This window comes from Dendropsophus ebraccatus, chromosome 8, assembly GCF_027789765.1.
Source record: "Dendropsophus ebraccatus isolate aDenEbr1 chromosome 8, aDenEbr1.pat, whole genome shotgun sequence".
Taxonomy (NCBI): domain Eukaryota; kingdom Metazoa; phylum Chordata; class Amphibia; order Anura; family Hylidae; genus Dendropsophus; species Dendropsophus ebraccatus.
In genome coordinates, this window is record NC_091461.1 from 41,907,637 (window position 1) to 42,051,815 (window position 144,179).

The 144,179-nt window shown below is 42.8% G+C and overlaps 1 protein-coding gene across 1 annotated transcript; it reads right to left on the minus strand.

Annotated features, from left to right (window-relative positions):
* Positions 1-1,952: 1,952 nt before the first annotated feature.
* Positions 1,953-118,699, minus strand: PLPP4 (phospholipid phosphatase 4). Its single transcript, XM_069979055.1, has 7 exons — positions 118,641-118,699; positions 41,797-41,905; positions 40,425-40,515; positions 37,137-37,200; positions 35,369-35,493; positions 4,157-4,327; positions 1,953-2,180 (listed from the first exon to the last, which is right to left on the minus strand). Exons 1-7 carry the CDS (start codon positions 118,697-118,699, stop codon positions 1,978-1,980), a joined length of 822 nt encoding a protein of 273 aa, XP_069835156.1. The 3' UTR covers positions 1,953-1,977.
* Between the last annotated feature and the right edge of the window lie 25,480 nt (positions 118,700-144,179).

Genomic DNA, 144,179 nt, shown 5'->3' on the forward strand with positions numbered 1-144,179 from the left:
GGATTTTTTTTCGGAGACATTTACAAGCTATCTTACTGCTCATAAAACAGCCCGGGGCTGGATTCACACCAGTCTAATATAGTTTATGACACCCCTGGTCGGGCCGAGACTTGGCTGTAATATGGCTATAAAAATACAATTGTATGAAGCTAGTGTGAACCCAGCCTAAGGCTGAAATAATATACAGCATTCTGCATGGCATTTTTTACTGTTGCTTCCTTTTATTATTTATGCTGTGACCAGATGTTACTTTATAATATAAAACTTTTTCGCTTGTGGTGCTTTTGGGCTCAGTGGCATTTTTATTCATATGCAGATTAGCTCTCCAACAGAAGGAAAAAAAGTTGGCTCTCTTGTTCCACCTAATGGAGGGGGTATAATGTAATACATTTACTATATTACGCCAAAAAATAAGTGCACATCTGGTTTCTAATTATCTATTAGACCCCAGCTGCGCAATTCATTACCATTGAGACTTTACAATTTTAAGATATGTTATGTATAAATTAATAACTTTTAGTTAGACTTTCATGAGCAGCCAAGAAAGTATTTATGCCCATCCAAAAAGTTAGGAGGTATACCAACCAGTCCAGTCCAATATTACCATATTCATCATCTATTTATATTGTACTATATTACCGGGGACCTATGAGGCTGAACATGCCATTAGATTGGCCAGCAGTGTAAAGAGCAGAGGAACTGAACAGAATAATAATTTAGTCTTGTGTAAAAAGGATAACTTTTAACTTACCGATTAAAACCACTCCTTATTCTAGGCTTAAGAGTCAATAAGTCCCAATCAATAACTGACAGCCATCTCTTTAGACATACTTATAAATAGGACTCCTCAGCCCAGAGTAAGTTACAGATAATATTCCAGTCTTATGAAAAGTCCATTATAAAAAGATGAACCCAGACAATTTTTTGCTTTTCTATAAAAGTTCTACAAATGTTTTATTGGCAGTAAGTAGGAAACCTGTATTACCTAATGCTAGGCAATCACTGTTGTCAGTTATGGGTTTCAGTAGAAGGAATGTCATAAAGTATCGCCTATGTAGGGGACCTTTTATATAAGAAAAGTAACCCAACATAAAGCTAAAAGAGACTAGACCATTGTATAAACTGCAAGGAATGGACATGTGATTTACATGAATCAATAATTTTGATCAGAGACATATCCAAAGTACGTGGCTTTTGGGGATCATGCAGCAATAATACCCCTCTCTTTTTTAGTATAGTTTACCATCACCAACCAACACGTGATCACTGCACCCACGGGATATGATAGGAGTGATGACGAGAAAGCTTCACATGCATCAAAGATTTCTTCTGCTCAATCCCAGAATTACACAGGACAGCATAATAAACTACATGCAGAGACATTTAAATATATCGATCATGTCTTTTTCATCAGTGCAATACATCAAAATGTGAATGCCGAAAGTTAGAAAAAACCTGTGTTACACAGCAACACAACAGAAGACATCGGACGTATACAATGAAGCTACAGGATCGCCCGCACCTCCTAGGCCGAGAGTTGGGCACTACATCTTATGAATGTATACTGAGTCTGTATAAGTGCTTCCGTGGTTGGAGTGAAGATTCCTGCACTGTGTTTAGACAGAAGACATGAACCTTCGATCACAAGCTGGTGGAATCATCTTCTATCGGGCTGACAAACGTGAGACATATGGTGGACATTAGAAGATGGCAATAGAAAAAAGAAGAAATGTAGACAATGAAAAGTGACGCACAGTACCATCATAAAACTGTAGTACGGATTCTGTATGGAGAGGTTGATGTCTGTAGGTGATGTTATACCTCTTGAATGAGGGGCCCACTGTCTAGGTATTATCATTGCATTCATTGAAGTACTGCTGGTCACATAGAGACGATGTCTGATACTATACACACAGTGCAGGAAACCTCTTAAATGAGGCTATGTGTGGCTACAAGTCAAATGGGACCACTTGCTGGTCATACTGGGCCCTCTGTCATTCCTTCATGCATTAAGCTTTCATTGTTTTCAGTAGGCGTTGGTTCCTCTTTCTTTTGGGTGCTGCTGACCTGGCGGAGACATATAGAGGGGCGGTGGCAGGAAGAATGTGTCAGTGCTGGGTAATGTTGCCGATAGCAGATATAGGCTAAAATCACACCAATCACACCTCCTACGAAGGCGTCTGGAAAAGAAGGGGATTAAAGGAAAAATGACAAGTAATGTATCAGTAGACCTATATATATATATACATTTATATATGAAGGGGAAGCTGGGTATAAATTAGGCGGCATTAACATAATGTATTGGCTATAGTCAAGAGGTATACCTCCAAATACCATCCAAAAAGCATTACAATGTTGTAGTGCGCAAACAGTGAGAGCGTAGCTGGATTCACACTCCGTTTTTGCAAAAAAAAAAAAAAAGGTTCGAAACGGATGCACACAAATACATCAGTTTTTCCATCCGTTGTTTTGCAAAAACGGATTGCAAAAACATAGTGTGAACCAAGCCTAACAAACACTGCCTGTTCAGATCCTGCTGTCATACTCCCTTCTATCTGTCTCCTTTGTCATTTATAGCATTTATGTTAAAGTGGCCATACACTTTCAATAGTTTTCAGTCAGACATTAGTTCAGCTGACATCTATATGTCCCTCTTATCCCTCTTCATGTGTTCAGAATGAAAAGAGGGTAAGTAAACCACTGGCAGAAGGGTCTGGCACTAGTGTTGAGCGCACTTGCCAAACTGTTTGGTTTCGGCAACGTTCTCCAAACCTAAACACTCATTGACTGCATTTGACTTCCGACGTCTGAAAAAGTTGGATGCCAACTTCTCCAGCAGCTGGGAGTCAAATACTGAGCGTTTGGGTTTGGAGAATGTTGCCAAACCCCAACAGTTCGGCAAGTCTTCTCAACATTATTTGGCACTTAACATCTAACATGCCTGATCATTCTCTTCTCAAACATCATCTGTCCAGGTGGGTGGTGGGGTTCAGTTGGGGGATTGGGAGAACCCTATACACATTAGACCCACCTTTCTGAGAAAAGATGGAAGAAATGTACTCTTGGATGAAACTACACAGAGTCTGTATCCAATGAGGTTTATAGGTAAGCTGTAGTATATGTTCAACCAAAACTAAAGCGAAAGAAGCTTAATTGCTTTTTTTTTCATTTTTAGCAATAGAGCAATAAAATATTTTTGTGGTGCCGGTATCAAAGTATGAGGGACATTAACTAAGGCTGCATTCACATGTTCAGTGATTTTCCTGGTCCGTGATTGTGGTCCGGCAGCTACCTCCGTGATCCGTGCAAAACAGTCCGTTTTGCATCCGTTTTGTATCCATGTCCGTTTTTTTCACGGATCTGTCTTACAGCATTTTAAATGACATTGATTACATCACATCCGTGTTTTTCACGGATGAACACGGATGTCACATCCGTGTACATATGTGAAAAACACGGATCTCATTGATTTCTATGGGGAATCCTTTCCGTGCATCCGTTCCGAGTAATGACATGTCCTATTTTTTAACGGAACGGATCACGGATCCGTGAAATCACGGAACATCTGAATAGCCCCATAGAAAGCAATGGGCTGTAAAATTGTCCGTGCGCACGGATCCGTGAGCACGGACAACTTCCCGGAACGTGTGAATGCAGCCTAAGGAGTCTAATGTGTGTGACTCTTCTAATGAGGATTGGTGTATATTTTGTTCCAATATCTTGTGACTGATTTATTAAAAAGTAGCACTGCCATAGTAAAAAGTTGCAAACACTCAAAAATTGCACAAGCATATTCACCTGGTACTGAGCAGACATAATCCTGCACCTGTTTGTCCGACATTTTAAAAAGTCGCAAATGATGAATTGGGCGCTAATCCTGGATTATGCTAACTTTTTAGTGAATACTCAAAAAGGCAGATTAAAAAAAAGTTGCATCTAAAAAATATTTGCCTGTCGAATACTGGTTCATGGATAGAACTTAGACAAAAAATGGGCGAAAAAAATCAAATTATTCACCTAAAAAAAGGAGCAAAACCCTTAATAAATTTCCCCCTATGTGTTCTGTTAAGCCATTACTGTTTTAACCATGCTTAAAAAAAGTGATTTAGTGCTTAGAAATCCAGTAGAAAGTCACAATGACACTTTGGGTCCTTACCTTGCCAGTGATGTTTGTAATCACACATACGTGAAAGGGCGATCATCATAGCGCAGTACAGAGGCAGGATCGCTGCACAGAGACGCCAGCTTTTTCCTTGGCCCAGTTCTGTAAAACAATGTAATTTCCCAGCCAGGTAGAAGGAGGTAAATCCAAGGCCGGAAAATGCAACTGGAGTAAGAGAATAGAGAAGGAGTAAAGGTAGTGTACATATAAATATACACTCGATACTTATGCATACAATCAAAAAAATCAATAATATGAAGTTACATACATTTATAGTTCAGCCAGTGTAAGAACAATAAAAACGTCATGATAAGGTCTGATAATTTTTAGGAAATTGGTAGAAATAGTTACGTAAAAAAACAACAACTTTGCATTTATTAATATAAATCTCTACTTATTCTGGGCTGAGTAGTCATGTGGGCGGAGCTACACAGAGATTCATGGCTATCCGTGTATTAAGGTCTGTCACTAAGTAGGACTGCCCACATGACTACACAGCCAAGAATAAGCAGAGATTTACATGAAGAAATGAGAAGTTATCCTGAAACTTTCCCCACATCACATAAACATAGAAGATTGCTGACAGAAAAGACAACCTGGTTCATCTAGTCTGCTCATACATTATTTTCTTTACTTTTATCTTAGGATAGATATATGTTTGTCCAAGGCATGTTTGAATTCAATTACTGTAGATTTACCAACCACATCTGCTGTAAGTTGATCCTAAGCATCTACTACTCTTTCAGGAAAGTAATATTTTCTTATGTTGCTTCTGATCTTTCCCCCAACTGATTGTGTCCCCTTGTTCTTGTTCTCCTGAACCTCATTTAGGCCTTTAACCCCTTGACGACCCAAGATGTATTCGTATGTCCTCTAGTGGGTAGGGGGATTCAGAGAGAGGGGTCTGAACCACGCAGCTTCTGGAAACTGCGGCTATTAAAGAGCGCAGGCCGGTTTCCACATCTGGCTAATTAGCCACTTAAATGCAGCTGTAGCTGTATTAATTTTGCTGTTCTAACTGCTCACCTGGTGGTCCGGTGGTGGGATTGCAACCCCCCCCCCCAATGCGATTGCGGAGGGGTGATCCATGGTTCTGGCCGGGCTGGGCCTCAGTGTCACAATGACGCTGATTCGCTCACAATGGGCTCCAACAGTCCATAATAAATGAGTACTGATCTCATTGATCAATGCAGTACATATGTACTACATTGATCTCTATGCAAAATTTGTGGAGTTATTACAGAAGTCCCCCAGGGGAACTTTAAGTTACTGTTAAAAAAACAACAACTTTTTTTTTATCAATCAATGAATTCAATTACATAATTTAAGTTTTAATCACCCCTCGTTTCCCATTTTATAAATAAAAATAAATATAAAAATAAACATATTTGGTATGAACGTGTATGAAATTGTCCAAACTATTATCGCATTCCTGATCTTGCATGGCAAATGGCGTAAGCACAAAAAAAATGCCAAAGCACAAAATTGCTGATTTTTGGTAAGGGTACAAACCCACACACCGTATACGCAGCAGATACGCAACAAATACGCAGCAGATTTAATGGTTTAGATTTGATGCTGTGTTCAGTTATTTAGATCTAATCTGCTGCGTATTTGTTGCGTATTTGCTGCGTATCGCAGCAGTAAATACGCTGCGTATACGGTGTGTGGGTTTATACCCTTAAACCAAATCTGGAAAATTTGTAAAAAAAAAAAAAGGGGATCAAAAAGTCACGGGTATAGCTTTGTTATAATGACAGTGTAACTTTAACTTATTTTACATTTGAAAACATTGAACCGCAGTTTCCATTGTTTGGACCACTTATCTAGTAAAGCTAAATGATTTTCCATATTACTGACACCTCAAGGAATATCAGCCCTATTGCACACTTTTGTGTCATCAGCAAACAGGCAAACTATGTCTACCAAACCCTCTCCTATGTCACTATCCTTACCTACCAAACCCTCTCCTATGTCACTATCATTAGCTACCAAACCTTCTCCTATGTCACTATCCTTACCTACCAAACCTTCTCCTATGTCACTAACATTACCTACCAAACCTTCTCCTATGTCACTATCCTTACCTACCAAACCTTCTCCTATGTCACTAACCTTACCTACCAAATCTTCTCCTATGTCACTAACCTTACCTACCAAACCTTCTCCTATGTCACTATCCTTACCTACCAAACCTTTTCCTATGTCACTAACCTTACCTACCAAACCTTCTCCTATGTCACTAACATTACCTACCAAACCTTCTCCTATGTCACTATCCTTACCTACCAAACCTTCTCCTATGTCACTATCCTTACCTACCAAACCTTCTCCTATGTCACTAACCTTACCTACCAAACCTTCTCCTATGTCACTATCCTTACCTACCAAACCTTCTCCTATGTCACTAACCCTACCTACCTAACCTTCTCCTATGTCACTAACCTTACCTACCAAACCTTCTCCTATGTCACTGTCCTTACCTACCAAACCTTCTCCTATGTCACTATCCTTACCTACCAAACCTTCTCCTATGTCACTAACCTTACCTACCAAACCTTCTCCTATGTCACTATCCTTACCTACCAAACCCTCTCCTATGTCACTAACCTTACCTACCAAACCTTCTCCTATGTCACTATCCTTACCTACCAAACCTTCTCCTATGTCACTATCCTTACCTACTAAACCTTCCCCTATGTCACTATCCTCACCTACCAAACCTTCTCCTATGTCACTATCCTTACTTACCAAACCTTCTCCTATGTCACTAACCTTACCTACCAAACCTTCTCCTATGTCACTACTCTTACGTACCAAACCTTCTCCTATGTCACTATCCTTACCTACCAAACCTTCTTCTATGTCACTAACCTTACCTACCAAACCTTCTTCTATGTCACTAACCTTACCTACCAAACCTTCTCCTATGTGACTAACCTTACCTACCAAACCTTCTCCTATGTCACTATCCTTACCTACCAAACCTTCTCCTATGTCACTAACCTTACCTACCAAACCTTCTTCTATGTCACTAACCTTACCTACTAAACCTTCCCCTATGTCATTATCCTCACCTACCAAACCTTCTCCTATGTCACTATCCTTACCTACCAAACCTTCTCCTATGTCACTAACCTTACCTACCAAACCTTCTCCTATGTCATTTACAAACATATTAAAAAGAATAGGTCCCAGAACAGACCCTTGTGGCCACCACATGTAACCAGTCTCTGTTCGGAATATACAATAACAACAACCCTCTGATATCTATCCTTCAGCCAACCACAAATCCACTGAACTAACCAGGGATTAAGTCCAATTTCTCTAACTTCTTTATCAGCTCTTTATCGGGAACTGTATCAAAGACTTGCTGAAGTCCACGGCACTGAGTGTCATTCCTGTGCAGTTTTTAATCCTGCATCTAGTAAGGCAGTTTGTAGCACTTGGGGCAGGCCTTATACCCCCAGAGTGCTGATCCACCCCTGGCCGACCCGCCCCTTCTAATGATTATCATTGGAGTGGTGTGTCCAAAGGGAGAAAGGGGAGGGAGCTGGATCGGCGCTCTGGGGTGGTAGCCCCAACCCCAAGTGCTCCAAACGGCCTTACCAGACACAGGATTGCATTACAAACTGCACAGGAACAGAGGAGGAAGGACTTACCCTCATCCTCAGCGCCCTGTGTGCACAAGGTAGCACATCAGCAGGTTAGATTAGTCCATATTGCTGCTGTTATACTGCTGATATAGATAAAGTAAGTTATCCTTAAAAAGACTGTACACGTTTCTACCAAGCACTGGGATGGAGATTGTGTTAGCCACTCTGTTGCATGCTCCAACCCCATCTGAAATACCTAACCTCCCAGAGAACCTCTGCAGTACTGTCAGATGGAAGAAGGCTGACAGCGCCTTTGGGCATAAACTGACTCCCTAGAGCCTGGTCAAGGGCTGCTGGGAAAATTGCTGTATTTCTGTTAGATAAAATTAAAATGAATTGTTGCTTGACCTAGTTTTTATGTTATTATGAATTCTATTAACAAAATTAGGAGTTATCATATTTGTAATCTCTGTCCAAATGTTCTTGAGGTCAGGTACATAATAATAATAGTGATACATACTTGGAGGTGCCCCGGGGCTGTTCTCCCTATATGAGCAATGTAGAATATTATGCCAGAGGACACAGTTTATAGGAATAAAAAGGTCCCAGGAGACAAGAAAGGGAAAAAAGGGAAATCAATCATAGTCAGGAATCTGGGTTAGGAACAGTTTGGCTTCTGTGCTACTAAACGTGGGGCACACAATATAGACTGTCCAGGGAAAATGTCTAGCGTACGGGCATAAATGTATGCATGGAGGAAGCAAACACTGACACAATTCCAAATGCAAGAATGAAACAAACATACAATAGTAGGCTGTGAACAGAGTAAAAGATTCAGCCTAATAGTGATTTGATGGTTTGATGGTTCAGATGTATAGTAAGGATGTCACTTGTTCATTAATTGCATCTAACTGCTGGGGCCCCCAGGGCTGTCGGTATAAAGAGGCACTTTCACATTTTTTCTCTGTTAACAAAGTTAATTTTTGCTAAATTTTTTAACAAAATTGAGAAAAAAAAAAATGTTTCAACTGTCCGTGCTTCCCCAGTGTCCTCTTCCATGTCTTTAGCTGCCACTAGCCCACTCAGGCAATCACTGACTGAGGGACAGCACCGCGGCCAGTAATTGCCTGAGTGGCTGTCACTCTTGAGACACAAGAGCAGGGCCGGATTAAGGTTGGTGGAGGTCCTGGGCGACGATTTTGTTGGGGGTCCTCGATTTTTTCCCTCCACCAACCTGTTGAGCACATACCCCTCCTCGAAATGATGTCATTGCGCACCCTGCAGGAGAAGATGTGCGCAGCTCTGCCACACAGGAGAGCCCCAGAGATCAGAGCTCCTGCATGTGCTTCTCCTGGATGTGGCTGAACACGTCCCTCTAAAAGCATTAGAGCAAGTTTCTTTTGGAGGGACAAGTTCAGCAATATCCTGGAGAAGCAGGTGAGGGAGCTATAATCTCTAGGGCTTTCCTGTGTGGCACAGCATGGATGCGGGGCGCCGTGATTGTTAATTCCGCCCCCATCCCGGCCCCTACCTGACCACCAGCCCCATAGCCCCCACCGTTTGGGTTCTGCTGGGGGTTGTTATAGATCCACCAGCCTGAACCCAGAACCCTGCTTCTGCTGGTGGGGGTCCCCAAGTGGTGGAGGGTCCAGCGCACGTGCCCTGGGTGCCCTCCCTTTAATCCGGCCCTGCACAAGAGTGACAGCCCACTCAGCCAATCACTTGCCTCTGCACTGTCCCTTTTCAGTCACTAAATGATTGGCTAAGTGGAGAGTGACAGCCCACTGTCAGGTCTCTATACATGGGGGAGTCTGAGCTCTGAGCTTCAGCTATTGTGAATGATGATCTACACCTTTAACTTCACTCCTGCTGGAAAGTAACCTGTACAGAGCAGATAGTCATCTTAGTTTTCTGCTTAGTGTTCAAAAAGAAAAGTGCAATATTTCAGGATTATTTTAAAATGTAGATAGTAAAATTAGAAAAATTATAAAAAAATTTCTTAGAAATTATGTTTTACATAAAATTTAGATTTAAACAACACATATGCTGCCTACGCTAACTGTACAGTTGTGCAAAATGTGTTAGGCTATTAGCAGGCAGAAGCATATAATTTTTGATGGATCTTGGGTCAAAATTCGGGAAACCATGTGGCAGTAAAAAAAGAGTACATTGGGAAGTCTGTTTTTTTTTCTATTCTTTTTTATTTAAAGGGGTACTCCAGAGGAAAAAAAAAAACAACTGGTTCTAGAAAGTTATACAAATTTATAAATTTGTTCTATTTAAACAACTCTTCATCCTTCCAGTACTTATCAGCACCTGTATGCCCTGCAGACAGTGTTGTAGTCTGACACAGTGCTCCCTGCTGCCACCTCTGTCCTCGTCGCAGAATTCCTCCTGTTTTACTCAGTGTGAACATACCCTTAGAGTAGAGACATCTCATGTGTACAGTATCTATTATTACAACCATTATCGCAGCCAGCAGATTTTTAAACAAGAGAAAGGTACAGCCAATGGGGAGTACTTTTGCTCCAAAATTTGCCAACCTTTTCTGGTCTAGTAAGTAATGCAGCTGCTTTTTCGCTTGCTATTGTATTCAAAGAACTATCAGGAGCAGCAGCAACTCCCCATAGAAAACCTCTTCTGCTTTGGACACTTCCTAGCATGGACAGAGGTGGCAGCAGAGAGCACTGTGTCAGACCGGAAATAATACACCACTTCCTGCAGGACATACAGCAGCTGATAAGTACTGGAAGACTTAAATAGAAGTAATCTGTATAAATCTGTATAATTTTCTGAAACTAGTTGAGTTGAAAACATTTTTTTCTTTCTTTTCTTCTTTTTTTATTACAGCAAGAAGATGAAGAAGGAAGACTTGGTTGGTTTGGTCTCAGCCCACAAAAGCAATTTAATTTGATGGTCATTACAGAAAGAGCTGCAGAAATGATTGGACCCTTGGCTTTCTAAGTTTTTCTCAGTAACAGGGCACGTCTTTTAATGTTCCAATTCAGTAATGAGTGACATATGGCTTCCAATTAGTCCGAGTCATAGGCGTCTTACTGAAATGGAGTTACAAGAACAATTGCTTTGTTTCTCCCATAGCTACTGCATGGTCTGCGGTCAGTGTAGTTACACTGTCAACCTCTAAACCACAGTACATTGAAAGTTTAAACTTATTTTCTGAACTTCTGATGTGCTAATCTCTGGGCTATTAATCATTTATAGCCATAATTTATTTTAGCCAAATAGCTCATGTGGAAATACTCTTCAAGGATATATTACAGTCTATTCCCTCCACACATCATATAGCTGCTAAAATCTGTCGTCACGCATGGGTGTTCTTCCTCTACTAGGAAAAACAATCTTAAAAAGGGCTCTTTTTTAATAATAGAGAAAATGGTATGATATGCCATACCTTGTAATTTACCCATCTTCTCCTGAAGTAGAACCAAATGGACCATGGAAGAGGAAAAGAAGCTCTGTAAGCAACTAAAGTTTGAAGCCATCCATGGTAGATGAAACATATGTGTAAGTATAGTATTTATGAGGCTATATTCACACCACTTTAATAATATATGACCATACACACCAGACGTATGTCACTATATTCACATACAGGGGCATAAAGTATGTCAGCCACAGACCACAATGCAAACTAAAAAAATATTAAAGGGGTTGGCCACTTTATAGTAAAATAGGTCAGTACAAAGTATTAGTAAGTGTACTCACTGTATATACTGACAGCAGTTCCCTGTGTACCTCATAGAGCTAATATCAGACTCCCCTCCTCCAGGCCGGGCTGCCCTGCTCTGTTTTGTTTCTGTCCATAAAATGGCTGACATGGAGGAGCATGTGACCATGCCCTGTACAGGCTCAGTGGTGGACACTGGGGGGCGGAGCATGGTCACATGCTCCTCCATGTTAGCCATCTTATGGACAAAACACCACAGAGCAGGACAGCCCAGCCTGGAGGAGGGGAGTCTGATTTTAGCTCTGTGAGGTACACAGGAGCTGCTGTCAGTATATACAGTGAGTACAATTACTAATACTGTACACTGAGTGATTTTACTATAAAGTGGCCAACCCCTTTAAATAAATATTCAATGGCCCACTATATAAAAAGGTTAGCCTACTGTGCTTTGCAAGATAACAAAAAAATGGTTGCAATTGGTATATGCACCAAAAGCTTTCCTCCTGCATATGCCAAACATGTACAACCAAATGCAGTGTAAAGATATCCTTACTGATCTGTAATGCATAGCACCATATATTTTCCTCTATAGAACACTCTTTTGCAGTCCCAAAGGCTCCATCCAAAGTCTACAGCACAGATCAAATGTAAAACGTATTTAACTTGGGCCCAAAGCAAAATCGCTACAAGGACTCACTGAACGTTCATCAATTATTTGTATTCTTGTACTAATTCATCTGGGTTTTGAAGTTTTTCAGCCTTCCTCAGGCTCCAGGGCCAATCAACTGTTCCTGATGCAGAATACAATACAACACTTCTTTTACATATAGTAATGGGAAGGTATCACTCCAGCACTCACCGCTATTCTTTGAAGCACAATCACTTTATTCAATCTTCATTACATTGCAGGGAGGGATTAGTGTGTGTGTGTGGTTGGGGGTGACGACGGGACTCAGAGGCGACGGCTGTTTCAGGCGCTCAGCCTGTCGTCTGGCTCGACTCTTGAAACAGCCGTCCCCTTTGAGTCACGTCATCACCCCAACCACTCCCTCCCTGCAATGTAATGAAGATTGAATAAAGTGATTGTGCTTCAAAGAAGAACAGAGATTGCTGGTGTGATACCTTCCTATTACTACTTGTTATTTGCTGCCGCTCTTCACCCGTGCACCGCCAAGCAGTGAAACTTTATTTGTACAAGTCGCGCCTTGCCGTGAGCTGCTAATGGTTTAACTCCATAGTGACTGTGCCACTATAACCACTTAGCCATCTTTTGTCTCCCCAACGTAATCCCTTTCTTCACCTCTCATACTTACTGCATTGATTACCCCTAAGGGTCCATTTACACAGCAAGATTAGCTGACAGATTTTCTGCCAAAGATTTGAAGCCAAAGCCAGAAACAGACTTTAAACACAGATCAGGTCATAAAGGAAAGCCTGAAATTTCTCCTCTTTTCAAATCCATTCCTGGCTTTGGCTTCAAATCTTTGTCAGATAATCTGTCAGATAATCTGTGTAAATGGACCCTCAGGGTATGTTCACACTGAGGAATAGATGAACAATAGGCGAGGAATCGAAGAGGAATCCGCTCTTATTTTAGCTTGAAATTCCTCCTGTAAAATATGAACAGAGCACTGTCCCATTGTGTTTAGCTTTGTTAACATTCACAGTGCCTCCTGTCTTATCCTCCCTCCCCATTACATATGTCAGCCCACTAGGTAAGCTATACAGATTATGATTTATTAGATTTGACCAACACAAAAGGGGTCTAAGCAGCTAAGAGAATGAAATATCTATCACAATATCTAAAACAGTATCCGATCATGCCCCTATGCTGCTAGAGGTTAACTTGGGAACCTATGAGCAAGATCACCAGAGATCAATGAAAATTAATCTGTATTGGCTTATGGTCTTGGATACGGAGAATAAATTCTAAGCCAGTTAAGGCAGTTTGGGGAAATTAATGTTAATATGACCCCTTTACATATGGTATGGGACACACTCAAGGCCTACTGGAGAGGCTTACTGTATAATGATATAGCTCACTTTCGAAAAGAAAAGGGGGGAGGAGGAGTGTTTAGGCAATAGAGAAAAATCTATCAAAAATTTAGGGATTTTATTAAGGTTTGTATAGGGAGGATAACAGGGTAAACTGAAGTGATATTGAGGCTAATCTAAGAGAGCTTACTTTCCCCAAATTACCTGATGAGAAAAAAATAAGCAAAATCTCCTCTAACAATAAACAAATTAGAAAAGGCCCTGGCGTCAGTGAAGGGAAATTCATCTCCTTGCTCCCACGGGCTCCCCTAAGAATATTATAGAAAGTACAAGGAGGTTTTGCTTCAGTTTATTTTGTTAGTTTTTAATAATTTGGGGGATATAGGGGAATTACCCTGCTCAAGGAGAGAAGCAATAATTACTATAGTACCAAAAAGGGCAAAAAAACCATTAGATTTAGATGCACATCGACCAATTTCCCTACTAAATTGCCCCATTGCACAAAAAAATGCTATAATATTATGTTACATACCATAAGGCAAAACCACTTGTGGGTGCATGCATAGTTGCTAACAGTCCTGATTTTGCCAAGACTGTTCCGTTTTTGGAGGAGATAATCTGGCAAAATCATGTCCCGGGTATGTCCTGGGAAGCCCCGCCCACGGACGTCCACTATGCCTCACCGGCACAGCACTCATTTCCCTCCTCTGCCCTAGACCAGCATGAGTAAGTATTTTAACTGTGGGAAGGAGGGGTGGGGGCTGAGGTGGATGATTGTTGGGGGGGGGGGCTATAGACGACAATTGGTGAGCCAATTCTATTCTATTCCATAGAAAAAGCATGGCAAGGGTGAATCTCATTCACATTTGTGTAACATTTGGACTGTAGTGAAACATCAGGCATCTGAGGAAGAGCTCAGAACTTTTCTTATAGCAGTGAGGCTATGAAGCCCATCATCCCCACCATATTACAATATGCTATAACAATGTACAAGGTGTACCAACCTAACAGCCAGCTCAGGCTGATAGGAACATTACAGCTTCCCCTTTATTATAACCACAATGCCCTCATTTCTTTATTGCTTCTCGGTAATATAAGCCTGGATATTCTTCTTCATTAAATATTTAGCGCCTTTACTGCAAAGAATCCTTTTTCCATAATGCTGCCAGTTTAACCGTAACTATATCCACATATCATTTTCTAATGCCTATGATATTACAAAAAAATATTATTTTCATCTTTGAAGCCAACAACTAAGCCTTTTCTCATAGCTAAAATTTCCTTTTCTCAGGATTAATTTGGCCTCAGAAATCTCTAATGTACTTATAAAATAATTATTGTTTTAAGAAGAAAAAACAGAGATACGGTAATTTATACTGTCATTTCTTTACTCTGACACTTTTCAATGAAGACTGGAAACGGAGAATGTAGAAAAATGGACGAAGGCGCAAATTCAACAAGAAATAGAGTTAAATATAGATGTAATACAAGAGTAGGGAGTACCTGACAATCATCCGTGTGGATGTGTTTTATCTGTAATACACCATGAAGTTCAATATGGTACAATCCATTATAAGATGTCATAGTTATTACCTAACCCAACCTGGGCTAAAAGTCTATTCCTGCTTGTTATAATCGTTTTCTTAGCGCCTGTATTTTTTTTTAGCTGCTCAGTAGTTTAACAAATTCCGCCAGTTAGTAGACTGCGTTGGAAGACTGATCAGTTATTGGAGAATTTCTACATCTCAGTATAAATATAATCATAACATGTAACTGTCAGTTTTAAAAACTTTTGACATGTCATAGATACATACAAAAAGAGAAAAATGCTACAGCAACCTGCAAAAGGATCTGTAAAAAACAAACAAACAAACAAAAAAAAACCACTTTTAAATTTTTTTTTTAATAAGGTTCTTAGCAAACCATTTGGTCAAATAGCGTGTACCAACTCACCACGTTAAGGTGACCACAGAGATTGTTCCTATACTAGCAATGACCTCTGTTTGGCTACTACTAACATCCACAGGACATAGGTGGAGTGCAAGCCAACAGGAGGTAGCCAACACCCCAAATGTAACACAATGAGAAGTATAAAAAAGGCCAGCAAACCAATAACACTGTTGACACTGTGCAGGTTGCACACTGCTATGGTTAATATACAGTAAAAAAAAAAAATATATATTTTTTTTTTATTTCTCATTATGTGGTAGAGACATGTCAAAAGTTTTTGACGGTTGGTCCTATCATTCAGTTTCCGATGTCTGGAGAAGTTGGAAGCAGCTCTAGGGAATCCTGGATAATATGGATACAGCCATAGGCATGGGCTTTTTCAGGACTCCCTAGGGCAGCATCCAACTTCTCCAGACGCGGGGAGCTGAATGGCGAGCGCTTGGGTTCGCCCACTTTGCTGAAGTCCACTCATCACTAATCATCAGCAGTGTTTTAGACGTGGAAAACACAATGGGCGACATTTATTAAGTCTGACGTTTTCTGCGCTGGGCTTAAAAATGTCCCCGCAGCTCCGACAGTACGGAGATTTATGTAGAGGCGCACTGCCCCTACATAAATCCTGTGCGCACCAGTGTGTGTGCGCCAGGAAATCTACGCCAGCTCAGAACTGGCGTAGGTTTCCTTATCATTTTATGGCGTAAAAAATGATAAATTAAGCGGACCCAGAGTCTAATTTCTACTTATAGTATAGTAAGGCATTGTTATAGTTTAAGTTATGTCACTCATACACACTTTATTTCAGGGGCACTACCAGAGCTGTGTTTTTTAGACAGTAATACACACATTCTTCCTCCCTTACCTATCTGGCCAACCTAGCCTTAATACTATGCCATGACATAGAGCCCAAAGAAAAAGAATGGAGTCAATTAATATGTCAATATTTTATTAGCATAAATAATACAAAAATTAAAATTAATGATTCACACATCCATAGGCTGGCATGACATTGGTTCTGGTGAAAAAGCAGTGGACTGAAAAGCTTGCACTGTACTGGGGAATAATTTACAGTATACTATACTACTGATAGCATGTAGTGAGGGGGTGCTGATGCATTAGGTTTTGTAGGATACTATATGAGCAGGAATGAAGGATATAGCATTACACTAAGCACTGAACTGCTGACAAGCTAAAGGGAGAGAGATTGGATTACATACAGCACTGTGTATATACAGTAGCAGGGACACAAGAAACTACTGCCCAGGACTTTATTACTGGTCAGAGATAAGAGAAAAGCCATCATGTATCTTTAAGGCACAGTGTGGATGCTCTGGTGGAATCTGACAGGTTCAGATTGCCTTCCCAAAGGCCATGTTTCTCCCCTACATAGCACTAGCTAAGCCCCACCTCCACTTCCTGTGTGCGGCCTTGGTCCCTCTATTTCTAAAGCTGAAGTGAGCCTAACAAGAGGCAGTGAACAGCAGATAGCAGAGAGGTGAGGCACTCATGGACATCAAGAATATAGAGCTGTTTTTCTGAGGTAAAACAATCATGCTGGGCAAATTAAGTGATTTATAAATATATTAGGAATCACATAAGCTATCACATGGAGGAAAGTTTTTTAAAGGGGTAATCTGGAGAGAAAATCAACTGGTGTCAGGAAGTTATACAAATCTGTAAATGACTTCTAATTAAAAATCTTCAAAGACATGGACATGGACAGAGGTGGCAACAGAGAACACTGAATCACACTGGAAAGAATAAACCACTTCCTGCAGGACATACAGCAGTTGATGAGTACTGGAGAACAAGATCCAAATAACTTTCTGACATCAGGTGATGTTTGATTTGATTTTTTTTACTCCAGAGTTCTCCTTTAAACAACCTCTACAAGTTTAATCTTCTGTAATCTGCTAATAATTAAATCTTGCTTATTATGTGAAAAAATTGAAAGTAAAAGTTTTCTTAGCTTTTTGTAGAACAAAGTATGCTTGTTACACCCCCATATAGGTCCCCCAAAAATTACAGCACTGTCATCATGTTCCCGGAATGAAAGACTAGCTGGTCTAGTGCTGACGGCTCCAATAAGATGAAACTCTTTAATCACTGATAAAGGAGATGAAAACAAACTCAGAGTAATTATCAGCTGCAGATAATGAACAATTTCAATCCAAAGCCTGGCCCTGATTATGACGGAGCTCCTGGAGCCACAGAATGACACACATTGTCTTGTCACCTCCGGGAAATTAGTCATATTTTCCTAACACTTAGCATTGTGATGCCAGGGGATGATAAATGTGCTGACAGTCGGAGCAGTTCAGGTTTCCCATTTATCGAAGCAACAGGTTCAGCTCAGGCAGTCAAGCTGAAATCTTCTTAATAACCAATCTGAGACCATGTAGCACTCCGTCCTTGTCACCGGGCTACAGATCCTGGGGATGGAACATCGAGCACTCTAGCCTGGTTTTAGTGAGATGGTTATGTGGGGGGCCAATGATTTATACCACCATAAAATAAGGGCAAAATTTAATTTAACACCAAGATCTTTTACATGAAATATAGTGCGGATGCAGGTTCAGAGCACAAGAATCCTGTTACCAACATTAAAGTGTCTCTGTAACTATGCTGTCTGCTTCACTGTTCTTTCAGAAAATACTAAGACTAGTAAACTTTACAAGGCCATCGCGTATAGCCGGAAAAGTGTGAGAAGAAGTTGGGAGTTCAATTAACTGGAATATACTGCTAATTCCAAAAGTGCCCCTATTGTGCCCAGCCACTGCAAATAAGGGCCCCATTACATGGCCTGATATTATAGAGCAGGTCATCGCTGCTTGCTCCTCGTTCCCCGCTCGCCGTTGGTGCTATTACACGCACAGACACTGAGTAGGGAGAAGCGGGGTGGGGGGAGGGGGGCAGGGAGAAGCAGGGGGAAGGATAGCTGCGGGAGGGGCTGCATGGACGATTGGGTGTCTCATGGAAGCCTGGCAGCGTTCCACTGCAACCACTCCTATTGCACAGTGAAGCACAGCAGACCGTTGGTGACGTTTTAATTCAACATGCTGAAAGATGATTAGCCGACATATCATGGCGTCATCTTATCTTTACAAGAAAAAGAGAATCCAACGTGATATATAAGGCCGGGTTTACAGCAGATTTTTTGTTTTTGGTGGATCAAAACTAATGCACACAAACACAACCACAAAAAAACAAAGGATGCAAAAGACACAGTGTGAACCCAGCCTAATTCTCATTAGTTGATATTGGGGAAGAGGCTCTCATACAAACTGTTAGGTTTGGACCACTTATTACTATGTACAGTATATGAGGATCTTTAATATGGAAATGTGGCTAATATGCTTGTAACATCTAGGCTATGTTCACACAACGTGAACAACCGGCCGTTCCGTGACCATGACGGATGATCTTTCCGGCCGCAGAGCTCTGATGTAGGCGCATCAGCGCGCGCTTGCATCAGAGCTTCCCATAGCACACAGTGAAGCAAGCGCCCGAAGCCGCTCGCTTCACTGTGTGAACTGACAGGGTTTCCTACGGCCGCAATTCATTCAATTGCGGCCGCAGAAAACTGACATGTCAGCTATTTGCGGCACCGCACGGGATCCCCGCCGGAGCATATACGATGTGTATACGTTACGGCCTGGATCCCATTGAAAATAAGGCATTGTTCCACCCCGCAAAAATGGTGTGAACATAGCCCTAAATTGTAAATCCTGTAGGGTCTCACCTTGATGATTTCGCAAACTAGAGGCACAACATTCGACAGCGCATAGATCAAGTATATACCATCAGAGCTGATGGACCTCAGCCCTGGTTTGTTTTTATTTTTTTATTTTCCAGAATTTATTGTTTTTTTTTTTTTACGTGATCACATTGTGACCTTCGCCTATACATACCTGTGAAGAGGGGAGGCTGTTCGGTTATATAATTCCCTAGCATGACTTTCACCTTATTGCTCTGGATAAACCCCTATTCTTGTAATTTTCAAGGATAACTTTCATCAGCTTATCAGTCAGTCTGAACACATTGTCAGTTCCCAGTATGGCTTCCAACAACGCAGAGGCATCTCTTTCTACATGATTTTAGCATTGCCTTTATTTTGCTTTGTTCTTTTTTTTATCATTATTTATTGTTCACACAATAGACGTAACTGTCAACAAGTGACACCGCCATCCCTACTGCAATCCCTGCCCAAAACAATGAACCAACCCGTCCGGCTTCCATAAAAATATATTACAAAGATCTAATCATCATACTAATGATCAACCTTTAAACACAGGAAAATAATTCATGCACTGGTGGAAACCGAGGTTTCACAGAACCATCTTTGATGCCAGTAACAGATGAAACACTTGGAAATGTTGATATGAACTATTAGGCTTCAAAGCCCAACCTTCTCTATAGAGGGCACGTACAACGCCGCTCCTGCTGCTGTACCACTACTACACATCCATCCAATTCCGATCTGCCCTGCAGCTATCTGTGTGCTAGTACTGCTCTCACTGCTGAAGGGAAACACTGAATTAAATGTCAGAATGGATACCGAGGCATTGAGCATCTCTGATCAATTCTACCCTGCAGAGATATATGCTACATGAACGCTGCGCACTCCCCGCCATGTGTGTATACCGTAAGAAACAATAAACTTTATATGAAGGGAAACCTTACAAGGTGCAAGGAAACGTATTAACAGATATTACATTGTGTAGATGGAAAACAAGAAAATACACTGTGCAGTCTGGATGTGTAAGAAGTCATCATGCTATCCACCTTAAGTGGCAGGAGCCTCTTCATGTGGCCATGTAGCTTTAGGGTATGTTCACACTGCGTAAAAGAACGGCCGTACTTTATGCGCCTGTGAACACTGCCTCTACTTCAATGGGATCGCGGCCGGAGCATATACACATCATATACGCTCCGGCGGGGATCCCATGCGGACCCGCAAATAACTGACATGTCAGTTTTCTGCGGCCGCAATTCAGTGAAACCCTGTCAGTTCACACAATGAAGCGAGCGGCTCTCTCGCTTCATTGAGGTTTTTCAGCTTCCCTTGAGCATGGGTGGGCGGTGTAATCTATGTGGCCGAAGATGGCCCATTCAGGGGTTAAAGGTACGTGGTTCAGCCAGGGGCGGATTAACTTTACCATAGGGCCTGAGCTGTTCACCAAGCCTGGGCCCCCCCACCCCACTGTAACTATGGCCGCACTAGCCTGGTGTTCATAGTACAGGACAGATAATGTCATGATGTCCTGATTTGTGCAAAATTGCCATAAAAAAAACTGATTTTTTGCAAATCATGGCGGAAGTGTAGCCAGGAGACAGTACACCACTGAAAGTATAAGTCTTTTTGGGTGGTTATGGGCCCCCCAGGAGCTCAGGGCCCTGGGCTGCCCCCAGGAACGCCCCTATTATAATCCACTACTGGGTTCAGCAGATTAGCGCATGCAAAGTCTTTAATTTGTTTCCAGTAGACCTGGATCTCCGAGCAGTCCCAAAAGCAATGATAAAGGTCGGCATTGGGGGCCTGACATCTGGGGCACGCAGACGATGGAATACGTCCCATTAAGTAGTTTCGATGTAGAGATATATATGCCCTATGTGTAATTTTCACCGCCACATCCCAATAGAATGCAGCAGGGAGGAATTTTTGTGCTCTGTATAATGTATCCACCAAACCAGTGTTGAAATTTGCTGCACTGTGCCCTGTATGTATAAATGCCCAAAAGGATGTGTATTTCAAGCTATTGTATGGGGCTCAGTTTGCCCACAAACTTGATATCAATGTTTGTCAAAAAATTCATGGCATCTACATGGAGGTTAATAAAAATTTGGAGGCATCTGCTTCTAAGGTCAAGAGGAGTTGTGATAAGCAATGATGTTCAAGCCTCAAAATATAGCTGATAAAGTCTGGTTGTCTGTGAAGAATATCAAATATTCATCATGCAAGATTGCTCAGCATGTACTAAATCAGATTTACTTCCCTTTAGTCTTATGCTACTTGTCTTCTCTCTGGATTATAAATAGCTTTAATCTATCTCCCGCACTCCTCTTGCCTGCTTATTGTGGCTCATGTTCTTTCCTGGTTCTTGTTCCTTGTGTTACGGTTTCTGATCCCGAGTTGACCCTTATCATGACCTCATGCTTGTTCCAGGATATTGCTCCTGTCTTGTCTTTGGTATTGTTCACGTGGTATTTGTTCTACTCACTAAACTTTCAGCTTGTCCTCTGTCCTCTCGTAACCTGACTGCTCCCCTGAGAGGGTGACCTTTCACTCCAATGTTGATTACAGTACTATTGTATGACTACTACTGCCAACAATCGATGACTACACCAGGGATCACAACCTGACAAACAAATCTATAAAGCTCGTCGCTTCTTGCCGGGGTTAAGGGTGGTGGCGGAGATAAATATTAGTCTATGCTGCCCACAATGTCCCGCTCCTCCCTGACAGACCAAAATCATTCTAAAGAGTAGCACAGACTGGCGGTGATTCATGCTAAGCTTGGCATGTAGTGTGCTGCTACCGTTAAACAGATTTTTTTTTATGCTTATATAGTACAGAATGAGTTATCATTGGAAAATTGTGTAGCGGTTCTTGTGCTCCTGTTTCAGCTTAAAGCCCCTATTACACAGGGCGACGAGAGGGAGCAAGCGAGCACCGACCTGTCAGGTCCGGCTTGCTTTTGTTCCCTGCTCACTGCCAATGCTTTTACACGCACCGCAGCGAGTGGGTAAGCGCTGGGGAGAGGGAGTGGAAAGCTTCGGGTGATCGCCAGAAGATAGCAGCAGTCTGCTGCTGCCACTCCTATTGCACAGAGCAACGGCAGCAGATCGCTGCTAGCGTAAACGTTGATTTTTCAACGTGTTGAAAGACAACGATCAGCTGACATTGTGCATGTTGGCTGATCGTTGTCTTTTATTACACCAGACGATTATCGGCTGTAATGACCGATATCGGTCAATAATCCCTTTGTGTACTAGGGCCTTTAGAGTCATATGGATGCGTATTTCAATTCCCATTAAGCCCTTGGGTTTCCAAAGAGTCTCATTATTGCATTCATCTAATCTAACTGACCAACCCATTGGCTTCTGCAGTTCAGCTGGATGAGAGCTATAAATGTGGCCTTACACCTTCAAAAACTGATAGCCAAACAATTGTCCAATCATCAGGCAAATGTATTTTCTTTGAAAACACCATGAAAAATGAATTTTACACATATGCAGAATTCCAAATGGGCTGCAATACTACACAGAGCAGGGAGGTGAAGGCAGAAAAGGGTTTGGAGAGAGCTTAAAGGGGTACTCCCGGCTTTTTTGCATATAGCCGGGGAGGAGGTGGATGGGGCAATGACATCCCCTTACCTCTTCGGTTCCAGCGCCAAGTCCCAGAGTGCACACCTCTGGTCCGTGCTGCCTGGCCGCTTCCTGGTCTATGCAGGAGCTTGAGACAGGACGTTTCGAATCCGCTCAGCCAGTCAGTAGCAGAGGCGGGATCCCACCTCTGCCACTGACTGGCTGAGCAGACTTAAAACGTCACGTCTCAAGCCTGTGTCAGTGTCCAGGAAGCGTCCGATGTGTGCACTCTGGGACATGGCGCTGGAACCGGAGAGGTAAGGGAACGTCATTACCCCATCCACCTCCTCCCCGGCCATACGCAAAAAAGCCCCCCAGCCTGGAGTACCCCTTTAATACTATATCTTGATGTTATCTACCATTCCCCTTCTTTCTCATGATTGGTGCGTTCCTAATGGTCACAATACTGTAGCATCAATCACGGATTCCATATTCAATAGTATGCTGCTATATTAAGCATGGCATGTGCAAAATTCATTTACTTATTTCTTTCTTCCATATTTACAGTACATCGTTTTCTTCCCAGTAAAGATATTCATTGGCACGAAGAGAAACTATATTGCTATCATTCTAGACTATTCACTGTATGAAATGATCACACGTATGGACATACCTACATTTTGTTTCTTTGCAGTCGTATTAAGTGCAGGAAAAAAAGACTATGTGTCAACTGAATGATACAGAATAGAATTCTCCTTAAAGGGGGAAAAATATCATTTTAAATCAACTGGTGCCAGAATGTTATATAGATTAAAAAAAAAACAAAAAAACTCAAGCCAATACTTAACAGCTTCTGTCTGTCCGACAGGAAGTGGTGTATTTTTCCAGCCTGACACAGTGCTCTCTGCTGCCACCTCTGTCCGTGACAGGAACTGTCCAGAGTAGTAGAAGTTTTCTATGGGGATTTTAGAGATGGTGTCAAGATAGGCAGGTGAAGACAAGACACGGGACAGTGGGCCCTGAATCTGATCCCACCCACTGACACCTGCCTACTTGCCTCAGACGACCCTAAGCGGTCGCGGACAACCACGAAGACAATCCCTATGCTGTATACGTGCAAAACATAAAACGCAGACAGACAGACAAACACAATGCGGGAAAGTCAACTAGCCAAGTCAGAAACCGAACGAGCAGCGCAATACTAAATCAGAAAGAAACGGGAAGTCAGGGGACAGGCAAAAGGTCAGAATCCAGGCAAGACAATAGAGAAAGGGTATGGCAGAATACAGGGAACTGGGGAGCTGGGATCAGAACAACTAATAGCCAGCGACGTGAGCTGGTTAGTGAGAATACTTTATACTGGGTCAGGAGGCCGGACCAGCACACCATTGGTCCGACCTCCTGATCCCAAACACACAGCAGCTGTCATGCTACGGACCGAGTGGGGAAGCGATCCGCCCCTCAGCCTGAGCATAATGCCGTTCAGCTGCAGAGTCTGGGCGGCCGCCGCGAGTGACTGGGAGCCGCGGCGTCCCTGGTAACCAGGGACGCCGTCGGGTCTCCGTGACGTCACCCGGCTAAGGCGGCCGCGTCGGCGCTGAGTCCTAGCGCCGACCGACGGAGTCGGGACTGAAGATGACGCCGCAGGAGCCCTGGCAGGTGAGTTCTTAACAGATGGCAGCAGAGAGCACTGTGTTAGACTGGAAAGAATAAACTATACACATGGCTCCAATAGACCCACTGTAAGCAATCTCTATATTCATGATTTTGCAATAATGCTACAAGTATCTTTGTAATATATAAAACTTTTTTTCCCTTATCATCACTAGCCCAAAAGGGTAGTCTCAGACCACAGGCTCGGAATAAAGTTGTTATTGCATAATGTTTAGTGAATCATTTCCCCCCACCATTATGTATGATTTATACAAGGTTGGACAGACCTTGCTTTGATATATGCTCTCCATGATATCAATCTATCACTGGGCACATTTTTTATTATTATTACACCCATTGTGAGCTTCAAAGATAGAAGGCAAGTGAAGAAAGCATGTTTAATAATTAATATCCTCCTCATGCCGAGCTCTGACAGCATAATGTAATAAGAGAAGACTAAGAAATCCCTGCCCTCTGCTTCTGCAATGGCTATTCAGCAGGAACATGAAGTGCGTCGGTGTAAGCCAGGAATTGTAATTGTGTTTTACATGCATTCTGTGTAGTATATACACACTCACAAAGGGGATGATCTAAATAATGAGAATAACCACAGGCGGCCATACAAATCAATCACATATGACAATTATGCTGTAATTGTACACAGCAACGTCGCCACTCTGACTAATAGTGACCAAATAGAGCATTGATCACAATGTTTAATTGACCCGCCATAGTATACGCTTATGATTTCAAACTCAGAATATTGACCTGTTAATGACCCTTTAGGATTTTGAACTGATTGCAGAACGGCTATAGCCTTGACAGTCAGCAATTACTATATCCATTTCCAAATCGATATAAGGTTACTGAGATTATGGTTGGTCACAGCATGTTTTAGTCCTGTGTATAAGTTATATGTTAGAAGGATTTTCCAAGATTTACACCTTGCACAGGTCTCTGATGTATACCACTGAATACACATGCCACCATTGGCTCTGATGATGAAAAACCACAAAGTACACTTTTTGTGGCAGAACGCTGCTATATAAGAAATTGCAGCACATGATGCTTTTATAGTCCTATATATTCAAACACATAGGGGGGGGATTCATCAAACAGGTGTAAAGTAGAACTGGCTCAGTTGCCCCAAGCAACCAATCAGATTCCACCTTTCATTCCTCACAGACTCTTTGGAAAATGAAAGATGGAATCTGATTGGTTGCTAGGAGCAACTAAGACAATTCTACTTTGCACCAGTTTGATAAATCCCCCCCTATAGTCACATATACCTATCATTCCAGCAACCTATGTTCTGTTATAGAATACTCAGAGTCTAACTGATGAAAAGTTCTGACATGTCTCTATCACAGGTGAGACGTTTTTTTAAAGTGACAGCTATTTTCTAACAACTCCCATTCCATATATGACCCCCAAAATACATATATGCATGTCATCCTTGCAGTGTCCCAGAGCGATTGTCCATGGCGTTACTGCAGAATGTGTAGGTTGATGGTAAGTGTTTACGTGCTTTGGGGCTAAAGTCTGTAGTATGCTGTCCCCACCACCAGGGGGCAGCACTATATTGTCTGACTGATGAAGCACAGCTGAAGGAGAAAGCTGTTATAGGGCTAACTGTGAACTGAATTGATTCATGTATTTTCTATTATCTGTGCCACTGTCGGAGTTTGCTATGCCCCAATCACTGGGTTGGAAACTTTAGAGTGTTCTCACATGTATCTGATAACCTATCACAGGTAGCCTAGTTAGTCTCATGCCCAATTAGAGCCCTTAAAGGTGTATATAAATAGTGGGATTAGAGCTAGTTGGGGTGTGGTTAGTCAGAGAGAGCGATTAAGGGAGACATCACACAAGAGAAAGCCTACTGAGGAAAATCCTCCAGGACCTGGTCTGAAGGCCAGGACCCATCTGTGGTACTTTATGAGTGATTGCATCTCTACCTTGTTCTGCAAGTTTCTTATCCTAGCCATGGGGGGATAGTGCACCTTGCAGTGAGACTACGGTAGAGAAACGTGGGATAACCCTATTCATGCTGGGTGGCAATTCCTCTCAAGTCCTGAATGTCATTCCAGGTTATCAAGTCTGTGGTTGGGTAAGCGCCTATAGCTTAAAACTCTACTACTCCTGCTAGGATTCTTAGAGGTCACCCTGATTGCTAGCTTCTCCTACTAGGTGGGCCTACGTTCCTGGTCTAGTGTTACTCAGTGCCCCAAGGACATGAAATTATGGCGGATGTTCATTCCTGTGAGCATAGGGACTCTTAGGGCCCTATTCCACCCGACGATTATCCTTCAGATTATCATTAAATCGTTTGAATCTAAACAATAATCGTTCGGTTGAAATGCAGTTAACGATTAACGACCGAACGAGAAATCGTTGATCGCTTTATAAGACCTGGACCTATTTTTATCGTTGCTCGTTCGCAAAATGTTCGCAAATCGTTTGCATTGAATAAGACATCGTTCGGTCGTTCGCAGTAGATACGAATGCAATAATGAAGAAATAGCGAAGAAGAAACGATCGCAAATACGATCATAAGTAACGATTATCGTGCCATGGAAATGAGTGAACGTTTTCAGGTCTTTCACAATAGCGGTAGTTTGAGATCGTTAATCGTTAACGATTATGCGAACGATAATCGTCCGGTGGAATAGGGCCCTTATTCTAAAGCCCCCACAGCTGAGGTACTGTCACATGCTTCCATGATGTGATTGAAGGGGCATTAACACATCATGGAGGGAAGGCACCCTGCCCCGATGTACTTGTATGTAGTGATGTGGGAAGTGACAGGTTATGCACGTTTTACAATCTACGGTCATCTGCTGGGAACGTAGCAACAAGTGCTCATTTTCTCTACAGCACCATCACATAGGAAATTAAAATCTATGGGCTGTCTTTGTAATACACAGACATGCCAGGTTCTCCAGGAGGATAGAAACTTGAAGTACTCTGCCTTAATTTGTGGAGCTCAAGCATTAAAGAGGTTATCCAGCCCTATAAAAACATGGCCACTTTCTTCCAGAGACAGCGCCGCTCTTGTCTCCAGTTTGGGTGGGGTTTGCCAATTAGTTCCATTGAAGTAAATGGAGCTTGATTGCAAACCACACCTGAACTGGAGACAAGAGTCGTGTTTAGGGATGGTCCGAACCTGCCGAGGTTCGGGTTCGGCTGAACCCAAACGCTCGGCATCGGATTCCCGCTGTCTGCCAGCTCCGTGCAGCGGGTAGATACAGCGGGAGGAACGCCTGGAAAACTGGGATACAGCCTGTGGCTATGGCTGTATCCCAGTTTTCCAGGCGTTCCTTTCACTGGATCCGCCCGCTGCACGGAGCGGGCAGACAGCGGTAATCATTGCGGAGGGTTCGGGTTCGTCCGAACCCCGTCCGAACCAGGTTCGGACCATCCCTAGTCGTGTTGTCTGTGGAAGCAAGTGGCCATGTTTTTGTAGCGCTGGATAGCCCCTTTAGGTCTACTGGGCTTGAAACCTTACCACTACATTTTGTATTTATTAGCCTCATGGCGAACAGAACATGTTTTGACAAGTGATATCATTCCAGTTAGTGTATTAGGCATCAATACAGGTCTTCCTTATGATTGGCAGTACATGCAGAATTAGTGTCCTGTGCAGCCAATCACTGTTTAGCAAAACTGGTTACTGCGAATCATCCTGGTTTTGCACAATAGTTATTGGCCGTGCAGTTTTCACAGGTGAAAAAAGTTAGAAATAATAATTTTGAAAGGGGTAATGCTGTGTTGGAAAAACATGTCCTCATTCTTCTAGCCACTCTTGTCAATTTTAGTGAAGTAAATGAGGCTGAGTTGTAATACCACACACAACCTGAGGACAGGGAAGGTGCTGTTTTTGCAAGAAAGCAGTTGTTGTTTTTTTTGTAATCCTTGATAAACCCTTTAAAAAATTTTGTGGCCAAAAACCAAACTGCAAAACCACAGAATCATGTGACTTCATCACGTGTCAAAAATGTGTCTAATTTTTTGTCTTGGACACATAAAAATTGGATTGCCTCAGACAGACTGACAAATCTGAGCCATTGTGCCACAGCATACAGAACCCTGGACATCTGCAATAGTCACCTAAATATTAATAATAATAAATCATCATCAACAATCTATATCTTGGGCGTAAATGGTATATTTTACACACACACACACACACACACACACACGCACACACGCACACGCACTATAGTCTGTAATGCTAGAGAAGTAGGAGGTCATATTACTCAACCAGGTAAGCTCTATTCATCTGTGATGTTCCCCCATTAATATAATGAAGCTCTTTCTTGGGTGTTACATAACATATAAAATTAGTCTCAATTATTTTTTCTTTCTTTCTATTTTACAAAGATCCCTTGGTAAGCACACTTCTGCTAAACCCTGAATGCTTAGTCAATTAGCATTATCATGGAGCAGATGTAAAGTGTACTGTGAGTTCACCATTGATAAAACAGAATGCATTAGGGAATTATGGGAGTAATTAGGCTTTAAAGGAGAAGTCCGGCCAAAATTAATTTTTGATATGTTGTTACTTATGAAAAGTTATACAAATTTCTAATGTACATTAATTATGGGAAATGCACATATACTGCTATTTCCCTTAATTTAGTAGATCAGGAAGTGTTAGAAATATCTCTGAAGAAGTGACGTCACGACCCAGGGTGTAATTCCTATGGAGTGTCCAGCAGGGGGCGCTCTCTATATAGAAGTCTATGGGACTTTATTGTTTCTATGGGTTTCTATGTAATGTAATGTAATGTAATGTAGTGTACAGTGCTTTATTGAATGAATACATCTATGGAATACTTTGGGGAGCAAGTGTCCTTGCTCCCCAAAGTATTGCATAAATGTATTCATTCAATACATTCAATACACAGTAAGCCCGCCGATCCGCCGCATTTCCGCCGCATTCCCGCCGATCCGCCACACGCTGATCCGCCGCATTCCCGCCGATCCGGACCATATACATTGAACTACAGCTCCCATCATCTGCTTCTAGTATGAACAGGTGATGGGAGCTGTAGCTGGGTAAGGGATATGACATGCCGCCGGGCGCAGGGGGGAGCCGCTCAGTACACAGCAGCGCTCCCCCCTCCTCCTCCTCCTTCCGTGATAACTTCCGCCTATACCAATGCTGACTCCCTGCCTGGCCGCCGCTCTCCGCTCTCCCCCCCATACATACCGGCTCCCGATGCATCCTGGTGTCCGCGCTGATGCCGGGAGCCGGTATATGTGAGCGGAGAGCGGCGGCCAGGCAGGGAGTCAACATTGGTATAGGCGGAAGTTATCACGGAAGGAGGAGGAGGAGGGGGGAGCGCTCCTGTGTACTGAGCGGCTCCCCCTGCGCCCGGCGGCATGTCATATCCATTACCCAACTACAGCTCCCATCCCCTATTCATACTAGAAGCAGATGATGGGAGCTGTAGTTCAATGTATATGGTCCGGATCGGCGGGAATGCGGCGGATCGGCGGGAATGCGGCGGAAATGCGGCGGAAATGCGGCGGATCGGCGGGCTTACTGTGTATTGAATGTATTGAATGAATACATTTATGCAATACTTTGGGGAGCAAGGACACTTGCTCCCCAAAGTATTCCATAGATGTATTCATTCAATAAAGCACTGTACACTACATTACATTACATTACATTACATTACATAGAAACCCATAGAAACAATAAAGTCCCATAGACTTCTATATAGAGAGCGCCCCCTGCTGGACACTCCATAGGAATTACACCCTGGGTCGTGACGTCACTTCTTCAGAGATATTTCTAACACTTCCTGATCTACTAAATTAAGGGAAATAGCTCTATATGTGCATTTCCCATAATTAATGTACATTAGAAATTTGTATAACTTTTCATAAGTAACAACATATCAAAAATTAATTTTGGCCGGACTTCTCCTTTAAGACCTGATTCTACTGGCAAAAAAACCTTTCTTAAATCTACTTACAATAGAATAGAATTTCTCCCACCCTGCAGCTGTGTATTTACCCCGATCACTATCTCTTCTCTGTTCTGATGCCTCTTGTTACTGGGCTATTATTGAGCTCCTGTTTTTTTATTTTTATTTTTTGGTAGATAAAGGTGGCATTGGCATTTTCTGTGGTGACTTCCAAGTGGTAAATTTCCTGCATGCACACAGTCTTTCTCTCTCCTGATCATAGCACAAGCTAAGCCCCTCCTCCACGTCCCTGTGTTCTATCTTTGTTTTGCTGCTACAAAATTCCCTTAAAGTGTCACTGTTGTTTTTATTTTTAGTTATGGAAAACACGGCACTTCCTGTTTTCTGACTCTTTTTTTTTTTCCTCAAAAAACAGGAAAGAGTCAGAAAACAGGACGTCCTGTGTATCCCAGGCCATCTGAGCGCTTACAGAGAAGGCAGTCATGTGATTGATGGACACATTGCGCTGTGACTCTCTGTACTGGCCGGGACTTCATGTGTTTAGTCTCTTTTTTTAACCAGCAAAAGTCAGAAAATCTGCCTTCTGGAGACTGGACCTGGATTTCTGGTAAGTTCAGCTTTGTTTTACAGCATGATAACAACGAAAAAATTATGAATATAAATTGCAAACTTGCTTTATATCACATCTACTGTTGATTTAGATTTTGGAAGTTACAGTGACACTTTAGCAGCAGATAATGGAAAGGTGATTGCAGAGAAGTGGGATCTCATGTGTAATTAAGGTGTAAATAAAATGGTTTACTAGGTGTAAATGAAGTGATTCTATTTTTCACATATGCTATCAAATAGAGAGAAATTGTTTGACATGATGGTAACTATTTAAGGGAACATTTGGAAGTGGCAAATTTATTGTAGGGTATTTCTGGTACCTCAAAAGTAAAGTGGTTATGAAGTCATGTATATGTTTTGCCACTCATGTATATGTTTGCCATGTTTTACCTACAGTGCAGTGCTAAACACCTACAGAGAGGACAAGTCAGGGATCACCCCAACCCATGCTGTGAACATTTCAAAACAGTGAAGGACAGTATCCTAAAGCAGAGGAACTGATCCGCATAGAGCAAAGCAGCTAAGAGCCTACGTACTCTATCTCGCAGCACAGATGACATTGGAAAATTTCAACAAAAAGATGTGAATAAAAACACAGTTTTTTCACTTAAGTGCTGTCTCCTACGTTTGCTATTGGAAAATTTCTGACACTTTGCTCGACTCAGTTAATCAAGACTAGGGGCTTATGTCACCCTGGCAGGACGGTAACTTGACGCTACAGGGCAAAAAGTGGTATAGCGACAAAAGTCCAAACACGAGTATTCTTCTTTTTCTTTAAAGTATTCTTCTCAAGTATTTTTGTTCTTCTTCTAGCAGTGCACAGTACTACATTGGGCACGTAACCAAGTCAGCACTGCTATCTTACTTTCTACCTCAGTACCTCTGAGAACACAAGTCTGTACCTTCACAGTCACTATTTATCAGAGACTTGCTAGTAAAGAAAGTTTATTTATTCTACTGAGACTCAGTGATCATTGCACCAGTACTCACACACAAGCTACACCGTCCTTGGGTCATCTCCCCTTTCTGTGGGTGGCAGTAGCAACAGTCTGGTTGGGTCATATCTCCACTCCGAATCACAGTGATAAGCGCCCAAGGGACCCATCACAATCCGGCAGGTTACTGACCATTGGGGAAAAGTATAGCCAGCCACATAAACTAAAACCAGGTGTACCATCACACCTGTGTGGTAAGTTAGCACTGGTGTTAAGACAACCTCTTAACAGGCTGAGCTATATTTTTACTGACCATCCACCATAGAAGTGGTGTCACACTTAACCACCTAGCTAGTGACTGGTCGCAGCTGCAGGGCAGGTACCACTTATGTAATCCTCCCTGTCTCAGTTGTACTTTGGTATTGCCCTAAACCGGCCAACTAGAGAAGTGCTTCTCAATTCCAGTCCTCATGGCCCACCAACAGGTCATGTTTTGATGAAATCCCATACAAAACACCTGTGATAATACCTGATAATTATACTAATTGAGAAATACTAAGGAAATTCTCAAAACATGACCTGTTGGTGGTCCCTGAGGACTGGAACTGAGAAGCACTGAACTAGAGTTTACTCTTCCCACTCCCATCGTAGGGCATAGTTATTTATTTCCTATTTGTGCCTTTTCGTCCTGCATTTTGGAGGTTAGTAGTGGACTGTTTCAAAGGAACCTGGTAGAAGGGTCTTCTGTAAATGGCTTTCTAGTTAAACTTGGTAGTGGTCTTCTGCAAACTCATTCAGAGAAATTCAGAGACATTTGTGCCAGAAATCTTCCGTGTGGACTTTTATGAGTCCAAAGTTAAACTGTTTATGTTAAAAAACAACAAAAACAAAAAAAGGAGTTCCATAAATTTTCCCGCACCTATGACTTGGCAATGTTTCATCTATTTTAATAGGAGTTAAAATAAGAGGAATAAGATAAAGTTCACGTCTATCATAGGGAATATTAGCAAACTTGCATTAATGTCAAATAAAGTGTTAACAGCCCCTCCCGCAGGAGATGTTCAGGTTCAGGTTAGTTTAGAACAAAAAAGAGGGGGAAAACGGATCCATTTATCTTCTGTTCCACTGTTGGAGTAATCTACTAAGAATTTAGCTGTTCTTTCTCCCCAGACATCCACTGCAGCCGGCAATACAGCAAGTCATTCATCTTAGTGCTCCTGCGGCTCCTGAGTGATTCCTTAAAGCCTGCGGGAAATGTTCACAGGTCCAGACAAGATGCACCTCCAACTACTGTCATGTGTTTTAATATATTGCATCATGCTACAAATCCTGGGGTTTAGGAAACACAGTGTTGCTTCCTTAACAATCCTCTGGCTTATATTTCACTGTTTATCCATATCATTGACTGGGAGCATTTACACAAATAGCTGCTTTGCATATTTATCATCTTATATTACAGTCTAGCTACAGGGCCGATTCTAGGTTTTCTGCTGCCTGAGGTTAAACCTGAAATGACGACCCCTGATCCCCTGTGCTGTTAAGAAGTTGCTGGTCCCACGCTGTCAGTGCATCTTGTTTTCTGTCCAGACACATAAGAAGTTCCTGATCAGACATTCGATGGCTGTAGTGGTTGGCTGAGAGGTCACGTTCCCATGTGTTGGGATGGAGAAAAAAAAATCACTTACGGTCCAAAGCCCTGAGCAGTTATCAAAGACTACCCCTTTAACATTGTCAAGTAACATTGAAGTAAGTCAACTAATATTTGGTCTAAAGATAGACTAGACAGTCTTCATCTGCGCTAGTGTTGGCATCTCACAAACACTGCGATGATAACACAAGCAGCTGAACTCTAAATGCACCATGCACAATAATAAAAAGTAAAGTATTCGCTGAATAGTGAGTGGCTCATGACAGTATTGTCGATTAATGTTGTACTGTCTGTTTTAAGAGAGGAGAGCACAGCTGCACGCTACAGTGCATGTACCCCATATGCTGAACCCCCCTTCTGAGCGTATGTTTCTCCTAAGCTAACAGTACCTATTGCTTACTCTTCGCATGTTTTGTATACTATACCGTTTACATTGCGTCTTTGACAACCACACTGCTTCACTACAGTCCCGGTTAGTCTATGTCAGGCATGTCCAAACTTTTTTCGAAGAGTGCCAAATTTGATGAAGTGAACATGTGCGAGGGCCGACCATTTTACATGCTACATGCTATATGCTTTATAACACAGGCAGATAATAGCAAGCTGGATACCTGGGGAGCCGTAAAAGTTCGGAACACGGGCCGCAAATGGCCCTCCGGACGGACTTTGGACATGCCTGGTCTATGTAGAGGTTAGAGGTGAATTCAGTAGAAGTGAAAAACAGCACTCATGGACAGTCCACAAAATTATTCATTAGGCAGAGGGCTCAGTATGTGCTTTGCCTGATCGTAGAGAACACATGGGGGAAATTTTTCAACTGAGCCCCTGGCATACACCAGGGAAAATGCCCAGATGTTTGCCAAGTCCCCGTCTCCTCTGGCATGCGCAAATGTCTGGGCCTTTTCTATGGCATACAGCCTGCTCATTTGATAGGCCTCGTCCCACAACTGATTTATCTTGATTTACGCCTGCAAACAGGCAGAAATTATGTCAGAAATTTCTGTGCCCACCATGTAGCGGGTGCAGATCCTGCCAGATTTACTATAAAGTGTGTGCCTCTTCGTAAATCGGGTGGGGTTAATGGAGGCAGGGCTTTATTTAAGACAGGCATACAAGTCCACCGGTCTTGATAAATCTCCACCATAGTCTTCTATGCATCTCTGTAGACTTGGGATAGCTAGAGGAGAAGTGATGCGGGCACAAACGGGACCTAAATGAGGTCAGAGCATGAAAAGAACGCCTTGCCAGGGGATTGTGATCCGCCCAGGAAAGTACAAATGCAAGCTTGCTGCCAGCCCGAAAAAAAAGAATAAACCAAAGAACAGCAGTTATGAAAAGTGACCACCTTCTCTGCCCTAAATCAACAGGAATGCACATGTTAACACCTTTGCTGCCAAGGTAGAAGGGTATATATGCATTACTCCCTTCTTTGCAGAAGACTGCATATGAAATCTAATGGAAAGTTGAAAAACTGGTAGGTAACATGTGGCTTCATGGACTTGGGAAGGCCATATTACTTGTTCATACAACTCAGAGCTCCATTGTCATTATAAGGCCATGAGGGAAATGTTGATCATGTTAGCCTAGCATGCCATTTATGATATTTATCAGTTTATACACTATCACAACAACTTTATCATTCTATAGTATATTGTAGGCATGCTCAGCAGATAAAGCACACCCATCACTCTAGGTGGAATAAATGAGCAGTATCACCAAAATATAACTTATTTCAAATTAACAGCAGAATGAACAAATGCCAGACACAACATTATTCATGTACTGTAAGCAGTTGATATGTGACATAACTACTATTAGATACTGTTAGTATTCTTCCATTATTTTTCATAGAGAAGAAACATGTAAGATGAAGCAGGATACTTACAGGAAGAGTGGATACTGGGAAAGCTCTTTCTGCCCTCAGACACAAGACTGGCATCCCCCGTGCAATGCATCTCTTCGTTTGATACCCCATCAGGAAAGCAACGGTAAAAAAAATCAGGACGAGGCCTAAAAATGTCAACAAAATAACATTTGATTTTAACAAATCTTTCAAAAATAAACAGACCTAAAAGCCATAAACTGATAGATTCCATTCATTGCTAGTATGGGGATGACATCCCAAAGGGCTATATGCCCCCAATTGGTCTAGCGCTTAAATCACTTACAGTGTGAGTGTGTCAAGATACGGTAGTCCGTACCCACCTTGTATAAGCAATACTTTGGTTGAGCTGTGTGCAATTTTTTAATAGAGGTCAATAATCAAAATCCATGTTGGCGCCCATATCTACCTCCGACAAGGCCCCATGTAGTAATGACAACTAGGATACAGACATCGGTGGGGCTTTCATCCAGTTGAGAGAAATGTTGGGTTCCTCTCCCCCATTAACTTCAGCAATCAATAGGGGTCTCAGCTCCCCCACCCCTGACCAATCAAAACTTTTTCTCTTTGTCATGTCAAAAGTATTTTAAAGAAACAGTGACTCTTTAAGGTCCTCCCCATATACTTTAGTTAAAAGTCATCAAACTTCAGTGGGTTCAGTTGACTCTCTAATGTGTATGGGAGCCTCATGACTCTTCAATGACTGATAATGTTGGAGGAGAGACGTGTCCGGCATGTTGGATTTCAACTGCCCAACCTATTGTTACCCAACACATAAGCCCCCACCAAAGCTGGCTCACAACAGCTTGTGGGAAACATAGGTATTGCCAATGGCATACAAAATTCTATGATTGTATAGTGTGTAGCAGCTAAACTTCATTCACTTCCAAGCAGCTAAACTTCAATATCAGATAGAATACATGGACAGGTGTGGTTTCTAGAGGAAAGTGGCCACATTTTGCTGAACCCTTTAAAGGTGTACTCCTCGGAGTACATGCGGAGATGGGAATACCCCTCTAAATGGGTTGGCCACTTTATAGTAAAATAGTTCAATGTACAGTATTAGTAAGTGTACTCACTGCACTTACTGACAGCAGCTCCCTGTGTACCTCATAGAGCTAATATTAGACTCCCCTCCTCCAGGCTGGGCTGCCCTGCTCTGTGGTGAGTCTGTCCATAAGATGGCTGACATGGAGGAGCATGTGACCATGTCCCACCCCCAGTGTCCTCCATACAGGCTCAGTGGTGGACACTGGGGGGGAGGGGGGGGGTGATATGGTCACATGCTCCTCCATGACAGCAATCTTATGGACAGGATCTCCACAAATCAGGACAGTACAGCCTAGAGGAGGGGAGTCTGATTTTAGCTCTATGAGGTACACAGGAAGCTGCTGTCAGTATATACAGTGAGTACACTTACTAATACTGTACACGGAGCAATTTTACTATAAAGTGGCCAACCCCTTTAAAGACTTAATTCCAGTGAACTGTTGTTTTTCCTTGTTGTTACTTTTAGTCTGGGACTTAGTTTCATGTGGTTTTCCAAGAAAACCAATAAAGAGTAATAAAGGCATTATACAGGGATGTAGGAATCCTTTTTATATTCACATTTATAGCACAGTGATAAGAACGCTCCTCTCACTTCCAGACAATCATTTTCTAATGATCAGACAGGATGAGACATTATTCGTACTGAGCTGTATGACAAATGGGACCAAATTACAGAGACATTTCTATTGCAAACATTTATAATCATTTTCATAGCACCTACCTTCCCACTATGAGTTTGATAGTATTAGTGCAAACACCATTCAGTGCCAATGCCAGGGAGACAGCTGATGAGAAATAATAGAAGAGCGGTTACTGAGGTCTCATTCAGCTAAAATTATTGCTCAGCCCTACTAATCCAGAAAAGTAATTCCTCCCTAACATAATCTTAGACTTTCCCCACTGCCTTCCCATGGCCAGGGGCGTAACTAGAAATGGCTGGGCCCCATAGCAAACTTTTGATTGGGGCCCCCCTCTTCCCGACTGACCACTTAGCTGTCAGGAGTGTTTGCAGTTAAGGGGACATTTGCAGAACCCGCTTGGCAACCTGGTGCTCTAAATGATGACATCTTAGGGGGATCAGCGTATTGCAGGAGTGGGCACTGGGGCCCCCTGATGTGGTGGGCCCCATAGCAGCCGCTATGGCTGCTACAGTGGTTGTTACGCCCCTGCCCATGGCTCCTGGCTGTGTCCCCATTCTGCCAGCTTCCGCTGACATCCCACAGTAGGGAGAGTTTAAGATTTCCCCAGACAACTTCTTTAACTAAATTCAGATGATAATTGGGTTCAGTCTCACTAGCCATTCCCATTCAAGATCACTGCCAACCGTGTTGAAGTATAGCTTATATACAGGCTGTCTGGCATTGTGACGTTATCTTCAATAGAGATTCAATTGTAGAGTACAATTCAACTTCAGATAAACAAGTCATTGAGATTTACCAGATTGCAAAGCTACATTTAGTTACAAAGTCAAAGGGTATGTTCAGACTGAGTAAAAGTGGCAGAATTCTGTGCAAAGCCCCCCGCCACAGACTCGCACGGAATCCTGTTTGCCTTAGTGTGTCAATGCGATGCCTGCGCGAAGTACCACATTGACACACTGAGGCAGGCGGGACTACGAGCAGAGTCCGTGGCGGATGCTCTGTGCAGAATTCCTCCACTTTTGCTCAATGTGATCGTTGTCAGATGATGACAACAATCATCGGCTGATTGTATTTTTAGGTCCTGACCTAAAATCATCAGCTGCCAGGCTTGCCTCGCTACGTGTAACAGTAATGCGCAGCTAACGGCTGATAAATCTGTGAATTAAATAATAAAGTTCATACTGTACATTACCTCTCCATGCTACCCAGTGTTCTAGTTGCTTCTCCCTGCAGCTGCCGGTGCAACTTCAAAGCGTGTCTGTGAAATGACAGGCTACTCAGCCAATCAGTGGCTGGGATGGGACCAACGTGGCCAGTGATTGGTTGAGCAGCCTTTCATTTCACAGACACACTGTGAAATGACTAGTGAAGAGCGAATACTGTTTGATCCAAAAGATATTCAATCGAATAGTGAGATATTCGAATATTCGATATTCATACGAATATCCCGCGAATATTCAATAAATATTCGATAAGCGTTCAAATCCCCCCAGCTTCCGGTTTCACTCTCCAAATGGTTAAATAGATTTTTCACTTATCGAACACTTGTTCCCATAGACTTTAATGGGATTGAATATTCGATCGGATATTCGAATATTCGCGGGATATTCATACTAATATCGAATATTCGAATATCTCACTCTTCGCTCATCACTAGAAATGACGGCAGCTGAGGGAAGTGGGGAGAAGCAAAGAGACCACCAGGGAGCGGGCAGAGGTAAGGTATGAACTTAACTTTTAAAGCAAGGGCTGCATGCACATCGCTACAATGTATGCACAGCCCATGCTGCATTATTATAAGCGATGATGTAGCCAATTAGAGCTCGTTTACTATAGCGATCCAACCGTCTAATAAGGCCCTTAGGATGGGTTTCCACATATGTGTCCGTAATGCATTCAGAATGCAGAGGAAACCATGCTCCTATTTCTCCACCAACAGCCACTAACAGCCACTACTGAAGGGAGAAATGGGGCTTGGTTTCCACTGCGTTCAGATATAATCTAAGGCTCTGGGACTCCAGCAAACCCCAGTGAAATAACCTGAGAAGGAAGGATGCTACACCTCTGGTTTGGTGATTGAATGTACTAGCCATGAATATTAAGCCTACTTAAGCGTGGTAATACCTGTTCGCCTTCCTACAGGGGAATCAAGCTTCTCCTACAGACCATCTCCTAAAACTAAAATCTAGAATCTCTTGACCTAGCTCCTCCAGGGAAGGACAAATTCAGCTGCAACTTCTGGAGGCTGTGGTACTGCCAAAGTGCATTAGTTACAGAAAAGACTGCAATCACGGACCATTTTTTCGGTGCTCCTCCATTTCTTTTTTAGACCCTGACTCCAGATTGGAGGTTGCCCAGCACCACTACTCCACTTTTCCACAGGCTTACCAATCAGGAGTCCATCTTGGCCACTGGTCTATCCAAAGAAAACACACCATTGTCTGTGTTATCCGGCATCATGCAGCGTACTTCACTTACTGGCTGCACCAGATGGCCTTGGTCAACTTATAATGGAGCCTGACCAGTGTCGCCGGACAGAGATTGTGGCCAGCCAGGCAATGAAGCATTCCATTGCACGCTTCTCCTTGTGATACCATGAGATCGGTCAGAGGTTGAACCCAAAGCTATCAAGGCTTTTGCCATGTCTGTCAACATTTTTTTCCAATAATGTGGACACTTTGCATGGCCTGTGAGGACTCTAGTAATATTAGGTTTGTTCAGCTTAGAGTTGATCTTAGTTACATGTATAGGTGTATGCAAGCTGAAAGAATGGATACATGATGTATTCATTACAAGAACTGTACAATAGACCTGGGGGCATGGATTACATGTTCACACATCAGTGTAATAGAAGTCAAACTATAGAGGCCCCACCAAAGGGGTAATTAAGGCAGATACTATGTCAGCATTTTAAAAGGGTAAGAAGTCTACTTAATAGCAAATGTCATTGAAACCTATACATAATTTACTAATGATTGATGTATAATTGATCTGTGAAAAGTTAAAGCCGACAATTTTTTTTTTTCAACCTAACTAATTATGTAACGTCATACACTACACTACAATCATGGCATACCGTGCCCCATTGCCAACACCTGATACTGCCTTACATAAAATTACACACTTTTTTTCTGTGGATGTATTTAAAGTAATAAAGGATCATGATTTTATGGGCCTGAGTGCTACGAAAATTTCTTACATTGGACTTATGCACCTTATGTCCAGCAAGCTCCTGGACTTCGTTTGCACCGCTCTAGATCCTAGAGGACACTTCATGGAAAGGTATGGACCGGAATAATTAGAAAGCATAATTATGGTTGGTGAACCTATTTGTTTATAAAATTACAATGGCTTTAATTGTTGCTTACCCAGACAGGCTTCTTTGATCTCTGTTCTGTCTGTCCTCTGGATGATTTTCACCACAAAAATGACAGCCAGGGGTGTCAGAAATGAAATGGCCTGTGCAAAATGGAACAAGTGGGAAGTACATGTGCATAGTATTTAAGACACTCTTTAAAATACCATAATGACACCTCTACCATCATTAAAGGGGTTCTCCGGAGGGGAAACTGGTGTCAGAAAGTTATACAGATTTGTAAATTACTTCTATTTAAAAATCTCTGGTCTTCCAGTACTTATCAGCTTCTGTATGTCCTGCGGGAAGTGGTGTATTCTTTTCTGTCTGACACAATGATCTCTGCTGCCACCTCTGTCCGTGTCAGGTACTGCCCAGAGGAGCAGCAAATCCCCATAGAAAACCGCTACTGATCTGGACAGTTCCTGACAGACAGAGATGGCAGCAGAGGGCACTGTGTCAGACTGGAAAGAAAATCTAGGTCAGGTCAACTTAGCCAATTTGGTGTTATCCTTTAATCAAGTGATAAATCAATTTAGGATACTATTACACGGAACGATAATCAGCCGAATTGGCCCGATTCGGCCGATTATCGCTCCGTGTAATAAATGCAATGATCAGCCGATGACAACGATCATCGGCTGATCGTTGATATAGGTTAGACCCTATTTTCGTCGGGCGCCGACCGTGCACCGCTGCGTGTAATAGCGGTGCGTGGCCGGCGACTAACGATATACAGGCGGTCCCGGCCTGTGATTGGCTGAGCGGCCTACCAGCTGACAGGCCGCTGTGAAGCTAGAGCGCGCACGGGACCCCCGGGAGAAGCGGACGGCAGGAGCAGCCCTGGAATGTGGATGGGTAATGTATGCCAGTTTAGCAAGGGCTGCAAGGACATCGGTAACGATGTCCTTGCAGCTCTTGTCAAACGATTATCGGGCCGTGCAATAGGCCCAGTAAACGAGCAACGATCTAGCAGATCGCTGCTCGCTTACAGGTATTATCGGGCCCTGCTCGGCCCGTGTAATACCACCCTAAGGTTCAGGAGATGAGATAGAGGGGGCTGGAGACTGAGCCATCAGACAGATATCGCTCTGAACAATGCTCAGCAGGTGGCACTATATGTGAAAACAAGGAGACTGCCGAAGAGAAAATGGGCAAAATGTTACATAAAATATGGAAAATGTGATTTTAATACCATAATAAATACAATGCAATAATAATACAATAAACACTAAATTTAAAGGTGTCCATAGCTCTTAAAGTCATCTGCAGGCATTAAGATTTTTATTTTAATTAAATACAAGAAATAGTAACAACAATTTCTTTTACCTAAAAAAAAAATAATGTCACATTTTATGTATCACGTGTATCAGAATTTAACTTACAAACATCAGCCGTGTAGGTATGTTGTCTGACTGTACCAGGGGATTTTTATACAGCCAGATCTCTTCTGGTTGGATAACACGCTGGAATGGATCCAAAAACTCTGTAAACCTAATAGAAACAGCACAAGAAAAGCGGATTAATAAACAAATGCTAAAAAAAAAATCAATCATGTAATCTATCTATATACAGTACTGTAGTTATTTATACTCTCAGTTGGTCAGTTGTTTTACACTGTTGAATAAAAAATACCGTAGGGACCATATTGTGTGAGATTTAGAGCAGAGTTTCTCAACTTTTTCAAGTCAAGTACCCCCATTTGATGAGATACCGCAGCCGAGAACCCCCCCCCCCCTTACTGCCACCATAGGCTCTGTATAAAGTCTCTGTCAGCAGTTGTTTCCCAGATCAGATCCCCCCATAACAATGTGACTGACCTGTAGGACGAGTAATAGTGCTCAAGCAATGACAAATAATAATCCCCCCTTCCACAAAAATAAATCCCCCTTACGTAGTAATAGTACCCCTTGTAGACGTTATTAACGCCTCATTCCTAATAATAACACTAGTTCCCTGTGGCCAGGAATAATGCCCACCCTGTAGCTAGATGCAATGCTTCCTGTAGCCAGATATGTTCCCAGTAGCCAGGTATGACACATACAACAATGTATGCCCACTGCAGACAGGTATGATCCGGATATGCTCTGTGCAGCCGGATATCCCACTAGCCAGGTGGATATCCCACTAGCCAGGTATGCCGTCTGCAGCTGAATATGCCTCTTGCAGACAGTATGCCCCATGGAGCTGGATATACCCCTAGCCAAGTATGAACCCTTGATGCCAGAGAGGTCCCCATGCAGCCACATATTTATTTTTCAGCCATATACCCCCCACCTTGTAGCCAGATACATGTGCCATATTTCCCCCAGAGCTGTCATTGAGGACAAATCAGTGACACTTCTGAGGTCATACGCCCGCTCTCCTTCCGTTTCCAGGCAGCGTTACCAAGCCCCACCCCCTGTACAGTACATTGGGGTAAAGAAAGTGGGTGGAGTCTGGAGCGGTTGTGATTGACACTGGAACATTGCTGAATAATAGCAATGTTCCGGCACCAATCCCTCCCACCCCCCATTTTTTTTAAACCTCCCACTAGGAGGAAATGGGTTTTAAAACAATTTAAATATCCCTTTTTTTTTTTTTTTTTTACTTTTCTTTACTAAATAGAACATTTTCTCCTTGTAGACGCCCCTGATACTGTTTTAATGGTGTTTGAGGCAGAGACTGTTTTGCTTCACACAGTGCCCCCGGATAAGCAGTTATGCCTCCAAATAGTAGAGAAGTCCCATGTAGTAGGTAGGCCCTCTGTACCTCTATATAGTAGTGGAGTCCTCTTTGTGCTTCCATGTAGGTAGCCTGCCCCTTGCCCCTCAAGTAAGTACTATCCCTCACATAGAAAGCTCCCTTGTTGTCTGCCCCCTGTAGTAAGCCCCACCGTGGATAACCCCTCTTTTGTTAATCCCCCTGTAGGTAAGCCCCCCTAAACAATCCCCCTTGTAGGAAACACCCTCCCATGTAGGACATCCCCCCTCTGTAGTCATCGTTCTTGTAGGTGAACCCCATCTTCTGTAGTTAACTTGTCCCATAATGATGTCACATTGGCTTCAGAATGTTGCAATTTGACCGTCGGAGAGTATAAAAGGGGCCTCTGCCCACCTATAGCTTGTCTCTGTTTTGCCATTCTTTGGTGATAGGAGACTTCCCTCTTGGAAACAATGGGGTTGATCTTGCGATTTGTGTTTCTGGATTTGATCCACCCTACACAGTGCCATATAACTCATATTCAGGACGACTTCTCAGCATAGATATATAACATTCTGTCCCATGAATTTTCAATAGAAAAACCACCAGCTGCCACTATGTTTAAGGTAAGTCTCCAAGTACTATCCTTGAAATACAGGATGATGATGATTATATTATTATTACTATTATCATTCATGATACGATTAGGCCATAAATATTCCTTGTATTCATTAGTAGATCGTTGTCTGGGATGTCAGGTTATTATTTCTTGTCTTTCAGGACTTTTCATCATGGATTAAGAAGATTCTACCAGCACCCACTATTTTTCAGGTAAGTCTCCAAGTACTATCCATGCAATAAATTATTATTATTATTATTATTATTATTTCTTTTCTTTCAGGAATTCTTATACTGGATTAATATCATCTTGTTTTATATCTCTCCGACCAACAACCCAAGACCCTAGAAGTATGAGGCAAGTACCAAGTACTATCCATGTGATACAGAATTATTAATATTATTTTCATCCATGATGAGATTAGGCTGTGAATATTTCTTCTATGTATCAGTAGTTTGTTGTGTGAGAAATCATATTTTTTATCGTCTTTCAGGACTTCAGTCGGAAGAAGTTATTCCCCACATTAGAATTATATTACAACTCTTTGGGGTGAGTTATAGTTCCTGTATATTATTTTACCATCATTACACTGCCCATGTAGCACCAATTGAACTGTTAATATACTTAAACAGGTTATCCAGTACTAGAAAAACCACGTCTGCTTTCTTACAAAAACAGCACCCCCCCTGTCCTAAGGTTGTGCGTGGTATTACAACTCAGCTCCGTTCTTCATGTACTTTAGTGGGTCTCAGATGCGAAGCCACATCCAACATGTGGACAAGAGTGGCGCTGTCTCTGGCAGAAAGCAGACATGTTTCTTTAAGCCTGCATAACTAGGGGTGTATACCGATGAAGGGAGACCCAGTTCACATGTCCTATACGGTGCCTCTTTGGCGCCACCCCTGAGCATCTTCTCATGTACACAGCAGCCTACACCATAAACAGCATTTACACTGCATGACCTCAGGTGTCCACGGCCCCATATAACAGATTTTATTTTCTTGCAGGAATTTTTAGTAGACCCGGTTGATGACCTATGTGTTCCACCTGGTCAAAGACGGACACAGGAGCTCATACTGTATATTTAATGGGGGAGGTTTATCAAACATGATGTAAAGTAGAACTGGCTCAGTTGCCCCTAGCAACCAATCAGATTCCACCTTTCATTTCATGGAATGGAAAATGAAAGGTGGAATTTGATTGGTTGCTAGGGGCAAGTGAGCCAGTTTCACTTTACACCATGTTTGATAAATCTCCCCCAATGTGCACATATTATTTTAGATGCCTCTGATTCTCTTTACAATACTTTCTATGGAAATGTTATTATCTTTGAACCCTTCATTTTTACATTGTACAGAATAACAGATCCATTTGCCGCCCAGGAGAAGCCGATGATTGTACAGAAAATGTATAAATGGATAAGAACTAAAGTGTTTGGGGTAAGGGATGAACTCTTGTATTATAGGAAGCTATCCGCAGTCAGACATGACCCCCCTCCTGTTCTGCTGCAGGATGGACAATGAAAGCTGGAACTGCTCTAGTGGCTTCATACTGATTCTTCCTGTTTCTTTCTATTAGAGGAGCCCCCACTACCCGTAGTTCCCAGAGAGGTTGCACCCGGCTGTATGGTAACCCTCCGTGATTGGCTGATCAGTGGTGCAGTATTCACACTACTAATATTGCCACTTTTTGCTCTAGTGGTCCTGGCTTCCTTGCTCGCACATGAGGAGGAAGTCAATGAAAGAGCAAATTCCTCTGGTGTCAACAACCTGCACCTCAATGATGAAATTCTAGAAGCTAAACCAATACCGCAGCCTGAAATCCCAGCAACAGCTGAAGAAGGGCAAAATGCTGTCTGAATGTGCCCGCAGAAAGATCAGCAGCACCACAAGAGACATCGAGGCCAAAGAGCTACCTCCAGTCCACACCGCTCAAACCAATGTAATTCAAGGTAAAATTCTATGAGATGGAGCATGTCAGACCAATACCATCCAACCACCAAAATCAAAAGGCTCAAAGCGCTACAGAACATCGAGAAAGAGAATTGGTCTTAGACCCCATGTCTGTATATGACCTACCGCCTCAACAGGAAATTGTGGTAGAAATAGTTCAACAGACATGACCAGCCAACTGGTCACCTGCCCGGTGCACCGCCAGAAGCTTTGTATGATTCCTCAGCTGATTCTGGTGTGGCTCAAGGCCCGGGGAGAGCTAAGGGACGAGCTAGATCATATTTACCATATTAATAAAAAATATTTAAAAATGATATGATGTGTCATTTGAAGGGCTGTAAAGAGGAAACCGTTCTTCTGAAAGGGGGATCTGTCTAGGACATGGATCAGGAACCTGCAGCCCTTCAGTTAGTACAATAGTACGATTCCCATCATACCGGGCAGAGTTTTGTCTTTGGCTGTCCAGATATGATGGGAACTGTATTTGGCAACAGATAAACAGGTCTAAGACCTTATTTACTCTTATCAGGCGGCATTCCCCTTTGGTGCAGTAGAAAAGTGCCAGAGGGAAATGCATCTTTGAACTGATCCCATTGATTTCAATGGGACTGTTTAAAGCATCCGGCGTGTTAATAGTGCTACCGGATGTCAGAACGCTGCTTGCTGTGTGAACGACATGCGTCTCCCGATATTTTGCACCAATGATACGATATGATAAATTGCTATTACATGACAAGGGTAGGAAGGTAGAGGGCAGGGAAGGTTGAAAACAGCTCAATGCGACTCCGTACCCACAATCTGTCCCCCCCCCCCAAACCACTTGTACCTTCGGATAGCTGCTTTTAATCCAAGATCTGTCCTGGGGTCCGTTTGGCAGGTGATGCAGTTATTGTCATAAAAGCAACTTTTAATCCTGCAGCGCTGTGTCTAACTGTATATGCATTAGGCTGGCACCACCTCTCTGTCCTTCCTCCCCACCCTCCTCATCATTAGGAATGCTCCAGGCAGATTGCTTCCTATTCCCCACCTGTGTGTATAATTAACATGGGCTGGATCGTTAATATACCTGTGCAAAGCTCAAACAGCAGTAATTGTTCCTGGATCATTCCTAATGATGAGGAGGGTGGGGAGGAAGGACGGAGAGGTGGTGCTAGCCTAATGCATATACAAATATAAGCCCCAGCCGTTAGACACAGCGCTGCAGGATTAAAGGTTGTTTTTAAGACAATAACTGCATCCCCTGCCGAACGGACCCCAGGACAGATCTTGGATTAAAAGCAGCTATCAGAAGGTACAAGTGGTTTGGGGGGGACAGATTGTGGGTACAGAGTTGCTTTAAAACAAGACTGGAAGTTGTAGCCAAGCCAGAATACTCTCCAGAACCAGAGGTTATCCATCTGTAGACAGCTGGCTGCAGAGAGGCCTATTCTCATGTGACCAAAGGGGTAATGTTACTTGAACATGACTTTCCCTTTATGTCAGTGCTTGACTCCAATTAGAAGCCTTAAAACATGACTGGGGATTTTAGCCAACAGGTCCAAAAGGTGGTGTTGGAGATCTATTTTGGACATCTTTCTTCTGAGAATTCCCAATGAAGCATGAATAGCCTATATGTTTCCATAATGTTTTAGGGAGAAACATTACCCCTTTGGTCCCACAACAAAAGACCTCTCAAATTCCTGCTCTGTACTAACAAGTGGAAATAACTCCAAAACAGTTGTCTAGATATGGGCAATCTCTCTCTTTTGTCCTGGGTGAAATCCCCTGTCATGTTTTAAGGCTTCTAATCGGAGTCAAGCACTGGCTTGAAGGGAAACCTATCTCCTAAGGTGGTGTTAGCATTTGCTTTGCATATCCATCCATTTTCCATGTCATTGTTTTGACTGCACATTTCACACTTACCACTAAGCCCTTGCAAAAGGTTAATATTAAGTGACTTTTCAGCATATGCTACCTACACAGGGGCAGGCTGGATTTACAATAGGTAATAGGGGCAACCGCTGTGAATGTTCACACCACTGTCATATAAGTTCATAGGTCATTTTCTGGCATTGTTTTCTTATTCTAGGTGTCTGCTGTCGAGTAAAACACAGAATCTGCTATTGCAACAGCTCGGGGAAGATGCCGGCCCCCATTATCATGTTAAGAAAATAGAATAACTATTACAACAATTGGAGCATACTGATAGAACAACTTGTAGCACCTAATCTACCTAAAGGTATTAAAATGACATACTACATAGATATACACTACATACAGACAGGAATGGTGTAAATGCAGCTAATGTCTCCGACAAGCTGTAAACCTCTTAGTATAGATGAAAACAGAACATGCTTTACACATAAAGGAAGCGCCAGGAGTTAAGACAATGTTCTCTACTGATACAGATCCCCATTACTTCTAAAAACAAATGCTTCTCACCTTGTCTCATGTTAACAAGAGTTGTACAAGTTGAGTGACGGCAGAAGAGGACGGAATAGAACCAAAGTGCTATAGGAAATCTGGTAATGAGACAAACAGGAGTGTTGCCCTATCTGTAATAAGATGTGACACTGCAGTAGAAAACTTACAGGTACATCTGTCCCATCTGACAGGGGCTGAAACCACTATACTGATATGTTAGGACATTGGCTCCCAAGTGGTTTAACTGTATTGTGCAAAGATGTGTGAGGCTATGTTCCCACAACTTCTTTTTTTTTTTTGCAAAAAAAAAAAAAAAATCTGTCTTTTCATAAAGATGGACATCATTAATGATCATAATCATTAATGACGTCCATTTTTATCAGAAGACGAACATTTTCACATACAAAAAAAGACCTTGTGGGAACATAGCCTTACTGTGTTACATTGCATGCCAATGTTTCTCTATTCTATAAGTTATTATTAGTATGGACAATTGTTCATTAAAAATAAAAAAGGTAAATAAGCGTTGCATAAAACAATAATATACGTGATTATAGGAAACTTTGTAATATATCTTATCAGATAAAAATGTCTCTTTCTTTGCTTATCAGGCTCCTTTCCTGCTCCCTTCCCAAATTCATCATTTACTTTGAAAAACAGCCTAAAATTCCAATTATGTTTACAAGTTGGTCTAGAAGATCACTGAGGGATAAGTTACATGCTGCCCGTAGGGGCCTTATTACAAAGCCCAATTTTCTATGTAAGCGAGCGCTGATCTGCTAGTGCATTACACAGCTTAATGATCATGCAGCTAAGGACATTGTTAGGCTGCCTGGAAAACATGGACATACCCATAGGCCATAGGCTGCATCCATGTTTTCCAGGACACTCTAAAACTGCATCAGACTTCTTCAGCCACTGGTAATAAAATGCTGCACACTTACATGCTCGTGGTTCACTCATCTCTAACAGGTACCCTTTAAAGAAAGTTATAGATACAAACAGATCGCCCGGAGGGAAACAAAATGAAACAGATGTGTAATGTGTACGGAGACTTCCATTTCATTTCTTAGCGTATGTCTTCTGTGCGGTATCTAATTCAATAGCTTTTACTGCTCTTAACATTGCAGGAAGTCACAGCAAGATCTGATTAATCAGTATTTGAACTGTATCACTTTTCTCTTCTTAAAGGAGTAGTCCTGCCAGGACCCCTTTTTTCAGAATGCCTGGGGAAGGAGTGGGTAAAAAAAACAACAACATCCACTTACGAATTTAAATTGTGAGCCCTAGGGAGCAATAATTGGCAAAACTATGTGAAGTGCTGCGGAATCTGTGTGCGCTATGCAAATAAAAGCATTATTATTACCTCCCTGCCTCCCACTCTGCTGAGTGCAATTTCGCTGATCCAGTTTCGGCATGTGGTCACTTCCTGGTATTGGAATGTGACGTGGCCGCTCAGTCATTCTGCTTCTGTAGCGGTGTCCCGCCTCCACCACTAAAGGGCGGAGCGAGCCTGCCTTGTCAAGTCTAAATACCAGGAAGCGGCAATAAACCGGAGACTGGAGCAACAAAATGCAGGCGGCAAAGTGGGAGCCAGGGAGGTAAGTGGATGTTTTTTTGTTTTTTTTAACCATTCCCTCCTCAGGCATTCTGAAAAAAAGAGGTCCTGGCCAGACTATACACTTTAAGGTGTGCTTCCATATGTGTTTGGAATGCTTGCCGAATTCAGTGTAATTTATACCCCCAAAGCCGTGCAATGTTGCCAGGATTATCTAAACCATCACACAACTTTTTGGGGAGAAATAAGAGTGTGATTTCCACTGTGTTCAGAATGCATTCCAAACTCATATGGAAACACAACCTAAGGCTATGTTCCCACAGTGGGATATTAGCGTAAATATTCATGATCATTATTTGAGGCCGTTATTACCGGTAGATGCCTGTCATTTTGTGCTAAAATGAAGGCCGTCCAAAAAGACAGACGCCATTTTTACATAGTGGGAACATAAGGGTGCAGTCCAGGTACTGTAACTATCTCAGATTGGTTATTATTTTCTTCGCTGCAATACGGAATTAAAGGAGAAGTCCAGCAAAAATTTTTTCATTGTATTGTCCCCCAAAAGTTATACAAATGACCAATATACACTTATTACAGGGAATGCACTTAACCCCTTAACGACAAAGGGCGTATAGGTACGCCCTATTGCCGGTAAGGGCGTTCAGAGCAGGGCCGCACGGGTGCCGCTTGTAGCCCGGGACCGTAGGTATTAGCGGGCATGGTCCGATCGCCGTGCCCGCTAATACAGTAATCAGATGCAGCTGTCAAACATGACAGCTGCATCAGATTACCGGATCCAGCGTCTCCCTGGTGTCTAGTGGCGGAGATCTCTCCTCCGGGATGTTATCCCGGAGGAGCGATCTCCGTTTCTGAAGCCGGCCAGGGACCGCTCCAAGATGGCGCCGTACCGGGCTCGGCACTCGCTTACTTCCGGCTGCAGCAGCCGAAAGCAAACGAGTGCCGATCTCATGGATCTCTGCAGCATATCTATGCTGCAGAGATCTCAATGAGAGATCAAAGTGTATATACTAGAAGTCCCCTAGGGGGGCTTCTAGTATATGTGTAAAAAAATATATATATATATAGTGTTGTTGTCAATAAAAAGCCCCCTCCCCTAATAAAAGTCTGAATCACCCCCCTTTTCCCAGGTTATAAATGAAAGTAAACAAATAAATAAATAAATAAACAAACATGTTTGCTATCGCCGCGTGCGTAATCGCCCGAACTATTAATTAATCACATTCCTGATCTCGTACGGTGAACGGCGTAAGCGCCAAAAAATCCCAAAGTGCAAAATTGCGCATTTTTGGTCGCATCAAATCCAGAAAAATTGTAATAAAAAGTGATCAAAAAGTTGTATATGCGCAATCAAGGTACCGATAGAAAGAACACATCATGGCGCAAAGAATGACACCTGACACAGCCCCATAGACCAAAGGATAAAAGCGCTATAAGCCTGGGAATGGAGCGGTTTTAAGTGACGTATATTTGTTGACAATGGTTTGAATTTTTTACAGGCCATCCAATACAATATAAGTTATACATGTTATATATCGTTTTAATCGTAACGACTTGAGGAACGTGCATAACAAGTCAATTTTACCCCAGGGCGAATGGCGTAAAAACACATTTCCCCCAAATAAACAAAATGCGTTTTTTTTTTCAATTTCACCACACTTTGAATTTTTTTCTGGTTTCGCAGTGTACTTTATGCAAAAATTCTGCCTGTCATTGCAAAGTACAATTAGTGACGCAAAAAATAAGGGCTCATGTGGGTTTCTAGGTGGAAAAATGCAAGTGCTATGGCCTTTGATGCACAAGGAGGAAAAAACGAAAACGCAAAAATCGAAATTGGCTCTGTCCTTAAGGGGTTAAAGACCCTTTTCCCCTGCACTTACTACTGCATCAAGGCCTCACTTCCGGGATAACATGGTGATGTTACTTCCTGGATAACATGGTGATGTCACTTCCTGGATAAAATTGGTGATGTCATCACCTGACTCCCAGAGCTGTGGGGCTGTGGCTGCTGGAGAGGATGATGGCAGAGGGATGCTCAGTGTCCCTCCAGTGCCCTGTGTCCCTCAGTGTCCCCCTGCCATCATCCTCTCCAGCAGCCACAGCCCGCACAGCTCTGGGAGTCAGGTGATGACATCACCAATTTTATCCAGGAAGTGACATCACCATGTTATCCAGGAAGTAAAGCCTTGATGTACTTTATGTGCATTTCCCGTAATAAGTGTATATTTGTGATTTGTAATACTTTTGGGGGACAATACAATACTTTAAAGAACATTTTCGACCTCTCCTTTAAGTCCAAAATAGTGGTCCTTTGATTTACATGAATGAGAGATATCAATTTTCAATGAAAAGGCATTTACATAGTCCTTTACATACAAATACTGCACATAGCAGATTTAATGGTCTAGATTTGATTTGCTTTGAATCTCCAACTTCAAAGCTGCGCCATCAAATCTGCTGCAGATCCTGTACGTGTGAATGCACCCCAAAGAACAAAATCTTCAACTCTAGAAGACTGGTATAAGGTTAAAATAAAGTACATCCCTGGTAGGAACTAATTTTATGATAAACATAACATTGTCATGTCATTGTACAATATTTCCTTGCTGGATTCCCAGTCTCAAATCTTAGTCCTCAGATGATTGTTTTATGTAATAAGTATATCATTCATTTTATATATGAGATTACAATGCAGCTGGCATCCAGTGACCACCAAGAATTGCCCACAGAGATTTTTCATGTTTTCCCATTTGGCCTGATTTCATGCCCTTGATTCTATCGCTTACTATATAATGTACAAGTGTAACATAATACTCTTTGAATATCACTTTGTACTCTTTAAACTATTATCAGGTGTAATAGTTCTGGGGGTTGACATTTACAGCACATTTATAAGGAATGTTTAGTTGTAAGGAAAATAAAGCAAAGTTTAATAACTACATACTGTAGGGAATGTACTGCATGAAGCAAGATGACATTCAACTGGAAAAATAACAGGTTATAGTGGGAAAAGTTTCACAACAACAAAGAATTAGTGGAATACAGCTCACATTTTCTGTGTACAAATTGTCTAGTGTGCATTTACCTTAAAGTCATGCCAGCCCCAGAAGAATTCTGTCTCTGGTGGGCCTGAAAAAACAGCCTACTGGCAGGATTTTTACAGTGTATCCTGCCGCCAGCATAAAATGATAGCTTAGCTTTAAGGCTATGTTCACACAACGTATATTTTTTAATTAATCACAGCCGTTGTTGCAAATTGAAACACCGGCCATGATTAACTGATAATATACATTGCATTGAAGTCTATGGAATCCCAGCCGGAGAGTATACACTCTGTATACACTCGATGTGAACATACCATGATTCCTTGCGGCCATGTCAGTTTTGTGCGACAGTTATTCATTGAATAGCGGCCACACAAGCCTGACAGGTCACACAATGGAAAGTGCAGCTCTGGCCGCACTTTACTTTGTGTGCAATGGTGAATTGGGATACAGGCACACACATATGCGCCTGCATCCCAGTTCAAAAGAAATTAAGTTCATCTGGCCAGTACTGCAGTACTAACCGAGATGAACTTCACTGGCACCGGCCGTTCTGAGACATGGCCGTGTCACAGAAAGGCTGGTAACTTACATTGTGTAAACCTGGCCTAAGTTTACACAGTTTTGGTCCAAAATCAAAACCAGGAAAGGAACTGATGGAGAGAAATCCCATAAAAGACAGATTTAAAAAAAAAAATTTCTGGCTTTTTTTTCCCCTGTTTTTTTTTACGCAATTTTGGTTTGGGTTAAAAATACAGACCAAGATACTATATGTGAACCTTGCCATGGGATATGTTCAAGTGAAGATTGATAAATCCTCAGCATTTCAACTTAGGTTGCAGACTAGTCATTGGGAGGCATTTATTAAGTCCGGCGTTTTTTACGCCGGACTTAAAAATGCCCCCGCAGCTCCGGCGGTACGGGGATTTATGTAGAGGCGGACTGCCTGTACATAAATCCTGTGCGCGCCGGTGCGCACCGCCGAAAACCTACGCCAGCTGAGGACTGGAGTAGGTTTTCGGCGTAGAATTGGGCGGAACGGATGATAAATCGCGCGGACTCTGAGTCCGCGCCCTCCGTTCCGCCCACTTCCCGCCTACTTTCCGCCCCCTTTCCGCCCCCTGGCGTACTCGGCGGAAAGTGCCGATTTGCGATTATTTTATTCGCAAATCGGCCATTTGCGTATAAAATAATACGCAAATCGGCACTTTCCGCCAAAAATCATCCGTCCGCCGGATGATACATGTGGCCCATTGTGTTTTTAAGGATTTTCTCCATTAAGTTCATTGCCAAGATCATAATTCACAACAATACCCAAATGTTGCAGATTTTGCTTAGGGTTACATGTAGATCTGTTAAAAATACTGCAAGTAAAAAAAATAATAAAATAAAATAACATCCCAGTGACACCACAAAAGTCTGTTTTAGGGAGAGGTGCTCTTCAACGGAGAAGTCCTGCAAAATAAAAAAAATTTAAAAGTAGGAAGGCAGGGGGGTTGCAGGAAAATAATAAAGTAAACTTACCTGTCCTTGTGCCTCTGTAGTGCCACACCTGGGTCCTGTTGACCGATATAATTTTCTGCTGGAATCCGGGTACATCACGCACTCGGCTCTCCCAGCTGCAACATCAAGGCCTGGTGTACCACCCCCCCGTCACTGATTGGCTGAGCGGGCAATCACTTAGCCGGGTATGTTACGTTACAGCTGGAAGAACACCGGAGGCTGTCAATGGGACCTGCACCCCTCTGCCTTGTTTCCTTTTTAAAATTTCAGAGAACTTCTCATTTAATGACAGAAGCCTTAACCCTTATAAGTCTAAGGAGTGTTTTTGTCATATGTTGCTTTACCAGTTTATTGGACAAAAATTAGAGCACATGTGAACAGAGCCTTAAACTACTTCACAAAAAAAAAAAAAAAAAATCAGCCAACCTCATTTAAGCAGATTGTACCGATGTGACATAGTACAAGATGTCCGTAATTTCACTACAATCCCCAATGCTCAGCTTTACATGTGTGGCCATGTCTACCCCTGCAGATTGTGTATTTCAGTTTTATATAAATCATCTTATTATAGTCTTGTCAGATTCCCACTATCTGGCTTCAGCCTTCACTTTTAGTACTTGTCTCAGTTTTACAAAACCCTTTAGAAACAGATGTTAGTCCTGTTACAAGTGAAGCGTAGAATGGAACCTGGCTTGGTGTGATATACAGACACTGAAAGGGAATTATAAATAGCTGTGAATATTCAGATGACAGGTCCAGAATGAAATATAGCTTTGACTACAGGCTTAAGAATTAAAAAAAAAAAGTCTGCATTGAAATTGTCACTGTGAACATATTCATCCGTGATGTAATTAATGGACTATAAATAAGGGAAGTAGCATAAAATGCATTAATACTACATGTCACGGCCATTAGAATTACAGCTCGCAATGGATTTTTATTGTATACCGTCATCCTATAAAAGGTCTGAGCTACACAATGGTAGAATACTAATGTAGACGTGGAAGTAGAGGTAGGGTTTCATCAATTTAAAGCAAACAATCAAGTAATCCAATATGCATTATATATCACACCACTCACACAATAGACTAGTGAGGCACTATGCTGGGAAGAAACCAGCCATGTTTTTCTAATCTTGTACAACTAAATTGTTAATCATGTGTGACTGGAGACCCATCCACTCAACAGAAGGAAGATCAATCCACCACCAATCATATATTGATCCTATGGGAATTTTATCAAGCTTCTGACTCAGAGGTTAATAGAGTTCTACACTATAGTAATACGTCACAGAGGCATCGACACAATAACTGCACCTCTGTAGCGCCCCAATTAAATAATGGTGCCCCTTTTTGTTTGCGCATAGTTAAAGGGGTTATCCAGCGCTACAAAAACATGGCCACTTTTCCCCCTACTGTTGTCTCCAGTTCAGGTGCAGTTTGCAATTAAGCTCCATTTACTTAAATGGAACTGAGTTTCAAAACCCCACCCAAACTAGAGACAAGAGAGGGGGAAAGTGGCCATGTTTTTGTAGCGCTGGATAAACCCTTTAAAGTGCCCTCATGCACAGTAAATGCCCCTATAAGTGTCGTCACTCACACAGTAAGGATCCCTAGACTGACCCCACACACAATGCCCTTTTTGTCCTCCAATACCCCATAAGTGCCCCTCCCCTAAACTGTAGCCCCATTAGTGACCCCCATAGTAATTGCCCCTGCAAAATAATTATTCTGCTCATGTTTTAGGTCTATTCTCTTCCAAACAGTGGCAGCACTTTTTAGCATCATGACAGACGACATCATTGTATTGAATGCCTTAGGCGACATGCTTACCTCTCCTGCTCCTTCGATGTCCCCCACTGAACGATCCTGCCTCCAGTTCCGAGACGGCCTGGTCTCGGGGGTGTCAGCCTGCTCAGCCAATTAATGAGACGGGACATCACTACTCCTTGGACGTGGAGGTGGGATTGTTCAGCAGGGGGTCCACACCAGGGGAGTGCAGAGAGGTAAGCATAGGTTCTTTATTATTTTATACATATCTGCAATAATCTATATCGTTTTCCTTATAATGGATAACCCCTTTTAAGGCCTCTGTGGCTGTCAATCTTGTTAATCTCCTATTACACCCTGTCTTTGGATACTATGTCAATAGACAAGTTGAAGTAGAACAGAAAAAGATGGTATATTGCAATAGATTACAATATTATCTATGATACTATACAAGTAATTGCAAGTCCAAGTTATCCAGAGGGATTATAAAAGTAATGAGAAAAACTAGATCTCATGTACTTTACCACCTGTAAAAGTTACTTTGAGCCAGTGTTATGCTGTAGTTTACAGAGTCCATTTGCAATCAATGTGTTAAAATGTAGTCTTGATGTACGTGCATTGTGGTGTATAAATATCCGATTGGTCAGTTCTACAGCTACTAGAAATATCTTGATATAATAGTTCATGATATATGTTGCTCACTGTATTGTGCCCTTTGTTAAATGTTCCGAGAAAATCATCCAATACTGATGGTGGATGTCAAGCGTCACATTTTCCATTACAGTGCTTGAGTCTATAGGGGACGTCCCCAGCATTTCACAGATCCTGAATGTTATGGAAGGTACATATAAATCTGAGATTTATTTCCCATACAAGGTCTGTGACATCTCTGATAGGATTTGTAAAGTATGTCAAAAATGCTGAATTGGTTAATAATTCAGAGACCTACAGTATATTCCTAGTTAATGTTTTGATTTTAGGGGAAATAAACATATTTTTCTTCTTTTATATCTTTTACTATTTTATTGATGTGTGCAGTTGGTACTTTACCATAACTAGGAATGACTTTAGTAAGTAACTGTCAAAGTGATGCAAAGAGGCTGAGAAAGGAGCTTCCTATCTCCATCTCTAGCCATATGATTAATGTGTTCATAAAGTATAAAGAAACCTTGCCTATATACAGACATCTTCAATAAATAGAACAATGAATAGTGGAGCATTAAGAAAAGAAAAATACCAGGAAATTCATTGTGTAATCTTTTCCAGAATTCTAACTTTTTCTGTTGTTTCAAACAACTTTCCTCCAACATAGGAATTGGGGATGGGGCTTAGTTAGTGCTAATGCAAGAGAGCATGGGCTGTGTACCTTCAATATGTGAGCCTGTCTGCCCCCTCAAGAGGGTCCACACTGTTCCTAAAAGTTAAATCAAGACCTCCCTCTAATGTGTTATCACCTATAAAGTTCCATGCAGCTTACCACCTATGAAGTTCCACATCAGTGTCCTTACTATGTATACAATGCTGCCTCCTAATTGTAATCTCCTTTACTGCCTACTTTTCATCTTCAGGCTTATCATCATTATGATTGTCAGTAGCAGTTAAATGCTTACTGTAAGTCCTTTCTTGCTGTACTTTGTTCCCGCAGCCTATGAGCAGCCAGGATCTCTCCAGCAGGCGCAATGATATGATGTTATTGCATAGCAGGGGCATTATTACTATGGGTGGGTGGGGGCTAATTACAATAGGGGATTATTATTACTATGGGGGGCATAGTAGGGGGCATTATTCATATGGGGGCACAGCAGGGGGCATTATTACTATATGAGGGCACAGCAGGAGCATTATGAGGGAGCAAGTATGTGGTAGTGCACAGTAAGAGGCATCATTACTATGTGGGTGAGGGCACAGCAGGAGGCATTATTGCTAAGTGGGGGTGCACAGCAGGGGGCACTATTGCTAAGTGGGGATGCACAGCAGAGGGCATTATTACTATGTGGGGGCACAGCAGGTGACATTACTATATTGTACTAATTACAGTGCTTGCATAAATTGATGTGCATGCACCCAAAACAACCACATTTTTATGACTAGAACAGATTACAACATTGTCCACTTGAGACAACTCTTTTCTATTTTACACTGAAATACAACAATAGATTAAAAGAGGAGAAAAGTTTGAAAAATATTGTAACTCTGTGGATACATTTGTTATCTTGTACTGATACAGTACATCCTGTATTACAGTCAAGAGGCGCATTTACAGTTTTGCTAGTTGCTTCAGTTTACATGAGTGCCTGTTTACAATGGATTCTGGGCATTTGTTTCAGAATAAATCCCTAGAGTAAACCGTGTACAGTCAATAGGTGAAAAATGCTGTAGGATTTGGGCTAGGAGACATTAGACTTCCGTATGTACTTCTGAATGACATTGAAAGTTGATGAAATCCACTTGTAAAAACCAACAAACCAGCAAAGGACATTGCCATGTATATATTTTAGAACACCAATAAAAAGGTGTTTTCCAACACATACCAGGGTAAATGCTTTTTATTTTTTATGGTACCAATTTAAAAATAAAAATAAAAATAAATTAAGCACTTAAGTACTGGTTGATAATAAAGATGTATAAAACCCAGAGGATGTATAAGATCAAGGAGCGGCGCAATGTAAGCATGGGGTTGGGTAAGTGTACTTTGTTTATTATGTTCCCACACCTCGGTGCCTTCCTCTTTTTAATTTCATGGGACTTCTCTTTCAAAGGGGTATTCCCCTCAAAATTTCCACCTTTCCAATATAAATTTATTACGGATTCTGCACAGTTTTGCTGTTATCTAGGTGCCCCCACCCCCACGGATTGCATAGAATCATCAGCTTTCAGTCCACTCCAACACACTCCCTGCTCCTGGCCCTCACCCTCCGAGACGGCATTAGGTGTCCTCAGTCTCTTCAATGGGCCGGGTTAGTGCTTCTAACCCAGCACACTGAAGAGAGGGAGGGCACTGAGACAGTGAGAGCAGCTGCTGCTGCTGAGCACTGTCACCCTCTCTGACAGCAGAGTGTACCCCGCCCCAAGCTCACCCCACTGTGTGCCCCACTCATCCACCGCTCGCCCGCCCCCCGCATACCTGCTCCCCGGAGCTCCCGCGGCGCCCGGTGCTCCGGTGCACCTGTGGCGGCGGTGGCCGCCCGCCGCTCACCCGCCACTCGTCCGCCGGGACCTCCTGTGAGTGATCTCCCGCTGGCCGCCCGCTCAGAGCTCACCCGGCCCCGCAGCCGCCACCCGCACGGTGAGTGCAGTCCTTCCCCCAGCAATCTCGCGTCCCCCCCAGCACGCTCGCGGTCCCCCCCAGCACGCTAGCGATCCCCCCCCAGCACGCTCGCGATCCCCCCCCAGCACGCTCGCGGTCCCCCCCAGCACGCTCACAGCCCACGGCAGCCCACGGCAGCGCACTCAATCCACAGCTCACCGGTGACTGCAGCCCCCCCCCCCCCAACGCAGCTCACCCGGTGACTGCAGCCCCCCCAGTAAAGCGCCAGGCCACCCGACATCCGCACTACCTTGCAACTCACCCAGCCCTCTCAGCTCTGCTACATCGCCCTCTCAACTCTGCTACATCACCCTCTCAGCTCTGCTACATCGCCCTCTCAGCTCTGCTACATCGCCCTCTCAGCTCTGCTACATCGCCCTTTCAGCTCTGCTAGATCGCCCTTTCAGCTCTGCTAGATCGCCCTCTCAGCTCTGCTACATCACCCTCTCAGCTCTGCTACATCACCCTCTCAGCTCTGCTACATCACCCTCTCAGATCTGCTACATCGCCCTCTCAGCTCTGCTACATCCCCATCTCAGCTCTCTCAGCTCTGCTACATCGCGCTCTCAGCTCTGCTACATCGCGCTCTCAGCTCTGCTACACCGCCATCTCAGCTCTGCTACATCGCCATCTCAGCTCTCTCAGCAATGCTACATCGCCCTCTCAGCTCTGCTACATCGCCCTCTCAGCTCTGCTACACCGCCCTCTCAGCTCTGCTACACCGCCCTCTCAGCTCTGCTACACCGCCCTCTCAGCTCTGCTACATCGCCCTCTCAGCTCTGCTACATCGCCCTCTCAGCTCTGCTACATCGCCATCATCAGGCCGAAGCATTGCATGATGGGAAATGTAGTTTCCTATCTTGAATATAGAACATCTTTTAGAAAAACTTGTAACTCGGGAACGGCAGCAGCTAGAAAGATGGGAGATGGCTCAAATTACTCAGGGGGACTTGGTGAGTAAGACCAGCTAGGTTTGGGAGCATCTCATTTTTTTAGCTCCTGGGGGGAATACCCCTTTAAGTCTTCTTATTGTTTCTCTCAATCTTCTTAAATAACTCTTGTTTCAATCTGTCACTCCAGCGCTGAAATATATACTTTAGAATTTTTATGCCAGTTGGGAAATAAAGTCCAGGGGGCATTCCCCTGGACTTAAAGGCCAATAAAGTTCACAAAGTGGACATTTACATGCAACTTCTAAAACTTACATCTCAGCACTGGAGCGGCAGATAAAATAAGAGCTATATCTTCATCAGAGTAATTTTTCACACTATTAATTTTTGTCAGAAGACATTTTGTTTGAATTTTCTTTTTGGGGGGAACAGTGTGGGGTAGATTTTAGGTAAGTTATACGTTTCCAGGGGACCCTTACAAGTCAATGGTTAAAGGGGTTGTTCAAAGGTTGAAAAAAACATAATACGTTCCTCCTCCATCAGCAGCTGATTTTATACTGATGCATCAATGATTCCTTGAAGTTCTGTGTGTACAGGCTGCTAATAATAATAAGCCATACCATGACCTCATTGCTGGAGACATTCAGTGACCTGAGTGGTCACCTGCCATACTTGCTGTCATCATCACGAGTACAGCACATGATTACTGAGGCTAGTGAGCCACATGTCATCAGCCGGGAAGCAAAGACTGGTAAACAATAGAAATGTCTAGAGAATAAAAATCACAAATAGCAAAACATATTCAATTTTGCAAACAGACTCCTATTTGGAAACTCTATAGGCAGTGATCTCCAATGTAAAGCCTACTATACTTATCAGAATGCTTTGCTGTCTCCCCTATTGTCCTTCAAGTCCCCAGCTAAATATGCAATATAAAGCAGCAGTCACAGTTGTATAAAAGCTTACATCTGCTGACAGGTAAGCGGCAAGAGCTCAAATTCCCCATAGCTTACCTGTTCTATTATTGGAAAGTTCCCGCTTGTAAAGGGAACAGCTCTGATAATGGGTACATATTGCTGATAATGCAATCCTATAACATTTAAGTATAGTTCAACCAAAGGTAAACCTACGCTTTAAACCTACTGTGGCAAATTATATTTTGATAAAAGTAACTACGCTTACACTGGGAGGCTGTAAAACTGTGTTCAGAAATGACAGCTTGTACGAAGCATCACTTATTTATGAGAACCTGGTCATTAAAATATTGAAATTTATTCACATTTGGCAGATTTCAGTAGTCCCTTCTTACAAGTTCTCCTGTGAAAGATGAGATACATGGATTTTTTCCCTCTTTTAAAATGCATTTTCACTGCAAAGATTCCCAAAGTGGAGAAACAAACCAATTATTGTTAATGAAATAAAAAGGAAAAAAAAACAAAAAAGAGAAAAAAGGAAGTAAAAAATATAGACAATGCTTTTAACCAAGTTAGTTTTCATCTTACCCTTAGAAGGTGCAAACTCTGTTGGTTACTATGATCTCTTCATCACTAATGATTTGACATAAAATACACTACTGTATTGCATAAATAAATAATAATAAAATAAAAATCGAAGAAGAAAAAGTCATGATCAAAGAGTTTGTACAAACCCCATCGTGAACATTCAGCAAAACTCCATTCTCCGTTTCTAAATCAATAGGATATGCAACTAGTAACATGAAAACCAAACTGTATCATGCTAGCAGGCACTAGTGTTGAGCGAGCACTAAAATTCTCTACTGCTTATTAGTCGAGACAAACATTTTCAATGCTCCAGTAACAAACCCTGTTAAAATCAATGGGAGACCTGAGCATTTAACCAGGTGCCCTCTGCAGAAGGTGTCTGGTCCACCTATTGCATTTTTCCGTTCAAATTTTTGTGTATTTCCGGCCTTGGAGGGATGTGTAAATTAAATATATAAATATTAGAATAAAAAAATGCAATCATGTCCAGAAAGGAGAAACGGGGACACTCATCGAATGTAGCAAAATGTAAGTTTCTCTTTATTCCACAAACAGGCAACTCATGAGATCGGTGGACGAGCAATAGGCAACAGCTGTTTCGCACGTCACAGCGTGCTTTGTCACGTCATCACGTCATACCGTCTTTTTATACATAAACACATAGTTCATTAACATAATTAAAAAGACTAGACATATCCAATAACCCTAAAATAGAGAATACAGGAAAGGACGTAAAAACATCTATGCACAATGCAACATTACATTCAGATGAGACAATACTATATACTAGATGATAAAAAATTTTTATATCTATTTTTCATCAGCAGGTGCCGTGGATTCCTGAACGATCATTATTCAGACCTAAAGGGCCAAGTGCCTCCATATGCACAATTAGGTCTGTTTCTTTCTGTAACAATCTGACATGACGGTTACCTCCACCTGGTGGCAGCTCCAGGAGGTAACCGTGATGTCTTTTAAATTATGTTAATGAATAATGTGTTTATGTATAAAAAGACGGTATGACGTGATGATGTTTAGGGCTGTGACAAAGCACGCTGTGACGTGCGAAACAGCTCGTCCCCCGATCTCATGAGTTGCCTATTTGTGGAATAAAGAGAAACTTACATTTTGCTACATTTGGTGATTGTCCCGCTTCTCCTTTCTGGACATGATTGCATAAAAATTTGCTTACTGTATGCGGGAGAGCACCACTAGTAGCTGTGGTCCCAAGCGGTGTTTGGGGGATACACCAATCTATGGTTGTGTTCAGACGTATGGAAGTGCCGAGGTGTCTATCTTTGTATGGAAAAAAATGCAATACCTAACTGCAAGACACATTAGAGCTCGCGTTCTAATGTGTCTTGTAGTTGGGTTGGGCACCACTAATAGAAACTTGAGTACTAGTCCCCATGTTAAAAAAACCATATACCATATAGTACGCAAAAGAAGAAGCAAGTATGCATGGACCGCACCACAAAAATAATGAATATGAAAAATCTTTATTTATGTTAAATACAAAGAGACCACAGTACAATTAAAACCACTTAAAAACAAGTGCGTATTATTACAGGTCACTATAAGACCCTATGACCCCATGATGGGGGTAGGGAGGGCAGCCAATAACTCAATGTTAATAAACAGCAGGATAAAAAGCCTGTACAGTTGTGCCAATGGCCAGTGCAATATATCAAGAAGTGCAAAATGCAGCCAAAAAAATGCAAAAAAAGGAAAAGGATCAAACAAAGCATATATTGTATAATAATAATAATAATAATAATCATTTTATGCTTATGGTTTTTTTCATGTTCATTATATCTGAGGTACAGTCCATAAATACTTGTTTGTGCATTACATAATAACATAATGACTAAACCTAAAGTAAGGGGAGAATATGACAGGCGTTATACATGGGGAAATAAGGTAAAGTATGGGCTTCAGCAACATATGAGAAGTTACCTTGTACCTCCATTCACTACTTGCAGCCATTCTTAGACACACAAACTCAACATTTGTGCATTGCAAAGGAAAAAAGAGTTACTGTTGGGCACCATAGATTATGAGAGTTTTATGTTCTTCCATAGCAAGTATAGCCAACAAGGCTGCAGAAAGTATGAATAACGCTCACTGTATTTCATTCCTGCAGCCTTCTCTTATCCAGTAAAACTTGGATTAAGTAAAAAGGCACATAATGTCAGAATTTCTTGGTGAAGGTCGAAGGATGAACGTTGGTTACAGCTTTATTTTATTTTTTTATCACTTTGGCATTGGACAGATATATCGATTTCACGTGTAAGAGCAGAAGTAAAACAAATCTGATTTATGACATACACAAAAAGTCTGAGGAATGGAACTGAAAACTACACAAGAGGACAATTAGGACAATTTTAGGGTCTTTCCTTCAAACTATTTTTGCAGCATTTTTAAAGTCAATGCACAGTAACTAAAAATTGGGCAGCACAAGTGTTACAGTGAGGGGGCCAGGTGGGGACATAGTTCTACCAGGAGTGCAGAATAGTGTCACGGGAGCTGGAGTGGACATTGGCCTTAGACACCACTTTTAGGATTAAGGCTATGTTCCCACTATGTATGAGACCGGCCGTTCCATGACCCCGGCCGGTACTTAAATACCGGCCAGATGATCTTTCCGGCCGCAGAGCTCTGATGCGGGCGCATCAGCGCACGCCCGCATCAGAACTTCCCATAGCACACAGTGAAGTAAGCGGCTGGAGCCGCTCGATTTACTGTGTGAACTGACAGGGTTTCCTACGGCCGCAATTCATTGAATTGCGGCCGCAGAAAACTGACATGTCAGTTCTTTGCAGCGCCACACGGGATCCCGGCCGAAGCGTATACGATGAGTATACGCTCTGGCCAGTATCCCATTGAAGCAGGGGCAGCGTTCCACTCCGCAGAAAGTACAAAAAGTACAGAAAGCCGTACTTTTACGTAGTGTGAACATAGCCGAAAACAGTAATAGGTGGAAAACTATTTACATTACTAAGTACATTTTTACACTTTTACAATAAAAAAAAGTATTATGTCATTGTATTGTGTCATTAGCATCATACTGTCCCATAGAATACACTTCAGTCAGTATTACCATCCAATAAACGTACAAAAAAGTATACTGATGCACACTTTTTTTTAATTGTGCCCCAAAAATTATTTTTCAGGTCTTGTAATACATTATACAGTAATCTGAAGGATACCAGTAAAAAGTACACAGCAAGCAAGATTCTCGGCACTCTTTACACTCGCTAATGGACGCATTCATCCAGTGTGCATGGTAGCCAATATATTGGAGTGTGCTATGGGTGGTGCACAGAAATATATCCACAGTTCTTCAGATAATCAATCCAAAATAAGAAGTAGAGTCTAGCACTCACCCATGTAGCAAAAACTAGAAAGTTTCCTTTATTCACCAAATGGGTAACATAGAGTGGATGAACACAAATCATAAAAAGTACAACTTGCCCCAATAAAAAACAGACCCCCAGATGACTCTGTTGGTTGAGGAGGAGGTCTTAGAAGGTGAAGAGCAGGAAAATTGAAGTGAAAGTTTGAAATTTAGGTTTCATAAGGTTAAAGGGGTTATCCAGGGCTACAAAAACAGGGACTCCCCTGTCACTTACCGATCGGGACCCCCGCAGATCCCGATTGCTGTAACGGACCCCTGGAGGTCTCTCACCTGCCTCTGTGCGCTCCGATTGGCGCTCTGGTCACTGAGCCTGCACAGGCAGGCTCAATAAGCAGAGCGCCCATAACACTGATCAATGCTATGCAATGATCAGTGTATAAAATGAAACTAATGTATGTACAAGTCCCCCAAAGGGACTTAAAATGTATAAAAAAAGTTAAAATCACTAACACACTGCCCAAAAACCCCTCCCCCAATAAAAGTTTAAATCACCCCCGTTTTCCATTATATAAATAAAACATATAAAAATAAATAAACATATAATATACCGTAGCGTGCGGAATTGTCCGATCTATTAAAATATAACAAGCGTCATTGCGAACGGTGAACGGCGTAGATGAAAAGAGGGAAAAAAGTGCCGGATTACCGATTTTATGTTACATTATATATAAAAAAAATTAAAAAAACTCTAGATCATGGCGGAAAAAATTACACCCCATACAGCCCTGTAGGTGAAAAAGTAAAACTGTTATAAGCGTCACAATAGGCCCATTTTATTAATAATTAGTTGCCAAAAAAAGGATTTCATTAAAAAAAATATATAACATTAGAGAATCTGTGTAACCTGCATATGGTTGTGTTCGGGCTGACCTATAGAATAATAGTGTCATGTCGCTGTTACCATATAGTGCATTACGTAGACACAGGAACCCCCCAAACGTTACCATATTGCATTCTTTTTTATGATTTCACCTATTTATATCTTCATAAATAATATATTTGGGATTCCGTCATACATGTTATGGTAAAATGAATGACGCCATTACACAGTACAACTATTCCTGTAACAAACAAGCCATTACATGGCTTGTAGATAGAAAACTGAAAGTGCTAGAGCTCTTAGAAGGGGAGGAGGGAAAAACAAAAGCGCATTTTGAAATTTGCGCGGTCCCCTGGGTCATTTTGGTCCTGGTCCTAGAAGGGTTAAAGATCTGGAAGAAGGAAAAAAATCTTACAAAACATTGTTGAAAATGCAGGGAATACACTATGATAGCTGTTTAGTAGGTTTATACATCCTTTTAGATTTTTGTTCACATCAATGATCGTGGTGTCACACTAAGGCAGGGCTTCTATGTGTGAATAAAATAGACTTGATTTTCGGTTGTAGAACCAACTGTGCCGTACAGAGGCCTCAACTGCACAAACGCATTTTATCAATCACATCCTCTCAATATCAAAGTGTTAGTGTGGCCTGATTTACGGGTGACATAGTTGTCAGGCCCCTCTCAGGAGAAGGGAATGCGAGACCTTGAAAAATTGAAGAAAAGTCAAGATACTGAAGAAAAGTAGAAGTGTAAAAAAGAAAACTCTGGCAGTAATGAGCCCATAAAAGCATGACGATCGGCAGAAAATTAGAATGTAAAATCCCAATGTTCTTTCTATTAATACACAATTGCTAGGAATACCTTAAAGTTCTCCCTTGCTTATTGAAATTGCCAGTGAGTCTGGATGTATGTCACCTAATTTGTGGATCACAGGGTGTTTGTAGTTTTCCATATTCATTAGGTTTCCCTGTTGGTTACACTCTTACGTAGCAGCCGCCACATAGCAGAAACACTGCCATGGTGCGCCTGAAACCCACACAGACATGTTCTCTGGTATGGTCATCCAAGTGATTGTTTATGATGAATCTGTGAGGGGAGTTTAGCATTATATACAAAACAGCACAAGAACCGCATAAAGAATGGGGTTTATAAAAAAAAAGTGGTCAATAACTAATTAAAAAAGTGATAGATAGACAAAAATGAAAGGTGGAATCTGATTGGTTGCTAGGGGCAACTGAGCCAGTTTCCCATTACACCATGTTTGATAAATCTTCTCCATAGTGTTTTGACAAAAGGTTATTGGCTATGTGACACAGATGTCAGGGTACAGTCTCACACAGTGGCCATGGTATGGTGGAGACAAAGATGTGCTGTGGCCATTAATCCCCCTTATAATTGATTGTTTAGGGTAGCACAGTTTTGCAAGAAGCCTGCCTCATGTGGTCAGAGTGTGGAGACGACATTGATGCAAATGATTGACTCTCATATTCCCCTACCTGAATCTGAGATCCTCCAAAATTTCACAGATAACCTATAGAAATATTTAGGCCCAACATCAGCATAGTGAAGAGATGTTGTCTGAGACAAGGAAAATTAGATAAATATTAGTCTGAGCACTGGCTCCCTACTGATTGGGACAAGAGGGTCACTGGTTCTATATAATGAACCAAATGCTAAGTATAGAAATATCATAAACAATCTAAGGCTGGGTTCACACTACGTATATTTCAGTCAGTATTGTGGTCCTCATATTGCAACCAAAACCAGGAGTGGATTAAAAACACAGAAAGGATCTGTCCACACAATGTTGAAATTGAGTGGATGGCCGCCATATAACAGTAAATAACGGCCATTATTTCAATACAACAGCTGTTGTTTTAAAATTAACAGCAAATATTTGCCATTAAATGGCGGCCATCCACTCAATTTCACCATTGTGTGAACAGATCCTTTCTGTGTTTTTAATCCACTCCTGGTTTTGGTTGCAATATGAGGACCACAATACTGACTGAAATATACGTAGTGTGAACCCAGCCTAAATCTATGGATGATACAGAAACAACAGTCAAGGATTTTAGAACCCCCCTCCCTTCTATTCTGAATTACTTTAATACATCACACAATATATAAGAATTATGGTAGAATTATTGCTGGATTAGTTTTCATAGGCATAGAGTACATGCCAACTAGAAAAGCTCTTAGCAGTTTTTTATTTGCTGGGGGAAAAATAGTGATTTACACACTGTGAATTTTGGAATTGTGGAAATCTATTTTTTTCTAGGAAATATGGCTCCTTAATGGCATTAATGTAAGCATAATTTATTTTAGGACTATAAACTTCATTAGGAAGAGGATGCAGATTACATTTACATTCAGTTTGGCGTGTATGCAGCGCTGTATTTATTGCTTATTATGATGATCTGTATGGCAGAGATTTAAAAAGGTGATAATCACATAGAGAGGAGCCGGCGACAGGGACATAAACTAAGGCAATGAAGCCCATGCATTTTATGGAGAATCTCACTTTCTCAATAACATATTTTTTTTCTATCCTATGGCTAGATGATCTAGCCTGCGTATAGTTTCATGTGCTTTTTGTGCGTTTTTATGGGCGAGAGATAAAACTCGCATAAAAATACCAATACCAGTCAGTTAAAGTAATTAAAGTTCAAATTTGATGATTGTTTAACTTTTTTACTTGTACAACTTAATGCGTATAGGGTCCCCTTCACTGCACCACCATAGCAGAAGTAGAAACAGTAGATTACATGTCGCACAGTACATATGATACAGGTAGAGAGGTACAGCACATGTAGTACAGACAGATATTGTCAGCACATGTAGTGCGAGTAGGTAGCAGTGCAGTAACAGCCCCAAAGCAGTTAAAGTGTCACTGTTGTTATAACTTTAAAAATCTAAATAACAGTAGATGTGATATAAAGCAAGTTTGCAATATACATTCATTATTTTTTGTTGTTATCATGCTGTAAAGCAAAGCTGAACTTACCAGAAATCCAGGTCCAGTCTCCTGAAGGCAGATTTTCTGACTTGTGCTGGTTTTAAAAAACAGACTAAACACAGGAATACCAGTCAGCACAGAGAGTCACGGCTCAATGTGTCTATCAGTCACATGACTGCCTTCTCTCTGTGAGCGCTCAGATGGCCTGGGATACACAGGACTTCCTGTTTTCTGACTGTTTCCTGTTAGATGCTGGCTATTGAGTTATATTCTGCTACAGCTTTTATCTCTGCTATTGTCTGTGTATTTCTGACCTTTGGCTTTGTTTCCTGTTTTCCCTATTTTGCAGCGTGCCCTAACCTTACCGCCTGATTTTGGCTACTCTTTTGGATCTTGATTTTGTACTTTTGCCACCCGACATTGCTGACCAGGATTGTCTACTCTGGCCCATTGTGTTTGTTTTGTCTGTCACTGTTCTGTGTTACACTTTATCAGTGTAGGGACTGCCATCATGGTTGTCTGCAGCCGTCTAGGGCTGTCCGTGGCAAGTTGGCCGGGACAGTTGGCGGGCTCAGCTATGGCTCACTGTCTGTGTCCTGTCTAACTGCCTTTTGCCATACCTGACGCTGACAACAATATAGTAAAAAACAATAAAGAAGCCATACCTGTCTGGGCTCTTCCCGATGCCCGTCAGCTCTTCAGTGCCCTTCAGTGACAGCCCACTTTGCCAATCACTGGATTTAGTGGGGGCAGTGCAGTGGATGGATGAGTAGGCTGACAGTGAGCGGGGAACTGGAGCTGTCAGCTCTACTAGCAACTGTAGTACCACAACGTCAGACATATTTATATGTACATCCTCATTGGCTGGAGAAGTCAAGTGGCACAATGGTAAACTCAGTCTCGCTCTTATGGACCTCTCTCCCTGCTCTGTGTGGGCCAATAGAATTACATTAAACATGACACAAAGGTGGGGAGAATTTACAAAGCTCACAGATCGACAGTGCCCATTTAAAGGGCTACAACCCTATACAATATAAAATATGGACAAGGAGAGGGACTCATGTGGTAAGGGAGGAACTCATGTGTATCAGAGACCTGCATGTTGGTACATGAGGCGATATGGTTTGATCAAATTATATACTAACTTATGATGTTGGTTTTTAATGTAGCTAAACAAGCTTTTGTGTCAACCATAGGTGTGATGTGCAGCCATTTCTGGCATTTTTGGCTTGTGCCTATACAATATAAGCTGTTTTACAAAACAGTGAATATAATGTATGTCTGCTGCACACCTCTGCCCCTTTGCTCTAGTAATCAACAGGTGTTCGGCACACCTGGACCCCACGATACAAACTTCAGACATGTTACCAAGACACATGATAAGTATGTTGCATTGATAATCACACTTTAAGATGTATAAAACTGTCTAAAAATTACACAAATCAACCTGTAGTAGCTTTTAAATAAACGACCAATGCATCTGAAGAAATCATAAGCAGCAGCTAGATAGCTTTTGGACAGCGGGTATTCTAGAAGACACAATATCACCCATCCCCAACGCACTTGCATGTCATTCCACGACAAATCACTTTTTGGGCCATGTACGGATGAGCATTTTAAGTGAGGAGGTAACGTCTTCTCGGAACACCTGTCATAAAAGATGTATGCCTCAGAATTTGCTATGCCGCTTTATGAATTGCTGCTTTTATGGATTCACTGAACACAAAATCCAGGTGAGATATCTACATTAAATGACAGGCACCGAAGCTGGAAAAATGGCTTTTACTAGCGGTCTGGCAGTAAAAAGGAAATCAATGCAAACTTGAGATATTTTTCTCCAAAGAAAAAAAGCTATAAAGCAAACATCTAATTGGTATCTTTAAATGAGAACAAGAATTCTCTAAGGCTTTACTAATGTGAACGGAAACTGACACCCAATTTACCTTTTCTAATGGAATTTAAAAAATAGTTGTGTGCTATGTACCTCAGGGGTTAATAATAAATAGGTAACTATGCAATATGGAATAGTCTAACCCTTTATAGCCCACTCTACACAGAAACACTAATAATATATAGGCCATATACATGTGGTTTTGTTTGGGACAACAGTGGTGCTCCAATAGATATGCCTGGGGCCTCTACTATAGCTCCCTGTTGTTCCAATTTAATACAGAGGTCCATGGATGTTTTATTATGTCAGATGTTGTAGAAGCATAAAAGATTTAAAGGAGACGTCCGACGAGGAAGTAATAAATAATTACAGGCAGGGGGTAGGTGAAAATAAAAAACAAGTTATAGTCACCTGAGCCGGTGCCCGCCCTTAGACCCCACCGGCTGTCTTCTGAGCTCCCCAACGGCTATGTCACGACCCGGCTGAAGGATATCCTGCTTAGCCAGTCAGTGATTGGGGCAGGACACCACTGCAGTCACTGATTAGCTGATGGGGCTAAATCCCACCAGTTACTGACGTGGAACCCAGGTCGTGACATACCCGGAACCAGGGAGAAGATGACCGCCGGCGGGGTATGGGTGCTCTGTGATGCAGTGCAGCGTGGGCATTGGGAGTGGTAAGCACAGTGTATTTTTTATTCCCCCCCCCCCCATTCCCTGGCCTTAATGATTTTTTAACCCCCTTGCTCGACATCTCCTTTAATGGGAAAACGAGGGCAAAATAAAAATAACCAAAGGTTTTAAAAATGCAACCTTATAGCTGTTGTGTGTCTATAGTCTGACTTACTCGACTGATATAGATTGTAATGTTCCCTCCGTGCCCTGCAGTTTAATTTTTTTTTCCCCGGAGGACAGACTTCTCTTTAATGTAAATTGCAAACATGCTTTATTTCATATCCCCTGTTGATTTAGTTTTTGAAAATCAGAATGACAGTGACACTTTAAACTTATAATGGTAATCTTAAAGAGGTTATCCAGTGCTTCAATAACATGGCCACTTTTGCACCACTCTTATCTACAGGTTGGGTGGGGTTTGAAACTCAGTTCCATTGAAGTAAATGGAGCTTAATGGCAAACCACACCTGAACTGGAGAGTGGTGCAAAAGTGGCCATGTCTTTCTAGCGCTGGATAACCCCTTTAACCTCTTAAGGACGCATGACATACCGGTACGTCATGCGCCCGTAAGAGGTGTTCAGAGCGGGGCCGCGGTTCCGGGTGCCCCTTGTAGCCCGGGACCACGGGTATTAGCGGGCACGGTCCGATTGCCGTGCCCGCTAATACAGTAATCAGATGTAGCTGTCAAACATGACAGCTGCATCCGATTACCAGACGCAGCTTATCCCTGGGGTCTAGTGGGTGAGATCTCGTACCTGCTGCCGGCTGGGGACCTCTCCAAGATGGCACCGTTTCCGGCTCGGAAGAGCGATCTCCGTACCAGCTGCCGGCCGGGGACCTCTCCAAGATCGCACCGTTTCCGGCTCGGAGGAGTGATCTCCGTACCTGCTGCCGGCCGGGGACCTCTCCAAGATGGCGCCGTTTCCGGCTCGACCCCAGGGCGAATGGCGTAAAAACACAGTCCCCCCAAATAAAAAAAAAATCAGCCTGTCATTGCAAAGTACAATCAGTGATACAAAAAATAAGGGCTCATGTGGGTTTCTAGGTGGAATGCTAGTGCTATGACCTTTTAAACACAAGGAGGAATGACCGAAAATGCAAAAACAAAATTGGCCCCGTCCTTAAAGGGTTAAATGATGTGGTATCACAATTGCTGGACTAAGGCCTATACTGTGTTGGCTACATAGTTTTCAGGAACTCTATAGGTAATCCAAGTGCTAATGGTGTATTTGCTTTACTGATGTGACTGAGGGGGTCATCAGGTAAAGCAAACTATGGTAGAAGTCACCTGCCTGATATCCATAATGGAGGAGAAGGTTTGAGCAAGAGCAGTTTTAGGTACATCCTGACTTGTGATGTCACCAGGTACCAGAGAGAGACTGCAAATAGTTCTGCAACTGTCCTGCTATTCAATTGTTTAAGAGACTATACCCACTAAGTGCGAGAATAAACCCTACTTAGCTTGTGTGCCACTCAAAGTAACATTCAATCTGATGAAGGTACAGTAGATGGAATTCCTGAAACGCATGATTGCTAATTTTATGTACATTTTTACTGATTTTATCCAAAAAATCTGCCATTTTATTTTTTTATCCTTCACTCAATGTGAAGGAATTTTTGGCAGCGCCAGGATACCTACCAAGGCACCTTTTCTTCTTCTCTCCACTCTAAGTAACTGTAACCAAGTTTTACATGCTTCTCTATGGGAAGAAAAATAAATCTTATTTATTTAGCCCCAACCGTTTATGACGTTTTTCCAATAAGAACACATAATCCATTACATTAAGATCAAGGCATGCTCCCCGGGAGGTTTTTTCCGCTAACAGCACTGCTTATGGCAATGCCTTATGGCAGCACACAGAAGCCCTATGGCTGGATACTAGGAAGTTTTATGGGCTTGGTGCACTGCTGTACAAGCTCTGCTTGAGCCCTTGGGCGACCGTGGAATTACATGATTTGTAAATGTTATTTACCCTGCCGGTATTGTAGTGAGTAAGTGTAATTCAGGTTCTTATAAAAAATGTATCTAGTTGACACCTGAAATGCATCTCTAAAAAGGAAAGGGAATGTATAGAATTATTTATGGTGATAAAATCTCAATAGAGAAAGCAAACACATATATTCAAACAAGACAACCTCATAAAACCATGCTGGGTAATACTAAAGTGTTCCTAAAGTCATAGAAGCTGTGATGCTCAGCAGAATCTACTTGTGTTACATATGACTTTGTATTGCTCAGCAATGGGTGAAATTTTTAAAGGGTACACCCTGTGGTTTTGAAAATCCTCAGCATGTCCATCAAATGTTCACTCACTTTTTGCTGTTTCATGCCAATGAGGCTTTGCAAAATGTCACAGCCATGCACTGTATTGCGCTTTGTTGCAAATTTCACCATGAGCTGGACATTATAGAGGACCAGCTGTTACAATTTCTTGATACATTCTTCAGTTCCTAAAATATTTATGGTTATCATTTGTCTGATGATGTAGTTATTAGTTTAATGGGCATTTTTACATTTTAATTTTAATAATTGAACTGAATATCAAGGGAAGGGTTTGGGTGTGTGTGTTAGGCATTTGCACCCCTTGTCTGTATAATCATGCCCAATACCTGATATTCAATTAGATTAAAAGGAGTATCCCCAACTGTGCTTGATAACAAGCTGATAACTGTGGGTTAGACCACCAGAACCCAGTGGTGTAGCTACTCTGGAGGCAGGCCAGGCAGCTGCTATAAGGGCCCCTGAAGGAGGGGGTCCAGGCCCCCCCTCCCAGAAAACGTGGCCTGCCTCCATGGTAGCAGGCTCTGCTTTACTGTCCCATGCACTAATGACCCTTGACCTCTGATCTTTGGCTGCCACAATCTAGGAAAATGTGCAGAGCTCCATGCAGAGGTCAGGGGCTACCAGTGCATGGACTGTGAAGCAGGGATCTCCTTGTCTTCTGCCCTTTTTTTGCGTTGCAGCATGTAAGTGAACCTTGGGTCACTTATACACTGCAGTACATATGGGATTAAAGGGGTTATCCAGTGCTACAAAAACATTCTTCCTATTTCCATTTGGGTGGGGTTTTGAAACTCAGTTCCATTGAAGTAAATGGAGCTTAATTGCAAACCACACCTGAACTGGAGACAACAGTAGGGGAAAAAGTGGCCATGTTTTTGTAGTGCTGGATAACCCCTTTAAGCAGAAGGTAGTCTGCTGCTGCACCTATGTATTTGACCATAAGGGTTCCCAATGGGCCCTTATAGTTAAATACAGTGGACTGACAGACAGGGGCTGGCTGGCAAATTTTAGCCCGGGTGGCAAGCACACAGCACTGGCCCATAAGTAGCAGGCTGGCGGCCCATGCTTTAAGGACCACTCTGGCCCTTACCTATAACATCTTCATCATTTGTGACCAAATATCCTACTGTGCCCTGTGAAGGGATCAGAAGTCACTTTCCTGTATAAGTCTATGGGGCGGCTCAGCGATGACACGGAACGTACCCATAGACAGATGCTAGGAATGCTGGGTGACCTCTATCATACTGAGTATATGATGCTGGAAAGCTGGTTGACCTTCATCAAACTGAGTATAAGATGCTGTGAAAGCTGGGTGATCTCCATCATACTGAGTATAAGATGCTGGAAAGCTGGGTGACCTCCATACTACTGACTATAAGATGCTGGGAAAGCTGGGTGACCTCCATCATACTGAGTATAGGATGGTGAGAAAGCTGGGTGACCTCCATCCTACTGACTATAAGATGCTGAGAAAGCTGGGTGACCTCCATCATACTGAGTATAAGATGGTGGAAAAGCTGGGTGACCTCCATTATACTGACTATAAGATGCTGGGAAAGCTGGGTGACCTCCATCATACTGAGTATACGATGATGGAAAAGCTGGGTGACCTCCATTATACTGACTACAAATACAAGATGCTGGGAAAGCTGGGGTTTCTGTATTTTTTTTTTACAATAGTTTATATCACTGCTGTGGTCCTGTGGGTATAGGCATTTTTCTTTTTAGAACACCCCCCTCGTGTGTGCACCCCCCATTAGTAAAAATAATAATAAACAAAACAACAAACACACATACTTATATGTATCCTCTATGTACTCCTGTATATATGTATCCTCTATGTACTCCTGTATATGTCTCCTCCTGTATATATGTCCCCTCTATGTACTGCTGTGTATGTCTACTCCTGTATATATGTATCCTCTATGTACTGCTGTGTATGTCTACTCCTGTATATATGTATCCTCTATGTACTGCTGTGTATGTCTCCTCCTGTATATACTGTATGTATCCTCTATGTACTGCTGTATATATGTATCCTCTATGTACTCCTGTATATATGTATCCTCTATGTACTGCTGTGTATGTCTACTCCTGTATATATGTATCCTCTATGTACTGCTGTGTATGTCTACTCCTGTATATATGTATCCTCTATGTACTGCTGTGTATGTCTCCTCCTGTATATACTGTATGTATCCTCTATGTACTGCTGTATATATGTATCCTCTATGTACTGCTGTGTAGGTCTCCTCCTGTGTGTGCGTATATATATATATATATATATATATATATATATATATATTCACGAGGGAATATGCAATGCAGGAAAATTTGATCAGTGTAACTATATATATATATATACATATATACACAGGAGGAGACCTACACAGCAGTACATAGAGGATGCATATATACAGGAGTACATAGAGGAGACATATATACAGCAGTACATAGAAGAGACATATATACAGCAGTACATAGAGGAGACATATATACAGCAGTACAGAGGAGACATATATACAGCAGTACATAGAGGATGCATATATACAGGAGTACATAGAGGATATATGATGTATCCTCTATGTACTCCTGTATATATGTATCATCTATATACTTCTGTATATATGTCTCCTCTATGTACTACTGTATATACTGTATGTATCATCTATATACTTCTGTATATATGTCTTCTCTATGTACTCCTGTATATATGCATACCCCCCAACTTTTGCTGGGGGGAAAGAGGGACATAGCCACGCCCATAACTGCGCTCTATGACCCCATAGCCACATCATCTATTACCATTATATAAGTAACAAATATTATCACCACTCCTTCACCACATAGTTACTTATACCACCATACCACTGGTGCCTCCATCTAGGTAGGGTGCAGTAGTGGAGGTAAAGTGAATAAGGGGTGTAGTAGTACAGGTAAAGATGAGGGGTGAGGTAGTACAGGTATAGATATGGGGGGTATTAGTAATACAGATGAGGGGCATTAGTAGTAGTAGTACAGGTAAAGATGAGGGGTATGGTAGTACAGGTATAAATGAGGGGTGTATTAGTAGTACAGATAAAGGGGGATTAGTAGTACAGGTACAGATGTGGGCTGTAGTAGTAGTACAGGTAAAGATGAGGGGTGTAGTAGTAATACGGGTATAGCTGAGGGGTCACTGGGGGTGACTGGGAGAGCTGGGGGTGTACGGTGCAAACTGGGGGAGCTGAGGGTGACTGGGAGTGTATGGGGCAAACTGGGGGAGCTGGGGGTGACTGGGAGAGTTGGGGGTGCATGGGGCAAACTGGGGGAGCTGAGGGTGACTGGGAGAGCTGGGGGTGTATGGGGCAAACTGGGGGAGCTGGGGGTGACTGGGAGAGCTGGGGGTGTATGGGGCAAACTGGGGGAGCTGTGGGTGACTGGGAGAGCTGGGGGTGTATGGGGCAAACTGGGGGAGCTGAGGGTGACTGGGAGAGCTGGGGGTGTATGGGGCAAACTGGGGTTGACTGAAGGGGGACTGGGGACAGTTGGAGTTGACTGAAGGGGGACTGGGGCAGACTGGGGATGACGGAGGGGAAATGGGGAAGACTGGGGGTGACTGAGGGGGACTGGGGCAGACTGGGGGTGATTGAGGGGCACTGAGGCAGACTGGGGGTGACTCTAGGGAGACTGGGGCAGCTGGGGGTGATTGGGGCAGGAGTGCACATAGCCCTCCTCCTCTTCCTCTCACCCTGGCACACAAGTTCCCCTCCCGGCCACACGTGCAGGTCCCCGGTCTTTGAAGGAGCCCGCAGGGACTGTAGTGGTGATATCACCACTACAGTCCCTGCGGCCTGCTCCAGAGACCGGGGACCTGCACGTGTGGCCGGGAGGGGAGCAGGACGTGATATTTATAGCTGGGGCAGGTCTGTCGCAGCTCTGTTAGGCGGACTGCCCGACCGCCCTGCACCTCACCTCCGCGCCGCCCGCTTGACCTGCACCTCTTGCCCGGCCGCCAACCCGACAATTCATGCTGCTTCGCCTGCAATGATTTTTTGTGAAAATTGAATTTAAGATTTTCACAAAAAATCGAATCGATTCTAACCTTCTGGGCGAATTAATTTGATTACTCACCCAGCCCTAATTCCTCTGTATGTTTCCTCTTGTATATATGTATCCTCCATGTACCCCTGTATATATGTCTCCTCCTGTATATATGTATCCTCTATATACTCCTCTGTATGTCTCCTCCTGTATATATGTATCCTCTATATACTCCTCTGTATGTCTCCTCCTGTATATATGTATCCTCTATATACTCCTCTGTATGTCTCCTCCTGTATATATGTATCCTCCATGTACCCCTGTATATATGTCTCCTCCTGTATATTTGTATCCTCTATATACTCCTCTGTATGTCTCCTCCTGTATATATGTATCCTCCTGTGTAGGTCTCCTGTATATATGTATCCTCCTGTGTAGGTCTCCTGTGTGTAAGTATCCTATATGTCAGGGATAGGGAACCTTGGCTCTTCAGCTGTTGCAAAACTACAACTCCCATCATGCATGGACAGCCTATGGCTGCCCAGGTATGATGGGAGTAGTAGTTTTGCAACAGCTGGAGAGCCTTGGTCCCCTCCCCCTGCCCTATGGCCTGCTGTGTAGATGTCCTGCTGTATAGGTACCTGGCTTCCTGCAGACACCATCTTCTCTGTCTTCAGGCTCTTCTAGCCCAGACACAGGAGAACGAGCTGGAAGGAGAGAGCGCACTCTGGTGGCCGGAGGAAGATACTGCGTACAGCAGTTTGCTTTTTACCATAAGCCTCATAGGCTTATAGAAAGCATAATGGCCATAAAGGGGGCGTGGCTTACCGTCATGGGGGCGGGGCTTCAGCGGCCGCTTCCAGCACAGACCGGATCCACAGCACAGCCACAGGTAAATATGACTGAAGAGGGCGGGGCTGTAAGCAGGGGAGGCACTGAGGACTCCAGCCAGCTGTCAGCAGCCATGCGGCCCTGACAGCTGGGGGAAGACCGGCCCAGAGGGCATGTGCCCCCCGGCCCAGCCCGCCCCTGCTGACAGAGCAAGCAGCCATTGGTTCTCTTCTTTGCCTCCAGCCACAAGAGATTTTATTTTTTGGTCACATCATGAAGAGATATATATTTGTGTTGTGCATAGAGAAGGGGAGGGGGAACATACAGTTTTTTTCGATGGGGCCCCATGAATCGTAGCAACGCCCCTGCCAGAACCCCCACCAATCCTGAGAACTGGAACACAATTGCTTCGGAAGTGGAAGTGTTGTTGACCCCAAATAGAATAAGTGGAGTGTCAGGTTTGGTGGCTGCACAGGCGTACTAAACACTTCCTATTTCCATTCTTACAATTAATGGGTGCTTCAGCAGTCAGACCTTCAGCGTCAGACTGGAATACCACTTTAAGGTCACGCCCACCTGACTTTATCAAACTGTCAGACTATAAGGGTATGTTCCCACTATGGAATAGGCTCTGCGGACTGATTGAAAATCTGCCTGTCCCATTGATTCAATAGGATTTCCTACGCGCGAGCCACCATCCGCACAAAGAATTGGCATGTCCATTTTTGGACACATGGAAACAGCCATGGAAAGTGACATGGAAAGTGACTGCATACAGTATGTGTGGACAGTGTTGTACTGCAAACTGGACAAAGCTTGGCTCTAAATGTAGTGTGTGGCTTGCATGGAGTAAAAGGTGTTATCCAGGCTTAGAAAAACACGTCCGCTTTCTTTTAGAAATAGCTCCTGTCCTGTCTCCAGTATCCAGTATGGATGTGGGTTTTGCAGCTCAGTTGCACTGAAGTAAATAAAGCTGAACTGTAATACCACACACAACCTAATGACAGGGGTGGCGCTGTTTTGCCAGACAGTAGGTGTGCTTTTTCTTATCCTGCATAACCCCTTTATGTGTGGTCTCGGTAATCTGCTAGGTTAAACGTAGCTGCCTCAGCTTTTTAATTGGAATTTGGTTTCTCCCGAAAAATAACAATGTTCCACTACAATGAAAATTCACATTAAAAATTAAAAAAAGAATCCACTGATATTAGTAATGACTTTCATAGGAAATGAAATTACAAATTGAATTACTTCTTTTGCGCCTGAATCAAGATTGCTAGAATTAAATACCATATAATATAATCAGTTTCAAACACAGACACAAAGCAGACTGAAGTCGTGCACAAAAATACTTCACAGCAGTGGCCAGCCATTCTATATTTACCGACAGTCTGGTCTGCTTTACTGAGACAACAGCCTCCACTGTGTACCAGAATCCCTGCTGTACAGATTGCCCTGGCTCTCATATGGCAGGTCTATGGTACTGAAGTGAATATATGACACCTTTGTACCATAGGGAGTACAAAAAATGTAAAAATGCTTTGTACTTATAACTAAGGAAAGACTGTGGCTGAAACACATTGGTGTTATTTGTGTTTTAGTTCTCTTAACCAACAAAGTACTGTAGCTTGCCTTATACAGGGCTGGACGTCTTTGTCGTGCTGTAATGGATTCGATGGTGCTGCCCAGCATGTCTATGCCCTGAACTGCACTTCAGTTGGTTGGGGCTGGATTTTTTTTTTCTGTTTGTACTTAATATGGTACACAAACACTTTTTCCATAGGGCTAAATATGAGCGAAGCAGCCAGAAATTGGTTTCGCAAGCTTCGCAAATTTTGGGTCAAACTCGTTAAGATTTACAAAATGAATCTTAATGAATTTCATTGAAACAGCCAAACTATAGTAGCTACAGTACTGGGACTATTACAGAAGGGCGGTTTTGATAAAGCATGTTATTGTAAAGTGTCAAAATTTGGAAAATCACAATTTAAAAAAAAATGTCAGTCAATTTTTTTCCCCCCCAGGACAGGAGTGGAGTGTGACCACTAATTATGTAAGGTGCACACTTAGTTCAGTAATTAAACCCAACTTGTATAACACAGTAGGAGTGGAGTGCGACTACTGATTATGTAAGGCGCACGCTCCACTCACTGATCCCAGGAAATTTATATACAGTGCCCAGTGAGTAAATAATATGCGCTGTGTCTTCACTGGTCCCAGTGAATTCCTGTAGGCACCCAGTTACTTGGTAAACTGGACCCTTGGTTGGCAGCTACCAACAATCAGCCCTCCTATCCTATCCTCTCTGTCCCTAAATCGCTCTGTTAGGGGCCTATTCCACGGAGCGATAATCGGCTGAATCGGGCCGATTCGCCCGTGGAATAGAGAGAACGATAGGTTCAAACCTAAAATCATCGGTCGCCACCCGCGCATCGCTACGTTGAATAGAGGTGCGCGACGGGCGATTTCAACATTATCTGTCCAGGGGCTGGTCTTCTTATTCTTCTGGTCAGCTTAGGAGCTTCGGGTCTGTCTGAACTGACAGACCGCTCAATCACTGGCCGCGGCAGTCCCGGCCACTGATTGGCTTCAGGTCTGTCAGCTCAGACAGGCCGCTCCGAAGCTGCTGCGGCGCGGGACAGGGAGAAGGAGAAGTCCTGTCCCTGGACAGGTAATGTATGAAACAAGGGCTGCAAGGACATCGATAACGATGTCCTCGCAGCCCTCGCTAAACGATTGTCGGGCCGTGGAATAGGCCCAGTAAATGAGCGCCGATCTAGCAGATCGGCGCTCCTTTACATCGTTGGTCGGGCCCTGCTCGGACCAAGGAATAGGACCCTTAGTCTCTCCCTGCTCTGCTCTAACTTCCTGCTGCCATCCTGCTCTCTCCTCCACACACAGCCGACTGGCCACCTCCGGAAACGACTGCCTTACATAGAGGGTAAGGGGGGTGCTGACATCACAGAGGGGCCTGAAGCTGATTGGATGGGTGCTAGCGATTATGGTTAATGCCTTACTCCCGCGCAGTGATGTTCCAGATAGCATGTGCGACCGCCTTTTTTCCCCGCGAATTTCCTTAACTAATTGGCGGGAATTTGCTTCACAGAACGAAGCGAATTAACAGGCTGCTTCGCTCATCTTTATATAGGACTTTACTTTAAAAAAAAAAAAGTTGAGTTTGTGTGCTACAGCTTCTGTTTTCTGTAAAGTCCATCAGAGAAGCAATTCTCAGCTGGGCTTCTTATCAGCCTTTCTTTCCTCTTTTGAAGAAACTTCTAAGATGAATTATGACAACCTCAAAGTCAACCTGTGATCTGGTCCTGTGACTTTGCCACTCTAGCACAGCGGAGAGCTATCCTACTCACTTTATGAAGGCCTTGAAATTAAAGAAGGATACCATCACATCTGGGTGTCTGCATATGTGGATAGGAACCATGGGGGCACAGAAGGAGCAGAGGACATACCTTTGAATCCTAGCGCTAACAGGGACTGGAGTTGGTTTCCAAGATTTATTGGTTAAAGTGTGGTATACTGGCATTTATGTATTTTATTTTAACTGATAAATCTTGGAAGCCAACTCCAGTTCTTGTACCTCTTGCCACCCCAGTGACAGAGGATGGGGACTGGCTCAGATACTGGACTGCACTTTGAAGAAGCACTTTGTTGTGTCAGAACATCATAGGACTTCTTGGGATCACTGGATGGTCATTAAAATAGGACTGAGGCAGCTTTAAAAACTAAACTATATTAGTACATTTATTTATTTCACCTGTTAAAAAGAAAAAAACACTGTTTTACCTCTTTGTTGGGAAAACCCCATAAATTTTTTTCTTTTCTATTAAACAATTAGATTTTTGTATGGAATAAAAAAGAAAACACCTTTACAGAAGAAAATGTTACAGATGCACTCATGTAAAGTTTGTGATAGAACAACAATGAAGACTTTAAACAAAATGTCAGATCTAAGTCTCAAGTCTCTGAGGATAATGAGGATAACTATAAGAACTCAGAAGACAAAAAAGCACAAAAGTACAAAGTATAATAAAAAGGCCATAAACAAGACACGAGGTGTCAAAAAGTATCCAGAATGAGAATTCCCAAGCTCAGGCTCTTCAGGAGAAGGGAAGGGGGAAAACATTTGGTCTATTCCTTAAATTTAAATAAGAGGTTTTGAGTTTGAACTCAAAATAATGAATTACAGATTAAAACCATATACCATGAAAAACCCAATATAACAATGTACCGTTGGCAAAAACGGATGAAAAAATTGATTTTAAAAACGTAGTGTGAACCCAGCCTAATCCTGGGTAAGTAGTGTGCTGTGCTATTGTGGTGCTTAATGACCTGGATGACTTTTTATGCTTAAAGAGGACCTGTCAGTGGGGCTAGTCATCATGATTCTAAGCATACTTTAAAAAAAAAAAAAAAAATCTCTATAGTCCTTTTCAGCATTCAGATAGAAAAATCTTCTTAGTAATATGTAGGCTCAAAAGGCCAGCGGACATAGCCCAGTTCGGCAATAAATTCTAGCCATTACACCACATCTGTACCTGCTTACAACTGCCTACTCTGTTTGATTGACAGCCACTAGATAAAGAATACATGAGCTGGACTTACCTGGGCTCTTGCTATACAGGGGAACACTCCCTGGGCTTTTGAGATTAATTTACATATTAACACCTGCATTCTTTCTGACAGGTCCACTTTTAAGTTTTCCAAGATCAAAGGTAGCTGAATTGTCAGTGAGCAGACTATAGACATTGTGCAATTCAAAAATATTTTGAGAAATCGGTAACCTATGATCTTCTGAAGGAAACTCAGGACAAAATAGGCAGTTCGGAGCTCTGAGGGTGAGAATACAGCTGTCAATACACCAATCCTCCCGTCTTTCCGCCCCTCTTCATGAATATTCATCTGGCACTCTTCAGTGTCACCTTTATGAGGAGGATGTTTTAACCTGCTTTTAGTTTCCCTTTAAATCCTTCTTGCTACCCTGCAGTATGTTGTGGTCACTCCTGGGGCAATCTATAATATCATATTACAGCATATTAGTGTTCTTATTATTTAATGCAAAAAAGCTCTCTCTCTCTCTCTCGCTCTCTCTCCTGGGGCATTTTCTATAGAACTGCCAGTTTTCATCATTTTTCCTAATTACTTACATAAACCTAATATTCATTTTCATCAGAAGGTGTCCGTACATTCAGAACAGGAGCTGTAAAGCTGCCCGGCAGCTTCATTCAGAAGTAAACTTGGAAAAAAGATGGCAGGAGCCAAAAAGGAGCAGTGCTTAAGGGATCAGGGCAGAGATATGTTTCTGGTGATTCATAATCTCAATGCCTGGACCCCGCTTAACACCATCTTATAGGATATAACAAACAAGTTATGCACTGGCCTTTCAGACCAGAGAGTTATTTTAATATTAAAGGATATTACAATATAGGAGCAATTTTACTATTCAGCTGAAGTACAGGAGCCCTTTAAGATGTAGATACAAATGTACAGTGTATAAATCCATGTCTTTACAGAAATACTTAAAGGGAACCTGTCAGTTCTATATTATGCTGACATGGATACATTGCCGAAAGGGAGATAAAACAAATGATACCTGTCTCTTAGCTGATGGCTGTCTGCAAAGATAAAAAATGATGTATTCCCTCAAGTGTCATAGAGGCCATGCTCAGCTGTAGCATACATGCCTCCTCCCTCCCCCACCCCTCTGCTCTGCATTACTGATACACAAGGCTCAGTGCTGACAGCTACATCCGGTACATTAATCATGCAGGGCAGGAAGGGGTGGTGGAGGGAGAAGGCATGCACAATGCAAAGCTTCTGTGACTCGCGCTTAGGAGGAGGATATGAGCTCATGTGAGTATGTAATGCAATTATTTTTACATATAAGAATGTAATATAGATTGGGTGACAACGGAAAGAAGCGTGTCAGTGATGTGCGAAACAGCTGTCACGCGTCTGTGGAGGGGGTTGGCATCCTCACCGACGAGTGTGCGCTTAAAACAATGGCTGCATGCAACTAATTGTAAAAAAATAAAGAAGTCAAGCAACGGAAAGAACTACTATGCTGGTCTGTAACTTCCCAAAGACATCTTCTGACATTTCCTTTTTAGTGACTTTCATTATTATACGAGCTACACAAGTTAGGACTTTACTTGCTCAGTCAGTTGGAGAAGGCAGGGGGAGATACAGAAGCCAGTTTTCCTCCTTTCTGGAGCTTTACTGTTTTTTGAGGTGCGGTTTCCATACTGTGTGTACTGGAAAAATTTCACATGGAAATAAAAACATGCTGGAGATCTCCTTATCCAACGCATGCTCCTTCTGGTGCAGAAACACTGCATAATGTGAATGCCACCACGTTCAAGTGACCTAAAAGTTTTTCCACCCCCGTTTCCTCCAATAGTATGGACTCCACGGCCCCAGTAGAATACATTATGAATCAATCAACCCTTGTGTGATACATCTGGACTGTAACATGATGCAAACCACAGTACTGGTTGTACTGCCCTGCTGGTGGTCCCAAGTTCATAGATAAAGGCTAGTGCAATTTTTGGGTGATTCAGTGCAGCAGTTTTCTAATCACCTAGACATTACATAAACGTATATTAGGTGTTATAAAATGCAAATCTAGCCAATTTGTCACAAAGTGGCTGGGACCTCTGTGAGCCATGGACAAGCTGTGATGTCACGAGGTGGCCAGGACTTCATTAGTAGTAAGTATATACTTTTAATCCTCTGTATGTCTCCCCCTGGGATCACACACATTTCCAGGACAAGGTTCCCGGTTTGGAACACAACGCGTTGGGTTTCTCAGAGCCACACTCGGCTGGCCACACTCCATTTGGTGATATCTAGTAGATACTTTGTATTACACAAGTCCCTGTATTGTATCTTGTTTGCAGCTTTTGATGTTATTTGCTTTTTATCACAATTTGTCGGGTGCTTCATTTTTAGTTGTGGAGTTACACTTTACCTTTTCTTACAGGGTATATTTACACTATATGACATGCATTTGTGTTTTGCACCTTGATATATAGATGAAGTGTATTAAGGCTATATATTTATAGGCCGGGTGTTGGCTATAGGGACCTTATTTATTGTTTGGGTCCCTCCTTGATGTACTGTTTTTATTATTTTTACATTTGGCTAGGGCTTGTTTTTTTTTTTTCCATCATTTAAAAAAGGGAATTGTATTTTTTTCTACCTCAAAAAGTGGACCTAGTGTTATATGACATACACTCTCTCTCTTGTTATATTGTACGGTATCTTTGGTAAGTCATACTATGAGCACCCATTTATCAGCTGTGCACTCCCTTTTCTTTTTTTTTTTTTTGCTGGTAAGTACATACTGTTAACCCTCTATATGTCTCCCCCGGGATCACACACATCTCCAGGACGTCCTGGGGATCTGTGGAATCTCAGTGGGAGCGATGCAGAGCTGATTCAGCTCAGCACCTGTGCATCACGTTCTTGCTTTCCCTGCGCCCAACACCCACCCAAGTGCCCAAAAAAGAAGGTGGAATGCAGAGGTGCCAAGCTGAAAGCTCGGCACGTGAGAATACCCCTTTAAATCAGAAAAAGATGGAGAAGAAATCCAAGATCCAACAACAGTAGACTGATACACATGACTTTTGTTCACCTGAAGATGTAATGAGAGATTCTGCATTGGAGTCCATAAGCAACAAGTTACACCCCTGTAGTAATGGTATGTTATAGCAAACCAATCTAAGCCAACCGGACTATGTGTCTGGGAATAATATTGCTACACGCACAAAAACATGCTATATTCTGTGACAAATGTCAACTATCCCTACCAGACCATTGGAATTGCAATCTTAAACTTTAATCCATCTCTTCCACTACATTGCATTTCTACACAGAACGGAACATATTTGTTTGGTTACAGGATACCTAGAAGGATTTCAGAAAAAGTATTCTCCATCTGTTAAGGTGAGTTTGTCATGCACAAGTAATGGATAGCTAGCAGCATCTAATGAAACTGAACAAAAGGCTAGAATGAATGTGTCACAGTTATATCTCTTTCCTCACTGACAAGGGAAACACAATTAAATATGAATATCATTTCACCTCCAAGATAAGGTAGCCGGCTATGCTCCCGGCTCTGCGAGGAATCAGCGTGGCAGAGAGAGGGATTCAGGCCATGACTAACAACAGCTTTTGTAACACTACAGAAAGAACAGTGATGTATGTGTATTGCTGGGTATAAATCTATCTTGTCTCTTATATTCCAGTCATGGAGAAGTCTCTAATAAAGGACATTTGTCATTGTTTTTAGAGCATGACCGAGACAATTACTGTAACAAACACTCCGCCACTCACTCATTAATATACAATCTGATTTGTCTACAATATGACCAAACAGGTAAAGGGGACACATCCTTAGACAAGGTTTCATCTTCTTTTATAAAGCCTCCACTCTAAGCCCTATTCCATATAGTCCAGCAACATACTGGAAAACACCCAAAGTCACACTGCATAAACAGAAGGCAATCAACCACCATCTACAGGAAATTAAAGGGGTTCTCCAGCAGATAAATAAATAATAAATTTTTTCAAATCAACTGGTGCCAGAGATTTGTAAATTACTTCTACAAAAAAAAAATAAAAAATCTTAAGTCTTCCAGTACTGTCCTGCAGAAAGTGGTGTATTCCTTCTAATCTGACGCAGTGTTCTCTGCTGCCACCTCTGTCCAAGACAGGAACCGTCCAGAGCAGAAGATGTTTTTTTATGGGTATTTGCTACTGCTCTGGACAGTTCCTGTCACAGACAGAGGTGGCAGCAAAGAACACTGTGTCAGACTGAATACACCACTTCCTGCAGGACATATAGCAGCTGATATGTACTGGAAGACTGTTTTTTTTTTTTGCTTTTTTTTTTATAAATTACAAATGTCTGGCACTTTCTGACACCAGTTGATTTGAAAGATTTTTTTTTTTTCTTGCTGGAGTACCCCTTTACTCACAATACTATTTTATTACCCACTATGTATTTATTTATTGCTAGGATATGTGTTGACTTTACAGTCATTAAAAAAAACAGTAACAACAACAACAACAACAAAAAAAAAAGACATTTCACAGGGACATTTGAAAGGTTTTGATCAGCTGGGGTCTCACCACTGATCACAAGAAATTCTGGGCGAAACATGTTGAGATGCTGGGCAGTGATATGAAGAGTACAAACATGGGTCCTAGACAATCTGTCCTAAACCCAGACAACCCTGTGCAGTAACCACAGTGTGCTCTGCACTAGACTAAGGCAGTAAGTCTATATCCAATTGTTACCTGATTTTGTACTGCGCTGCCCGTTTGGTTCTTGACCTTGCTTGTTTTACTATCCGATATTGTGTTTGTCTGTCTTGTCCTGTGTGCACGTATCTAGTACAGGGAACGTCTTTGTGGTTTTCCGCCGCTGTCTGGGGCCGTTTGAGGTAGGGACAGTTGGTGGGTTCAGTATCAGGGCTCACTGTCGTATCTTGTCCCTGTCTCCCCGCCCCTGACAATAACACAGAAGGAGTGGAGTGTGAACACTTTTTAAGTACGGTACATGCTCAATTCACTGATCGCAGTAAATTGGTATCACCCAATAGGAGTTTACAGGAGTTTACAGTGCTCTATTCTAACTGCCTGCTGCCATCCTACTGTCTCCTCCACACACAGCCGACTCGCCACCTCCGTAAACGAATTACCTGATATAGAGGGGGAGGTGCTGACATCACAGAGGGGCCTGCAGCTGATTAGATGGGTGCAAGGGATTATGGTTAATCCCTTTCTCCTGACCAGTGACGCTCCAGACAGCACATGCGGCTGTTATTTTCTCTTTTTTGCTAATTTCCAGTGTCCCTGTTGTTATAACTTTTAAAACCTAAATCAGCAGTAGATGTGATATAAAGCAAGTTTTTACATTCATTATTTTATTTTATTTTTTAGTTATTATGGAAAACACAGCACTTCCTGTTTTCTGGCTCTTTTTTTCTCTAAAAAACAGGAAACAGTCAGAAAACAGGAAGTTTTGTGTACCCCAGGCCATCTGAGAGAAGGCAGTAATGTGATTGATGGACACATTGAGCTGTGACTCTCTGTACTGACTGGAATTCCTGTGTTTAGTTTGTTTTTTTTCAACCAGCACAAGTTAGAAAATCTGCCTTCAGGAGACTGGACCTGGATTTCTGGTAAGTACAGCTTTGTTTTACAGCACGATAACAAAAAAAAAAATGAATGTATATTGCAAACTTACTTTATTTCACATCTACTGTTGATTTAGATTTTGAAAGTTATAACGACAGGTACACTTCAATGAATAGACGGGAATCCGTTTCACAGAACGAAGCAAATTGTGATTTGCAGCAAATCTTGCTTCACCAGATTTGCTTTGTTTGTCTCTAATACCAAGCACTAATAATCAACACTTTAAAACAGTCTCTAAAAGTAAAACACTCCTTGCGCATAAGGAGGTAAAAATAATGCTTATCCCCACTTGCAGCTAATATGAGCAGAATCTTTGTTTTCAGGGGGCACAGCGTATTGCATTAGTTATTTTCAAGAGCACTGTGTACTGTATTATTTATTGTAGAGGGCATCTGTATAGTATTCAGGGGACATTGTGCACAGTATTATTCATTTAGGGGGCACAGCAAAAATGTCTTGTTTTTTCAAAAGGCACAGAGTACAGAATGATTCATTTCAGGGTGCACAGTGCATAGAATCATTAGCTACAGGGGGCACTGTATAATTATCTGGCTATGTATCATTTTGTTGTCGTAACTTTGCATTGGTTATAGCCTGTTAATGAGGAGAAAAGCATGCATTAGGTTGTTTCCAAACAGTAAGGGCCCTACTACACCAAACTGTTCTGGGTGATAATCATTTGTCTCAAAGTGTCACTGTCGGTATAACTTTCAAAATCTAAATCAACAGTAAATGTAATATAAAGTTTGCAATATACATTCATTATTTTTTTGTTTTTATTATCATGCTGTTAAACAAAGCTGAACTTACCAGAAACCCAGGTCCAGTCTCCTGAAGGCAGATTTTCTGACTTGTGCTGTTTGAAAAAAACAGACCAAACACAGGAATTCTGGCCAGTACAGAGAGTCCCGGTGTTCATCAGTCACATGACTGCCTTCTCTCTGTGAGCGTTTAGATGGCCTGGGATACACAGGACTTCCTGTTTTCTGACTGTTTCCTCAGAAAAAAAGAGTCATAAAACAGGAAGTGCTGTGTTCTCCATGATAATTAAAAAATAAATAATGAATGTAAATTGCAAACTTGCTTTATATCACATCTATTGTTGATTTAGATTTTGAAAGTTATAATGACAGTAACACTTTAAAGCAACTCTGTACCCACAATCTGCCTCCCCCAACCACTTGTACCATTGGATAGCTGCTTTTAATCCAAGATCTGTCCTGGGGTCTGTTTAGCAGGTGATGCAGTTATTGTCCTATAAAACAACTTTTAAACTGGCAGCCCCGTGCCCAACAGCATGGCCTAGATTGTGTATACATTAGGCTGGCACAACCTCTCTGTCCCTCCTCCCCGTCCTCCTCATCATTAGGAATGCTCCAGGCAGATTGCCTCCTATTCATCAACTGTTTGAATACTGAACATGGGCTGGATCGTTAAGGCACCTGTGCAATGTTCAGCATGTAGAAAATGTTCCAGTGGCATTGCTAATGATGAAGAGGATGGGGAGGAGGGACAGAGGGGTGGTACAAAGTTAGGGCACAGATACTCCCATTTGGCACGAGCTGCAAGTTTAAAAGTTGTTTTTTAGGACAATAACTGCATTACCTGCTGAACGGACCCCAGGATTGATCTTGGATTAAAAGCAGCTATCCGAAGGTACAAGTGGTTTGAGGGGGGGGGGGGTCATATTGTGGGTACAGAGTCGCTTTAAAGCTTGACCTATTAAAACTGCAACAATAGCGACTGTCTGCTGACCATTGCTCCATGTACTAGGAGTGGCGGCAGCAGACTGCGACTATCTTCTATTTGCCACCCGGATGATCTAAGAATCGTCCATGCAGCCCCTACCGCTGCGCCACGGCACCCTAGATGTCTGTGCATGTTATAGCACCGAGAGAAAGTGGGGAACAAGGAACAAGTGAGTGCTGCCCTGACAGGTTGAAGTTCTGCCCGTTCCATAGACTCAATGATATTTTCCGGGCGATTCCACCATACATCCAAAGAATTGACATGATAATTCTTTGGGCAGACAGCAGAATTTGCTGGCAAATATCATTGAGTTTATGAAATGGGTGGAACTTAAAGCGGAGGCTACCGGGCAGAATCCCCTTGGGTTCTCTGTGGAAATTCTGTAGTGTGCATGTACCCCAATATCAAGCCGTGTAATATGGCCCTAATACAGTCCCCCATCTAAAGCATGTAAAAGAGGGAGGTTTGTCCTTGTTCTGTAACTACATACAATAGAGGTCACATGGGATCTGTATTCCAAATATCACAGTCCATAAAAAATGTTACTTTCAGTTAAGTTTAAATTCCACATAGTCATCTCTGATCTGGGGGTCTGTTTTGGTCTTGGGTATGTTTAAAGGGGGATGTAGTATGAGGTCTTTTTAATGGAAATTTAAGGGGGGTAGATTTGTATATTGGGGGTCAGACCTTTACAAGACTCTGTCTTCTTTTTATGTCTCATTCCATAAACTCCCTGATATCCCTTCTCGAAAGCCAATAAGAATGAAGAAGGCAATGTATGTCGTATTAAGGGAGCTCTGTTCTTGCAGAGGAGATTATTTTATTGCTATGACTTTTATATAGCACCCATAATCTCCACTCTTAACTGCAGATCTGAAATTCAATTCGCCATCTAAGTGGATCAATATACACAGGGCTATACTGTAGGTCTCATAGATAGGGGAATGTTTTAAAATAAGCTGCGGTGCATAGAATACTAAAACAATAAGTAAGGGTGCGTTCACACTTACAGGATCTGCAGCAGATCTGCAGCAGATTTAATGCTGTGTTCAGTTATTTAAATGAAATCTGCTGCAGAAAACCAGCTGCAGATCCTGTAGGTGTGAACGCACCATAAGGCTCGGTTCACACGTTGTAAGAGTGCGGCTGTATTTGCGGCTGTAATTGTGCGGCGGTATTTTTGGTGGTTCGTGTGTATGCTTGGAAGTATAGGATATGCGGCTGCACAGTGCACACTATGTATGAATCTACGGCCCTATCGTAAACGGACCCGTAAAAAATGAACAAGACCATTGTTTGCGGCTGAACATGCGGCCGAGGATTGACAGGCGGTCCGTACGGAGTACTTCAAAAATAGCCGGCAATGATGCCGAATGCCGATGCCTCTAATAGTTAATATATTAAATTAATCAAACACATTTTCTTTGTAATCAAGACACTTTCGTTGATCAATAATTTATTTCTAACGAATCCATCATTTTGCAATTAAATATACTGTTAAAAAAAATAGATATATAAATAAATGTATATTTATATATATATTTATTTTTTGACAGTATATTGAATTGCACAATGATGGATTCGTTAGAAATAAATTATTGACCAACGAAACTGTATTTATTTCAACGAAAATGTGTTTTTTTAATTAAATATTAATTAGTACAGGAAGCTCTATAAGCCATTAATTCATATGCCGGCAATAGAGCATTCTGTACTAATCATCACTTTACTTTAATGAAAACATCAAATGTTTCTTCTAATTATGTTATGACAATAGCATTATTAGAAGAAACATTTAGAATTATATGTGCGCTCAGCTGATTGGCTGTTCGGCTGAGCGCACATATAATAAGCCGGTCCGCAGCACAGTGACTTCATTGTGCTGCGGACCAGCGAAGAGGACGCATCGGGGTGAGTATAGAGCTCTCCCCAATCCCTCCCCAGCACTGCACCCCTCCCAGCAAGGAAGGGGGGTCACTTAACCCCTTCCTTGCTGGGATGGGTGCAGTCTGACATCAGTCTGGCCCCCAGGGGGTTAAGGGGGATGCAATACATCCTCCCTTAACCCCTTGGGGGCCAGACTGTAAGCAGCGATCTGTAAAGATGCTGCATACTGTAAGGAGCACAACACCGCTCACAATGATGGGTGTTGTGCTCCTGTTTGTGTGTTTTTGTGTGTTTCTCCCTTTTTGTTTTTCAGATATCGGTATCCTGGGGATTACGTCGGATTCCATGGACTACGTCGATGACCAGCGTTTTTTTAATGTTTTTTTTAATAAAATGGTCAATGAGGGGTGTGGGGGTGTTTTTATTTGAATAAAAAAATTTGTAAACTTGTGTCTTGTCTTTATTTCTTTACTTTATAGACTTAGTAGTGGAAGCCGTCTAATAGACGGAATCCATTACTAAGTTGGGGCCTAGTGTTAGCCGGTATAAAATGGCTAACACTAACCCCCCATTATTACCCCAGTACCCAATGCCACCAGGGGTACTGGGAAGAGCCGGGTGCCAGTGGTCCTGGAGCGTCAAAATTGGCGCTCCTGGACCGGGCGGCAGCAGGCTGGTAAGATTTAGGCTGGGGAGGGCCTAAACCAATGGCTCTTCCCACCCTTGTGTTACCAGGCTGCTGTCGCTTGGTTTTTAACCCGGCTGGTTCTAAAAATAGGGGGGACCCTATGCGTTTTTTTTTTAAAATAAATAAATAATTAAAAAAAAACGCATAGGGTCCCCCCTATTTTTATAACCAGCCGGGTTAAAAACCAAACGACAGCAGCCTGGTAACACCAGGGTGGGAAGAGCCATTGGTTTAGGCCCTCCCCAGCCTAAATCTTACCAGCCTGCTGCCGCCCGGTCCAGGAGCGCCAATATTGACGCTCCGGGACCACTGGCACCTGGCTCTTCCCAGTACCCCTGGTGGCATTGGGTACTGGGGTAATAATAGGGGGTTAGTGTTAGCCATTTTATACCGGCTAACACTAGGCCCCGACTTAGTAATGGATTCCGTCTATTAGACGGCTTCCACTACTAAGTCTATAAAGTAAAGAAATAAAGACAAGACACAAGTTTACAAATTTTTTTATTCAAATAAAAACACCCCCACACCCCTCATTGACCATTTTATTAAAAAAAAACATTAAAAAAACGCTGGTCATCGACGTAGTCCACGGAATCCGACGTAATCCCCTGGATACCGATATCTGAAAAACAAAAAGGGAGAAACACACAAAAAACACACAAACAGGAGCACAACACCCATCATTGTGAGCGGTGTTGTGCACCTTACAGTATGCAGCATCTTTACAGATCGCTGCTTACAGTCTGACCCCCAAGGGGTTAAGGGAGGATGTATTGCATCCCCCTTAACCCCCTGGGGGCCAGACTGATGTCAGACTGCACCCATCCCAGCAAGGAAGGGGTTAAGTGACCCCCCCTTCCTTGCTGGGAGGGGTGCAGTGCTGGGGAGGGGGTGGGGAGAGCTCTATACTCACCCCGATGTGTCCTCTTCGCTGGTCCGCAGCACAATGAAGTCACTGTGCTGCGGACCGGCTCATTATATGTGCGCTCAGCCGATCAGCCAATCAGCTGAGCGCACATATAATTCTAAATGTTTCTTCTAATAATGCTATTGTCATAACATAATTAGAAGAAACATTTGATGTTTTCATTAAAGTTAAGTGATGATTAGTACAGAATGCTCTATTGCCGGCATATGAATTACCGGCTTATGGAGTTTCCTGTACTAATTAATATTTAATTAAGAAAACACATTTTCGTTTAAATAAATTCAGTTTCGTTGGTCAATAATTTAATTCTAACGAATCCATCATTGTGCAATTAAATATACTGTCAAAAAATAAATATATATATAAATATACATTTATTTATATATATATATATTTATTTTTACAGTATATTTAATTGCACAATGATGGAATCGTTTACATTTAATTATTGAACAATAAAAGGGACTTTATTACAACGAAAATGTGTTTTATTAATTCAATATATTAACCATGAGACACATCGGCTATAGTGCAGAGGATCGCAAACCCCGGTAATAGCAATTCATGTAAACTGTGTTCCCTGCTTTCCCAGATGCATCCAGAGGTGTTTGCATCACTTTCTTAACATTTTATTTGTTATTTTTAGTTGAACCAGATTTCCAAGTAAATGACCGTATGTTTTGAGCCGCATGTCTATTTTTTCCCACGGCCGGAGTTTCACCCGCACATTTACAGCCGCATAAAAAATACAGCCGCACAGTTACAGCCGCATAAAAAATACAGCCGCACAGTTACAGCGTGTGAACCCAGCCTAAAACTGTGTTTACATGGTAAAATTAAGTTCTCATCAGTAAGCAATGCTACATCTATGGCTGCAAGCTATGGGGCCTCTCACAATAGCCTTTAAACCGGTAACATAAAACGGGAAACACTCAAATGTTTGAAAATCATAAAAAGATAATGCAGACATTAAATATGTAATTGCCCATTTGATTTTCCAGCCTCCGACTAGTATTGCAGATCGGAAATGCCTATTGCTTAAGTCCAGAGGGAACTGTCCTATGTCATGCAAACCTAATTACACATTAACTGCTTCTATGTATTAGGATACAGCAGACCACAATATTTTACAGTAAAAGGATTACCTGACCCCACCAGATCCCTGGCCAAATGACGCACTCCCAGCCATGCAGCCTATCTGACATTCATATCCTGATAAAGACCTCTATTCCTCTAGTTCTAAGCAAGAAACTTCAAGCTTGTAAATATAAATAATGCATCTGAGTGAGAAAACTAAGAAGGTATATAGTGACACAATAAATCAGTGAAGCTACCAGAATAGATACTGTACACATATCAGCTAAGTTTTTTTTATGGGTAGAAATAAACCACTAGATTAAATAAGGTTCCCAACTTGATCCACAGAGAAAAATGGAAATGTATGGCACCAGTCATTTAAAGCGACTCTAAATGCCCCCCCCAAAAAAAAAAAAAAAAAACATAACAAAAAAACGATTGTTTTGTTGGAGCTGCTTTTAACCCCTTAAGGACAGAGCCTGAAATGGCCTTAATGACAGAGACAAATTTTATGAATATGACCAGTGTCACTTTAGTCATTAATAACTTCGGGATGCTTTTACCTATCCGGCTGATTCTGAGATTGTTTTCTCGTGACATATTGTACTTTACATTTCTGGTAAATTGGAGTCGATACTCATAACAAATCTTTATGAAAAAAAACCAAATAATGTGAAAAAATGTGAAAAAATGCATTTTTCCAACTTTGAAACTTCTTTGCGTATACAGAAAGTGGTTATACCACATAAATTATATATTAAATAGCATTAGCAACATGTCTACTTTATGTTGGCGGTATTTATTAAACTATCTTTCATTTTTTTTAGACGATAGGAAGCTTAAAACATTAGCAGCAAATTTCCAAATTTTCAGTAAAATTTCAAAATCAGATATTTTTAGGGACCTGTTCAGGTTTAAAGTGTATTTGAGGGGCCTGTATGTTAGAAAGCCCCACAAAGCACCCCATTTCAGAAACTGCACCCCCCAAACTCTGCAAAAGCACATCCAGAAAGTGTTTTAACCCTTTAGGGGAGTCACAGAAATAAAAGCCAAGTGTGTAAGGAATTTGAAAATTTTAATTTTCTGTGCAGAGATTTTATTGTAATCCAATATTTTTCATAATTATAAACCTATTACCAGAGAAATGCACCCCAATAATTATTGCCCCGTTTCTGCAGTTTATAGAAATACCCCATATGTGGCCCTATTGCGCTATTTGACGCAACCACAAGCCTCAGATATAAGGGAGCGCCTAGTGAATTTCAACGCCTCCGTTATATTTGGTCATTTTTGACTGTACCACTTCAGGTTGGCAGAGGCTCTGGGGTGTCAAAACCTAAAAAACACCCCTAAAGGGACACCATTTAGAAAACTACACCCCTCAAGGAATGTAACAAGGGGTGCGGTGAGCATCTGGACCCCACAGGTGCTTCACAGATTTTCCCAACAATATGGCGTGAAAAAAGAAAAATTTATTTTTTACACTAAAACGTTGTTCTAGCCTTCAATTTTTCATTTTCTTAAAGGGATAAGAGGCAAAAAAAGACAAAAAATGTGTAGCACAGTTTCTCCCGAGTACAGAAATACCCCACATGTGGCGATAGAGTGCCAAGGGGGCGCAGGACGAGCCTCCAAAGGGAAGGAGCGCCAATTGGCTTTTGGAAGCTGAATTTCACTGAAAAGGATTTCAAGGGCCATGTCGCATTTACAGAGCCCTCGTGCTGCCAAAACACTGGAAACCCCCCACAAGTGATTCCATTCTGGAAACTACACCCCTCAAGGAATCTAACAAAGGGGTGCAGTGAGCATATGGACCCCACTGGTGACGGGCACAAATGTGGAACAATGTGACGTGAAAGGGAAAAATTTCATTTTTTCACTTTCATGGCACAAATGTGCCCGTCATCAAGGGGTCCATATCCTCACTGCACCCCTTGTTAGATTCCTTGAGGGGTGCAGTTTCCAGAATGGGGTCACTTGTGGGGGGTTTCCAGTGTTTTGGCAGCAGGAGGGCTCTGTAAATGCGACATGGCGTTCATCATCCATTCTAGCCAAATCCAACCTCCAAAATCCAAATGGCGCTCCTTCCCTTCGGAGGCTTGCCCTGCGCCCACATGGCGCTTTATGTCCACATGTGGGGTATTTACGGACTCGGGGGAAATTGCTCTACACATATTGTGTGTTTTTTTCTCTTTTAACCCCTTGTGAAAATGATAAATTCAAGGCTAAACCAACATTATAGTGTAAAAAATGTAATATTTCATTTTCACGCCACATTGTTCCACATTTGTGCCCGTCACCAGTGGGGTCCATATGCTCACTACACCCCTTGTTACATTCCCTGAGGGGTGTAGTTTCCATAATGGGGTCACTTGTGGGGGGTTTCAACTGTCTTGGCAACACAGGGGCCTTTTGAATGCAACATGGCCCCTCGAAATCCATTCCATCCAAATCCAGCCTTCAAAAACCAAATGGCGCTTCTTCCCTTCGGAGGCTTACCCTGCACCCGCATGGCGCTTTATGTCCACATGTGGGGTATTTCCGTACTCAGGGGAAATTGCTCTACACATTAAATGTTTTTTTTTATCTTTTAACCCCTTGTGAAAATGAAAAAACATGACAAGATTAATGATTTAGAGTAAAAATTTTACAAAAATTACACTAAATGTTGGTCTAGCCTTGATTTTTTTCCATTTCCACAAGGGGTTAAAAAAGAAAATGAACACAAAACGTGTAGGGTAGTGTCCCCTGAGTACGAAAATACCCCACATGTGGACATAATGTGCCATATGGGCACAGGGCAAGTCACCAAAGGGACAGAGCGCCATTTAGAGGCTGGAATGGAGGATGGAGGCCATGTCGCAATTACAAAGCTCCTGTGCTGCCAGGACAGTAGAAACCCCCGACAAGTGACCCCATTCTGGAAACTACACCCCTTAAGGAATCCAACAAGGGGTGCAGTGAGCATATGGACCCCACTGGTGACGGGCACTTACGTAGAACATGTGCCGAGAAAATAAAAAATACAATTTTTTTTCATTTTCACGTCCCAAATGTGTCCGTCACCAGGGGGCCATATCCCCGCTGCCCCCCTTCTTAGATTCCTTATGGGGTGTAGTTTCCAGAATGGGGTCACTTGTGGGGGGTTTCTACTGTCCTGGCCGCACAGAGGCTTTGTAATTGCGACATGGCATCCTCTAATGGAAATGGCGGCCATACCTACTTAGCTGGGGAAAAGGGACAATTCTAATTTATTTTGGGGGTATTAGGCCAATTATTAGTTTATAAGGTTGGAAATGACAGGTGTCCATCAAATTCAACCTGTGTTGATCCAGAGGAAGGCAAAAAAACCCTCGTGAGGCAGACGACAGTAGCCTCATCACAGGGGAAAATTCCTTCCCGACTCCATAATGGCGATCAGAATAATCCCTGGATCAACGTGACCCCTGAAATAGGAATAAGGGACAGAATTTAGATAATGTAGAACCCCAATGACGTGTGGTGCGCCTTGAAGCGATCCAGTATGCAGAGGATGGGGGGATCAGGACAGGCGTCACACTGGAAAATGGTGTCCTTCCTGATCCCCCTGTTACGCCACACTCTGCACTTCTTCTGGGGTCTCCCGTTCTCCAGTGTGGGGGACGTCACCTGGAAAATGTTGTCCTGGTGCGATACGGGGTCCTTCATATCCAGAAGCGCTGGGTCCGCTCTATGGCTGCTAAATATTAGGGCGCTATTACTACTTCTGATATGTTCGGATCGTGCCGCAAGCTACAGGGCAGCGAGAGACCAGAGGAGGGGGCGCTGGTATAAAAGTTATCCCCGTACAGGTGGTGACCTTTATCCAGCAGTGGGAAGATCAGTTCCTGAATGATCTCCCCACTAACTTCGAGGATGGGGGGGGGGGAGGGGGCATCTGGGGGCTGGATTCGGGTGTCCCTTCCTACATACACTCTAAGGGTACATGCACACTGCGGAATCGCGACAGATAACCCTTCGTGCATTCCACAGCTGGCACCCGCCGGCGGACTGATGCAGGCGCACGTCTCCACACGTGTCATAGACTCCATTCTATGCACGGGCGGATTCCGCTCTCCGTCCAACGTGTTCATTCTTTGGATGGACGACGGATTCCGCCCGTGCATAACATGGAGTCTATGACACGGGTGGAGACACGCGCCCGCATTAGTCCGCCGGTGGGTGCCAGCTGTGGAATGCACAAAGGGTTATCCTTCGCCATTCCGCAGTGTGCACGTACCCAAAATCTGTAAGTGTACCCTAAGGCACGCTCACAGAGTTTGTAGAATTTCACACCATACCGTCATCTCTTATTGGGACGGTACTGGCGGAAAAGATGTGTCTGGGGGGCAGCGTACGCTACGCTACCCCCAGATACGTCATTGGATGATGAGGATGAATGGAGGAAAGAAGGACCCCCCATTCATCCTCACTGCCTGTTTCGGTGTCGGAGGCAATAATAACGTATCCCTCTGACGCCGAAAACACCCTGGGGGCCATCTTTATACGGGGACTAGTATATGGGGTATGTAGTGGTGTAGTGTCAAACTTTATTCAATGTAGTGTGGTGTAATGTAGTGTTTTTTACGTGTTTTTTTACAGTAAGTTTAAAAAAAAAACCTACGCCAACAAAGGAGTTGCTGATAAATGCCGCACTTATGTGCGGCACTTATAAGCAGACCGTGGCAGTAGAATATAGAAAAAAAACACCCTACGCCAAAAAGGAGGAGTTGCTGATTAGCAGCGCACTTTCGTGCGATGCTGATCAACACTCAGCGGCGATCGGGTGCGGAAAATATAAAAAAAAAAATTTGAAAAAAAAAAAAAAAAAAAAATTTCTACATTTGAACATCCCTGTAGCTGCTGATAAGTGTATTACACATATCAGCCGCTAGAGGGCAGCAGAGCGCAAAATACGGAAAGAGCCGACGCTGGAGCCGAAAATAGCCGAGAGAAGCCGAACGTGACGTCACGGAAGAAGCCGAAGACCCGAACGAAGACGAGGATGCCGCGAACCCGGAAGACGCCGATCAGAAGCCCGGGACAGGTGAGTAATGTACAAATACCTGCTCTGGACCCCTCGGCTACCTAGCTGAGGGGTCCAGGGCAGGTATTTACTATATTGTGGGACTCTGATCGCCGTGCCACCGGCCCGATCGCCGTGAATGGCCGGCCGGTACCGGCCGGCCGTTCACGGCGATCGGGCCGGTGGCACGGCGATCACCATTACTTTTTACAGTAATGGCGGTCGGTGCCGTCCTCGGACAGCACCGACCGCCATTTTTTTCCGGGTCATCGGGTCGCCGATGACCCGGAAAGGTTCCGATCGCCGCTATTGGCTGATCTGAATTGATCAGCCTATAGCGGCGATCGTAAGCACGGGGGGTGTTAACCACCCCCCGTGCCGTGAAGCTAAGATGGCCTGCTATGATTTATAGCAGGCCATCTTCCCCGACCGCTGTGTGTGAACACGCAGCGATCGGGGAAACATCGGGCGTAAATTTACGCCCTGATGCGCCAAGTACCAGGGCGCGAGGGCGTAAGTTTACGCCCGATGTCGTTAAGGGGTTAATCCAAGATCTGTCCTGGCATCCGTTCAGCAGGTGATGCAGTTATTGTCCTAAAAATCAACTTTTAAACTTGCAGCCCTGTGTCAAATTGGCGTGGCTTAGAGTGTCTGTGCATTAGGCTTGCACCGCCCCTCCGTCCCTCCTCCCCGCCCTCCTTATCATTAGGAATGCTCCTAGAAGGATTGTTTCTATTCATCACTTGTCTGAACACTGCACATGTGGTGGATTGTTAAGGCACATGTGTATCGTTCAGATAAGTGGTGATTAAGAGAAATCCTGCCTGGGACATTTGTAATGATAAGGGGGGGAGCGAGGGATGGAGGGGCGTTGCAATGCTTACTTGAGGGAAATCCACAAGTAAGATTTTCCATGGCATACCATATAGCAGAGGCACTCTCCCATTAAAACAGGGATGGGGAACCTTCGGCCCTCCAGCTGTTGCAAAACTACAATTCCCATCTCATGTCTGGACAGCTGAAGCTTTAGCTTTGGCTGTCCAGGCATGATGGGAATTGTAGTTTAGCAACAGCTGGAGGGCTGAAGGTTCCCATCCCTGCCTTAAAGCATTGATCCTCTAGAGCAGGGGTGGGGAACCTCCGGCCCGCGGGCCGCATCCGGCCCCTGAGACCTCCCGATGCGGCCCGCGGCTCCCCTGTGATGCTCGCCGCTCTGCTGGGGAAGAAGCCGGCATACACAGCATCCTCCGGTGTCTGTGACAGCTGGCGGACACCGGAGGATGCTGTCTGTGCCGGCTCCTTCCCCAGCAGAGCGGCGCGTGTCTTTAGTCTCTTGCGGGCCGCGCGCGATGACGTCATTTCATTGCGCGCCGCCTGCAGGAGAAGACCGGCACAGAGGACCTGGGAGAGAAGAGGACCTGGACTGCGTGGGAGCGGAGGTAAGGTGAGTGGGATGTTTATTTTTTTATTTGGGGGTTAACTAGGATCCCAGGGACATGACTGATGGGGGGGGGGGGGGACAACTAGGCTACCAGGGACATGACTGATGGGGGGGGGACAACTAGGCTACCAGGGACATGACTGATGGGGGGGGGCAACTAGGCTACCAGGGACATGACTGATGGGGGGGACAACTAGGCTACCAGGGACATGACTGATGGGGGGGGGACAACTAGGCTACCAGGGACATGACTGATGGGGGGGGACAACTAGGCTACCAGGGACATGACTGATGGGGGGGGGGACAACTAGGCTACCAGGGACATGACTGATGGGGGGACAACTAGGCTACCAGAGACATGACTGATGGGGGGACAACTAGGCTACCAGGGACATGACTGATGGGGGGACAACTAGGCTACCAGGGACATGACTGATGGGGGGGGGGACAACTAGGCTACCAGGGACATGACTGATGGGGGGGGACAACTAGGCTACCAGGGACATGACTGATGGGGGGGGACAACTAGGCTACCAGGGACATGACTGATGGGGGGGACAACTAGGCTACCAGGGACATGCCTGATGGGGGGGGGGGGGGAATAACTAGGCTACCAGAGACATGACTGATGGGGGGGGGGAATAACTAGGCTACCAGAGACATGACTGATGGGGGGGGGGAATAACTAGGCTACCAGGGACATGACTGATGGGGGTTAACTAGGCTACCAGGGACATGACTGATGGGGGGGGACAACTAGGCTACCAGGGACATGACTGATGGGGGGGGGGGACAACTAGGCTACCAGGGACATGACTGATGGGGGGACAACTAGGCTACCAGAGACATGACTGATGGGGGGACAACTAGGCTACCAGGGACATGACTGATGGGGGGACAACTAGGCTACCAGGGACATGACTGATGGGGGGGGACAACTAGGCTACCAGGGACATGACTGATGGGGGGGGACAACTAGGCTACCAGGAACATGACTGATGGGGGGGGGAATAACTAGGCTACCAGGGACATGACTGATGGGGGGGGGAATAACTAGGCTACCAGGGACATGACTGATGGGGGGGGGGGGAATAACTAGGCTACCAGGGACATGACTGATGGGGGGGGGGGAATAACTAGGCTACCAGAGACATGACTGATGGGGGGGGGGGACAACTAGGCTACCAGGGACATGCCTGATGGGGGTTAACTAGGCTACCAGGGACATGCCTGATGGGGGGGGGAATAACTAGGCTACCAGGGACATGCCTGATGGGGGTTAACTAGGCTACCAGGGACATGCCTGATGGGGGGGGAATAGCTAGGCTACCAGGGACATGCCTAATGGGGGGGGGGGACAACTAGGCCACCAGGGACATGACTGATGGGGGGGACAACTAGGCTACCAGGGACATGACTGATGGGGGGGACAACTAGGCTACCAGAGACATGACTGATGGGGGGGGGGTGGACAACTAGGCTACCAGGGACATGACTGATGGGGGGATAACTAGGCCACCAGGGACATGACTGATGGGGGAGACAACTAGGCTACCAGAGACATGACTGATGGGGGGACAACTAGGCCACCAGGGACATGACTGATGGGGGAGACAACTAGGCTACCAGAGACATGACTGATGGGGGGGGACAACTAGGCTACCAGAGACATGACTGATGGGGGGATAACTAGGCCACCAGGGACATGACTGATGGGGGAGACAACTAGGCTACCAGAGACATGACTGATGGGGGGGGGGGACAACTAGGCTACCAGAGACATGACTGATGGGGGGATAACTAGGCCACCAGGGACATGACTGATGGGGGAGACAACTAGGCTACCAGAGACATGACTGATGGGGGGGGGAATAACTAGGCTACCAGAGACATGACTGATGGGGGGGGGGAATAACTAGGCTACCAGAGACATGACTGATGGGGGGGGGGGGGGAATAACTAGGCTACCAGGGACATGACTGATGGGGGGGGGAATAACTAGGCTACCAGGGACATGCCTGATGGGGGTTAACTAGGCTACCAGGGACATGACTTGGGGGTTAACTAGACTACAAGGGGCATCACTGGGGGTTAACTACAATAGCAGGGGCACTAGGGGAACAATACTATGCCTTGTCCTGGGTGCTGCAAACCCCCGCTACTAACTGCCGCGCACGGTATGCGGCCCTCGAATGATTTTATTAATGCCCGACCGGCCCTCGACATGGAAAAGGTTCCCCACCCCTGCTCTAGAGTCACATAAAGTCATTGCATGATTCTATAGTATAAGGTTATGTTCACACGTAATATTTTTGTCAGTCTTTTTTTTTTTACACCAAAATCAGGAGTTGAACTGACAGGGCAAAATTATAATAGACAGATTTGCACAGCTTCTTTGTTTTCAACCCACTCCTGGGTTTTGGTTGAAAAAAGACTGACAGAAATACTATGTGTGAACATAGCCTAAAGCTGCAGTGATTCCATGTGCCACTATATAAAGTTGCAAGTGAAAGCGATAGAAAGTGACGTTTCCATTTAGCCAGTTTAACAGAAGAGTATACGGCCACATCATCATCATCCAGTAGTTCAGGTCATTAGACTCATGACTAGGTAAGGATTTATGACTGTAATTACGCTTGTGTAAAACTGGCCCCAGGTAGCTTTAAATGACAAATTAAGAATAAGGCCTTGTCCGCACTGTGCACGCTTCATGATATTGTGTGAGTGCTTTTCTACAAATGTAAATCTTTCACGTTTCCTCAATCTCCTCACATGGCTATTTACCCAGAGCCAGCTGCCAGTCCTGGTCCCTCTGCTGCAGCCTGTGTACATACTGTACAAACTATGGAGACAAAGAGGGAAATCTGTGATGAAAATTCACACAATGGGCGTCAGGGAATGCAGGAGAATCTAATGATGAGGCACAGAAGGTTAAAAAGCTACATGACAGTCTGTAACTAAAGGCTGTCCGCTGAGGCTTTATGGGCACGAATATTCTACTTCTCCAATTCTATGGATTTCTGAAGACATTATCTTGTAATCTATATTCAGTCTACAAAAAGAATTTATTTTTGGAATTAATATTGAATTAAAATAATTCTTGTATTCCAGAAAATATTCTGATGCATCAAGCCCATTTGAACTTTAAAGGAGTTTAAAGCACCTACTTTATTGCATTTGTGTGACTGACACAAGTTACAGCCTAAGGCCAGGTTCAGACTATGTAACTGTGCGGCTGTATTTGCGGCTGTAATTGTGCAGCGGTATTTTTGGTGGTTCATGCGTACGCTGGAAAGTATAGGATATACGGCTGCAAAGTGCACACTATGTATGAATCTACGGCCCGATCGTAAATGACCCGTAAAAAATGAACAAGACCATTGTTTGCGGCTGAACATGCGGCCGAGGATTGACAGGCGGTCCGTACGGAGTACTTCAAAAATAGCCGGCAATGATGCCGAATGCCGATGCCTCTAATAGTTAATATATTAAATTAATAAAACACATTTTCTTTGTAATAAAGTCCCTTTCGTTGGTCAATAATTTATTTCTAACGAATCCATCATTTTGCAATTAAATATACTGTTAAAATAAATAGATATATAAATAAATGTATATTTATATATATATTTATTTTTTGACAGTATATTTAATTGCACAATGATGGATTCGTTTAAATTAAATTATTGACCAACAAAACTGAATTTATTTCATCGAAAATGTGTTTTATTAATTAAATATTAATTAGTACTAATATTAATTAGGAAGCTCCATAAGCCGTTAATTCATATTCCCGGCAATAGATCTTTCTGTACTAATCATCACTTTACTTAAATGAAAACATCAAATGTTTCTTCTAATTATGTTATCACAATAGCATTATTAGAAGAAACATTTAGAATTATATGTGCGCTCAGCTGATTGGCTGATCGGCTCAGCGCACATATAAAGAGCCGGTCCGCAGCACAGTGACTTCATTGTGCTGCGGACCAGCGAAGAGGACACATCGGGGTGAGTATAGAGCTCTCCCCACCCCCTCCCCAGCACTGCACCCCTCCCAGCAAGGAAGGGGGGGGGTCAGTTAACCCCTTCCTTGCTGGGATGGGTGCAGTCTGACATCAGTCTGGCCCCCAAGGGGTTAAGGGGGATGCAATACATCCTCCATTAACCCCTTGGGGGCCAGACTGTAAGCAGCGATCTGTAAAGATGCTGCATACTGTAAGGAGCACAACACCGCTCACAATGATGGGTGTTGTGCTCCTGTTTGTGTGTTTTTTGTGTGTTTCTCCCTTTTTGTTTTTCAGATATCGGTATCCTGTGGATTACGTCGGATTCCGTGGACTACGTCGATGACCAGCGTTTTTTTAATGTTTTTTTTTTTAAATAAAATGGTCAATGAGGGGTGTGGGGGTGTTTTTATTTGAATATAAAAATTTTTTAACTTGTGTCTTGTCTTTATTTCTTTACTTTATAGACTTAGTAGTGGAAGCCGTCTAATAGACGGAATCCATTACTAAGTTGGGGCCTAGTGTTAGCCGGTATAAAATGGCTAACACTAACCCCCTATTATTACCCCAGTACCCAATGCCACCAGGGGTACTGGGAAGAGCCGGGTGCCAGTGGTCCCGGAGCGTCAAAATTGGCGCTCCTGGACCGGGCGGCAGCAGGCTGGTAAGATTTAGGCTGGGGAGGGCCTAAAACAATGGCTCTTCCCACCCTGGTGTTACCAGGCTGCTGTCGTTTGGTTTTTAACCCGGCTGGTTATAAAAATAGGGGGGACCCTATGCGTTTTTTTAATTTATTTATTTAAAAAAAAAAAACGCATAGGGTCCCCCCTATTTTTATAACCAGCCGGGTTAAAAACCAAACGACAGCAGCCTGGAAACACCAGGGTGGGAAGAGCCATTGGTTTAGGCCCTCCCCAGCCTAAATCTTACCAGCCTGCTGCCGCCCGGTCCAGGAGCGCCAATTTTGACGCTCCGGGACCACTGGCACCCGGCTCTTTCCAGTACCCCTGGTGGCATTGGGTACTGGGGTAATAATGGGGGGTTAGTGTTAGCCATTTTATACCTGCTAACACTAGGCCCCAACTTAGTAATGGATTCCGTCTATTAGACGGCTTACACTACTAAGTCTATAAAGTAAAGAAATAAAGACAAGACACAAGTGAAAAATTTTTTTTAATTCAAATAAAAACACCCCCACACCCCTCATTGACCATTTTATTAAAAAAAAACCATTAAAAAAACGCTGGTCATCGACGTAGTCCACGGAATCCGACGTAATCCACAGGATACCGATATCTGAAAAACAAAAAGGGAGAAACACACAAAAAACACACAAACAGGAGCACAACACCCATCATTGTGAGCTGTGTTGTGCTCCTTACAGTATGCAGCATCTTTACAGATCGCTGCTTACAGTCTGGCCCCCAAGGGGTTAATGGAGGATGTATTGCATCCCCCTTAACCCCTTGGGGGCCAGACTGATGTCAGACTGCACCCATCCCAGCAAGGAAGGGGTTAACTGACCCCCCCTTCCTTGCTGGGAGGGGTGCAGTGCTGGGGAGGGGGTGGGGAGAGCTCTATTCTCACCCCGATGTGTCCTCTTCGCTGGTCCGCAGCACAATGAAGTCACTGTGCTGCGGACCGGCTCATTATATGTGCGCTCAGCCGATCAGCCAATCAGCTGAGCGCACATATAATTCTAAATGTTTCTTCTAATAATGCTATTGTGATAACATAATAAGAAGAAACATTTGATGTTTTCATTAAAGTAAAGTGATGATTAGTACAGAAAGCTCTATTGCCGGCATATGAATTAACGGCTTATAGAGCTTCCTGTACTAAATAATATTTAATTAATAAAACACAATTTCGTTGAAATAAATTCAGTTTCGTTGGTTAATAATTTAATTCTAACGAATCCATCATTGTGCAATTAAATATACTGTCAAAAAATAAATATATAAATAAATATACATTTATTTATATATCTATTTATTTTAACAGTATATTTAATTGCAAAATGATGGATTAGTTTAAATTTAATTATTGAACAGCGAAAGGCACTTTATTACAACGAAAATGTGTTTTATTATTTTAATAGATTAACCATGAGAGACATCGGCATACTGCAGAGGATCGCAAACCCCGGTAATAGCAATTCATGTAAACTGTGTTCTCTGCTTTCCCAGATGCATCCAGAGGTGTTTGCATCACTTTCTTAAGATTTTATTTGTTATTCTTAGTTGAACCAGATTTCCAAGTAAATGACCGTATGTTTTGAGCCGCATGTCTATTTTTTCCCACGGCCGGAGTTTCATCCGCATATTTACAGCCGCATAAAAAATACAGCCGCACAGTTACATAGTGTGAACCTAGCCCCCGGCTAAGTTCATACAACGTATAAATTCATTAAACAACGGCCGTAGTGCAGTTTTGCAACCACGGCCGTTGTTTAATGAATTTGCCAATCACTTTAATTGCCATGGAATCCCATCCAGAGTGTATACACGCTGTATACACTCTGGACGGGATTCCATGCGGCCGCACAAAAAACCGACATGCCAGTTTTGTGTGGCCACTATTCATTGAATAGCGGCCGCACAAAACTGACAGTGCAGAGAATGTAAAACACGGCTCCTGCCACACTTTACATTGTCTGCTATGGGTAATTGGAACGTGGGCACACCCGAATGCGCACGCATTCCAATTAAAAAGAAATTAAGTTCATCCGGCGAGTACTGCAGTAACCGACAGGGATAAACGACACAGAACGGCCGCTGTCACATAGCATGTGAACCAGGCCTAACTGTCTTTTTTATGGCCCGAGTTGACAGCTACTTATCACACAAGTGGTCAGACTGAGACTTGTGGCTGTAATATGCACATAAAAATGTGGCCATATTAAGGACATGTGAATTCAACCTCAGATTTTGGGGACTCTCGTGTATAAGAAAAAAATTATGAGGTGGACAAAAATTTCCAAAAGACTGTTGGCAGATCCATGATACTGACGGTACACCCCAGTTATACCTGCAAAACCACATATCTAATCACATGTTTGGTGGTTCTGCAGATATATAGTTTACCTACAAAATCTTTAGACTGTTAGCAACCTAGTTTAAAGCTAAGTCTAACGCATGTGGGTGCAGTATCCCCCTGGACCCAGCCTATTCACAATTTACACAGAAAACTTGAATTTCAATGTAAACTGTGTAATGCTTCTTTTCCCCTGTGGTGGCGCTGCAGGAGAATTTAACATTTGTTGCCCATTTCCTCCACAGACCACTGCTGATCATTGGGGATCCTGGCAATGATGCACCAGGACCAGGTGTAGTTAGGGGAACCTTCTAACACAATGCATTGTCTAAACGTCCTCACAATATCCTGTGCATCATGAAAAATAAAAAAGGACATCTAGGGAAAAGGAGTATCCGGCATATACGGAATGAATTCAGCTCTACTTTGGAGACACTGTTGACAATAATGAATAAAATAGAACAGCGTTTTCATTGATTCTCATCCATAATTGCTTCAGTAACATGTAGCAGCAATTCAGATCTGTCACTGAACTACAATTTAGTTGAAAGGTTTCTACCCAACATGTGGAAGTGTCCATATAATAGTATTTTAGAGGGTAGAGCAGTACACAAAGCTCAGTCATTATTAAACTTTGCTGACATTTTTCAATGTAACTGTACAAACCAGTAACAAAAAAACAAAACAAAACACACAAAAAAAGAAAATTACACCGGGTATGACACCGGCCATTCTGTGACCCGGCCCTTTCACAGAACGGCCGCTGTCAGTTTTTCGCGTGGCCACTAGGGATCCCCGCCGGAGTGTATACTATGTGTATACACTCCGTCCAGGATTCCCTCTGACCGCAGTACACGTAAGTTTTGTATTAATCACGGCCGTTGTTGGAGATTGGCAACAACGGCAGTGATTAATACTCCACTTATGTTATGTGCACATGGCCTTATAGTGTGTATGTGTGGTTGAAGGTGGCTAGAGCCTGATTTACTAATAATATGTCGTTTCTAAGTAAGGGCCCTTGTACACTGAGGAAATCATGCGGATAACTTGCCACGGATTCTGTGCGTGCTCCCGCATGACTATGTGCCCATCCCATAGACTCCATTCTAGGGTCAGGCTGATTGCACCATCCACCCAAAGTAGTGACATGTCACTTGTTTGGGTGTATGATGGAATCTGCCGGACCATAGAATAGAGCCTAGGGGATCAGCAGAACGTCAAGCGGGAGTGTGGCGGGTGGTGTTGTGAGCAGCGACGATAATTTTCTCAGTGTGCAAGGGCCCTAAGAAAAATATTCTTCCAAACAAGTGTGGTGCTGTTTTTGCAAGAAAGTCGCAGTGTTTTTCTAATTCTAAATAACCCTTTAATAACTTCTATCATCAAATCCAGGCAGCCCAAGAGTAAGGAACAATATGGCTCCGCCATCAGTTGCCGTATACGCCGGTGTTTCTTTTCTTATTGATTGGATCCAGCACTGTCTATTTTATCCAATGAGACTACCGTTCAGAAATCAATGGCAAGGAGCACATAAGGAATGACCAAACCCGCTGAAACAATGAGCCGTGAATTTGGACATTAATCTAAGGGACAAGAAGTACTTCAATTCCAAATAACCTGATTATGTGGAACTAGGTGAGGAAGGCTGTTATAAAGTGTGCACTATTAACCCAAAACGCTGCAATATCTGAAAGAATAAAAAATACTATAATGACATCCTAAATTACTTTAGGCATTGGCGAAATTGAATTTTTCTGAATAACAATATTAATTTGACTGTGAATTGCCCTAAACCATGGCACTGTAAAGGCGTACACAAGAACAGAGAATCACAATGCTGTGAAAAGACACAGAAGGGGCCATGGCTGGATTGTAGATGCTTGTGCATTGCTTCATGCATGGTCTCCTCCACTTCTCTAAATGATGATGCCCAGTGTGTTGCACCCAGCTGGCATCTATCTTACTTTATTCTATGTATTGAAATCAGTTATTTAACAAACTTCAATTATTCTGTAATCCTAGCTATATCTACTATATTACATAGGACGAAGATTTGCTGATATATTTTACATTTTGGGGATGTTTCGCTGCTTAGGACTAGGGATGAGCGAACCGGCTGAGGTTCGGGTTCGTATGAACCTGAACCATCGGCTTCTGATTCCTGCTGTCTGCCCACTCCGTGGAGAGGGTGAATACAGCCGAAGGACCTATCCACCCTCTCCACGGAGCCATCAGGGAATCAGAAGCCGATAGTTAAGGTTCATAAGAACCCGAACCTCAGACGGTTTGCTCATCCCTACTTAGGACAAGGACACCCCTCGAAACCTATACAGAGGGCAGCTCTGCAATACAATCTCCGTCGCTGATGTCATCCATACTATATAAGGTCACCTATCTGAAGGGACCCCCATTGATCAAGAGAATGGGGGTTATGTGTCCATTGGTTTAAACAAAGCATATAAAGCCATGGCAATCATGTTGCTTCTGTGGCTTCCTAGATCGCTTTTAGGTTGGGACTACACGGCTACTTTTGTCGCTTGATACAAAGACTTTGGTTCTATAGACCTCAATGCAAGTCACAAGCAGCTGTGACTTTTCTGAAACTTTGCTATTCTGTAGACAGCCACGTCACAACTATAATAAAATTGTGCCGCAGCGAGTCGCGGATGTGACTTTAATTAAACTTTTTGTTACTAAACCAAAGTATCTGTGTAGCGGCAGCCTAAGCCCTGGTCTATATTGCATTTTTTTTGCAGAGTATCAAGATTGATTTTACTATTGAGCTGCAGTTTCCATCCAAAGCAATACACTGAGCTGCATGCAATGTCATGGACTGTAGTTTTCACATTTTAAGAAAGCAGGATCCTGTCCTGTCCTGTTTTATGTGCCCAGACAGCCTCCAAGCTTCACGGCTGCTTGTCTCCTCTTCCTGCTCACTCACCCCCCCCACAGACGGCCCCTCCCCTCTCCATAGGTTATAATGGACTCAGCAAATAAGTCTTCACTTTGCTCCTCTGTAATGAAGACGGCTTTGTCTGATAACGTAGGTAGGTGGAGGTAGGAAAACAGCTTTTTGAGTACAGAAAAAGGCTTTTTTTGCCTAATAAAACCTAATACAGAGTTACTAAAAATCACTTGTACTATTGAGTTCTGCAAAAATATTTTAAATGACCGTAAAACTTTAAAGTCACATTATGCGTAATGTGAAATGCCAAAAATAAACTAATTTAAAGCAGAAACAAATAGACAACCACCACAAATTAATTGAAAAACTGACACACCTAGAGCATGCCTTGTTTGGTGGGGGAAAAAAAGCCACAAACTATTAAAAAATCTAAGAAAATTACCATAAAAAAAACCATTATGGTTAGAGATGAGCGAACCGGGTTCGGGTTCGAGTCGATCCGAACCTGAACGATCGGCATTTGATTAGCTGGGGCTGCTGAACTTTGATAAAGCTCTAAGGTTGTCTGGAAAACATGGATACAGTCAATGACTATATCCATGTTTTCCACATAGCCTTAGGGCTTTATCCAACTTCAGCAGCCACCGCTAATCAAATGCCGAAAGTTCGGGTTCGGATCGACTCGAGCATTATCGAGGTTCGCTCATCTCTAATTATGGTCCATGTTATATTTCTGTCTTCCTGCAACATTTAAAAAACAAACAAACTGAAATAATTCCACAATAACATTACCTTAGGGAATTAGGATTATGCAGGGACTAAATATAGCAATAACTGTATATATTACTATCTAACTTCTAAAAATAATTTACATAAAACCCCCATTAAAAACCAACTACCATTCATCAATCCAATCCTACTAATTCCTATAGAGTAAATTATTGTTATATAGCACATACATCACAAATGTCTATGTATAATGCATGTAGCTATGCCAGTAGGTAATAAATAAGTTGCTATCAGTTTCTACTTAGCAGAAAGGTTAGGTGTCGCTAAGAATAGCAGCCATAATTCTGGCAATCTATAACATATAGAGCTATATTGGTCAAGCTGTCACTATGGTGCCATTACTTGCTATTAAGCACAAGGAACAAGTATCACTATTATATATAGAGCAGCTGTGATACTTAGTAACCTTAAGCATTTTCCTGTGTCATAAATACATTCACAACATGATACTGTGTAATTTACTTGGCCCTAACAGGGTAAATATCTTGACCTCTGAGAGCTGGTTGAGAGGATGCCAATAGTGCATACAGCTGTTATCAAGACAAAGCCTGGCTCCTCTATGGCTGCTTTCCTGTTGCTTTTCCAATGTATGTTTGCCATATGCTAAGGGAGAGCTCCCGATGCTTATGCCAAACACGTCCAGAAGCCCCTAATCAGTATAACTTTTTTTGATATATAGAAAAGCACAGCAGACTACACGATTTCATACAAAGGCATCCAATACAAAACATATACCAAGCGGTATATTTTTTTTACAATGTAAACCTACGGACGACTTACGCCACTGTGTACCTATATAGTGGCATTTATCATAGGTGTATGTCAGAGATACATGGGGAGCGCCTCCTGACATATCTTTAGGGTGCTTTCACATGTAACAAATCTGCAGCTGATTTCACGCTGCAAGTTTGTAGCAAAATCGGCTGCAAATTCATTACTGTCATTCTTAATAGGATTACATTCTCGCAGTGGAGTTTGCTCACTACATGGTAATAGAGTTACCTTTTGTATCCCATATAGTAATAGTGCCCAGTCACTGTAAGGGGCTGTTCACACAGAGTGAAATTGTTGGGATTCCACAGCAGAGCTGAGCTTTGTCAATGGAAGGGCTTCCGCGCCTCTATGCTCAAAGAATTGACATGCCAATTCTGTAAGCGTAGAGTGGCTGAATGCGAGCCCTCCCATTGACACAGACGACAGGCAGGATTCTGACGATTTTGCTCTGTGTGAACTGGCCCTTAGGCTAAGTTCACACAACGTAAGTTTTTTATTTAACAACGACCGACAGTGTCGATTGCATTAAATTATATGGAATCCTGCCCGGAGTGTATACACTCTGGTTGGTATTTGTGTTGGGCTGACATATGAAAGTGACAACATGACTCAGAATGACCCCTACCCTTAATGCAGGTTTATTAGACTCCAAAACAATAATTTCCTATTGTAAGATAAGATGCTTCAACTTTTTACTAACATAGACTGGACCCAACAGATCCCCTTCAAGTGGTTTCCTGTGGTTTTTATTTTTCATCATATATCAAATAGCAGAATTGTATGCACAGCTCTGGTCAATAAGACAGATTGTATCTTAGCACAAGTGCAGGATCAAAGTCAGTAACGAGGGATGAGCGAATCACGTGAATATTTGTTTTGCGAAGTTTGCTCATATTCGCCAATCGCATACAAAAGAATTAAACAGTATTAAAACAGTTAAAATACAGTAGTTAAAATACTGGGACTATTACAAAGTAGCGATTTTTTTTCAACCCCTGTTGCTGTAACAGGACAATTTTAATTTTTTTAAAATGTCAATCAGCCTGTCAATCATTCCGTTTCCGTCATGGACAGCAGCAGACATTGCTGGATCAGCGGCGTAAACTCCTTTTTGTCCCAGGAGAGCAGTGGATATTGCTAAATTAGTGGCATCAAATGAGGCTTTCTACCTGGAGAACAGTGGGCATTGGTAGATCAGCGGTGTCAACCAGAATGTTCTCCATGGGCAGCATTGGACGCCGGTGGATCAGCGGCGTAAACTGAGTCTTTCTCACAGGAAAGCACTAGACATTGTAAAGTGGAAGACCCATCAGGGGCAATGTGTGCCGTCTGCTGAAATAGGAGCGCACTCTATAGAGGGTGAGGGGTAGGGCTACACACAGTGGGGACTAGCGATTTTTACATTATTCTATGGGAGAAAGGGATTATTGATAATCCCTTTCTCCCATAGAGTAACCAAATAACTGCATGCCAACATGGACAGCTGCTATTGCGGCCGCCATGTTTGTTGAATTTTCTAAGCAAACTGGGCCAAATTCGCTTTCGGCAAGTAATACTTGTTAGTCGATCAGTGCAACTTAGTTATGTTTTCTATGGGATTATATGGAACTGCAGTCTAACATCCATCTCCCGTGTCATCAAAAGTTTAGGATGCTGCTCTATTGCTCCCATGCTATACACTGCATCAACATTTATTTACGCTGCTCTGTGCACATAGTCAGCTTGCCAAACAGTCATTTGGAGCAGATTTTTATTTCAGTAAAGACAGAACAATACGAAACTACAACAAAATAACTATATCAAAATATCAGGCAACTGACACATATCAATAAGTCTTGAGTTGCAATATAAAGTCATATTAACATAGATTTCCATCATTAAGTTTTTTGCAAATTTCACCACAAACTCTTATGATACAAATTCAATATATACAGTACATGGTAGCAAACCATAAATAGGACCCAATGCATATGACAACAGTGCCGCAGCGATTTAAAAAGTTTCCCCGCTCCCGGCATGATGTTCATACTGGATACAGTCCAGGTTTTGCATTCAACGTCTGTGTTGTCTGTATTTCATGGACAAAACACGGGATGTGTGACTGCAGCCTACGGATCTTCTACCTGCTTTTTCCTTCTGACACTCTATGGCCTTGAGGATCAGCCAACACAGTTTTTTCCATGTCTTACCTTACCTAATACAAGAAACTTGTACTTACCTTCCTCCACCCAGTCCTGCTTCTCAACACTTCATGGTATCAGTCAACACAAGAAAGTATCTGCTGATCCAATTACTCAGTCTCTAGACACCCTTAGTGTATAAACCCACACACCGTATAAGCAGCGTATTTACTGCTGCGATACGCAGCAAATACGCAGCAAAAACGCAGCAAAAACGCAGCAGATTATATCTAAATAACTGAACACAGCATCAAATCTGTACCAACAAATCTGCTGCGTATTTACTGCGTTTTTGTTGCGTATCTGCTGTGTATACGGTGTGTGGGTTTGTACCCTTACTTATGAACCAATATTCAATGGGTGAATATTTTTTAGATGCAACTTTTTTTAATCTGCCTGTTTTGAGTGTTCACCCAAAAAGTCACATAACCAAGGATTAGCACCCAATTTATCATCTGCGACTTTTTAAAAAGGCGCAGAAACAGGTGCTGGCCTAAGTCTGGTCAGTACCAGGTGAATATGCTTGCGCAATTTTAGCATTTTTGCAATTTTTTCTGAGACTTTTTACTCAGTTACATTCACTATGGCAGTGCTACATTTTAATTAGGGATGGTCCAAACCTGCCGAGGTTCGGGTTCGTATGAACTCGAACGCTCGGCATCAGATTCCCGCTGTCTGCCCGCTCCGTGCAGCGGGTGGATACAGCAGGAGGACCGCTTGGAAAACTGGGATACAGCCTATGGTTATGGCTGTATCCCAGTTTTCCAGGCGTCCTCCCGCTGTATCTACCCTCTCCACGGAGCGGGCAGACATCGGGAATCATTTCCGAGAGTTCAGGTTCGTACGAACCCGAACCGAACCAGGTTGGGACCATCCCTAATTTTAATAAATCAGTCACAAGATGTAGGAAGAAAACATACACCAATCGCACACATTATATTACTGTTTCCGTCGGTCTTTGGGTCAGTCTTTTTTTCAACCAAAACCAGAAGTGGAACTGACAGAGCAAAAGTATAATGGAAAGATATGCACTGACCAAAAGACTGACAGAAACACCACGGGAGACATTTATTAAGTCTGGCGATTTTTGTGTTGGGCTTAAAAACGTCCCTGCATTGCTGAAGCTCTAAGGATTTATATGAAGGTGCACTGCTTCTACATATATCCCGTGCACATTGGAGCTTTTTGGTTTGAAAAAAATGAAACCTTCGCTGGGTCAGAGCTGGCATAGGTTTCACTGACATTTTTACTGTGAAAAATGATAAATATGGCGCACACAGAAGCTGCACCCACTCTCCATGCTGCCGCACATCCCCCCCCCCTTCGTTTAAACCTCCTGCCTGCCCTTCAGGGTCAGGAGGCGCAGATGGGCCCGATGAGAACAAAATATTTGCAAAAATACCATTTGCGAATATTTTTAGATCGATCTGGCCCATCTGCACCTAAAAAAGGACTTTAATGTGCGAACATAGGCATATTCCAACTCTATTCTCCATTGCAATCAGTTATGGACATTGATATAGGCGTATAATTTTACTGTACTGTAGTAAAGCTTGGGGATTGTATTGCACTAATGTTTGAGCACTGTGTGGCGTTATTCAGGCAGTATATTTGGGCTTGGTTATGAGTTCATTTTTATAACCTACACCTCTTTATTTTTCCTAGTAAAGTGCATGGAACATTACAAAACATTAGTTACATACCCTGTATTCAGTGCCCCAGCAAAAAAAAAAAAAACTTATAAAGAAAAACCTTGTAAAATGTAACAATGGTGGTAAGTATACCACAATGGGTGACTTATGATACTATACAATACATCTCTTCCAAGCTCCACTTATGAGCTTAGGTAAAGTGACTACTTAATAAAACCAAGGTTGATGTCTAGAAGGTTGACTATTACCTAGACATACAGTAATATTGTACAAATCCTCCTCCTTGTAACAGATCCGTTCCCCCATACCATGCATAATCCTATCACTGCTACATTGAAGTTAATGAATCAAAGCGAATGATACACCTGTGGAATGTGATTCGGATCTAAGCTTCAGATGACTGAATAATATATTGTAGAAAAATACATATACAGGCTGGAGAGACGAGATGCTTGATTCAACAACAATACAATCTGCACACCCTTAGAAATATAAGCCCGAGCTTATCAGCTGATCATACCAGGCTGACACAGACAAGACATAAGAGGTTTATTGAAAGCTTAACATAGTACCTAGAGTTTGAAGCAAGTTGCAGACAATACTGCCATTGAAATCCCCCATATACAAATTGTGTAGCAGAATGTAACTGCGGGTTTAGGACCTGCTAGTTTTAATCATGTAAAGGATAAAATTAGGGTCTGTTCACACATTCAGGTTTTTTAATTGCAATTAGTGGATACAAAACCTGCAACAATCATAAATGGAGTTCATGTATAAAGGGAGGACTAGGACTGCCTTTGTGTTTAATAAAGACAATTAAAATCCTGAACATGTGAACACAGCCTATTGTTCAGCCCAAATGCTATTGCACAACTCAGGTGCTCAGAGCAATTAAACACCCAAATCCAAAGGTTTACAAAAGAACACACATTTGTAACAAAGGCAACAAATCAATGCAAAAGTGCAGAACCCCAGGGGTGCCTGCACCTGTAATGAGCTGGTTATTGGTCATACAGTGTGCAACTGACCACAGAAATGACAATGTAACAATGAATGGAACCTCAATGATGATCATTGCATAAAATCATTGGCTACAATCAATCTCTAGAGTCCTTAGAACTTCTTGGACATGCTTTAGAATTCTGCTTGATCCTGTGACATGTTTGACAATCTGCTGAAGCCTTGATGTTATTCCATAGTGAGGCACAAGAAACATATTGGCTGTGAATTTCTATTAGGTGATAAAACTGTGAACATGTGTCTGATCTATGTCCAGTCAGAAAGGAGTTAACAGGGAACTCTTCTGCACTGACTACAACATCCTGTTTATTGTTTCAACATAAACTGTTACATTTTTTTGTAGCAGAATCTTAGGGTCTATTTACACAGAAAGATTATCTGACAGATTATCTGCCAATGATTTGAAGCCAAAGCCAGGAACAGACTATAAGCAGAGATCAGGTCATAAAGGAAAGCCTGAGATTTCTCCTCTTTTCACATCCATTCCTGGCTTTGGCTTCAAATCTGTGGCAGATAATCTTTCTGTGTAATTGGACCCTTAGAAAACCTGATAAAGCAGTAAATATTGACATGTGTGACTGACAACATGCAGAGCAGTAGTGACTGGATGGGATACACTCAACTTGTTATAAGCTGCAATACAAGACCACTATTCACACTGCAACATGACAGATAGTCCAGTACTTACACAAAGACCCCGAAAAGCAATGCTCGGATCCCCAGCTCTTCTAATAGTGCCCTCATCATCCACCTGCATCAGAGGCACTGGCACTAGAACCCTGCCCAGGGCTCAGGCACAAGGCTCACACAAGACTGGCAGAGTTTAGGTGAAGGATCCAGGATAGATGTGACTGCAGAGCTGCTGGGAAGGAAAGCAGCAGGGTTATTCTGAGGCTTCCAGGTCTGATCAGGAGACAGCTGTGATATCCAGGGAGATCCCTCCAGAGAGAGTTGTGCTGCTGTCACCACAATAGTGAGGAGGAGGTCAGCACTGTGATGAGGAAGAGCTGCAGTGCTAGTATTCTGCCATCAGCAGCCACCTAGAACCATCAGAGCTGTATAGGAGACTCTCTTACTACACAGGTTGTTCTAAACCCCAGGAATCCCCCCTACTGCAACTGCCCAGGATCTCCACTGACTTCTGTACTGCCTTCTCTGCACACAGGCACTGCCTCCTCCAATGCTAGCTAGATGCTTCTGATGCACTGACATCCTATTGCCAACTGTTGTACAGTATGTCTTTACTACAAATGCAGATCCAATTCTAATCTTTCTATGATTTATGGAAGGTTTAGCAAATAGTATGCAACAAATCCAGTATATATTCATCAGAACTGTCATCTGATAACACAATGCATGCAAATATACCCAGCTAGGATTACAATTAGGTTCAGGTTATACAATAGTAAAATAAGAATGGTTGAATTCTTTTATGTATTTTGTCATTGCAGGGACAAGCTGCCCTTTGCTGGATATTTGTCTGGTAGTACGGTAAACTTTAATGTCCTCTTTGCAGTAATAGTACACTTTTAGATACATAGGCGAAAGAAATATATAGATATTAAAGCTTAATGTAAATGAGCATGTGGCTTATGATAAACACTAGAAATATGTTTCCCTATTTATTTCAAGTAAAATAGTGGACTTAAAGTGTGACTATAATTCTAAAGGACTTTGAAGAAATCAGTTGTACAAAAGAGTATTAGGGTATGTTAAAGGGGTTATCCAGCACTTCAAAAACATGGCAACTTTTGCACTACTATTGTCTCCAGATTGGGTGGGGTTTTGAAACTTAGTTTTATTTAAAGCGACTCTGTACCCACAATCTGACCCCCCCCAAACCACTTGTACCTTTGGATAGCTGCTTTCAATCCAAGATCTGTCCTGGGGTCCGTTCGGCAGGTGATGCAGTTATTGTCCTAAAAACAACTTTTAATCCGGCAGCGCTGTGTCTAACGGCCGGGGCTTACATTTGTATATGCATTAGGCTGGCACCACCTCTCCGTCCTTCCTCCCCACCCTCCTCATCATTAGGAATGATCCAGGAACATTTACTGCTGTTTGAGCTTTGCACAGGTGTATTAACAATCCAGCCCATGTTCATTATACACACAGATGGGGAATAGGAAGCAATCTGTCTGGAGCATTCCTAATGATGAGGAGGGTGGGGAGGAAGGACAGCGAGGGTGTGCCAGCCTAATGCATACACAAATGTAAGCCCCGGCCGTTAGACACAGCGCTGCCGGATTAAAAGTTGTCTTTATGACAATAACTGCATCCCCTGCCGAACGGACCCCAGGACAGATCTTGGATTAAAAGAAGCTATCTGAAGGTACAAGTGGTTTGGGGGGGGGGGGGGCAGATTGTGGGTGCAGAGTCGCTTTAAGTAAATGGAGCTTAATTGCAAACCACACCTGAACTAGAGACAAGAGTAGGGGGGAAAGTGGCCATGTTTTTGTAGCACTGGATAACCCCTTTAACACTGAGTAAAAACTGCCTGCCTCAATGTCCTACAGTATCTCAATTGGATGGCTCGCACGCCTCCACTCTCCAAGCAAAGAATTGACATGTCAATCCTTTGAGTGGAGAGTGACGGAAGTGGAGGCAGGCAAGCCCTCCAATAGGGATACTGTGGGACACTGAGGCAGGTTGAATTCCATTGATTTTACATTGATTGAACATACACAAAGAAACTTTTTACCTTAAAAAAAAAAACTTGCTTCTGCACTCACAAGGCGGTTTCCCTACTCCCTCTTTTTTCTTTTCTGTTCATCACCAAAGAAAAGTGGTCTACAGCAGAGTAAGGGTATGTGCACACTACGGAATCCCATGGATATCATCCCACGGATTCTGCCGCTCGCCCCCAAACACTCCCGCTTGACTCTCCACCTGTCCCATAGACTCCATTCTATGCTCAGGTGGATTTTACTGTCTGCCCAAATACTGTATGGGAACACAGCTTTCTATAGTATATAGAAGCCAACATATAAGCTAGTCTGCATCCACGCTGTAGCTGAGCATAAAAAATATCAGACAAAGACATGATTGTAGGGTGAAAATGGGGAAAATGCTTATACTAGTATTAGAATGGCCAGACATAGTACTGTCCCTCATGTACACAGACAGGACAACATAGACATATGGGGGGAGATTTATCAAACATGATGTAAAGTGAAACTGGCTCAGTTGCCCCTAGTAACCAATCAGATTCCACTTTTAATTCTTCACAGACTCTTTGGAAAATGAAAGGTGGAATCTTGAGCCAGTTTCACTTTACACCATGTTTGATAAATCTCCCCCAGTATTCTGATTAGTCATTTCCTGTCCTTACTGCACGTCAGGGAAAGTTCTGATGAAGAGGACAGTGGCGGACAGCAGGTGACCTAAGAACCGGTAGCTGTTGTGAAGAAGCATAAGTAATTATACAATGCATTGATGTTCTCTGTAGCCCCGGCAGCATGGTAAATTAGTAATATACATTGGACAACCACTTTAATTTTTGCTTATTGTAGATTGTATTCTTCTCAGAAGTAAGGCTTGGGCTACACTATGACTTTTTGTGACACAATATCTGATTTTAAAGCGGTATTACTATTTTCATGTCAACTAAAATAGTTCAACTCGTAGGGCACTTCAAGTTAACTAGTTTAAAAACAAAAAAACAAAAAAAAAAAAAAAACAAACAAAAAAAAAACACTTTACCCATAATAGAACAAAAATAATAACTTCACTGCATCCTTAAAATACAACTACTTCCTATGAACAAGGAGATGGCGTGGCTGAGGAGAGAGAAGGAGTGCTATAGCATCTCAGAACAGCCCCCACAGTGGTTGGCTTCATGGCACCGTGGAGCAGCTCCAGCAGTCTCCAGGACCCCCCTAGACTGACCTCCCTCCTGTCCTGGTAATTACGTTCTCTCTATGTCAAAGGCACAGAGAATCTGTGCCTGTGTCATCAATGGTGGGTCCCTGCTGTCAGTGATAGCCGGGGCCCGCCACAACTGACAGTTAACTGTATAAAAGCCGCAGTCAGCATGACCGCAGCATCTATAGGGCTACAGAAAGAGAATTCTCCCTCTGTTTACCATTGGGGCTCTGCAATAAGATCGCAGAGTCCCAATGGTAGCCATGGAAACCAGAGGCTTCAGGCCTCTGATGTCCTGGCTGCCTAAGGAGGATGACGGGGAGAGATGGAAGGCTGACTTCTTTGGCCATTATCTGAGCTGTTTACATGGACACTCCATAAAGAAGTCCCAAGGAAATGAAGCGGAACAAGACCCTGAGGATTTATCGCATATGAAACGTGTTGGACTGAACAAACCTTGTCTGCACTTATTCCAAGAACTAAGGGAAGTACTAATAAAATTTAGTAAAAAAGGAACTTGATGCAATAAGGGAATAAACATACATCATATAAGGATATAGGTTGGTTGGTTTCTTTTTGTTTGTGTAGCATAATTGTTTTAAGGGAACGTTCACACGTACCGACTCGCAGCGGAAATCTTGCTGACAGTTTTGCAGCGAGATTCGCCACAAGTCAAGGTCCTGGTCCGCTGCGAGTATGTAAGGCAGCCGCCCCCTTAACCCCTTCATCAGCTCCTGCCCGGCTCCCTCTCTTTGTATACATTACCTGTCTCCCGCACGAGTAAAACTCGCAGCGAGCTTTCCACTGCGAGTCGGTATGTGTGAACGTACCCTAAAAGAAAAAATAAAAGTTAAATTTAGAATTTTCTATATGGTCAGTAAAACTAACAAATTTACTGAAGAAACAGAGAAGGAGGCACGTTTGCTAAATATATTTGCATAAATATTTAACTTGACATAACAGCTGCAGTCCACAAGATTTAGTGCAGACCAATGTATTGCTTTGTCTTGTAGCTGTAGCCCAATAGTCAATCAAGCAGGTACACAAAAAGTAGCAAAAACTGCGTATATGCAAAAAAATTTCATTTGGGATGGTTTTATCGAAAACCATTATTCTTCATGTACTTTGAAGTCTAAAATGAGGTCACAAGTTGTATTTTTTTCTGTATTTTTAGTGTGAATTTTGTGCAATAACAAATCCCATAGTGGATTGAGACATAAACAGAGTTGAAGAATGCTGATATAATATGTGGTTATGGTTGTCAAGACATTCACCCCGAGGCACAACATATAAAGCTGGAATAATTATGTCACTACCTGCTGATGGGAACAGAACCAAATTAAATGGTCATGTTATGTGTTATAACCTCAAGTGAGTAAGGTCACATAGAGATAAAGCAAAGCCATGAAATAAAAGATAATTGAAGGTTATATTAGGTGGAACTTTATGCAGCGTAGGCATCCATTCTGTGGGCTAAACCAACATTTACATTGAATTGTTTTCATCGCTGAAGCAGAAACCTATTTGATTAAAAGGATGGGTTTTTATTATTAGGAGGTTAAACCACAAAAGTATTTGCTTAAGGGGGTTTTCTTACTTATTTTTATATTTTGGAACACCAATGGTGTTCCTTGTATGGGGCATTCTGTGGGTGACGATTGGGGGATTTGCCAATGTTGCTCTCTAAGGTGAAGTCAGGGGCGTAACTACCACTGTAGTGGCCAAAGTGGCTGCTATGGGGACCACGGCATCAGGGGGCCTCGTTGTCCCCTCCTGCAATACACTGGGCCCCCTGAGATGCCTTCATTTGCAGCACTAGGTGGCCAAGCGAGCCTGCCAGGTTCTCAAAATATCCCTTTAACTGCAAGCAGTCCTGGCCACCGCTTGCAGTTATGACTTGACTTGAAGGCTTAGTAGTCAGTCGGGAAGGGCCCAATCAAAAGTTTGCTATGGGGCCCACCTCTGCGTGAGCTGTACATACAGGGATGGCAGGGGGGCATTAGATAACAGCAGGTACGTATAGTGTGCCTGCTGTCATCTTCTTTCCCATAGAAACCTCAGGCTGTGACAATCCGTGTACAGGGCAGGTCTTTTAAACACCTTTAGAAGCCAGGCGCCATGGTGGTGACGTCACTGTTTCATGTGACTGAACCGCAAAAATCAAAAACTGACCTGAATTGTTAATAGAACCCAATAGGAGATGATAAGTGCTAGGCAGGGCTAGCTTATTTCCTAAATATTAATTGGAAAATCCCTTTAAATATAAGCAGAGGGCTGGTGTGAAAATCTATGACATGGGTATTGAATCTGTGGCATGTTTGCCTTGATGATGATGATGTCACCTGTGATTTCTGAAAGCTTGTCTATGATCCAGTAGCCATAAACTTTTTGTTGTATAGTAAATGCTACGCTTCTTTCCTGCTTTCCTGTTTTCCATCAGTAGTCTGACAATAAATGGATGACAATTAGATACCTTTTGAGTCAATATTATCGACTAATTAAAAAACTGCATTTTGCATTTGTATAAATTTTCTTTATGGTCTGTTTACACGGAGTGATAATTCGCCCAATCGATTGTTTATCAATTTTGAAGCAACGTTTTGATTTTTATAACGATCAGCGTTTAGACGAAGAGATAAATAATTTGAAAACATTGTTTTTGCGATCATTTTAAGATCGCTTAAGCCCATCTCACACATTAGGATGAATCTGTGAAAGACTGTTTACATAAAGCGATCTACGAATTTTTAGCGAACGACCAACGACATTTTGACAACATGTTGAAAGACCAAGATGCCGCTTGTGGCTTAATCATTGGCTGTGTTTACACAAGCTGATTATCGCTCAAATGCGATCGTTATAGCAAAAATTCGAACGATTATCGCTCTGTGTAAATGGACCATTAGTAAGACTGATAGTGAGGTTGGTGCAAGTGTTGAAGTCAATCGGAGCTTCAGGTGGGTTTCAGAGAAAGCTGTGATACCTCACACATGCATGCTTTATGTGTGAACCAATCCTAATGGTGCTTTTACATGGCCCGATTATCAGCCAGGAAGCATTGCTAGACACTCCTGCAGCTAATAATTGGCCTGTGTAAAAGTGGCAGCGATCAGCAGAAGATCGATTATCTGCTGATCACATCATTTCAGCCTGCTTAAATATTTATCTTTATCGGCTGCACATCTCCCCATGTAAACAGGAGTTTGTATGGATGGGAAAGATAAAGGGAAACTAACAGCACAGATATGGTGTGACTGGTAAATGCCCTATTACACGAAACGATTATAGGCCTGTACTTGGCTGGTATTGGCCGTTACGGCCGATAATTGTCTTGTGTAATAGAAGACAACGATCAGCCGATATCGTTCATGTTTTCTATTACAACGTTGCTGTTGTTTGTCTTTCAACATGTTGATCAACATGTGATCAAGTCTATACTCTCTCTCTGTCCCTCTCTCTGCAGGACGCTGACAGGTCCTGCTCCTTCTAGCCTTAAAGTACTAGATATATGACATAGTTGGGAAAATATGATTACAGATCCCATTAAGGTTGTGTCCACATAGTCAGGATTTTCAGCAATTATTAAGCAGGTCATAAAGGAAGGACTGAAATTTCTTTACTTTTCAAATCCATTCCTGACTTTGTTTTCATTAATTGCAATTAAAAACCTGAATGTGAGAACACACCATTGAGGTGCAAAAGCTTGTTAGCAGCCTGTAGAACACAACTGTTATAACGCTCTCACAGGTGACGACTTCTCAGGGGCTTCCGGCTCACGTGACACTGCAGAACTCGCCACAATTAATCAATAACTCCATCCAGTTCAACTTGATACTGCAATTTGTAGTATTTCTATGGGGAGAAAAAAAAGACAAGGCAGCACAACTATAAACCTATGACTGACCCCATCTGCTTCTCAGCACTATATGGGTGGGTTCACATTGAGAAATTCTTGCGGATAAACTCTGCGGAATTCCGCCAGCTGTACGCTCTCACAGACGCGCGCCTTTCTGCCGGCTCCATAGACACCATTCTATGGGCCGGCTGATTCCGCATTCCGCCGAAAGAATTGATATGTCAGTTCTTTTAGCGGAATGTGGAATCAGCCAGCCCATAGAATAGCGTCTATGGAGCCGGCGGAAAGACGCGCGTACGCAAGCGCGTACAACCGGCGGAATTCCGCTGAGTTTATCCGCGAGAATTTCTCAATGTGAACCCACCCTACTACTTACATCAGGAGTTAGAATTTGATCAAAGTCCACACATCACGTTAAGGTTCCTGATTCGTGTGGGTCCTTAACTTCCCTAGCCTCACGCAGTGACCACCCCCACAACAACAACTGCACCACAGAAGGGAGTGGACCAGTAGAACACAGAGAGCACAGGGTAAGGTATCTTTTTTCTATCTGCTTTTAGTTGTGTGGTGTAGTTTCCATGTGGCTGCCATTTCTGTGGCAGTACTGTGTCTACAGGTGGTGGGTCCAGGGGGGCTCTATATATGGCACTGGGGTTTCTAGACAACTGGACCACTCCTTCCTGTGATGCTGTTGTTTTTGTTGTTTTGGTCGCCGCATGAGGCTCCGTCATTTTTAATTTAGGGACCCATACGAATCAGGAACCTTGAAGTGGTGAGCTTATGCACTTTGATCAAATTATAATTCCTAATGTTAGTAGTATATAGTGCTGAGAAGCAGATGGTCAGTCACTGGAACTGGAACTGTCCAGAGCAGTAGCAAATCCTTATAGAAAACAGTTTCTGTTGTGGACAGTTCCTGACATGGACAGAGGGGGCAGCAGAGACCACTGTGTCAGACTGATAAGAAAACACCATTTCATGCAGGGCATACAGCAGCTGATAAGTATTGGAATACTTGAGATTTTTAAATAAGGTAAATTACAAATCTGTATAACTTTCTGACACCAGTTGATTTGAAAGAAAAAAGCTTTTAGCTGGATAATCCCTTTTAACTTAACAGTGCACAGACCGTCTTTATGTTGTGACCCCGATGTGAGGGTACGGCCAGTCACTTGCCAGATGGTTAGGGGTGATGCCAGTTCTATGGTGGTTGGCCGAGATATAGCTGTGCCCAGTGATGTTATGTTGTGAAGTTATGATGTTATTTTGTGAATTATTCACAAAATAACACACATTACAAAGTTATACAACTTTGTAATGTATGTTATGTATGTGAATGGCCCCCTTCCCCGTTTTCCCCGCCCCCTGCCCATGGACCCGGAAGTGTAGTGCATTATACATACCTGATATGCGTCAACCCCTGTCCGCCATCTTCTGAGAGTGATGTAATCTTCGGGAGGCCGGCCGACCCGTTCCTGCCGTCCCTCATGCCGGCCCCCCTCTGCCGCGTCATAACTGTGCTCAGCCGCGATTGTTATGCTCAGCCAATCACGACTGAGTAGCTGATGACGCGGCAGAGGGGGGCCGGCATGAGGGATGGCAGGAGCGGCCTCCCGAAGATTACATCATTGTCAGAAGACAGCGGATGGGGGTCGACGCTGATCAGGTATGTATAATGCACTACACTTCCGGGTCCACGGGCGGGGGGCGGGGAACGCGGGGAAGGGGGCCATTCACATACATAACATACATTACAAAGTTGTATAACGTGTAACACATATAATGTGTGTTATTTTGTGAATAATTTCTTAGCGCCACACTACCCCTTTAAGGGGCTGGCTATGCCTTGTTTCCCTGTGGTCAGTGACCTGCCGGGCTGTTGCAGGGTCCCTTGGGTACTTATCATGGTGGTACGGAGTTGAATAGGCACCCACCCGAACTATTGGCACTGCCACCCACAGAAAGGGAGATGTCCCAGGGGGTGTGTGTGTACTGTGTCGGTGCTTGAGGAGGAATCACAGAGTCTCTTTAGCATAAATAAAATATTATTTACTCTGAAGATACTCAAGTTAGGCAGCAGATCATACAGCTTTGCCTTGATACAATACTTTACACTTGATAAGATACTTAATACTTTAGGACCCAAATCTGTGTTGAGAGTAGATAAAGTGGTACAATCATGCTGACAGAGTTGTGTGCTGAGAAGTAGAAGAAAGGATCAGAAGAGTAGAAAGGAGGATGTCGAGAGAGTCCCAACCCAAGCAGTACTGTGCTCTGCCGGAACTTCGAAGATAGAAATAGAAGAATACTTGAGAAAAGTGAGAATACTTGTGCCTGTGCTTTGACTCTTTGGTCTTTGCACCACCTATCAATCACCAGTGGCGAGTGACTCATCCTAGAGGGTGACACAAGCCCCAGACCTTGTTACCTGGGATCAGAGGAATGCTGAGGGTTCCCCTGCTTACACCTGCACTGCGAAATAGAGTTCATAGGCTTCTAGCAACTTTGCTCTATCCGGATCAGTTCCTTTACTTTCTTTATGGATACTTTCCTGCACTGTGTCTCTCCTTGTCCATGGCGTGGGTTAGGATGATCTCTGACTTGTCTAGTGAAGGTTAAACACTGCATAGTGTTGAATGAGGTTGCTTGCAAACAAACTGTGTCTAGGTACATGTGCTCTATGTCTAGACCACAACTTAGACTGGGGACCTGGCAGGGGCCAGGGCCCAACTGGACCACTGTAGTGAGCGTTCTGGCTTGTGTCCTTCCTCTACAGAGTCCAAATGCAAAACAACCTACACTTCCTTTTCCTGTGTGACTACCTTCCTACAGCCCCTGTAAGGTGTGCTGTGAGTGGGCGAGGAGTGCATATGTGAGAAGTAAAGAGAGAGATGATAGGTGAGAAGAAGAAAGAACTCTCATTGGCGTACAGATCCATGTGACACACAAAAACAATAACCCCTTAAGTCATGGGCCCTCCAGCTGTTGCAAAACTACATTTTCCATCATGCCTGGACAGCCAAATCCAAAGCTTTAGCTGTCCAGGTATGATGGGAGTTGTAGTTTCGCAACAGCTGGAGGGCCGCAGTTTGGAGACCCATGACTTAAGTACTACAGCTGTGCAATAAATGAGCATATATACTTGCATTACCAACATCTTGTGGTGAAACTCTGGTACTACTACATCACCACTTACACTCAAAGGGGGAGATTTATCAAAGGGTGTAAAATTTAGACTGGTGCAAACTGCCTACAGCAACCAATTACAGCTCAGCTTTCCTTTCAGCACTGCCTAAAGCTGAGCTGTAATTGGTTGCTGTGGGCAGTTTGCATCAGTCTAAATTTTACACCCTTTGATAAATCTCCCCCAAAAAGTACAGGCTTTTACGAAGGGTGTAATGAATAGCAACACCCGTGGTGGGACACCCCATTTACTTTTCAGTAGTTACTCTCAGAAACAAGTGGTCACTTTACCTAAAAGAGAAATACATGTTTGATAGAGGGATGCAGCAGGCAATACATTGTATTGTTAATACCTACAGTCTTGTGATGGAAAAGCAAGGGACCTGCCAGTGACTGCCTCACCGGAGAAGATCGTGCAGCAAAAATAATACACACACAGTCATTGAAAAGCATCCACTGCATTTGTCATGAGCTAGCCTAATGGAGTTTAGCAATGTAAAATGAAGAGTTTGGATTTGATTTCCCCAGTTTTTATGTTTTTTTTTCCCTTCAGATTTGTCATACCACGAGTGACACTTGCAGAAATTATTCATAATGGAGGCTAAAAAGAAACGGCCAAGATAAACCCAGAGGGTGATTAGAACGTCTGATTCAATCACACCCAAAATCTGTTCCCAATCTGATTTCTGCTGTGAGGTACATGTGTTAATAGGATTATAGAATTGTGTTTGCTCAGGATATAAAAGAAGTTGTTGGAAAAAATGAGCATCCTGTTAATTAGATTGCAGGCTTACCACAACGTGGCATTTGCTATGTACCTAGTGTAAGGTGTAATTGTACTGGATGACATGCAGGGATGAACTTTATGTTTAAATATGAAAATTCATTTCATTGTAACAACAAAAAAGAGCACATACTTTATGGCGTTTATAAAATCAAATCTCGGATCCTTGGAGCAGCACAGAATATGTAAAATTCCTGAGAGGGTTTTTAAAACTCAGGTACTTCTTGTCATCTCAGCAAAAAGACGTCTTTAAATCCTTGCCCAGTATGATGCTTACATAACTAGGGGACAAGCATCGAGATATGTGTCAGGGTCAGAAAGAAGAATTTAGAAAACAGAAATCATAGCGATTGACACTGTATGTAAGATATTCGGAATGAAGGGGCGAACAAAGACCGCACAGGGCCCTTGTGCGAAAAATTTGCCTGCTCCCCCCATAAGCAAACCATGCCATCACAATCCTGGCTGCCCCCCATCCCTACACACTACCTATCCTGGCTGCCCCCATCCTCACACACTACCCACCCTGGCTGCCCCCATCCCCACACACTACCTATCCTTGCTGCCCCCATCCTCACACACTACCTATCCTGGCTGCCCCCATCCCCACACACTACCTATCCTGGCTGCCCCCCATCCCTACACACTACCTATCCTTGCTGCCCCCATCCTCACACGCTACCTATCCTGGCTGCCCCCATCCCCACACACTACATATCCTGGCTGCCCCCCATCCCTACACACTACCTATCCTTGCTGCCCCCATCCTCACACACTACCTATCCTGGCTGACCCCTATCCCCACACACTACTCATCCTGGCTGCCCCCCATCCCCACACACTACCCATTCTCGCTGACCCCCATCCCCACACACACTATTCCATCTGCCCCCCATCCCCACATACTACCCATTTTGGCTGCCCCCATCCTCACACACTACCCACCCTGGCTGCCCCCCATCCCCACACACTACCTATCCTGGCTGCCCCCATCCTCACACACTATCCACCCTTGCTGCATAAGTGATATGCCCGCCACTGTCTGAATGCTTCTTCATTGGAGAAGGAATCATAGGGCTTTGAGGAACAAGGTTTTCAAGATACAAAACTAGAGGTTCTGCAGTATAAAGTCATGAAGGCTCATAGAAAGGATGACCTTATAGATTCTAGGAAACGTTATATTCCTTTTACTTGACCTTTCGTCAGAGGAATACAAACATGAGTTTTTATGACAGTCCGTATTGTGGAGTCCATACGTAGACTGCAGCCAATGGTTCAGTTAATAAAGTACAACATGGTCCCTTTAGGCCATCCATGGGAAACCTTCTGCCCTCTATCTAAAGCTTTGGCTGTCCAGGCATGATGGGATTGTAGTTTTGCAACAATGGTGAAGCAGAAGGTTCCCTATTCCTACTTTAGGCCTTACAGGTTATTAGTGCATTGCTGTAGAAGACACTGTTATACAATATATTAGTGTAGCCCTTACATCTGCTTCAGAGATAAATCCACCTAGTAACAATTAATTTTCGCCTATAATTAGCATTCCTGCTATGTGAAAACAGACCTATAGGAATGCTTCTATATATCAAACAAATGTATGGATGCCTCCCCCACAGCTGCATCTCTCCTCATAGCAGCTGCCAGGTGAGAAGTAGAGGAAGTAGATCATGTTATCCTAATTAAGCTGCCAACTTAATCCTCTGACACAGCGCCTGATTTCTTGGAGGGAGTAGAAGCGTCGGAGTATCATGGGTAATGCAGTTCGCATGGGCTCCATGCTGGTTGCCATGGCTTCTCTATAGCTATAACTTCAAGCATATCTGTGTTTGGAAACTGATTTAACCGCTGCTATATATTATTATGTAAAGATTTGCGCATAAAGGCTTCCCTTTGCATTCTGTGGTGGTCCTAAATTAGGCCCCGGCTGCAATTTCCCTGTCAGATTCCCTTAGTAAATAGGTTAAAAAGATTTTCTGTCCTACCTCAGTAAGTGATTGGCTGACCAGACACTTCTTGTGGGGACTATTAGAAATGAGCGAACTGAGCCTCCCGAACCCAGATTGGCAAAGTTTGGAAAGGTTTGTGAAAATGGCGACTTACATCTAAAAAAAACACACACACACACAAAAATATATACTCACCTATCCACCCTTCCCCGGTGTCCTTTTGTTGCTGCGGTGTATTCCGGCACTTGTAGAGTGACAGCCCTCTAAGCCATCCAATGACCGCGGGTGCTGTATTGTCCCTATCAGACTGTGATTGGTTGAACGGACTGTGACTCTTGTTTCAGGAGTGACAGCCCGCTCAGCCAATCACAGGCTGACTGGGATGAGTGGTCTTTACAAGCCGCAGTAAAACAGCTAAATGCATGCTCGCAATAAACCCGGCACAAACCCAAACTCTACGTTAAAGTTCAAGGAACCTGCTGGACCGATCTTTTGCAATGTTCGCAAATCTCTAATAGTGATAATAAACCGGGACTGGAAACATTGGCATGGCAGCTGTGGGGAATCTGAGTAGGTGAGTACATCTTCTTTTTTATTTTTATAACCCCCAGTTATATGTAAAAAAAAAAACATTTTTGATGCATGGACAACCTCTTTAATGCACAATCCTACAGTAGCTTGTCATCATTTCCTTGTTATGTACAAATAGCATACAGTTACTAGGTGCATTGAAGCATGCATTATTGTAATAGTCGCTGGCATCTTTTTGTAATTGTCCTTATAAATTTTGGTCTCAGATGATTTAGCACTTATGAACAGAGATGATTATGAGGATGACATCGAACAAGGAAAATGAACATGACTGTCACAGGGTGAAGAAGTATTTCATTTATGTTGTGTTGTGCAATTTTTTTTCTAAATAAAAATATTAATACTGACACTCTGGAATTAAGGCATCAAGCATAAGGCATCTCTGTATGATCAGTGCCTCTGTCTAGGCAGTAAGGTTTAGTAGTAGGGAATTGTAGGCATATTGAAGGGAATGTTTAAAAAAATAAAAATAAAAATGAAATAAATAATCGAGAGGTTCTCTAGCATTAAAGCGACTCTGTACCCACAATATGCCCTGCCCCCTCTTCCCCAAACTGCTTGTACCATCGGATAGATGCTTTTAATTCTGGGGTCCGTTCAGCATGTGATACAGTTATTTAATAAAAAAAACAACTTTAATACTTGCAGCGCTGTGTCAAATGGGTGTGGCCTAAAGTGTCTGTCCCCTAATCCTGCAATGCCTCTCTGTCCTCCCTCCCCACCCTCTTCACCAGTAGGAATGCCCCAGGCAGGATTTCTCCTAATCATCGGGAAGCCGATGCCGTGGTCCATTTTTTGCACTGCTGCCCGGTTCCCATGCATGGCGCCGTTCGATCCAGCGGTACCTGCCGGTGCTGAAGCACTGGAGGTCGGCCGGGCCGCCCCCAGTGGGAGGGAATTCCCTCCCCTGTATGACGCGGCTCCATTCATTCTAAGCGAGCCGCGTCATACAGGGGAGGGAATTCCCTCCCACTGGGGGTGGCCCAGCCGACCTCCAGGGCTTCAGCACCGGCCGGTACCGCTGGATCGAACGGCGCCGTGCAGGGAAACTGGACGCCGGTCCGAAAAACAGACCGCTGCACTGGCTTCCCCGTGCCGGCGCCGATCGATCCGTGGGTTCAGGTTAAAGAGGATGTACCGGGTGGTACATCTTCTTTAATGATCCAGCACATGTGCAGTATTCAGACAAGTGAGGATAACACCCAGGGGTGTTCCTAATGACCAGTGTGGACTTAGTGTAGGGACCCATGTGTATCAGATACCTGCACGCGGTACATGGGGCAGTGTGGCTTGATCAATTCATACACAAAATTCTGATGTTTTTTATGCAGCTGAGAGGCACTAGTGTCAGCCATAGGTGTGAGGTGCAGCGCTCTTTTTCTTCCCTGAACCGTATTTTGTTTCTCTCTTTTCTCAGTGTTTTTGCACTCCTCCTGGAAGACCCACATGACCGCAATTAGCAGGAGACACCTGAGTGCATGTGCTTTTATCCCTCCTGTTTGTCCCATTCTATCTGCAGTAGCAATGGTGAGCGCAATACCTTATCCAGACTTGTGCTGTTTGGGGGCAGCTTCCTCCGCCGGTGGTGCTGGCTGGGAGTTTTTTTGGGGGGCATTTTGGGTCTGGTCCTGTGGCATGGGGGTTGCAGGGCCATTCCATGGCCCCCCTTCCCTGCCCATGCACGCCTGCGGGGGTGGTGGTCACTGACCGGCACAGTGTGGACTTAGTGTAGGGACCCATGTGTATCAGATACCCGCTTACATGGGGCAGTGTGGCTTGATCAATTCATACACAAAATTCTGATGTTTTTTATGCAGCCGAGAGGCACTAGTGTCAGCCATAGGTGTGAGGTGCAGCGCTCTTTTTCTTCCCTGAACCGTATTTATTTATTTATATTTATAAAATGGGAAAAGGGGTGTAATTTGGACTTTTATTAGGGGAGGGGATTTTTTATTAATAAAAACACTTTTTTACTTTTTTTTTTACATTAACTGTAAGTCCCCCTGGGAGACTTGTATATAGACAGCACTGATCTCTCATAGAGATCAATGCTGTGGATATACACAGCAAAGATCATTGTAATCGGTGATAGATTGCTATGGCCTGCTGCAGGCCACAGCAATCTTTTGCAGAGTCGGGATCAGCGTCATCATGACGCTGAGCCCCGGCACGGGCAGAAGAACGGATGCGATCGCGGGGGGGAGATCCGACCCACTAGACACCAGGGAGATTATGAATGAAGCACTTCAATGCAGCTGTCAGGTTTGACAGCTGCATTGAAGTCCTTAATTAGCCGGCGCGGCAACGAGACCCGCGCCAGCTAATAGAGGCACTGCCCGGCTGTAGATTGCAGCCAGGAGCGGTGCCGTTCAGAGCGGGGTCCTGGCGGGACCCCTCTCTGAACACCCACTTTTTCCTCCAAGAAGTAAACGTGGGTAAAAACAAACGAGCTGTGGACAAATCCACACAGTGATTGGCTGCCACATTTCAGACACATGTGACCAACAGCTTTTCTTTTGGGTTTTCAACCTGAAGGTTCTTACTATAGATGAGTGAACTAATTGATTTTTTTTTCTGAATTTCCTCCAAAATTTTAGACTCCAAATTCTAAACTACATTCAGTGGCTGGTTATTACTTGAAAACATAATGAAAGAAAAATCATTAGCTATTATCCATGGTTAGGCTCATGCAGCGCTCAATGAACTAATTACAGTCCGTCTACAGCCAAAAACTGGAAACTCGATTATATTTTGTAATTTTCTAACAAAGCAAGACATTTTTGAATAAAACAACATTTTAATTTTCTAAACTTTTACATCTGAAATCTTCAATTTTAGGGTTTGGCAGTGTTTTTTTTTCTGATGTCACTTGAGCATCTGGATAGCCACCAACAGGTTTTTGGTACATGAGTGCAACACTTACATATAACACCATGATGAACATGAAAGAGATTGCAGAAGTGAAGCTTAAAGGATGGGTTATTGAGGTCATGATTTTCTAAAGAACAGGAGCACACAGAAAAGTTTTGGCACGGCTGCCTGTTCTTTCCCAATCAATAACATAATATAATGCATGGCTGATCTCTTCACATAGCTACAAGCACGTCAGCTTCACAATATAAAAAAACAAAAAACAAAAAACCGATACTCTTGTATTTGGATTTAGCTGATGAAAGTAGTAGTATTTAATTACTTGCACAGGAAAAATAATCATAGGAAACCATGGTGATGGAAACATATAAAAATGGATATTGTTACCAGATATAGATAGCACTCTGACAGCAATTAAAAGATCTGTACAAAAAACATTGCTTGGGTTATATAGCTTTATGAGTAAGTCTACATACTATTCATGTACTTGACAAGGTTTATGGGAAATTCAATTTTATCATATTTTAATACTTGAGGATTTTAATAAGCTCTGCTGATGTATTCATACAGTGTACTACCCACGAAAAGGATAAAGGTTTATCCTGATTTTACATATAAAAATTCTGCCAAAAATTCAGAACATTGTATTAAACTAATGTCAATATAATAAACACTGAGTTCCTGGCATCCCTGGCCCCTTCGCATGTTGAGTGTTATAATATGAAGGGGGGTATCTCATGTATTGATTTCAGTGTCTTTAACTAAATGTATTTTAGTAAAAGAGAATTTATATATATTTTTTAAAATTTTGTAATTATTTATATTTTAATTTAGGATTTCCCTCCCCTAGGGGCGGTCATATTGATGGCACATTCTGTCTTCCATATTGTTTGTATAGAAAGTGCCTGTATAGACAGTACAGTGGGGAGTTTGTGCTTCTTTGTAATTGTAATGAATCAGGAATTTTGAAAAAAAAGGGACTGTTGACCAATATTGTGCAAGTGTCAATATTTTAAGAATGTATTTAGGACCGGTACATTTATTACAAGGAAATGAGACACATCTGTCAATCAAACTTATGTTGATCAAATTCTAAAGCTGCCTATACACATAAGCTCATAATCTAAAGAATCTAAAGAATTATTTGTATGAAAAATCTTACTAGTAACATGGCGAAAAACACACAGTGGGCTTAGACAAACTGACAAAAGATTAGTCACTCATAGCTTTAAGTGTACCTGTTCTTTGTAAAAACTTTTTACAAGTCATAGAGACATGTCAAAAGTTTTGATCAGTCTGTGTCTGAGTATTCAGACCTGTACTGATGGGGAGAATGAGCGGGGGGAGAGGACACTTTAATGCTAAATGGACAGACCTGCCATCTGTCATCACAATTATATTTATATAGTATATATTTTGCAAATGATGGTTGGACTACTTCTCCTAAACTACCATGGGAATTTTAAGACCTTGTCTATATAGAATTAAAAAGGTATTCCGGGAATCAACTTTTCCACTATCCACAGAATTGGGGAAAAGTAGGAGGTCCAACCACTGGACCCCCCACCGGTCTCTGTATCGGGCCCTGGCTTCTGTAGTATGAAAAGAGCCATGGGTACGGCATATGACCTGCAGCTCTATTCATTCTTATGGAGCGATGGAAATAGCTGACTATGTGGAAGAGCAAGTACTCTGCTCTTTCCATCGGCTCATATTGCTATCCAAACTTCACTAAGGGCCAGATCACACTGAGTAAACATGGCATTCAGTGTGCTGCTTTAAGTGAATGGGAGGGCGCGTGTTTGTCCGCTGCCGCTCTCTCCGCTTGATGGAGCAACATGTTAGTTCTTTGAGCGGAGAGGAGAGGGAGCGGACGAGCGCTCTCTCTCCCATTCGCTCAAAGCAGCACACTAAGCGTGGCGGGATTCTGCGGTGGAGAGCTCCGCCGCGGAATTAAGCCGTGTTTACTCAGTGTGAACTCGCCTTAATAGTTCTACTACTATAGAGAGGAAAATGTGCTGAAAATGTCTTCTCCTTTAAGAAGGCTCCTACCAAAAAAGTTTGCTATATATAGACAGATTCTCTAAACTGCTTTCAGTCCTTTTTTATGTCATTCTCTATTTCCTAGGTGAATAGAATTTTCCTAGACCTGCTTGTGCTAAAGCACAGCTGACCTTAAAGAGTAGTGTTGTTATAACTTTTAATACCTAAATCAACAGTAGATAAAATGAAGCTTGTCCGCAATTTACATTCCTTATTTATTTTCTTTTTTAGTTATCATGGAAAATATGGCACTTCCTGTATTTAGAGTCTAAACACAGGAAGTCCAGTGTTTCCCAGGTCATCACAGAGAAGGCAGTCATTTGATTGACAGACACATTGAGAAGTAACTCTCTATACTGGCCGGAATTCCTGTATTTAGTCTGTTTTTTTTCAACCAGCACAAGACTAAAAGTCTGCCTTCAAGAGACTGGACCTGGATTTATGGTAAGTATAGCTTTGTTTTACAGCATGACCAAAAAAAATAATAATAATGAATGTATATTGCAAACTTGCTTTGTTTTACATCTACTGTTGATTTAGACGTTGAAAGTTATAATGACAGGTACATAATATTAGTTTTATCAATTCTACAATTTACTCTAAGAGTTAAAATCCTGATGGATACAGTTTGTTCATATGGGCAAAAAACACTCGGAAATAAGCTCCTCAAAATCTGGTATTTGCATGCAGTTCTGGTACTGATTTTAGCGTGGCTTTTAAGGTGTGTGTGTGTTTTGTTTTTTTTTAGTTACACTTTGTGGAACTGTTCGAAGAAGTCACACGTCACTTCTTTTGTTTAGTCGAGCTTTTGGAAACAAATTCTTGAATATTCTCTGTTAAAACTAATAGATAGTGGAAACATTTTTTGGAATTTTTTTTTTAAAGATTTTGCCCATGTCAACATATCCTCAAAATATAATTGTTACGTTTTAGAATATTAGTAGACCTTGAGTATGCTCGAGTTGCGGTCATCTCTAGTTATTAGTTTATTGTGAATTCACATAATACAAGGCAATACAAGACAATAACCTCAAACAAGAGGGGGGCATTGATACTATATGCCTCTACCATTTTGCTACATAAAACACCCAATTAAAGGGTTTTTTTTTTACATTTCACCTGTCTCTGTTACAGTTAGTGCAAAATTGGACAAATTCAACCTTCAGAAGGATGTATGTAAAAGAACATCCAGATCCTAGATGACATTTACCTGTATATTTAATACTTTCTGTCCCACCCAATTGAATTAATAAAGTATTACCTTTCACAAGCGATTACTCATGGTGATTTTTTGCCCTATACTAACAGATGATGTTGAATACATTAATTTAATTTACCATGATGATGATCATCCTTCAAAGATCTTTTCTGTCAAATTTGTACTTCTAAGAAAAAGAACATTGGGGGAAAAAAGCAATGCAATCTCTTATAGGTTGCCATGCAATTATAGTAAACCTGTAAAGGGCAAAGTGTTGGTATGCCAGGACCAGAAGTGGAAGATAGTACAGTGAAATGCATAATACACAGTATGTGGTGTCCCACTAGAGGTCTCTGTGTTATGTACGGAAGTGTGGAAGCTGCACTGCTGAAGAATCTCAAAGGGTTATTGTGTTTATGTGTACCAGAATCTGTGAACCAGTAGGATCTTTACTTTCTTCTGTCCTATCACCTCTCCTCTTTCTGCTCTTCTGTTGCACTCTTTCCACCCAACCACAGCTCGCCTTGCACACTGGATAGGAAGTAAGTCCCTTGGGTGAAGAAGGACTCTTAGACAAGATTCTGTAGAGGAAGGACGGAGACCAGATAGCTCTCCACAGTGGTCCTACCTGGGCCCTGGCCTGGGCCAGGTCCCACTGTAAAGAAGAGTCGTTGTAGTGTTAGTCAGTGCCCAGCATGGGTAGGATGCAGGACAGTAGTCTCTAACAAACTTCTTTCTTTTAGTGCCTAAACCCTGCATGATGCAGTGTTAAGCCTCTCAGGTGAGGACTAGCCAACAGATCATCTCAACCCACGCCGTGGACTAGGAGAAACAACAGTGCAGGACAGTATCCACCGAAAAGCCAAAGAGCCAGGAACTGATCCGGGTGGAGCAAAGTTACTGTAAAGTCTAGGAACTCCATCTCGCAGTGCGAGTGTCAGCCTGGGAAAACTCAGCACTCTGCTTATCCCAGGTAACAAGGTCTGGGGCCTGTGTCACCTATTAGTACGGTTCAGCCAACGCTAGTGGGCATAAGGTGGTGTGTAGACTATAGAAAGGTTAATACACAGGCACAGGTTTCTCTCATTCTTCTTCTTCTAAAAGTTTTTCTCTATACACTCCAACATCCAGGCAGAGCTACTTGGGTTGAGACTCTCACGGCACCCTCCTCTCTACTACGCTACCTCAGTACAACTCTACCAACTCTACTATATCCTACTTACCACTTATCACACAAATCTGGTGGTTCTATGTTCAAGTATTTATTATAAATTTATCAAGTGTATATCCGAGCACATCTGTATTACCTGTTGCACATTTGCCCATAGTAAAGCAAGTAAACGTTATCCACGCAGTCTGTGGTTATTCACTACCACCTACACAGCATATACACCACAACCTTGGCACATCTCCCCTTTCTGTGGGTGGCGGGTCCTACTATTCGTGAGGGTCATTACACTGCTCTGGCCAGCTGTGACTACATCATCCGTGACTACACTATCCCAAGGGACCCACTAGCAACCCGACAGTACACTGACCACAGGGGAAAAGGGTACAACCGGCCTTACACCTTAAAAGCAGGCATGCCATCACCCCTGTGAGCTCACCAGGCTCTGATCCATCACAGGAGTGGCATCACACTTCCATCTAGCATGTGACTGGCAATCCCACCACTATAACATCCTCCGGGGGCTCACCACAAGTATTTTTTATTTACTTCTGGTTTTGACTTTTAAAGAGTAATGGAAAAGTCCGATTAAAATTCATCCACGTGAAAAGTCTTAATGTTCACCTGAATAGTTATGGAAAGGGGGAAGTTTAGTTTTATTCGCTGTAAACTAAATTGATCTTTCTTTAAGTATATCATTTTGTCATATATTTGCTGCACACTTTAGATAACCAGTTGCATCATGACAGCTTTCTAACACAGATTCTCCATAAACATACTCATACATATTTATTGCCCTAGAAAGATGGAAATAAGCAGCTGCCAGACGCATTAATCTGTAGGATATTCCCTCTTCTGCACCTGTATGTAGGTAATAGGTAATGGCCTGCACAGCTGTTGTAGCTGGGAAAGTGAAACTCAAGCAGGCTTTACTTATCAGAGACACTGTAAGCTTGTTGCTTACAGATAGATAGACACAGGTGTGCCCGCATCCAAATTCAGCAGAAATGAAGATGGTCCAGCCGGTACTGCAGTACCGCTCGGGATGATCTTCAGTAAAACTGGCCGTTCTGTGACCCGGCCGGGTCCCAGAATGTCCGGTGTTATATGTAATGTGAACCCGGCCTCAGTCTGTTTAGGATAGTTGCTGTGCCACTGCCTCACAACTGATCTATAAGTCTGGATTAGTTTGCCAAGACTATTCAGCTCTGGATTAAATTGTGTTGGGTTTTCTGATTGGATATCCTCTCTTTAGTTCTCTGTCTGGCTTTTGCAGTATGTTGCAGATTGTTCTTCATTTTTTCTAATGCCTCATACTTATAAAACTTTATTCTAGAGTCTTTGATTGGTTCTTTATTCTTCCTTCTATAGCCTTGTATCTGTGTATTTTAGTTTTCTTTTTAGTCTTGTTTTTGTCTGTGCATTCTGGTGTCTGCTTTTTATTCTGCTAGTGAAAGTTTCTAGACCAGGGTTAATATAGGGATAGTTACAGGGATAGTGAAAATTAGTGTTCAAGGAAAAGATAGGGATAACTAGCTATGGTCAGTTTTCATACATCTTCTAATCATCAGCAGCTGCTTCGTACCTGACTGCCATCAGTATTTTTGCCATCATCCATTCTATCATCATCCAGTTCCTGTCATCTATTGATGAGTATATAAAGCTTTTAATTATTATTTGTCATGCCATCATCCACCCTTACAGCAGGGACCTCTCTCCTTTGTAAGAAATATATGTCACTCCACTTGTCTGTTACTTCGATTGTAATGTGTTGCAGAGTATGCTAGTGCTATTTAAATATTGTTTATTACTTTTAGAAAAATAATACATGAATAAAAACATAAATACATAAATGTGCATGGCAAGCTATGGAAAGTCATAGGCTGTGGGTCTATTCTTGCACTCAAAAGCAACAGAAACCCATTGGCAAACATAGAATTCATGGTACTAGGTTGAACACAGACTTAATCATTTAGTATCATAGAAATTTCTCATGAAACATGCCCGGAAACATTGTAATAAATATGCCTCACGCATCACTTTTACACAGTGCTTGAACTTGTTCTTGTGACAGTATCACTATATTCATGTCTGTATCCTATATATTTTGTAGCTCTATCAAGGTGGGCTATGTTGTTATAGCCACTCATCATATAAGTCATGTTATCCTCTAAATGTTAAGGTCAGGTGGAGGAATGTAATTTAGTGATGGCTGGGAAGGTGAAGGGTTGATAGATTTAATGCTATAGTTGGCAGAAAGAATAGTATAAAACCCTTGCCAGGAGTTACCAGAGCAGAAGCAAGCCGACAAGGTCCCGAAGGCAATTAAGAGAAAACTATTAACTTGTGTCACTGTGACTTCAATCTCAGGCTAGGAATGATGGGTGGACCAAACAGGGAGGTGCGTGGAACAATGGAGATGAACACTATAAACATAGTCCTTTATTTTTATACATTATTGTTCTATAAGGCATCACAACTAATGTGCCAGTGTCATGAGTAGAGATGTGCGAAGCAGCCGGAAATTTGTTTCGCGAGCTTTGTGAATTTTCGGTCAAACGCCTTAAGATTTGAGAATCGAATCTTAATGAATTTCATTAGAACAGCCAAAACTATAGTAGCTACAATACTGGGACTATTACACAAGGGCGATTTGTTAAAGCATGTTGTAAAAGTGTCAAAAATTGGAAAATCACAATTTAAAAAAAATATCAATCAGCCAGACACTCATCCAATTTCCGCCATTCCCCTCTAGGGCCGTATTAACAGCTGCTGCTGCCCTAGGCAATAAACCTGAAGACGTCTCATCTTGGGGAGCGGAGTTTCGGCCACACGCATTTCTCTACATAAAGAAACATTGTCTGAATCGCGTTTTTCATGGTTTTTAGCGGCTTGAAATATAAACAAATTTCCACATTGAATCAATGATTAGAGCATTCTGCATATTGTCTGGAGGAATTCTCACCACAGGATCGGTAGGTTGGTAGGTTGGTTCCACCATACCTCACCCCTTCACCCCCCTTGAAAGTCACCAGATTAACTGATAAGTCAGAATGGGAGGTGGGAGACTGAAAAGATAAAGAAAGAAAAAGTTGTTTCCCTCCTCCTGCTCCCTTGTGCTACCCCCCTGCAAGGTGCTGCCCTAGGCACCGGACCATGGGTACCTAGTGGTAAATTATGGCCCTGTTCCTCTCCTCTCTGTCCCTATATCGCTCTGCTCTAACTGGCTGCTGCCATCCTGCTCTCTTCTCTACACACAGCCGACTGGCCACCTCCTTAACAAGCCGCTGTATATAGAGGGTATAGGGGAAGTGCTGATATCACCCACAATCAGCCCTCCTATCCTCTCCTCTCTGTCCCTATTATCACTCTGTTAGTCTCTCCCTGCTCTGCTCTAACTTCCTGCTGCCATCCTGCCCTCTCCTCCAGACACAGCCGACTGGCCACCTCCTTAACGAGCCGCTGTATATAGAGGGTGAGGGGAAAGTGCTGATATCACCCACAATCAGCCCTCCTATCCTCTCCTCTCCATCCCTATATCAGTCTGTTAGTCTCTCTCTCTGCTCTGTTCTAACTTCCTGCTGCCATCCTGCTCTCTCCTCCACACACAGCCAACTGGCCACCTCCAAAAACGAACCGCTTTATATAGAGGGGGGGGAGGAGGTGCTGACAGCACAGACGGGCTTGAAGCTGATTGGACTGGCGTTAGGGATTATATTTAATCCCTTTTTACCGCCCAATGATGCATTTTGTTTTTTGTCAATTTCTTTCGCCAGATTCGCTTCGCTCATCTCTAGTCATGAGACAGTGGTCCTTTAAGTGAAGTTTCCCCAAAGGGTTAAACTATGGATACTCAATAAATAAATTGTTATTTGGAATTCACGAGCTCTGCACTTGTCACAGAACATGTCCGATGTCACAGAGCAGGAAATGTGTGAGGCTTTCCTTGTCTCGTTATCATGCTAATTAGTGAAGAATGTGGTGTCAGATAGTGTTGGTTCTAATGCATGGCAACCTCACAGATGAACTCTGAGATTAATGCATTTACAATCTATCCTCTTGGGGCATATACTTGATCTCTTGGTGTCTCATTAATTATCTGAGCAACTGCATAACTTGTTCTGGCATTTAGTATACATCAGTCAGATGCAGCGGAGCTCAGAAATACATGTCCTAAGCCTGAAGGCAAATTCTAGAACCAATACTAAATATACATTACTCACATATTGCACATACTGGATGCATTAGTGGCGAAGTCCGCCAAGGGAATACTGCCCCTTGATCCCCTCTCTTCCCATATAATAAAAAGTGCATGACTCAGAGTTGCCCCCCCCTGGCAGATAAGACCAGAAGTTTCAGATCATTTCAATGCAGGTTACATAAAGAGACATACAGGTCATGCAGGTCCAACCTTATCTCCTAGGAATTGCTCGTTTTAGTAGATTTTAGTTACATCTCGACAGTTGAGAGTCTTGAAGGGAAGAATAGCAAGGAGCAGATATACCATATATTTAAAGGAGTAGTTCTGGGGGGGGGGGATCTTTCGACTCAACTGGGCTTGTTCTACTGATCTGTCAGAATGTGAACTCTTAGGGTGGTATTATACAGGCCGATGGGGGCCCGATAATACCTGTAAACGAGCAGCGATCTGGTAGATCATCGCTCGTTTACTGGACCTATTACACGGCCAGATAATCGTTAAACAAGCGCTGCAGGGACATTG

Bases quoted from the DNA above. Each gene is read 5' to 3' on its own strand.
- PLPP4 (XM_069979055.1), bottom strand. From the start codon at position 118,699: ATGATGAGGGCACTATTAGAAGAGCTGGGGATCCGAGCATTGCTTTTC. The intron at 37,201-40,424 runs GTAAGCAACAAT...ATTTCTCATCAG, and splicing joins GATCAAAGAAGCCTGTCTGG to CTGTCTCCCTGGCATTGGCA. The intron at 35,494-37,136 runs GTAGGTGCTATG...TGACATTTTTAG, and splicing joins ATCAAACTCATAGTGGGAAG to GCCTCGTCCTGATTTTTTTT.